General features: G+C 35.7%; 4 protein-coding genes and 2 non-coding genes across 8 annotated transcripts; 4 read left to right on the top strand and 2 right to left on the bottom strand.

Annotated features, from left to right (window-relative positions):
- Positions 1 to 11,460: 11,460 nt before the first annotated feature.
- On the top strand, positions 11,461 to 81,653 carry LOC125838816 (uncharacterized). Of its 3 annotated transcripts, XR_007443613.1 has the most exons (37): positions 11,461 to 12,406; positions 13,681 to 13,825; positions 16,720 to 16,998; positions 17,196 to 17,363; positions 17,520 to 17,735; positions 18,540 to 18,634; positions 19,390 to 19,561; positions 26,189 to 26,613; positions 32,569 to 32,692; positions 34,826 to 34,921; positions 35,047 to 35,118; positions 37,798 to 37,935; positions 47,929 to 48,082; positions 48,384 to 48,751; positions 49,119 to 49,582; positions 49,687 to 50,031; positions 55,336 to 55,554; positions 62,457 to 62,547; positions 62,684 to 62,761; positions 62,905 to 63,195; positions 63,329 to 63,526; positions 63,605 to 64,081; positions 64,443 to 64,604; positions 64,686 to 65,015; positions 65,097 to 65,179; positions 65,282 to 65,386; positions 67,540 to 67,768; positions 69,475 to 69,840; positions 73,123 to 73,224; positions 74,783 to 74,926; positions 75,417 to 75,505; positions 76,963 to 77,045; positions 77,138 to 77,253; positions 77,815 to 77,900; positions 79,342 to 79,441; positions 81,269 to 81,427; positions 81,548 to 81,653. XR_007443613.1 is itself a non-coding variant. In XM_049517844.1 (36 exons), exons 1-36 carry the CDS (start codon positions 11,550 to 11,552, stop codon positions 81,332 to 81,334), a joined length of 7,533 nt encoding a protein of 2,510 aa, XP_049373801.1. In that variant the 5' UTR covers positions 11,461 to 11,549; the 3' UTR covers positions 81,335 to 81,653. The 3 variants fall into 3 exon arrangements, 2 of the variants coding, with proteins under 2 accessions (XP_049373801.1, XP_049373802.1); XM_049517844.1 differs by having other exon boundaries at positions 81,269 to 81,653; XM_049517845.1 differs by lacking the exon at positions 11,461 to 12,406 and having other exon boundaries at positions 13,678 to 13,850; positions 81,269 to 81,653.
- A 695-nt stretch (positions 81,654 to 82,348) lies between these two features.
- Positions 82,349 to 87,438, top strand: LOC125838651 (potassium channel KAT3). The gene is made up of 13 exons (XM_049517696.1): positions 82,349 to 82,530; positions 82,899 to 83,114; positions 84,005 to 84,166; positions 84,245 to 84,302; positions 84,415 to 84,732; positions 84,843 to 85,082; positions 85,203 to 85,301; positions 85,383 to 85,415; positions 86,041 to 86,226; positions 86,328 to 86,405; positions 86,883 to 86,937; positions 87,057 to 87,197; positions 87,335 to 87,438. The coding sequence occupies exons 1-13, from the start codon at positions 82,349 to 82,351 to the stop codon at positions 87,436 to 87,438; spliced, it is 1,872 nt and encodes a 623-aa protein (XP_049373653.1).
- Positions 87,439 to 88,201: 763 nt separating this feature from the next.
- On the top strand, positions 88,202 to 88,397 carry LOC125838898 (U2 spliceosomal RNA). The gene has a single exon (XR_007443631.1). It is a non-coding gene; the product is annotated as a U2 spliceosomal RNA (small nuclear RNA).
- Positions 88,398 to 90,491: 2,094 nt separating this feature from the next.
- Positions 90,492 to 90,687, top strand: LOC125838899 (U2 spliceosomal RNA). Its single transcript, XR_007443632.1, has one exon. It is a non-coding gene; the product is annotated as a U2 spliceosomal RNA (small nuclear RNA).
- A 116-nt stretch (positions 90,688 to 90,803) lies between these two features.
- On the bottom strand, positions 90,804 to 93,901 carry LOC125838650 (subtilisin-like protease SBT1.8). Its single transcript, XM_049517695.1, is given in 4 exon segments — positions 90,804 to 92,435; positions 93,002 to 93,695; positions 93,698 to 93,762; positions 93,889 to 93,901. Coding segments are annotated over 4 exon segments (2,403 nt in total). The 3' UTR covers position 90,804.
- Positions 93,902 to 107,691: 13,790 nt separating this feature from the next.
- On the bottom strand, positions 107,692 to 110,038 carry LOC125838760 (uncharacterized). Its single transcript, XM_049517799.1, has 3 exons — positions 109,932 to 110,038; positions 108,299 to 108,350; positions 107,692 to 107,848 (listed from the first exon to the last, which is right to left on the bottom strand). Exons 1-3 carry the CDS (start codon positions 110,017 to 110,019, stop codon positions 107,692 to 107,694), a joined length of 297 nt encoding a protein of 98 aa, XP_049373756.1. The 5' UTR covers positions 110,020 to 110,038.
- Between the last annotated feature and the right edge of the window lie 1,348 nt (positions 110,039 to 111,386).

Below are 111,386 nucleotides of genomic sequence, written 5' to 3'. Positions count from 1 at the left end.
AGCAATGTAAGTTATTTGAAAGTTACATAAAAATATTATAAATCACAATAATTAATAACTTAGAACATTTTTAAAAAAAATGCAAATTTGCATGACTCTTCAAATTTCATTTGTGTCACATAAATTGAGACAACAAAAATAACATATATTGCGCCCATTTTAATTTATTTGTCTTAATTTTTTTTTATATTTAAAAATTGCATAAAAATACTATAAATCATGATAATTGACAACATAAAATATTTCAAAAATAAATACATATAAAAAAATTCTATTAATTCTTGAAATTAATCTATCGTTAAAAATTATGTATAAAATACAATAAATCGTGATTTTGACCACTTAAAATATTTATTAAAAAAATAGAAAAAATAAATTGACTGATTCTTAAAATTAATCTATCAAGGTCACATAAAATGAAACAAAAGTAGTAATATGTATTGTTTAATGTGAAATTATTGAAAACTACGTAAAATGCATTATAAATGTTAACAATTAACAACATTTGATTGAATCTTGAAATTTTATCAATGCTACATACATTGAGACAAGTGGAGTAATATATATTAAGTATTTAAAAATTACGTACAACCATATTGCTTTCTGTAGGCTTCGAATTATCGTGGTCATTTTTTAGGCTGATACAAGTTTTGTACTTTTTTTTTTTAATATTATAAATCGCAATAATTAATAATTTAAAATATTTTAAAAAATATATTAAAAATTTAGTTGGTTTCAGGAATTTTATTTATACTTTATAAAATGGGACAAAGGAAGCAACATATATCATTTACAAATGACTTAAAAAACATTAAAAATTAGAATAATTACCAATTTAAAATATTTAAAAGCTATATAATAAAATAGGTTCACTCTCAGAATTCTTTCAGGCTTGCATATATTAGGACAGAAAAAATAACACATATCATTTTAAAATTACCAAAAAAGTATTATAAATAATAATAATTAACAACTTAAAATATCTAAAAGACATTTTAAAAGGGTTAATTTTGTATTTTTATCCATATCACATAAATTAGGACAAAGTGACCAGTAATGTTGGTTATTTGAAAGTTACATCAAAATATTATAAATCACAATAATTAATAACTTAAAACATTTTAAAAAAAAAAAATTAAAATTTGGATGACTCTCCAAATTTTATTTGTGTGACATAAATTGAGACAACAAAAATAACATATATTGGGTCCATTTTAATTTATTTGTCTTATTTTTTTTTGAGTTTTTTATATTTAAAAAATGCGTAAAAATATTATAAATCATGATAATTGACAACATAAAATATGTTTTGAAAAAAAATACAAAAAATTCCACTCATTCTTTAAGTGAATCTATCGTAAAAATACTATAAATCATGATAATTGACAACATAAAATATTTCAAAATTTTTGTATGTGGATAGTCTTATTGTGCCTTGAATAGCGTCAAATAAAGTACAAGTTTGTGATAAAAAAACTTATTCCTTTATCCACGCAAACAATCGCTTCAAAATCTCCGTTATTAGCCCCAAAACATACCATTTATATTATTGGGCCCGTGCCCGTGCATAGCACGGGCAACATTACCTAGTAAAAGGGATAAAAGGGACAAAACAAAGAAAAATAGCCAAAAATTTTAAGAAACAAAAAGAATAAGAAAGGAGTCGAAAAATGCAGACTATACGGAAGATGAAAATAAGATAAAACATAAAAATCGTATACAAAAACAATAAGAGGCACGGGGGGTTTCAACTATCAACAAATTTTATGTCTTAATAGAGGGAGACCCCAAAAACAAGACAAAGAAAGCCATGTAATAATTGTGATCAAATGATAATACAAAGAATCATGTAATATTAATTCTTGCTTTGTAAGAATTTATATATGAGTAGTAAGCCACAAAAGAGAGATAGAGGAGAATGAGGACATAATTGACACCATACGATAAGACAAATAAGGTGATTTTATTTTTATTTTTTAAAGGCAGAATGGTTTGGAGGCCCTTGTACTTGTCTCATTTTGTCACCTGAGCCCTTTTACTCCTGACTTTGCCAACTGAATCCTCGAATCCACTGAAACCCAATATTTTAAACCCCTTTTTTTTTACCTGTTGTCCCATGTGGCAAAAGTAGTTCAAGTGCGTAAATATCCTTGTCCTTCCCTTTTTTCGGAAGAAGGGTGGGATCCGGACAAAATCCGATTAGATTGGTTATAAGTCTACCATACTATAGAGAAAAGAATGCATGTTCATCCGGACATTGAGAAGGAAGTTACACCCACTTTAGGAGTGTGAGATGCTTTTAAAAAGCCAATAACGGTCATTTTTGGCCATCTTCCTCAAATTCCCCTAATTTCTTCTTCAAATATCCAAAATTTCTTCTCTTTCTCACTCGTTTATTTCTCTCCAAAATTCTTCACTCCAAATTTCTTCTTCTTCTCCACAATTGATCAGGGGGTTTTTGTCTATATTTTATTTTTCTCGCCTTTTTCTTACTTGTTAATTTTTTTGTTCTTCACAATGACTGTTTGTTTTTGCTATTGTGGGCTTCATACTGAACTTAAGATGTCAAGAACATTAACAAATCCAGGAAGAATGTTTTGGGGCTGTCAAAAATACTCAAATGGTAATGGATGTGGATTTTTTCTATGGACTGATATGGCTGATCCTACATACCAAGAACAATATTACATGAAGAATCAATCAACAAATGTTGATCGTGGAAGGCATGGAAGGCATGAAGGGCATGGAAATCATGGAAGACATGGTAGATAGGGGAAATCGAGCATTAGTATTGATATCAGTGTTGTTGTGATTGTTGTCATTTGATTTCTATCTTTTGTATTTAAGATGTATTGATGATTTGTTCATTTGAGTACTATGAAAATGTAATATAATGTATGAAATATCCAGAATAAGACTTATAATTACCATAGCAAATTATAAGCAAAAATAACTTGTTTGTCATAGCAAGTTAACACAACAGTTGAAAATTAAGTTTATAGTGGAAAGTATCGTAGACAATGTCATTGAGAATTTATCTAGGTAAAACATGAGTCTTTACTGTGAAATATTATGTGTCTTGAGTGCTCGGTGTGGACTAAGTGGCTCGCTTGTAACTTTGTTCTTGTAGCTGCCTTTGAGTAACTGCAACTCCACCCTTCCACCTTAGTCCATTGGGTTTGTAACCAAGATCGATATTGATAGGCACTGAACTCTTCAATGGTGCACAATGTAACACTTTATCAGTAGTTTCAGACTGTTAAAAGGCAATAATAATATTAGTTAGAGAGATTCTATAGAATCAAACTAAAGGACTTAAATGATAATACTTACCCTCTCAATCACACTACCATTTGCTCCAAATAGCACACCAAAACCAACTGTTCCTGGCTTCTCTGTTCTTGGCCTCTTATATCCGGGATTTGCACCACCTCTTTTAACTTTGCTACCCTTTTTTAAGCCACCAGCACTAGTAGTTGATTGTTGAGTACTAAATTGACTTGTTGGTTGAGCAACACTTGCAAAATTTACAGAAATATTTACAGCACTTCCCACCAGTAGTTGTTGCAGCAGTAGTAACACCTCCAGAAGATGCTAAAGTAGTGGCTGCTCTTTTAGTAGTAGCACCACCAGTTACACCTGTAGAAGCTGCTGAAGTAGTTGCACCACCACTTCCACCAGTAGCACCACCAGTTACATCTGTAGAAGATGCTGAGTAGTTGCACCACCACTTCCACCTGTAGCAGTTCTTGCAGTTTCAGTAGTATAGCCATTTTTCTACATACAAAATTTTTCCAAACTGAATTAAGAAGTATTGATAAAAATAAATTTCATTAACAAAGTTGAAGAAGTTAAAGCAAAACTTACAGCAATTGGACATCCTTTCTTGTTATGTCCAAAATTACTGCACAAAGAACATTTCATTTTTCTCCCCTTCCTTGTAGCCTTTCCAAATTTCTTTCTTACTAGACTCATCACTATATTTAGACCCTTTTTTCCTTGGTATTCCTGGCATATGAGTGATTTCAGGTGGCTCAATGGATGGGCTTGTGCTCTTGGGCCACATCTTCATGTTTGTCAAAGGTTTAATGAACTTACTGTAGGCCTTCAAATATGTTTCCTTCTTGTACCAGTGATCAACAAATGACTCAACATCTAGATCCTTGTAATGCATTGCAGTAATTGCATGTGCACAAGGAATCCCCTTCGGGTACCATGACCTACAACTATACACTTTCTTTTTTAGATTAACAACATGTTTATATGGTGAATGTTGAATCTTATAGCCATTATCTCCATTAAATTTAACCTCACATATAGCTGCATGTTCAGCATTCCCAGTAAGAATTTGCATAGCCAAATGTGACACATCAGCTATCCATTTTTCAGAAAACTCCCTCATTTGAGTCATTATTTGCATGACTTTGACTCTAATTTTCTCTAACATTGTGATGATTGATTTGAATCTAGCTGCCAAGATCAAACTATTGAATGTCTCACACATCTTATTCTCAACTATGTCACACTTGCTATGTTCCTTGAATAATGCCCTACACCATGCATTTTTATTGTACTTTAACAAAGCTTTCACAATACTTTCTCCCAACAAACTCATTTCATCAAGTTTTGATTGTAAATGAACTTCAAATGGAGCTCTGGCAACCTGCCAAAACTTTTTCCTCCTTTCTTCACCCTTCCATACCTTCTCCAGTTAGCCCATATATGTCTAGCACACAATCTAATCTCAGCATTTGACGATAAATCAACAAGTGCTAGGTTAAAAGCCAAGGAAAAATAATAGGAACATAAGTGTAATATATAAATTGCTATAGAAAAGTTAAAAACAACTACAAAGTGTTCTCATACCTTCTGCATATCAGACATAACTGTCAATCCTTCACCTTCAGTTTGTGTCAGTTCCAAATCATGTTTGATGCACTAGATAAACCAAGACCATGTGTCCTTGGATTCTTTATTAACTACTGCCCATGCTATCCATCCTTGGAAATGCAAGACAATAGTTCACTTCTACATACACCTTTCAGAAATGCACCATCAAAATCAATTATCTTTCTACACCCCTCCATCCAACCACTTTTTAATGCTCCAAGACAAATATAAATCCCTTGGAATACCTCTTTTCTAGGAATTGTATTCTTGGATGTCCTAACAACCACAGTAGTTCCTAGATTTGTAGACTTCAACTCCTCAACATAGTCATACAATCTAGCAAATTCCTCTATGAAATCACCCATATGCTCATTCATGACTTTCATTTTTGCTCTTCTACAACTTGTTTTACTAACATACAATTCATATTCCTTTTTTACCAAGCCTTGAATCTGATGGAGTCTAATGCTAGGCTCACTCATGATTCTGTCTTTGTAAGTCTTACAAATCCAGTTTGGAGTACACAACTTGTTTCTTTGTTCTTTTGAAACACTTATGGACATGAAAATGTCTTCACAATAAAATTTCCAGTATTACCCTCAATACTTCCAAGAATATGCCAAGGACAACCCTACTTATTACACTTTGCCCTGATCCTCTCCTTTTCATTAGGTTTAAGTTTAATGTTCACACCTTTCTGAATAGAGTAAGTCTGTAGTGCTTCTCTAAACTGAACATTATTCACAAAAACCATATACAACTGAAATAAAAATAATTTGGCAATTGGGTCAAAATAGACCTTTGTACTTGAATTCCTAGCTGGTGGATCTACAACCTCATCAGAATCAACAGGATCCCCTTCATCATCACTAATATCACTGCCAAGATCTTAGCTATCAAAATACAGGTCATCCCCACCCAATTTTCCTTCATTTCTTCCCCTCTTATTCTTATAAATATCTTCAAAACCAGCATCTATACCTACATGACTAGAAGGTATCTCATTTACATTTATTCTAGCAGCCTTCTCTTTATTAGCTTGTTCTTGAATGTTTGACTTCCTAGCTTCAATAAACTCAAAATCCAAGTCACTTAAGTCATCAATGTTCTGATCAACATCATAAAGTGACTCAGAATCAGATTGTTTAGCATTTACATCAACATCAGATTCATCATATGTATAAGGTGGTAGGAAGAAAAGTCATTACCTTGACCTTAACCTTGACATTCATCTTCATCTAAGTCCTCTAAAGAAACCTCAGGAGCAACAACCTCTTTATTCTTACCCTTGTCTACCCTAAGTTGTTGATCTTCTTTTATATTTATATCATTTTATCAGATGGTTGAGGGGAAGACACATCAACTTTAATATTTATAACAGTAGGTGGGGGGGGCTTACCTTTTTTAGGATTAAGCAATTGGGCAATTTGCACCTCAGTAGGATCCTCAACAATTAAATGAGTACTAATTTGATGTACCACATACACATCAACAAAGTCCCCACCCTTTAAGTTGTTAATAAATCTCAACACATCAGCATCACTTTTCAACGTATAAAAACCACCTCTTTTGTTAACTTTGCACCCAATGATTTCAACTTTTTCAACTCCCAATTCTCTATCTAATTTATGAAAAAACATAGTATGAAGCTTATCCATATCGATTCTGTAACACCCCATATTCTACGTGTATGTAACAGCCCGTATTATGCATATGCTTGTTCTATTCTTGTGATACTTGACATAGCTTTATAGTATAGGTGAGGGACCATGTTTCTTATATGATTAGCGTTGGGTTAAACTAGCTCGGAAGGTGATGTGATGCCTTGCACGTTTTAGCATGTGTACTGCAAGTTAACTCCAACGAGAGTATTTAAAATTGAGACAGTAAGGTGGTAATTGAGCTTAAAGTTGAAAGTTAAGTGCTAAGTTAAAGCAAAAGGGATTAATATTTAGAAAATGGAATAAAATAAGTGAGCTTCTTGCTTGACTTAACTAAGTTAGTAGGTGAATCACCTACTTTGACTTATTGACCAGTCCAAAGGACCAAGTAGGTGTATCACCTACTTGAGCTATATGGATCTAGTAAAAAAGGCCAAGGTTTATGGATCAGATTTGGGCCTATTCTAATGGACTCATTTGAGGCCTAAACTAAGTTAAATAAAAGGGAAATGAAATTTAAGCCCAGCAGTCAAATCTGTCAAGGCCCAATATTTAAGCCCAAGTGAAAGCAAGTAAGTGCATCACCTAATTTGACCTTTTGAACTGCTTGATGTACATAAGCAGGTGCATCACCTACTTGACCAATTAGTGGCTGAAAATGAAGCTTTTTAATGGATATTCTTAAAGGTGAAGAAAGCTCAATATAAAGATATATTGGCTACTATTCTCACTCATTTTAACACAAATTATTGAGGATTAACTCCAACTCTTTCTCTCTCTTTTCTCGTAAGGATTAAACAGCAGCCTTAAAGTTCTTCTTAGGTTCTTGAAGAAATCCTCATCTCTGCAAGACAAGAAAAGTGAAAACACTTATGGATTTAGCTTAATTCTCCCATGGATGATTAGGAAAACATGTTATTCATGCACAAGTATAGGTATAAAGGCATAATATTTCCAGAAGCTACTGCTTACTTCCTTGGTTACTAAGATACGTTTCTCTTCTCCTATGGTTTAAGTGTGAAGGGAAGTTGAAGTTCTAGAGAAATTCAAGTTATAAGGAAAAGTTGCAGAAATTGAGGTAATGTGACTGCTCCATTTTCTTCCTCCTTATGTATGAGTTTGGGTGATGAATTATGGGTGTGCTGTCATAATGAACTAAGGGGGTGGTGAGTTCAATAATTGGTTGTATAATAAAGAATATTTGAGTCTGTTTTATGGGTATTGTTATTGGTGCATCTTGAAAAAGGATATATAATGTATGTATTGGGCAGAGAAGGAGGGTGTGATGATACACATTATTTTAAGGGATGTATGGGCTCATTATCCGTCAATGTTAGCTACTGTTTTACGGGGCTCACGGTGTGATAGCTGCTAATCTTAGTTTGTCATGACTTATATTGTAGATTAAAACCTAAAGGGGGAGGCTAAATCGTGATAGTTCTATTGGTCAGAGGATAAGGTATGTAAGACTATTCTATTTCCTATTTCTTTGGCATAAATCCAACACTTGCATTACAAAAAGTAAGCTTTCTAAGTGTCCTTGGTAGTGACTGATCCATAGTTGCAGTTCCTACTCCCTAGAGCAGTAAAGTGAGTAAGTATTCTAATATGAGTTTGTTACTAAATGTACGTGCTTAGTCTACCAAGTATTAACATGCAAGGTTTAAACTTGTTTCATCATCAAAGTACCCTTGGCACATATTTCCCTTATATAAATCAAAATGATCCTAGATTACACATGGTACATATGTTTATATGTTGGATATACAATTTGCCCATATCATGCCAACTTGCTTCAATTATCTATATATATATGTCATTTTTTCACATGTTCATATGTTCCCTTTATTGGTTATTACTCCCATTGTGTTGGACTATAATGTTACCTCACAAGATCCCTACTTTCTCTATTGTACATTTATATGTACTTACTTGGAATATGTATCTGTCCTAAAGTTGAAGTTGCCCACATTCTCCCTTGGTTCCACTTTCACGTATACCTTGTATTTGATATTAGTTAGTGAGTATTTGGCTATCATATAGAGTTCATATCTCTTAGTTGAATGTTAAATGTCTTCACTTGATATATGCTTCAATTTGAGATGTCAAAATGCTTACTAGTCATATAAGCTCCTAAGTATTACACGTTCATGTCACATTTGCTTCCCATGTCATTGTAATTATCGTAAGTCCATATTCATATGTCTTATACTACTGGTCCATAGTTCTAAATCTCAACAATGATTATGACCACCAAAACAACAATCTCAAAAGAGTTATGATCATCAAAAGAACAATCTCAAAAGAGTTAAGAACATCAAAACAACAATCTCAAAGATTAAAGAATCTAAGTGAAGCAATCTGTATAATTATGGGTGGCATCCCAGGGGCAAATGCCTAGTATGGGTCGATCCCAATTGGTATAGAAGGGTGGCAACTCAGGGGTGAAAGCCTAGCATGGGCCGATCCCAATTTGTGGAATTATGAGGACATCATCCCAGGGGTTAAAATGCCTAGCATGGGTCATCATCTTCTACCGCTGATCAGCTGGCCATTTGTATCATATGTCTTATAAATATTATAATGCAAAGAAAGGTAAAGACAAGAATGTAACATACACGATTCCACAAGTATAAAGCAAATGTGGTCTCTAATCCTTATATACTGGTATTTGGTTTCACTTGAGCTTTCATTTTACATATGGTTGTATTATGCCTTACATATTCAGTACATTCTTTCATACTGACGTCCCTTATTGGAGACGCTGCATTTCATGCTGCAGGTACATGTACTCAACTAGTAGTTCTCCTCAATAGAATCACATGATACTCAACGGTTGTTGGTGAGCTCCAGGTTGATTTGGGGCTTTGCCGAGTCTTTACTATGTGTAGTTCATAGTGGTACAACCATGGATTCCAGTAGAGCCTTTGTAGACATTGTAACGCTATCATCTGAATTCATAGTTTCACTTGTCACATGTATCGGTTCAGCTAGTCAACATGTGTTGTATATGAAGCTTCTTATTAGTAAATATATCTGTATAGTAGTAATTTACTTTCTCATCATAGGTGACTTATAAAGCATGTATTCATATGGTACTTGTTCGCCTCAACTAGGGTTGGGGTGTGACATATTCTTATTTTTTCAAGATCAGGAATTCCATTAGCATACTTGAGTTAAGGATCTGATAAAAAATAGCCCCTATAATACATTTGAAGTGTAATAATTGTTGAAGCCATATTTTTACCATGCCTGCAAAGTCATGAGAATACAATAAGATGATTGACAAAAAGCCCTAAATGACAAAAAACCCTAATCGAAAAAAAAAACCTAATTTTAAACTAATTCTTTATGGAATACAACAAAAACCTCTATAATAATCTGATATAATCCAATTGGACCACTAACAAAAAAGAAATCCAACGCAATTGATAAAAAAAAATCATATACGAAAAGACCCTAGATTCAACAGATATTCACGACAAATGTCATTTAATGCATAATACTCAATTGTTATTAGGCTTGTTATTTGGCATGTAAAAAAACAAAATCCTCCCTAAAATCACACCACGACCTCTACAACTACTAAGCCCTAACGCGAACTCAAAACAACAAAATTCAAAATGAAACACCAAAAACACAATTGCAAAACAAAGAGAATGAAAATCAGTTAAGAAACTTACAACTATGGAGTGAAATCAAACACTTTACAAAATAGAAAAAAATCGCGGTGAGCAACAATGTAAATCGGGATTAAAGGGAGTAGAAGGGTCTAGTTGAAAAGAAGAAAGGAAAGAAACGTTTGAAAGAAAAGAATTAGCCTATTTTTAACATGTCATTTCCTATGTGGCATTTTTAAATGACATGGAAAGCTATGTGTGGCGTTTGTAGTTCACACACCATTGAGTGGTCAAAAAAAGGGTTTAAAATGTTGGGTTTCAGTGGGTTCGAGGGTTCAGTTGGCAAAGTCAAGAGTAGAAGGGCTCAGGTGACAAAATGAGACAAGTACAAGAGTCTCTCAGACCATTCTGCCTTTTTTTAATCACAGTAACAAACATATATCATTGACAAATTTTGATATAGATTTATCTAAAGATTTAGCATGTATAGATTATAGTATGTCTAAATTTTATGTAGGAGTCAACTGAGGTCACAACTAAAAAATCTATGTAATTAGATATACTTTACTACCATATTTTATTACATATACTTTCAAAATATTACATCTCATACCACTAATTAAGAGTTTTCTACCATATATTGAAGAAAAAAACACTTAGATACATGTATTTTGCTATTATATACACAAAAATAGAGAGTGAGATTTGTATATACTAGATACATAAGAGAGTGGTGAACGAGGTGAGAGAGAGGCGAACGAGATTTGTTGTGAAACCTAGATACATGCGAATCCACTTGAATACAATGTATCTAGAACAAATTACACATAATTTTGATCCAATGTATCTCAAATGATAGATGTATTTGGACGTATCTAGAGTCACTAAAATCTGGTAAGATACATAATATTGCAAATCACAGTGTAACTAAGTAATTAACTGGAATTTCTGAAAGTTTTTTCTTTGAAAAAGGGCAACTAAAATCTGATATCGATATCCAAAAGTTCTATAAGAATATAGTTATAATTTTATTATTTTTTATTATACTACATAATAAGCTATACTATAATTTAGTTTAAACACAAACAATTTAAATAATTTTACTAGAAAAGAAGTGTATACGCTGGATACTGGACAGCGAAAGGAATTTCATCAGAACACTCTTAAACGACGGCGTTTATTCCCAGCAAAATTTTACGAGCATCCTATATATTCCCCTTCTGTTTTTCTTGTAAACATTTCCCCTGTTGTTTCAACCGTTGTAACCGATCCATGAAATATCCCCAGGCGAAAAATCCTTCTCAAAAACCCTAGTCTTCTCTATCTCAATTCGCATATCTAACTCACATGAATCGCCATAACTAGTTGTAAAGTAACAATGGATGACAAAGACACAGAGCTGCTGTGTAAAGTCAGCGCGAACCATCTTTTTTTAGCTCAATTTGAGCCATTCCGAGCCACTATACGTAGTCTTCGTGTTCGAAATCCTGAACTTTCTCGAGTCATTCTTCAAACAATTGTTGCAAATGGAGGAAGATTCGATTCGATTATCTGGTCTCAATCTTGCCCGTCTCCTGCACTTCTCACTTTCCTATGTACCCTTGAACTTCTCCAATTTAACGAACCCACTTCCCAGCTTTGGTCGTTTGATGCTGCTGCTCTTAAATTAAGGGCTGAGTTCTGTTTGATCTTACAAAATGTGATTTCAAGGGTTTCGGAAAGCATTTCGAGTTCGGAATTGGGTGCAGAAGCTGTCGATGAAGTTGAATTAAATGGAGATGTTTCGGGCATTAATGAGGATTTGAAGGGTTTAGGTGACAGTTTGAGGGTTTTAGTGAAAATTTCTGATATGGGTTTGAGGCGCTTGAGGCCGGATTTGATTGAAATGGATGATGTCATAGATACTGGGGGAGATATTGTAGTGGAGGAAGAGGAAATGATGTGTTTGAGGAGAGTGTTTCTTGAAAATGCAGATATCTTTGATGTTTTGTCACTAAATATAGAGAAGCAAGTTGGTTGGATTGAAAATGAGGATTCGGATATGGCGATTACAGTCAGGACAGTAGTAAAACACAAGGAGGTTGAGGATAAGGTGTTTAAATCGCTGCAAAAATGCATTCAAACTGCACATTTGGAAGCTATGAGGGAATGCCTAATGAATAATGATGTGGATGGAGCTATTTCACATATTCGATTTCTACATTTGAATTATGGTATCAACGAGGAGGAGTATCGGTATGCAGAATCATGGTTTTACATAGTTATTTGACAAGATTCGTGCTTTAATTCTTTAAGTTTACTCAATATCATTATTACCTAGTAAGTAAATTGCTAAGTGACTAGTACTTGAGGTTTGTAAGTTCAGCGTTCTATGATTGCTGAAATATGAAATACCTAGTTGGCTGTTGAAAATTATTTTGCATTAAAATGTGAAGCAAATTAAAACGTATTTCTAGGAAGTTATTACTATCGTGGATCCATTTTGATTGATCTTGGCTGACTTTCACTAAGATCTAGGAGTTAAATTGTTGAATGGATTACTACTTTGAATTTAACGGATTAGAGCTTAAAATAATACTACCTTGTAACTCTTTACATTTTCTAAACCAAAAGGATGTCAAAAAAGGGCATGAAAACTATGGAAGATTAGGGTTCAGAATCCTAACAGAGGTGACAAACTCTAGGTGATTTCTTCTCATCTGCCTAAGGCCCTAAGCCTTAGCTGGTGAAATGGTCAAGATGTGCACAGGCTGGGCTGCACAACATTGTTGTGAAAAAAAAAGATAATCACATTGAGTTTGAAATTATTACGGAGTTGTACTCTTTATATTAATTAAAATTGTTGAGGAGAACACAATTTTCAATTTCGTTGGATAAAAAAAGTTTCTTTGGATTGGTCTGAAGTAGAAAGCAAGTCAATAAAATAAGAAGAAGGGAGTCATACTTATGAACACTGAGAGATGGACTTAGATATGCTTGACGAAGCTATATACCTTATTAAAAGACAGTAGTACATCAACATATTAGTTTGATCAAGATTTACTTCATTGCTAAGAATGCTTTTATAAATACTGTTTTTGGATTAAGCACATTTCTGAGATGAAGAGTTCCATTTTTATTAGAACTACTGTTCTTTTTAGTGTTATCTGCCATGCCACTGAATTTTAAGATTGAGCAGGCAATATAGATTTGGTTAATGAACATGACCATATGTTTTGCCTTGAATATTATTCGTTCTGTCCTCCGCTAATGCAGATCAACATGTTTTTGTTTTGATGGATGGTCAACTTGCTTTTCTTGTACTAGAAGAAAAAAAGAAAAGAAAAGTATATTGTGTTTCTGCCATCACGTGGATGGAGGAATTGGAAAAAGTATTTTTTTAACCACCTTTTCATTATGACTGAATGGATAGTGTTTGACGTGCTTGTTACTTCTTGGTGTTCAATTTATTTTCCTTGGCCATTCTTGCCTCTGTTTCATTATTATATTCTTGTTTCTGTTTTATGTAGTGTGGTCTCAAAAGATCTACTCAGAAGGGTGTTACCTGGGAAGGATGATTATGGAGATGCCCGGCGTGAGATGCGAGACAAATTCTTGTCAGTTTATGGGGAAGCACTTTCATCTCGTTGTACTCCTCTTGTTAAGATGATACAGGTGGTGATGATAATTCTTGCCAAAAGTACGCTCGATGCTGAATGTTGTTTTTTATGGCATTGTCACAAATAAGCTTTTGCAGCCCACAATATCTGAAATTATCTGATTACTTTAATGCTGTTTGCTTTTAATAGTTTCTTAGTAAAGTAATTCCTTTTAAAATGTTTGCTTGGTTGCACCCAAAGGTGTTGCATACTGGTCAATGAAGCAGGAACCGACCATGTGAAACTAGGGTTCAAATTTTAGCAAAGACAAAACACATTAGGTATTTTTTTCTTTTCTATTCAAACTTTGGTGAACATATTTAGCCAATACCTTGTTTGCCTACTGGGTCGAGCTCATCGCACCGGGCTTGCCTAGTGCGGGTTACCTCTCCTATGTGGTTTGCGAGTTATTGCATAGGAGCGGGGGTTTTACCCTGTGCGCACCCAAAGGGTAGCGGCTGCGGGTTTCCCTTGTCATAAAAAAAAATATTTAGCCAATACCTTTTCTCGTGGGAGAAAGTATATAACCGGTGGATTAGTCGATGTGCACGAAAGCAGGCCCAAACACCACTGTCATAAAACAAGAATCTTTGGGTTGGTATTTTTTCCTCCTTCATTGCTCTAATTAGGTCTACTAAATGCTTGGTTATGTTTAAAATCCTTTTTAAGAGGTAATTCTTTACACAAAGTTAGCATCACTCTGATTACTCTTTTTCTAAAAAGGTTGACCTTGTAACCATTTTAGTTTGTCCCAAAAAAATTGACATCTTTCCTTTAATGAATTTGTTTTTTCTCTTTCTACCAGTTTGATCAAATATAAACTAACTACTATTTAGATTGTTTAAAATTTGATTTGGTATCTTATCAACTACCCGTTCGACCATTTTTTCACTTGAAGTCATTATCTTTAACAAGGTCACAAGGTTAACTACAATAATTTTTAAAACTTCTACTTTTAATGCTTGTTCATTGGGCTGACAAGAGTAATTTAGACGCCTTGCGATGTCTTAGAAGGATAATTATTCTCTCTTAGATTTGGGAAGAGGGTATGATATATATTCATGAGAAAATGTGATTGTTTCTACTTACAAACAGAAAGAGTTACAAAAAAGGACAATGTACCATCAATTGCGAAATGTACAACTCATAATCAACTGAGAGAATGTGCTGTCTGTTGGCCAGAAATATTGAAAATGAAGCTTTATAGAAGGCTCTGTTTTTAAAAATTGATTATAGAACTATCACTTACTTTAGTCTCTGTTTTAGATTCTAGCACCATTTCCTGCATTACATCTAAACATCCTGAAAAAATCCTTCCTGCACTTCTGTTATACTACCTAAGAGGGCTATTAAAAATGACAAAGTAATCTGGCTGGCCCTCAACTGTTGTTTGAACTCCATCCTTGTCTACAATAATCTTTTCCCACAAAGCTTCCTTCTTACCAGATCTCCCTAGGACTCCAACTCTCACTTCAGGTGTAATTTTTTCCTAATTACCACAAGCTTTTGGCGAGGGAGGTGGCCATGGGGTTCCTGCATGTATTGGTGTGGATTCCTAGGTGCCTAGAAAGATGTTCTTCTTTGCTTGGTTGACAATAGTGAGGCCGATTTGACTAATGGATACTTGAGGAGGAGGATGATTACATATGTTAGCTAGTGATTTATGTGCAGAAGTTCATGCGAAATGTGGATAACCTCTTATTTACATTAATCAAGCGACTACCTGGTGTGAATGGGCAGTCTTGAATTTAGTATTTCATGAGAAGACCAAGCACGTTGAGATTGACTGACATTATGCACCAAATTCAGTATTTCATGGGAAGACTAAGCACACAGAGAGCGATAGTCAATTTTGTGAAATTGAGTGATCAACTTGTGGATATCTCACCAAACTCCTCATTGGTCCTCGTATTAATTACATTTGTAACAAGCTAGATACATATGACTTGTATGCACTAGCTCGAGGGTAGTGTTAGGATAGTAATAGGTATATACAATCCTAGTTGGAATAGGAATAGTAATAGGAATAGTATATAATATCCTACTTAGAAAAGGATTGTATTGTAGTGTCCTAGTTGAAAAGGTATCTATTGTAGTGTCTATAAATAGGGTTTCTCTGTAATAATGCAAAAATAACAATTCAATAATATTTTTTGCCTATATTTCTCACAGCTATAAATGGTAATAAATAAAAACTATTGCTAAAATTAGGAATTATTTATTAAAAGGTACCCATTCAAGTAATTTTTCCTACTTTAAAATTGAAAATTAATTCTTCAAATCAAGTTAGCTTTTTTGGGTCCTTGTTGGAGTTAAATGTTAATTGTGCTTAGATTAATATCATTATTATTACAGTAGCTTTAATTATGTTCGATGTTGTAATACTAAACTCCTAAATTTATAGTATCTTTTATGTTATCCATAAAATTAACTTTTTTATAAAGAAGCTTGCACTTCCTTTTGCTTTAACCCTGTGACTCTTTTCATTATATTTTGCATTTTTCACTCTTAAAAATACTAAATTGGAAATTGCTGTCTACAAGAACAAATTGCTGACTAGTATATTTTTTTGTATGATTTCGCCTAGCTCTGAGTGAAGGTCTAAATCAAAGCTAGCTTAGGGCGGACAACCCACATGTTCTTTTTGATAACCCAGAAATTCCCTAGTGTGGCACACAGTTCGGAACTCGATGGAAAATGGCTCGACTTTTACCCTTCTCCACTTCAATACTAGGTTTTTATGTGCGACAAGTTCAAACACGTGATATGCGCCTAACTGACACATCATTTCCTACGCCCTTACCACTGGACCAAAGTTCTAGGGCACAACCCATGTACTTATTTTTGAAAATACCTAATAATACGTCCTTAATAAGTGGAAATGAATGTTAACTTCTTGAGTATTTACAGGTTATTCATGATGAAATGCTCTTGGAAGAGATTGAGAGTGTCAAAGCTTCTGAAAGTGATCAGATTCCTCTACCTCTTCAGCATCTCCAAAATTTTATCCAAGAACTGAATTCTGAGACAACTTTAAACAGCACAAATTCATTGCTGGAGACTGTTATTACTTCTTGCATGAGAGAAATGTACCAGTATGCTCGTGTTCATGGCGTGCATTTATTGGAATGTGTCATGGACACTGCCCTGTCTGCCGTGAGAAAGCAGAAACTGCATGAGGCTAGCAATGTACTGTTCACAGTTAACCTTTTGACTTTATATTCAGAAATCCCAGATATAAACCTGCTTTCTTTTGGTTTGAGCATAGCAATGGCACATTCTTATACTACTCAAAAAAAGAAAAAGAAAAAATAATGGCTCATTTTGATATTAACTCACTTCTTACTTTTTGCTAATAAAAACTCTTAATTCTTTTTTCTATTTAGATTCTTTTGCTGTTTCCCCGGCTCCAACCTCTTCTAGCCGTCCTTGGTTGGGATCTTTTGTCTGGTAAAACGGATTTAAGAAGGAAATTGATGCAGCTTCTGTGGACAAGTAAATCACAAGTTCTTCGTTTGGAAGACTCTCCACATTATGGGAACAGATCAGATGAGGTAGTTTCCTGTGCTTCTGTTATGATAGAAAGGAGCAGGCGGCTGTTGTTTCCTTTTCCCACTTCCTTTCTAATGTTTTCTCTGCAAGTTGCATTATGTGCTTTCATGAGCGGATATGTTTGTAGGTTTTCACTAAAACTACCTTTATTTTGGCAGGTGTCCTGCGTTGAACATCTCTGTGATCTCCTTTGTTATCAGCTTGATCTTGCTTCTTTTGTAGCATGCGTGAATTCTGGCAAGTCATGGAGTTTGAAGTCGTCGCTACTGTTGTCTGGTAAAGAGTATATGCAGCAAGGAAATGAAGATGCGCATTGGGATCCCTTTGTTGAAAATTTTGTGCTGGAAAGATTATCTGTACAGAGTCCATTGCGGGTAAACTCTATGCTGTCCTTCCACGATAGAACTTTTACTGTTTGATCTGCTGATGTGTTTCACAGGATTCTGGATTTGTCTTTTTTTGGAAGAGAAGCATCTTTTATAGAAGGAAAGTTTTAACCTTAATTGAAGGGAAACCAGCTTGTTTTAAGTCCCACCTGTTCAGTCATTTTGTGCCCTCCTTTTTCAGTTTAAATCTATATAGTTTTGCCTTTTTTATTTTTAAAAGTATCTTTTACTTACAAATTTGGATTGAGCATTTCATTGAAATGCATTTGCATTTACCCAGTGCCTTAATTACTTGCCTGCCATTGAGGCTGAGGTTCCATCTGCAGGTTGTGTGCATGGATCAAGTTAAGTGTTGTCTCTCTTCTTGATATAACATTATCTATAAATTCTGAAGATTCATTAAAATTTGAGTGGGTATAGTTTGTCCAGAGATGAGGTGGAGAAGTGCTAATTGGTACGTGTTCACATGCCTCCCTAAAAAGATCATCATACTGCCTATATTCACCAGAAAATTAGAAATAAGTAGAACCAATCAGAGCCAGAAAATTTAAGTTTAAGATCATCAAAGTATATTTTTGGTAAATGATTGCACAGATTACTTCTCTCTTGTCTCTGCCTCCACCTCTCCTTCTCCTTTCTCTCTCTCTTTTTTGCTTCTATTATGAATTTGCTTTTCATATATCTTAAAATGGTATTTTTCTTACAGTTACTTGCTACATAGTAATTGCTGATTTAATTGTTCATTTTCTTGTTTCATAATATTTTGGATCATAATATTTTGCCATCTTCTAGGTATTATTTGATGTGGTTCCAAGCATTAAGTTTCAAGATGCTATTGAATTGATCAGCATGCAGCCAATTACTTCCAATCTATCAGCCTGGAGGAGGTGTGGGGACTTACTCTTTTGCAATGTGTTGTTGACTTTGGGGTCAATTTTGATGTTTATGTTGAAAGAAATAATTAAATAAATAAAAGTATATTCTCTCTAACAAGTTAAGATTTTAAATGAGACATTACACAATTTAACATGGTATTAGAGTCAAATTCATCCCAATTCATTGTTTACCCAATGCTGGGCCCCCATTATGTTGTCCACGTTCTAATTGGATGCCTTTGATGTGCGAGGGGTGTTGAGTTTGTCCCACATTAGTTGTTAGATGGAGATTTTGTCTCTTTATATGGTCTTGAACTATTAACACCTCATGAACTAGCTTGGGGTTGAGTTAGGTCCAACATCCATTTTCTTAACAATTTACGTCATGCATATAGATACTTTGGATTCGGCTGAATATTGGGCAGGCAAGCATGATTTGTTAGATAAAGTTATCATATACTGATGCTTGTGTCAAGATAGATTGCTGTAGTACACACCCCCTGGGGTGCGCACTTTCCTGGACCCTGGGTGAACGTGGGATGCTGCATCGGCTGCCTTTTAATGTTCTTAGCTGCTGTGCTTGTCGATGCATTACTTCTGGCAGATGGAGCTTATATTAATGTCCTTAATGTTACAATGTGATTATTCAAAATTCTATGTTTGTTCGTAGCATGGGATTAAACTCTTTAAGGCTTACATGTGTATGGATGAAGTAGGTTAACTTACTGCATACACTTACCCTCTTTTTCCATTTGTATGTTTTGTAGGATGGAAGACATTGAACTCATGCACATGCGTTATGCTTTGGAATCTGCTGTCCTTGCACTTGGAGAGATGGAAAAGAATATAGGGGAGGGAGTAGGAAATGACCAGATCAATTCGTGCTACCTGAAAGATTTGAAGAACCATCTTGATGCCATCAACAACATTTTCCGCAAGGTGTCTGCTATCTGAATTTTTTTTATGTAGTTGTTCTTTCTCTATCCTTGTCTTCTGTCCTTTTATTTCAATCCCATATTTAGTTATTAATGCAAGTGAATTTATAGTATGATGAAAAACATGACCTTGTTTGCAAAGATCATGGCACTAAGCTGGTAGAGAATTTTTAAACTTCATTCTCACTGATAAAGTAAAGAAAAATGTGAAATTATAATGCTTGTCTTTGATTTTTTGCATAGTTCTGCTTTCGAATGTTCAAATGGTTCACCTAGGATGTTGGTTAACTCCTTACTGTATCTATTAGGTTGCCATGCATGTCAAATAGGTGATGTCTGCAGATGTTAATTGGGGAGTGGGCTAACATCCCTCAATTAATGGACAGCCCCTCTAAGTGAGTAATTTAAATTGAATTGATCTGAATCACAAACCAGGTGATGTCGTTTCTTTATGCTTTTGTTTGGCAGAACGTCAATGTTTTAGTTAATTCAAAGAAGGTATGGTGTTTTAATTTATAGAAGTAAAGTGAAGGGTTTAGGAGATTTGGATTATCAAAAGATAGAGAATGATTTGGAAGACCAAAGTGCCTTATAAGGTAATCTATTTTACCTGGCTGTAGGAAAAAGAAGCAGTCTTCACTCACAAGAACCTGAACAAGAGGAAATTCAATCTCTGCTCTAGATGCTACCTGTGTGAAAAACAGGTTGAGACGGTCAATCATCTCTTCTTACACTGCAAATGGATAGACCAGCTGTGGCAGATTTCATCCATAAGAGAGGAAGATCATATGGGTGAAACCTGGGAGAATTAAAGAAGTGCTAAGAAGCTGGAATAGAGATGTTGATGCAGTGAAGGAGGAGAGATGGAAAATGGTCCTAACATGTATATGGTAGACTATATGGAAAGAGAGGAATCAAAAGTGTTTTGAAGGCAAACAGAGAAATATACAGAAAATCAAGACAGACTTCTTACGCCTTTATTATTTTTGGGTGAAACCTAGGAGAATTAAAGAAGTGCTAAGAAGCTAGAATAGAGATGTCGATGCAGTGAAGGAGGAGAGATGGAAAATGGTCCCAACATGTATATGGTGGACTATATGGAAAGAGAGGAATCAGAGGTGTTTTGAAGGCAAACAGAGAAATATACAGAAGATCAAGACAGACTGATTAGGCTTTTATTATTTTTGGTGCAAACAAGTAGTCATAGACAGCACAGAAGATGTTTTAATGCTATTGACTGGATGTAACTAGGAATACTAGGACTCTGTAAAGTGACAACTTTTGTTAAGGGAGACTACACTTTGATGTAGTATACTTGTGGATATATAGAGGTAAGCTTACCATTTAAATAAAAAAAGAAGATAGAGAAATAATGAGCAGAAAGTATGTTGTGAATATCCTGAGCAGTGTCTATATGCTTGGAAATGAGGATAAATTGGCAGTGGAAAGAGAAACCTCTGAAATCCTCGTTCCTCTGCCTTCCTATATTATGAACTGTGAAAAAACTAGACATTTCCAGAGATATTTGACCAATCCAACCTGTTTGTGTAGAGGATTGGGTGTCTTTTGGAGAAAATATATTTTGTAGGTTTCTCCTTTTGTGGTATACCACTTGTATATGCCCATGTTGGCTTTGTTCTTACTAATGAAATACTTTACCTGATCAACTTTTTTTCCTGACCAATCCAACCATTAGGAGGAGGAGAATATGTATGAGGGGAATCCACTATAGGTGTGGGTTATATAGGGAAAAGAGGAGAAAATGGTTTCATGTAGAAACTGTGCCATTCTAGCTCTTGGGGATTTATCATGAATCATTGACTAGTATGATATTTGGATATTTCTCTAGTTGAGAGGGCAGGGAATCAAATGTGACATAATCCCCTTTTCTTCCCCATTACTGGACCACCGAGCAAGACCCAGAAGAATCTGTAGTCAGAAGTGCTGCCCCCTCTCCTATTTCTTCCTTTTTGGCCATGACACGCTTCAATTTGTGATCCTGATCTTTCTCCAGCTAAGATGCACCAGGTTTGTCTGCATTTAGGCTGAATTAACATCAGTTACATGAGGTTGTGGCAAAATAAGAATATAAGCAGAATATCAGGAATGTCAACTCAGTAAGTGTTTGACTTATTTTTCGTTGCTTTTATGTTGAAATTAAGGCGAGGATGAGGTCATACAGAGGTAGAAAAGCAATTTGCTATGTGGAGGGAGCATATCATGTTGCATCGAAGTTATAGAGACAGCCATTAATTTCCTGTTCATGTATGGATTGGGAGAAAGACGAAAAAGAAGATAGAACACTGCTTGGTAATTCTCTCAAGCTATTAGGGTAAGTAACTAAAACATGTTTTAAGAAGGGAAAGAGATCAATGATACATAATTACAGTAAGTGTAGTTTAATCCTATCTTATAATTTCAAGATTCTAGAATATTTACAACATTCTAACACTCCTTAAGTCGGTTCACACAAATCATTTTGAAAAAAATTAGGGGTAGGGGAAGGGGATATGGGGTAGAGGATTACAAGGCAGGGAATCAGATTTTCACCAACAAGGTGAAAGTTTAGGTAGGCAACCATATGAACTACTAAGATTCCCCGTTTCATACAAATCATATGTACCAAATTTGCTACATATATAACATGTTCCGAGACTGGCAAGGAATTTAGTAAATATCTACAATCTGATTAATTGACCTCATGAACTTTGTGACAATGTCTCATGAGATGATCTTTCTTTGGGGAAATGATAATCATTTTCTATTTCTTCGGTAATTTGATGTAATGTGAGGCTCCTGTTACATTACATCATGACTTCCATAAAGGAGAGACAAATCATGGATGTTGCTCTCGTAGCTAGTGAATGTGTGAATTCTAAACTAAGAGGAGATGATCCAGGCATAATGTATAAGCTTGACTTAGAAAAGGCATATGATCATGTCAACAGGAAGTTTCTCCAAAACATCCCCAGTCAGATGGGCTTTAGAGAGTGGCTGAAATAGATTGTTTTTTGTGTCAAAACTGTTAGATTCTCTATTTTGATAAATGGAGAACCTGTGGTTTTTTTTTTGCTCAGGCAGGGTGACCCTCTCTGACCCTTTTTGTTTATAATAGCTATGGAAGGTTTTAACAACATGACGAGGATAGCCATTCAGAATAGGTGGTTGACAGGTTTTAAGTTGAGCAACATAGAAGGTGTGGACATGGAAATCTGCCATCTTTTCTATGCAGATGATACATATGTAGAGAACAGATCAGCCTCATTAGAATGATTCTTTTTATTTTTGAAGCAGTTTCAAGCTTATGTGATTTTGAGGAAAACCATTTTGTTAACTATTAAGGAAGTAGCATAGATGCAGGGAATGTCCAAATTTGGGGTGCAGAACATACCAACTACCAACTGTAACTGTTTATTTGGGCATGGCTTTGAGTAACAAACACAAGGACTTGATGATATGGGATGGGATAATTTTTTTTTTTTTTTGATGACAAGGGAAACCCACAGCCGCTACCCTTTGGGTGCGCACAGGGTAAAACCACCGCTCCTATGCAATAGCTCGCAAACCACATAGGAGAAAAGGAATGGGATAATTAAAAAGACACAAATTAGCAACATGGAAGACACAATATTTGTCATTAGGGGGCTGACTTACACTGATGAATTTTGTGTAAGATACATTGCCAACCTGTATTATGTCCTTATTTCCTATCCCTACTGAAGGACTGAACAAGCTAGATAAATTGAGAAGGGATTTTGACAAAGGGCTACACTTGGTCAAATGGGAAATAGTCCAGCTCAACAAGATCTCAGGGGGAGTTGGACTTAAGGAACTTGGAAGTTCAGAATGACTATTTATTGATGAAGTGGTTTTGGAGGTATGTGGAGGAAGAAGAAGCATTATAGAAGGAAGTGATACAAAACAAATATGGGCAAAGTAGTCATTGGTGTACAAATACAGTCACCAACACCTATGAAGTCTCAGTTTGGAATCAGGAATCTTTGGCCTAAATTTTCTTTTAATATTAGCTATAAGTTGGGAATGGCAGTAGAATCTTTTTTCTGGGAAGATGCTTGATTGGACCGTCAACACTGATGACTTCCTATCCAGATTTATTTTCTTTCTGCAGTCAACCTGAGGCTATAGTGGCAGATAATTGGCCCATTCAAGGATGGTAGATCACCTTCAGAAGGTATCTGAATGATTGGTAAGTGAACAGGTTGGCACTACTCTTGTAAGAAATCGGCAGCTTCAAAGGCACAGGTCCAACTCCTGACACAATCAGATGGAAAATGCAACTGATGGGATCTTCTCAGTGAACAGAATTCATAAAGATAATGTGAGGGAGCAATCAGGATGTGAAACAGGGACTTGGGAGCAGATCTGGAAAAGCGTAGCACCTTCTAAGGTTAAATGTTTCTCTTGGTTGGTGACTAGGAAGGCTTGTCTCACTGAGGAAGCTTTGAAAAAGAAGGGATTCCAAATTGTGTCCAAATGTTTTCTATGTAATGAGGCAGAAGAGACCAATAGTCACCTTTTCCTACATTGTAAAGTAACTTCACAGATTTGGTCTTTGTTCATGAGCTTAACAGGAATCAGATGGACAATGCGGAACATACTGCTGATCTTATGAGTTGCTGGATTAGAATATGGGGAAGAAAAAGTCAGAAGAAGTGGTGGAGAATAGTCTCAGCATGTATTTGATGGACAGTGTGGAAAGAAAGAAATAGTAGATGTTTTGAGGATAGGTTTGATTCCATTCAGAAAGTGAAGTGGAATGGCATTGTATACTTTTATTTTTGGTGTACAGAAAATAATCTAGAGGATGTAGAACAGTTAGTTGATTTGTTAGGTTCTCCGTAAATACTCTCTGTTTTTCTTTTCTTTGGTCCTGAAACTTTTTGGAGGTCTCCAACATGTCCTTAATGCTGAGGAGTACAACATTACCGATTTTCAGAAAAGATCATCTATCGTAGGAGTAGTTTGGCTCACCAAAATTTGGTCACACACTATATCAAGATCAAGCCTAATAAGTGTCAACTGAAAACATCTTCTGACATTGCTCCAATTGTTTGTAATACTTGTAGTAGCGGTGTCAATACCAGTAGTAGTGGGCATCAATTCATTAAACTCTTCAATAGCTGCCTGAACCTGTCCAAGATGGGTAGATACATATAATCAATTGCTGCTTTTCTAAGGTTATTCAACAATAAAAGGTTAGTCGGGAATTCAGATTATAAAAGTGAGAGATGTCATTTGTGTATAAACCACGATCCTTTCTCCAAACTGAAAAACAAGTTTGGAAAGGACAAAGCAGAGGTATGCACTTTGAATCAAATAGACTTCCACACCAGGCATAATTGAGCATCAGTCTTTTCCCTTTTCTCCTAACTTTTTTCATCAATATCCTCATACTGTTTAATTAATTGATCTAGAATGCCTTGTCCCTTACACCATAATTGAACTGATAAAAACCAAGATAAGTAGTTCATATTACCTATCAAGGGTTTTGTGGGGATTGAATGGTTCGGGTTGCTGGAAGCTATGATTTTATAACCAAAAGCATTTGGTTCGTGTGACATTGTGATGTATCCAGGGAACTTCAACAATTATATCAAATCTTTAAGAAGCAACCTCAAATCAGTAGTAGGAGACAGTTTACAGAGTATTATAATCATCCCAAGTGCTGGAAGTATAGCAAGAACTGTAAAAAAAGATAGGATTGTTAGAATAAAGAGAAACTTGCCGGACAGCAATTGCCTGGTCAGGAAAATGGTTGGTATGCATTGATACCTGGATGGGTAGGTTTGGATTGAGGAGGTGAGTCCCAGGGGAGAAAATAGCTTGCTGAAAAGTTGCTGGGAGGCTTGTCTCATGTTGGTGCATGATTAGATCTCATTGGAAGATTTTCCCTTTTGCTCCCATATGTAATGTGACAATGTGGCATCTGGGTTCTACTCGCCCGAGTATCGCGTTTCTATCTATGCTGTTGGTTGTTGTGCAACACTCTCTTAAGGAAAAACAGGCTTAAAATAGTGGCCAGAAAATTAACATGATGATTTCTTCCTGACATCACTTGTAGATACATAGTGACTAATATTTCATAAACGCTCTGATACTATGTGAGAAAGAAGAGAGAATAGAGAACACTGCTTGATTATATTTTCTCCAGCTATTTGGATTTAAATAGTTAAGTTTAGATGTTCTAAGATAGGGACAAGAATCAAAGAACACATAATTACATGAAGTAATTGATCCTATACTATAACTACAAGATTCTAGAATAGATACAAGATTTTAACATAAATTATGTCTTAATTTATTAATTCCGGAGATTGATAAGTTTGGAAGAAGTATTTTGGAGAAGGTAACAAAGCTAGTCTTAGTAATATCTTTCTTCCAATTGAGAGAAAGTGGGAGTGAAAACAACTTCCATTAAATGATTTGTGATATTATTGCAACAACAGAAATTTATTTATTTTTGTGTGGCTGTGGCTGTGGTTTGATTTTTGATTTCTAAATTTGGAGGAAGGATTTTTGAAGTTTGCTATATTTGTCTTGCCCCTTCCATTTCTTGTAATCAGTCCTTGTTTTACTTACAACAAAGGGATGTTTTTCCATGCAATCACAGATATTGATGGTGAACATTATTATCTCTCTTCTGCATATGGATGGTCTCTCTCTCAATTTGACACCTTGTGCTTCATCAAGCACCTCATCTGAGTCATCCAATATCTCTAAGGAGCAACAATTTGAGGATGCAGCTCAAGATGGACAAAATAAGACCGTTGTAATGTTAATAGGGCAACTGTTGAATATTTTACGGCAGTATCTACCATCTTCAAACTCAGAGAAGGAAAATAATTGGGAAGTAAACGTATCTGCTGGTATTAAAGAAGCCATAGAATGGAGAATTATGAATGCGAAAAGATCTATTGAGGATTGGGAATGGCGTTTGTCAATTTTGCAGTGCCTTCTGCCATTCTCGGAAAGACAGTGGAGATGGAGGGAGGCTCTTACTATTCTACGTGCAGCCCCATCGAAGCTGCTAAACCTGTAAGTATTGGTGTTTCTACATCGCCAATTTGATGCATATCATTTTGAAATGTCCTTTTTTCTGGACAACTGAGTCAAAAACCTTAAAAATGGCTGTTCCAGTTGTCCTCACTGTATTCCTTCTCTTACTTCATCAATTTGAATATTCGGGATACCTTATAAAATATCTCTGAAAGAGTGGGATTATCTGAAATTTTACTAATACCTAGAAGTATTTATGGTGGAAAACTGCTCTTTTTGAATTTGCATAGTCAACCTGTATCTCTTGTTTACTGGCTAGTTCTATCTCTTGTTGTATTTATAGTTCTTTGTGAGCCTGAATTGTATTTAATCTTAAATGTTTTTCCTTTCATGTAATGGTTAAATGTTTTAATTTATGCCATACCTTTGGAATCCTGGTTTCAATTTCACATCAATGACTTGCCTTCATTCCTTTGATGCTCTAGGGAATTAAGTCAGGTATAGTTGAACTGAACTGCTTGATTTTAAGATGGGTGATAAGCAGCTGTATCCGTATCAAGCCTACCATCTCTTCTCACAAAAGCATATTCTTCCTAATACCCATATTCTTAGCATGACGGATATTGAATAAACGGACGACCGATGCAGAATTAACATTTCAGTGTAGGGTTGCATCGTCCCGGTGATACATTGACCATATTGCCTTAGCTTTTTGTCGTGATCCAAATCAGGATCGAGCTAACCATCTATCTCATATAACCATGTAAACTCAATAATCTAATGTTAAATAATTATATCATTTAAAGCATACATGAAGTACCCTTAGAGTCTTTTGTTGACAAAATGCTCTCAGACACTCTTTTTGAGGACCTTCTCTCTCCTTCCCTCTAGGAGGGGATAGCTCCTTTCCTGATATCCTTCCACCGGCAATCTCTTTCTTCCTCTCTTGACAAAATGCTCCCAGACACTCTTTTTGAGGACCTTCTCTCTCTTTCCCTCTAGGAGGGGATAACTCCTTTCCTGATATCCTTCCACCAGCAATCTCTTTTTTCCTCTCTTTTCTCAGGCAACCACCTTCTGCGGTAGTCTACCTTCTCCTTTTCATGAGATCTTCCTCATATTATATTCTGCATTTTTAGAATGGGGGGGAACAAGATCTATTTATTTTTTTGATGACCGTGGTGTCTGGGCCAGCTCTCGTGCACCTAGACTTATTCCATGGGATACCTGCCACCTCCCACCTCCCTCCTCCCACCAACAACATGTACCAGCTAACTCTGTCCACCAAAGCTAGGACAGATGGGAAGAATCACCTAGTGTTTTTGCCTTCGTTGAGTTTTGAACCTGAGACCTCAGGATTCTCAACCACTTCATTGACCACTAGGTCACACCCTTGGGTGCAGAAAAAGATCTATTTTATGCTGGGTTTTAAGTCTGTGTGGTTTGAATGGGTGGAAAGAAGTCGTAAGATGATGATGAGATCGACCATGAGTAATAAGATCATGGAATGGATCTGCCTCACTTTTAAAGAAGCCTCAAGAGACAATAAGAAAGTCGTCAGCAGATGGAAAACCACAAAGCAGGATTCAGAGCACTTCTTTTTCCAGAAAGCATAACGAGCATGGGATATATATGAGCAGTGTGTCCTTAAATGGAGGGGGAGGATCAGTCCTAATTATTCCTGAATCAGCATTAAATGCATGACATCGTTTTTAAGATACGGAATTTTATTAAATGCTCCAAAAATTGACAGAGGCTGTCCTTCCGAGACTTACTGAGGCCAAGAACCTTCAAATAGCAGAGCTGAAAAACAACAAAGGTAAAATTGACATTTCTGAAACAACTGATGCTCTGGAGGATGGGCTTTTAAAGAGATGTCTAGTGGGGAGTTTTGGAGAAGAGGCACATGAAAGACCCACACTTGCTTTTAAAGAGATGTCTAGTGGGGAGTTTTGGAGAAGAGGCACATGAAAGACCCACACTGGCAGACTTAAGGTTTAAAGAGATGGTCATCAACAAGTTGGAGAGATATATTTGGGGTGAACATCTATGAGATGCATGGAGATGTTTTAATTCGAATTCCTGAATAGATACATGGTTGAGAAAATTCTTCAAGGGCAATGGTTCTGGAAAAAGCTCAGACTTCAACTAGAATGGTGGAACCCTATGGAGGGGAGCACCTCGAACTCCATTTGAGTCGAGGAAACTTGGATTAAATCAGTTAGAATTCTTCTCTATTTGTGGCACAATTTTTTTTTCTCTAGATTTTGGAGAATTTTGTGGGGGTTGGGTGGGCACATAAGAAAAAAACAGAACTCAAAAACCATTTAAAATGGGCGAGAATTCTGGTTCTAAATGATGGAAGAAACTTTCGGAGGGAGCCAGGGAGTGTCGATAACTCTAAGTGGAATCACTTACAACATTCCAATTTGACCAGAAAGCAAACCAAGATTTGAAATGACACCAGATTTAGTTGAGGGTGTCACTGGAAAAGACGATGCATATGAGTTTCCAGTACAAGCTATCTCCAGTGGACAAAAAGGGATTACTTCTGCGAAGTACATAAATCCCATGTTTATAGGGATTCTACTGACAAGTACCATGTAGGGTGTACTTCTTCAATAGATGGAAGGCTGTGTAGAGAAATGGCACGCGAGGGGCATAGGGTTCTTATAAATGAGGGCAACAAGCTGGCCAGTACCATGAGCCTGATTGGGGTCATCTTTTATTGATTCACTTGGGCCTGATTTAGCGGCCCATATGATTTTTAAGGACTTTGAAGGCTCAAATTCATCAGCTTATTTCTGCGATGCTTCCTTCGAAATTTCCGAATCTTCCCAATACAGACTGCATCACATGCGAAGATACAAAGTGCGGTAGATCCGAACTGTTTTGCAAAAGCAGTGGCAACCATTGTAGATGGTCCAAATTGGGTAACTCGACATAGATAGTTGCGACAGAAACTGCAGTAGAGCATGATGATAAGAGCAGGGTAATTGAAAAAGGTCGATTGATTTTGCCAAACAAAATTCAGTCATCTCTGTAGAAAATTGGGAAGAAGAAGAGGCATTGCCACTTCTTATTGAGCATGAACAAGCCATTCTAGAAGTCTGGGTTCCACAAAATATGATCAAATCAGTGTTATCAAAAGCAAACAAGCATATAAAAGCTCTGAGGTCTATTGGGACTTTAAGCGCTTAGCACAAATAAAACATGGGTTTTAATTGATAAAAAATGCAAAGGGAGAAAACAAAATACAAATATATATGTTTAGTTCAAGACTAATAATTATAAGCATGAATGACAAATATATGAACAAAGAAATTGATTCTTTTTAATGATAAAGTGAAAAATCAATTGTTTAGGGTCACCTCTTCGGAAGAGGCTCATTGGCAAGGAAAGTATGCTTCAGAACCTTGATGACGACACTGAAACACACATTAATCGAGGGGAAGCGCCCAACACATTTTGAGCTTCACTTTAGGGCTTAAGTGCGCCTTTGTCAGCGCTAGATCAAATTAAGCAAAATGTTAGTGGCAAATTTCCTGGGTCATGAGAGGTGGTTTTGGAACTTCATTACAATTAATAAATGCAGACAAGCTAGAAGGTTGAAATCTGATAGTGTGTGTAAGAAGGCCAGATTCAAATGGGAACAAAAATAAAAAGATTAGTTTCTTCTGATGTTAAATTCAAGAGTAATGGAAACAAAATGTTACACCCCAACTTAGGGACGCAAGTGGTACTTGGTGCGACTCTTGACCTCGAGCTGATCCTTCTTGGACAACTAAGCTGTAAGCGTAATACCAACCACAAAATCAAGAAAACAAAAAAGTATATCTCGGCTTAAAAATAAGCCAGCGGCCGACAAGGCCCCCTGTCAACATAACATGTGGTAAACTCAGTGAATCCCAACAATTTATATAGAACAAAAACTAAATCCTGTGCAGGCCATCAAAGTCACCAAGCTGTCTATAATCAATTAATGCTATGCGTGCCAGTGAGGCCACCATGATATCTAGAAATATATAACCTGAACACATATATACATATACGATCAAGGCCGACAAGCCGCTGTGCTAAAATGACAAAACAACAAGGCCAACATTGCCGACAACGCACATCTACACAATCCCAAGTTTGCAACCCTCTAAGAGTAATATACTTAGCCTAGACAGGTCCCCGACCTACCCATTAGCTATACATAACAAAAGACTAACAAACCTCTTGATCTAACAACTCTAGAAAAAGTGGAGCTGACCAATCTGCTGGAACTCAGCCACACTACTTAGGAAACCTGTGTACCTGTTTGTCGAGACCTACAGGCATGAATGCAGCTCCCCTAAGCAACGGGGCGTCAATACGAAATAACGTACGATGCATGAAAGACAACAAAATAATTCAACAAGTATCATAATATACCGAAAGTAACCAGGTAGGCGAGTCAAAAATAATCTGTGTGAACTGACCTGCCCCTGAATCTAATCATACAAAAAATAATCAACAATAACCTACCCGGTCCCCTATAAGCTCGACAAGTACAAAAAACAAACGATACAACCTACCAGGGCCTGTATAAGCTCCACAGATACAATCCAATAAATATACCCTTATTGGTAATGCTCTAGCCCCATATGTAATCACTACATCTCAATATTTTTCCTAAGCTTTAAGGGAACATGTTGAAAGAAGGAAATAGCCTAACATACCTTTTTTTTGATGATTCCACGCTGTAAGCTCATCTCTACCCGCACACCCACGACACTACTACAATGGTAAGCTCAATCGACAAACAAGAGCAAGAATTACTACGACAATCCGACAATCGGTACAAATTTCCACCGTAAATTACTATTCGGGGTCTAAGGTAGCTGTAAACCGCTAAAAGATGGTTCTTACCAGTTAAACACACTCGAAACATTGCCACAAACTCAATACACAGCTAAAACCATGTTGCCACAACACCTACTGAGATACACCACATAATCGATGGGGTAAATTATACCACGATGCTCACTACGTAGAGAAACTTTCGTTAAGCTTCCGAGCTAAGAACATCAACATCCATGGAGAGTCTCTGGGTTTTATTTCTGATTTTCTCTGGTTTTGGGCGAAAAATTTGGGATTAAAATGAAGGAGATGAGGTTGAAGTCCCACCGACCTAGGGGCCCATTTACATTCCTGCTTGCACAGTCTTGCAGAAACGTGAAAATGCCAGATTGATACTTGATAGTTTCATCTATGAAATAGATATACAACTATTGCAAGAAAAAAAACCATATTCTTGCAATATAAAGGTGTATTCCCAAATGATAATAAGTCTATGTATTGTGTTTTTACTAATGGAATTCTTTAAAAAGAATGTTTACAAAATTAACAAAAGGATATGGTAAATTAGTCAGATTGTGATATAGATATCAAAATAAGGGAATCAAGCGTAATATTATAAACCCCAAGGGAGGTTAGTGTTATAGAACCAAACCTTATTTAATGTTTTGAGTTAGATATTTAGATTCTTTGACATGTCATTTTGCCATTATCATTACATTTAGAACCCAAGTTAAGTGGGTATTCCAAATTCAGGTATTGGAATAGTTTGCATCCTAAAATTCATTATAGCATTTAGCAGTCCTAGGAAAGACAGAAGTGGACTTAGGATTTTGAGTTTATAGATCTTGATTTTACTTAAGATAGTCTACGGGGTTATACATATACAGTGGTTCTTAAGAAATTTCGGGGTCTAGATCAAAGCTATTGGTTTCTGCCAATCTTGTAAGTAGAACTTTAGTTCTTCCCCTGAGGAAAGAGTTACATGGTAGATATCTGATGCATCACAACTTTGATTCCATTGCATTCCTGTAGTATGTGTAAATCAAAACTATATGTTTAAGTGTTACATTAGGTTATCAAACTACCCATTAATCTGCACTCTTACTACCAATAGATATTCGGCCAATTTTTAATTCAAGCAATATCTTTTCTATTGTGTTAATGCAGCTGTATGCAAAAGGCAAAGTATGATATTGGAGAAGAGGCTGTCAACCGCTTCTCTTTGCCTCCAGAAGACAAAGCTACACTAGAGCTAGCTGAATGGGTAGATAGTGCCTTTGGAAGAGCATCTGTATGTTCCTTATCTGCTGATTGTGTGTCTGTAAATTGATATTCTGTGCAGAACTTCTATGTCTTTTACACATATTTTCTAATGTCTCCCCAAAATGTTTGTGTTAATTAAGCAAGTTGGAACACCCAAGGGTGTTGGCATAGTCATCAATGAAGTGAGTTGAGAATAATGAGGTCTCATGTTGGCATAGTCATCAATGAAGTGAGTTGAGAATAATGAGGTCTCATGTTAAATTATTCCTGGCCGAGGAAAAAAATAGTAGGTGATTCTTCCAATCTGTCCAAGCCTTGGCCAATAGAGTTATCCGGTATCTGTGCTGGTGGGAGATAGTAGGTATCTCTTGGAATTAGTCGAGGTGCACGTAAGTTGACTCGGACACAAGGATTATAATTTTTTTTTAAGCAAGTTGATGCTGGGCTTCCTTTTAAGACCACCTTACTAAAACTGATGCTAAATTGACCAATGTGTGATTATGAGATCCGAAGGTTTTCGTATCTGTCAAGCAGGTTATTCTCCAACAATGTTATAGCAGTTTACAGTACAAGGACCCATTCAGAATTTGATTCTTGCAATATTGTGCTTTCTTTAAGCTGTTTTCCTTTGCACCAAAAATTAAAAGTTTTCGATTGCGTAGGTTTAAGGGGGCTCCGGTGTCTTTTTTTCTTTGGAATATGCTTTAAAGATAGTGCCCACCTAGTGTATTACATACAGAGAGAAATAACGAGCGTTTGAAGAGAGAAAACAATTTTATTAAGATTAGAAGACTACTTATGTTTTATAAATTTTTTGAGCATGTATGAGTTCCCTAATAACTTAATCATTTAGATGAGCTAATCACGGTTTAGTTTATTATCGCTGCCACCTTTCACAAAAATGAACTGCCATGTACTTGGCCTATGAAAAGAATTAGTCCGGCATGTGAGGAGGCATTGGAAATGTAGTTTAATGGAAGTGTACCCTCTCTAATGGCATTAACGGTTAGATGAGGTGATTACACAATTCAATTATTATTATCACTGTCATCATCATTACTATTTGACAGCCATTACAGCCACAGAAAAAGCACTTCAATTCTAAACTAGTTGGTTGGCTCTATGAATGCTCAATATCTGCTCCGCTCCTTTTAGGCCCATTCTTTCAAGATGTCAGGTATTTTACTGACAAATGCTAAAGAGAATTGATCTATGCTAGTTTCGGTTCAGTTGTTTCAAGACTACATATTCTTTTGTGACCAACAACAGTGTACATGTATCATAAGTTTCCCATGTTGGATTCCAAGGATCTGACGTTTCTTTATTTTTTAAAAGTTTTTCCATGCCGGATCTGATGTGAATCCAGGAAGTGATGCTTTCACTCAATTTCAATAATCTGCATGAATTATTTATCACCAGTCTTCTTTTGTTTAAAAAAATAATGAACAGGGACTTATCAGTTCTGTGAGCTTAAGATTCTTGATATGATATGCTCTTCATGTGGTGGGAATCTTTTAAGATCCTAAAGTTCAGAGTTAAAAGGATTGACTATGCTTTTCAACTTGGATAATGGGTTATGGGTGTTAAAATGTGTAGTCATCTTATCTATTTTTTGTTAGAGAGTGCACAATTTTGTTTATTTAATTATGTCTTCAACACGCCGCCTCACCTGCGACCTAGTTTTATTTAATGGTTCATGCATGTGGAAATTCTTTTATACATTGGGTAGCAGTGAGACTCGAACTCACGACTTTTGCTTTGCCTGGATACCAAAGTTGAGTTGTGTGACCATCTCATCTAAAAACTTAAGTTGGTATAGAAAATACATTTTTATTTATCATGACTAGTGCTTCATATGGTTCCTGAAGCAGCTGCAATATTAACTGCAACAACACTCCGGTAAACTACTGACCAATGTGGATAAATATCAATTCAATAAGGATTCTTTACAATATCAAGACTTCCTATTTTATCTTCAATTGCGGAAACATTTGTTTTGATACAATCCTCCGCTCAGATAATCCTATTTAATTTTGTCATGGTGTTAGTGTGTTTGTTGAATGAGGATGGTTGTCAACTAAGTGGATTTATTTTATGCGTAATTGAGACAACTTTCAACTTGTAGACATTTTAAAAATATATTTGTCACTTTTTTTGTAAGGTTGAAGATGCTGTTTGCCGTGCTGCTGATGGAACCTCTCCGGTCCAAGAATTGGATTTCTCTTCTTTACGTGCTCAGCTAGGTCCTCTACCAGCTGTAAGACATCCTGTCCCTCTTCTCGGTCTCTTTCCCCCCATTTTCATGTTTTTATGCATGTCAGCATGCCTACTCGTTTTTCATGGATGAAGTTGTACGCTGATATGTTTGCCTTTTCTTTTAAGATTCTCCTGTGCATTGATATAGCTGCAACTTCTGCAAAATCTTCAAGCATATCCTGTAAGCTTTTAAGTCAGGTATGTACCACAACTGTGCTTAGTATTGCATAGTACAATTCATTTCAGTTCTACGATTGCTTTTATTCTAGTTTGGTCATCATTTCTATGTCTTTGCTGTTTCTTATTTCTTGGTTGGGGTTGACCTCCTTGCTAATCCATGATGATTATAAAGTATCTTTCCAAGTGGACATAACCCGATTCACCAATGACTCATGTTGTCTGGTGATCCTTTATCTTTTTATTTTTTGAAATAGGTAACTTTGTATTCACACAAAAGAACTCATCAAGAAGCTGATGAGGAGGGATTTACAAACCCCCAGGCAGTGTTATCAAAGGCGAAAAGCGCAAAAAAGCTCTAAGGTCCGTAGGGGCTTTAAGCGCAAAAAAGCTCTAAGGTCCGTAGGGGCTTTAAGCGCAAAGCGCAAATAAAGTGTGGGCTTTAATGAAAAAGGCGCAAAGGGAGAAAAAATTACAAATGTATATGTTTAGTTCAAGACTAATAATTATAAACATGAATGACAAATGTATGACCAAAGAAGATGAAAAAAGATTATGATAAAATGAAATATCAATTGTTTAGTGTCACTTCTTCATAAGAGGCTCACTGACAAGGAAAAGTTTGTCTTAGAACCTTGATGACGACACTGAAGCACACATAAAGCGAGGCAAAGCGCTCAACGCGTTTTGAGCCTCGCTTCAGGGCTTAAGCGCACCTTTGATAACTCAGCCTCCAGGGGGTGCCATCATTCTCAAAATCCAAAACAAACTTTCAAAAATTTACAATTGGCCTATAAACTCCACTAAGCTATCTACTTCCCCCACTAAATCTTGCATACACCAAAAATACAAAAGACTAAGACATCTCATCTTGATCATCTGTGAGCTACTAACCTTTCCTTCATAACATCTCATTCCTTTTGTTAGAATAGTAATAGGTATATACAATCCTACTTAGAATAGAAATAGGAATAGTAATAGGAATAATATATAGTTTCCTACTTAGAAAATGATTGTATTGCAGTGTCCTAGTTGGAAAAGGTGTCTATTGTAGTGTCTATAAATAGGGACTCTCTGTAATAATGTAGACAACAATAATTCAATAATATTTTTTTCCTATATTTCTCACATGGTATCAGGGCCATGGTTCAATAATGGAGCCAGGTTAGAGATGGGTGTTCATCTTGGCGGGTGTAGTTCTAGCCGCAACCTTTTTGACAATAATGAAATTTTTTGTTGGAGATAATTTTTTTAAAAAAAGCGAATAAATGGTGAAATATTCATGTCAAGCGCATTTGTTTCACCACACGACACATGATTGGTTATGACGTTTTAGGACATAATTAATTTCACTTTTAAATGGTTTGGGGGGGTGGTGGTCATAGGACCTCCATGAAGTATAACTGTGTAGTTGAGAATCCGGTAATAGGTTGGGGGGTCATTTGACTATTTTCTCTTATTAATTCTCATATATTCAAATGCAACTCTCCAGTGCTTAATTTTTTATCTTATTTTGTTATAGCTCTTTGTTATTTTTCTCCTCTAATCACTTTATTATCGAGTCGAGGGTCTAGCAGATACAACCTCTCTATCCAAGGTAGGTTTAAGGTCTGCGTACAACCTACCCTCCCCAGACCTCACTTTATGGGATTATGCACTGGAAATATTAGATCTTAGTTAGGCGATCCTTTTTAGTAAGGTAAATTTTATTGATGTGTGGCATTACATGGAATGTACTCAAATCAGAAAGTCGAGTTTTATTGAGTTGAAGTACAATATCATTCTTGTCTTCAAAAATTCTAGTGTTCCATTCTTCCAATTAACCCGGATTATGGCTGCAGGAATGTTGTACCAGATGGGAAGGAGTGGTTTAGTAATTCCATTTCTTTGCCATGCAAGCAGAAACTCCGAAAAAGATCTCGTCATACACCAATTAATACCCAAAATGTTGAATGCCAAATTCCACAGTTGACTAGAGATTTTGCAATGGATGAAGAGATGGTTGATCTCTTCTGCTTCTTCCTCACAAAAAATGCATCTATTACGAAAATGGGTGCTCTCTCCCTCATAAGTTATCAAGGATAATGCATTTTCCATTAGCCACAATCCGAACAAAATATTTGACCTTGTAAGGTGCTTTGCCGTTCCAAATGGTCTTCCAAGCTCAGATAAACGGAAGGGTTGGGGACTAATGAGGTTAGGATATCATCTTTTTATGGAGAAGACTCCTCTGGGATGTAAATCCCAGTTGGAGTGGTCGGGTTTGGGGTAAAACAGGGGGGGTGGGGGGTGTTGAAGCATGTGTAAGTAACCATCAATCTACGTTTCCTTTTAAAAGAGATAAACCAGTCTTGAAAATTCCTGATATCTGAGATGGTAGCCCTCAGTAGTGTGGTGCAGTTTTAGACTAGGAATACAATCTCCCAGTCATTAAGATTCCTTCTGACTAAGATTATGTGGGTGATCCTTTTAAACTAAGAATGCAAAAAACTAGTTCTGTGTGGATTGTTAAGACTCATGTATAAAGGCTTCTGCCCCAACTGGAGGCCTGGATGTCGACTCAATCTCCAGCTAGTCTTTGATATCTACCTCTATTGAAATGAATAAACATTTATATTCCCATGTTCTCCACATTCCTGTTTCTAGTTGAAATTAAGAGCTTATCCTGTTATGGTTACAATTCAACTTGGGTGCATGCAGGCACAAATTATGTTGTCAGAGATTTACCCTGGTAATTCCCCTAAAATTGGGTCAACCTACTGGGATCAGATTCGTGAAGTAGCAGTTATATCTGTAATCAAGCGCGTCCTTAAGCGTCTACAGGAACAACTGGAACAGGTGAGTGGGGTTGCATTAGGTGATGAACTCTTGATTCCTCGATTTACTTGTATTGTTAATTATAATCTTGGTTCAAGTATGGTTTGTGCTATATGGCTAAGTTTCCCTTTGGTAAAATGCCATTTTCCCCTTATTTTCAGTCATGTATTTTCTCAGCACGTTAAAGTACGTAGTAACGCTTAGTATTTTTCTACTTGATATCTTACTTCTCTATAGATCTTATTACATGTTTGTCTCTATGATCCCATACCATAATTCCGTGCGAATAAATTCTCTAATTGATGGAAAAAATGCTTTGGCTACAAGATTCAAGTACTGCAAATTAACAGTAGTTGTTACTTGTTACTGTTGGATGTTAGAAGTAAGTATATCTCTTTTTGTTTATATCTTTTTCTTGCCTCTCTTTCCTTTTCTTTTTGGCGTATAATAACAAGGAAATATTAATGTTTGAGAAAGTTATATATGATATGCACCTTCAATTTTCCTCTGGATAATCCTTCCTGCTTGGGTTTTGACCACCAAAAACAGAGTCCTGTTTAGATAAAAGCAAGAAACTTGGCATTTCTTTCTTATAAAAATAAATAAATAAATAAATAAACGATGCCAGAAATTTGATAGAAGAAGTTGGAGAGCTGCCTTCTAATGTAGAGTAGGAAAGGCAAAAGATCAAAAATCATAAATACTTCCAACTCTCAGTCCAGTTCTTACCAAAGCTTCTTGAAATTCCTGAACAAAGAATTACAGGAAGTGGTTGAGAACCCTGAGGTCTCAGCTTCAAAACTTAGCGGAGACAGAAAAACACTAGGTGATTCTTCCCATTTGTCCTAGCCTTGGTGGACAAAGTTACTTGGTACCTGTTGCTGATGGGAGGTGGCAGGTATCCCATGGAATTAGTCGAGGTGCGCGAAAGCTGGCCCGGACACCAAGGTCATAAAAAAATAAAAATTACAGGAAAGCCACTTTATCTTAGCAACATGCTAGTAAGATATATCGGTTAGAAGGCTGTAGCCCGATGTTACGATTAGTACATGAGAATTGCTAGCAGGCGTTTAAAAAATAACCGCCTTGTTTGCTTAGATGGATTCACATTCATAGTTGAGAATTTATCCATACGATGCTAAAACAGCTCTCGCAAATGATAAAGAAATATTCAGTGGTATTACTTTACCAAAAAATATATTCAGTGATATTACAACAATTACCATTTTCAAAAATATTCAGTGATATTAATTCAAAATTCTTATCGGATATAACATAATGATTCGCTGGTGGATGAAACTTCCATTGTTTCATATTAGAGACTGGAGACGAGGCTTACAGGCAGTTGAGAATGGACAGAAACCCAAAAGCAGTAGATCTAGGACTGTCTCCAAGAGGCATTCCTAAATAAGTGAGGCAATCTTGAAATAGAAAAAATCTGAGAGAAACAAGAGACAATGTGACTCTCTCATGAGTCTCATCAATACTTAGGTCTGCTAATCCTATCTTCAACCTGTTAATTTCAAGACTGGCATTATATCTATATAATGTACATGTGAAAGAGAAATATTACTTGGAAAATTAACTTTTACTGGTCAGCTAATGCCACTTGCACCACCAAAAGATTTTCCTTTTTCATTCTAAAAACAAAATATTTGGTGGTGTGCCTGAGTTGCATTAGCCATTAGCTCATGGTCATAACTGTATTCTTGTGGCCATTCTTTTTTAGACAGACATAGATCCTCCCAGATTATGCTATGTCTCTCCTTTGATTGTGGAGGATTTGACCTTCCTCATTATCTCACTGAATTACCTTCAGTGTACACAGAGGGATTAGACAGGGGGATCATAGCAATGGAGGGTCTACAAAATATGTTAAATATTGCTAAAATGGGAAGATGGATGCAGGGATTTGAAGTTGCCAAAGACAGTGGGAGCAGTTCAGAGATCACCCATCTTCGATATGCTGATGAAACTTGTCAATACTGAGGTTGATATTGGTTTATTTTGAAGCCATTTCTGGTCTACATATAAACTGGTATAAGAGTTACCTTTTTCCAATTAATTTGGTCTCCAATATGGAGCACCTATCACAGATTCTGGGAGGAGTGGTGGGCAGATTGCCATCTATACATCTTGGAGCAAAGTCATGATCCATAGATATCTGGAACCCAGTTTTGGAGAATTGTCTAGATGGAGATCACAATATTTTTCATTGGGAGGTAGACTAACTTTGATAAACTCTGTCCTAGATGCTCTACCAACTCACATGTTGTTCCTACTTCATATACCTCAGGAAGTGGTTCAAAGGTTGGATAAAATCAGGGGACGTTTTCTGTGGCAAGGCAACAAGGAGAAGAAAGGCTACCACCTGGTCAAATGGAAGAATATTAACAGAAGCAAAAGGCAAGGTGGATTAGGCATCAAGAACCAAGTGCCAGAGCAAAGCTCTTAAGGTGCAATGCTATGGATCTACCCACAGAAGGCTCAAGCTTTATGGTGTAATGTCATAAAGAACAAATATGGGGAGCTGGACAATTGGGCAACTAAAGAAGTCACTACCCCTTATGGTGTTAGTCTTTGGAGATCCGTCAGCTCTTCTGGCCATTCCTTAAAAGTCAATCTACTATCAAGGTTCACAATGGCAACAAGACTCGTTTTTTTAGACAAATGGATGGGTCCTGATAGTTTACAAGGCTTATTTCCTGACATTTTTCTTCTACAATTGCTGAAATGTGGACACAACTAGGCTGGTATTTGGTCTTCAGAAAACATTTAAATGATTGGGGACGGAATTGTACAAGTTGTTGGAGAACTTTCAAGGACTACAGAGAGGAGAGGATTGCTTCTGGTGGAATGGGCATAGCAAGGGCATATATAAGGTGAAAGAGGGATACACGCTGACAAACCAAACTAGAGCTCAAATTATTAAGTGGGCTTGGAAGCACATATGGAAAGCCAAAGTGCCACACAAAGTGGCATGTTCCACTTGACTTTTTATTAAAGAGGCTGTTTTGACTCCCGACAATGTGACAAAGTGGGGAATTCCACTGTGTAACATATGTCCTTTATGTGGAAAGGATGCTGAGACAGTTAGACATCTACCTACACTGTAATGTGATAGTAACCAGAAGTACAGAACTGAAGAAATAGAACAAAGCAAGTAGCTTTACTGGCAATAGTTTGTGCAAGTATCTTAAACACAATTAAACCAATAAAGTTGTCCGTATGGAGAGGGACAAGACTCCAGAAAATAGTAGTTTTGATTCTTAATTACATAATACAAATAACTATCCCTAATTACATATATATAGAGAACATAAAAGGATAAGACCGACACTATAAACTACAAACTAGGAATTATAAACTACAAACTAGGAATAATAACGGCTAGACCAACTGCTGTAGCAAGTCAAGGGAACAGTTGCAAGACAACTGCTGTAGCAGTTATTCATCCAGAATTCAACTCTTTATTCTTTTGTCGATATTTTCTTCTAAAGTTCGTTTTGAGAGGTTGGTTGGTATCAGTGCACACCCCCCCAAAAAAGAAGAAGAAAAGATGCCTTGTCCTCAAGGCAGAACAAAGGAAATTGAACAGCAAGCAAGTCATATTCTTCCCAACTAGCCTCTTCAATAGGTCGACGCCGCCATTGAATAAGTAATTCCAACTCCTGACTTTTTCACCCAACGATGCAATAAAACTTTTTCAGGTTCCACCATCAATTCCAATTCACCCGATAGTGGTAAGGGTGGAGGGGAAGCAATATCAGCACAACCATGAGCTGGACGAAGCAGTGAGACATGAAGAATAGGATATACCTTGTATGTTTCAGGAAGCTGCAATTCATAAGAAACAGGACCAACTTGGTGAACAATTTTGTATGGTCCAAAATATCGAGGTGAAAGCTTCTCATTAAGACGTTTGGCTAAACTCTTCTGCCGATAAGGTCGCAAACGAAGGAAAACAGCATCACCCACATTAAAAGACAAGTCACGCCGCTTGGAATCAGCTTGAAACTTCATTCTGGATTGGGCCTTCATGAGATTGGAATGTAGTACCTCTAACATTTGATCTCGTTCCACGAGCTGCTGTTCAAGTTCAGCAATTTTAGTTCCTCCATGAACAAAGGGATGCAAGAGTGGTGGTTCTCTCCCATACACAATATGGAAAGGAGTCATGTTGGCTGAAGAATGGTATCCACTGTTGAAAGAATATTCTGCCCAAGATAGATATTGAAGCCATGATTTGGGCTTGTCATGAGCAAAACAACGTAAGTAAGTTTCAAGGCATCGATTGACCACCTCTGGTTGACCGTCAGATTGGGGATGATAGGAAGTAGTACCCATACGGAGACGAGTGCGACTAAGGCGAAAAAGTTCCTGCCAAAAAACACTTGTGAAGACAACATCACGATCTGAAAGAATGGAGCGAGGTAAACCATGCAACCTGACAATTTCCTTACAAAAAACCCCAATCACTGTTTTAGCAGTAAAGGGATGAGATAAAGCAAGAAAATGGCTGTATTTGCTAAACCTGTCAACCACCACAAGAATAGTATCAAAGCCATTAGAAGGAGGAAGCCCAACAATTAAATGAAGGGAGATATCCTCCCAAATTCTGTTAGGAACGGGTAAAGGTTGTAAGAGACCAGCTGGAGCTAATGTTTCATATTTATGTTGCTGGCATATCAAACAATTCTGGACAAACAACTTAACATCATGCTTCAAACAAGGCCAGCAAAAAATTGCAGTTACCCTTTTGAGAGTTTTCAAGTAACCTCCGTGCCCTCCTGTTGGAGAATCATGTGACTCTACTAAAATCTTGGCTTTGAGTTCAGGATAATCAGGAATAACCAGCCGAGATTTGTAGTAAAGATGGTTAGTAGACAACGAGAAATCAGGATGAATTGACGGATCAGAAGAAAGTTGATCTCGAATCTACTTTAGTATATGGATCAACTTCAATTGCTTCTATCAAATCACTGAAATCTAATGGAATAGGCATCACCAAAGAAAAAAAATCAGCATGTTAAGGGCGATGAGATAAGGCATCAACTCCGTTGTTTTCACTTCCTGACTTATAGACAATAGAAATCAAAAGGCAATAATTTAAATAACAAGCGTTGTTGTTCAACAGTAGTCACCCGCTGATGCAAGAGATACTTTAGGCTACAATAGTCAGTAGTGACAATGAAATGCCGACCCAAAAGATAATGCTTCCATTTTTGCAATGCAAGGACCAAAGCCAACAATTCACGATCATAAGTAGATTTAATGCGACTAGAAAAGGACAATCCCTTACTGAAATAGGCTACTGGATGACACTGTTGCAGTAAAATAGCCCCAACTCCATCAGATGGAGCATCACACTCAACTGTAAACTGTTGAGTGAAATCTGGAAGACGAAGCACTGGTACTGATGTCAAGATCCTCTTTAAGATTTTGGAAAATCTACTCTACTTTTGCATGCCAGGTAAAAGCATCTTTCTTGGTCAATTCTGTTAAAGGACGAGCAATGATCCCATAGTTCTTAACAAAGCGCCTATAATAATTTGTGAGACCTAAGAAACCGCGAAGTTCCTTGACATTCTTTGGAACAGGCCATTCCAGCACCGTAGATATTTTTTCAGAATCCACGGCTACTCCATCTTGAGAAATCACATGACCCAGAAAACCAACTTGGTGTTGACCAAATAAACATTTCTTTGGATTAGCAAAAAAAGAATTGACAGAAAGAAGATGGAGGACTGTTTGAAGGTGTTGTTGGTGTGTTTGAGGGTCAGGACTATAGATTAGAATATCGTCAAAGAACACTAAGACAAATTTTCAAAGGTATGGCCTGAAAAGATCATTCATGGCGCCTTGAAATGAGGATGGCGCATTGGTGAGTCCAAAAGGCATTATGAGAAACTCATAACGGCCTGAATGTGTGCGAAAGGCAGTTTTATAGCCATCATCAGGTTGGACACGAATTTGATGGTATCCTGAACGAAGATCAATTTTTGAAAAAATTGTGGCCCCATGTAATTCATCTAACAACTCATCGATATTTGGAATGGGCTATTTGTCCGGGACAATGATTTTGTTTAGGCTACGGTAATCCACACAAAACCGCCAAGAGTTATCTTTCTTTTTAACTAGCAAAATGGGACTAGCAAAGGGACTTGAACTAGGGCGAATGAAACCATATTCTAATAAAGCTGCAACTTGGTTCTCAATTTCAGTTTTTTGACCATGTGGGTAACAATAAGGTCTGATGTTTAGAGGTTTAGAATTTGGTAGCAGAGGAATAGCATGAGAATGTGCTCTAAATGGTGGAAGAGATGTTGGTTTAGAAAACACAAATTGGAATTCATCTAAAAAGGTTTGGATTGGATAACCTGGAATTTCTGATACCATGTTAAAAGATTGGAGTGAAACCGTGGCTGAATCTGTCGATCTCACGCCTTGCAATTTGTAACGCTTCTCTTGCCAATTGAAAATTATGAACATATCCTTCCAGTTAGCTTGAATCGTATTGAGAGAAGCTAACCATTTGATACCAAAAACCAAATCAGCCCCTCCAATTGCAAAAAAGGGTAGTAATCCTGAGTGATAGTAATGCCCGCCAATTGAATTTGAAGATTCCGACAAATTTTATTGCAGCGTATGATGTCCCCCATTCCCTATTTGCACACCAAATGTTGGAACTATTTCTACTTGTAAATTATGCTCCTCCATAATGGAATCAGACACAAAATTATGTGTGGAACCACTATCCACAAGTATTAAAACCTTTTTATTGTTGATCTCACCTTGAAGCTTCATTGTAGCACCAACTGATTACCCAAAAATGGCATGGAAGGAAATTTCAGCTAGGTCAGTTTCTTGAGGGTTATCACCAACTACTGCATTGACCTCGTCAACCTCTCCAATTGACCTTCTCTGGTAATCTCCATGAGAGATAATTTTGTAGATTTGCATCTATGACTGGGTGCAAATTTCTCATGGCAACGAAAGCAAAGTCCTTGTGCCATAAGATTTCTCCTCTCGGTATCCCATGCTCACATTTGAAGAGATTGTGAAGCGGCTGGGTTGGAAGAAACACTGCTGCGTAAATTGTGATTTGCAGATGAAGAATTGTTCTGGGTGTTTCTAAAAGAATTCAATGGATTTTGTATCATGGGTTTATTGTTGGGGTCCAATTAAGCACTCGATTGCTGCGAGTTGGGCCTAATTTATTTTCAAATTCAAGTGCCATACTCATAACCGTGTAAACTGTTCTAGGTTTGTGAATCCTAACAGCAGATTTAAGTTCCTCTTTCAACCTATTCAGGAACACGCCTAAAAGACAATGATCTGGCCAATTTGTAACCCTAGATGAACATTTTGCAAATTCTTGACGATTCCCTTGCCTGAATGTTACAAAGGTGCTCGTCGGGATTTTGAAACTCTGCAGGACCATAATTTTTCTGCAATGCTTTAATAAGTTCTTTCTAATAAAGCAAAGTTCGGTCACGATTTATCCAAGAGAAGAGATTCAGAGCATCCCCTTCCAAATACATCGCCGCGATGTCAACTTTATGTTTCTCTTGAGTTTGATAGTAGCAGAAATATTTTTCTGCTTTCAAAATTCATCCTCTGGAATCGCCCCTCCAAATCTAGGGAATTCCATCTGTGTATGGCCTTCGGGGAGGATTTTTTGGCCAAGATGGACTATCAATGTCTTCTTCCTCTTCTTGTCAAACAGACTTTCCTTTATTACGGTTTCTATGACTGGATTCTTCTTGTTGAGTGCAACTAGTCTGAGCTTTCAATGTTGCAACATCTGCTGCCAGGGTGTCAATCGTATTTAACTTTGATGCTACGACAGATAATTGTTGGGCAAGAGATTCAACATTGGGAACGCCTTCTTGGGAATTAGACAATCTGGTATTGACCATGTTGGATTGATCTGCTCTGATACCAAAACTGATAGTAACCAGAAGTAGAGAACCGAAGAAATAGAACAAAGCAAGTAGATTTACTGGCAATAGTTTGTGCAAGTATCTTAAATACAATTATACCAATAAAGTTGTCCGTATGGAGAGGTCAAGACTCCATTAAATAGTAGTTTTGATTATTAATTACATAATACAAATAACTAATCCTAATTACATATATATAGAGAACATACAGGATAAGACTGACACTGACACTGTTTAACTACAAACTAGGAATAATAACTGCTAGACCAACTGCTGTAGCAAATCAAGGGAACAGCTGTAGCAGCTGTTTGTCCAGAATTCAACTCTTTATTCTTTTGTCGATATTTTCTTCTGAAGTACGTCTTGAGAGGTGGATTGGTATCATAATGTCACTAACCAACTGTGGCAAATTTTCCTCAATCTTAGAGGCATCTCATTGATAATGCCGAGTAAGATTTGATGATCCTTTTTTAGTTGGGAGGAGGCTGTATTTTGAGCTAGAAACAGAGATAAATGGAGGATTATTCCTGCCTGCATTTGGGGGACTCTTTGGGAGAGGGGAATGACAGATTTTTGAAAACAGGATCAACAATGTGCATGAGATTAAACTTGAATGTATTTGTTGTTCTGCTTTTGGTGTACAAATATTTACCCTTATGAGATTGAGTCAAATCTAGATGTTTTAGGGTCCATCTAGAGTTAGGATCATTATTTTGGAAGGTTTTTTTTTTAACCTTCTTCTATTGTAAATATGGTTCTTCTAGTATTACCAAAGTACTAATATAAATACAAATGTTACCAGATTCATAAAAAACCAACACTAGTTAATCGAAGATACAAGGGAAAACAACGGAAGAGCCTACACAAATCAAGGAAATTATTGATTTCTACCCGAAGTTGTACACAAAAATAGTAAACTGGAGACCTTCCTGCAATCTCGTTGACAACCCAATCATTTATGAAGAGGAAAATGAGGCCTTACAATGAATTTTTTTTTTATGAGAAAGAGGTCTTTGCATGTATGTAAATGTGTGTAATTGATAAAGTCCCCGACTCTGATGGTTTCGTTCTTGGTTTTTTCATCAAATGATGGGAAGTAGTGAAACAAGACATCATGGACACAATGCATAATTTCCGTACACATGGAATTTTGAGAAAAGCTACAATGCCGCATATATATCCTTGATACCAAATAAGAAAGGATCAAAGGAGTTAAAAGATTTCAGACCCATAAGTTTGATAGACAACCCTTACCCCATAGGAAAACTATGAACTTGGAAACAAAGAAAGCCACAAAAGATATATTTTCCAGAGAAACCCCATGTTCTACCTAAATCTAAAGAATTAAGTGTTGGAAACATAATGGAACAATGGGAACAAGAAAAAGACAATTCAGTGGAATTCTCAAATGAAAAAGGGAAAGGGAGAAAAAGGAGAAGTAGTGGATTATCAAATGGTTATGCTGTGAATTATGGTAAATAAATCAGGAATAACCATTCTCAAGAATAGACCAAGGTGTTACACTCTATAATCCTCATAAACTTAGATTTTTCTTACCTTTGGATGAATTCAAACCCTTCCCTAGGGCCATAATTACATTCGCTAAGATCTAGGAATTGAACTACAAAAGTAGGAAATTTGATTGCTCACCTTTACGAAGATTCCTGATGAAAAAGTGATGAAATATGCCCTAGATCGCCCTTTCTCTTCTCCAAAATGTTCTTGGGCGGTTTGAGGATTTTTCTACTTTTACTACGGCCCAATCGTCCCCCCCACCATCCCGCTATAGCAGACTGGACCGACCTTTCTTTTGGCCAATTTTTTTCACAATTAATTCACCTGTAACGACGGGACGAGTCGTTACATTAGTAGAATAGATAACTGGTTTATTTTGTCCTTTTTGGGTTTTTAAAAAGTAGAATTGAAGGAGATATTGCAAAGAAAGGAGAAAATAGATAAATATAAATACTCGTCACTAGATGGTTCTATGTCACCTTTTCTATTCCCATCTTTTTATTGATATGTAGATTACCAAGTTGATTAATGGAACAACTGTCAACAATTTCAGGATAAGCCTTCAGCTCTTCAAGACATTTTAACTGGAGAAATGATCCTTTTATCCTCAAAGGATCTTCAGCGCCAAGGACATAAGGAGCGTGCACTAGCTATGCTGCATCAAATGATTGAAGATGCTCATATGGGGAAGAGACAGTTTCTTAGCGGTTTGTTTTTGCTTTTTGATCCTCTCTTTTTACATCTATTGTTTGTAGTTGTAAGTTTTGCAGGTTGGGGAATTAAAATAAAATGGTGATGCTATCTTAGTGTTTCTCTCCCTTCATTTTCTTCATCTCCTCAGTGTGCCTTTCTGTGTCTGTCTCTCCCTCTTTATCTTTTATATTTTTGACTTAACTATATGTATATCTTATTCTTGAATGTTTAGCTAGATTCTTATGGATTTCTCTGTGTGTGTATTTTTTCTCTCAAGTCAAACATATAAATTTTTGGTGCTCTGGAAAATTTTAGGTAAGCTCCACAATGTGGCAAGAGCTTTAGCTGATGAAGAAACAGAGAGGGAACAGGTTAAGGAGGAGGGCTCACGTTCTGACAGAAAAGGATTGTTACTGTACAGCAAAAAGGGGGTTCTTGGGCTTGGGTTGAAAACCTTCAAGCAGCCGCTGACAACTTCAGCAGCTGGTGACAGTAATATACCTTCTGGTAGCTATGATGTCAAGGAAACTGGAAAAAGATTATTTGGGCCATTCAGCTCCAGAATGACCACGTTTCTCTCTCAATTCGTCCTCTACCTTGCTGCTATTGGTGACATTGTTGATGGGGCAGATACCACTCATGACTTCAACTACTTCTCACTTGTGTATGAATGGCCTAAAGACGTAAGCTTTCTTTTGCGACTTTTCTTACTATTTTGCAGGGTGGTACTATGCGAACTGGCAAAATCTACTTGGAGTCTAATAAGGAACAAGTTTTGTTATAAAAACCTTGGCTTTGGATTTTGTTAGGTTTACACATGCTTTAGAGGTAATGTTTGGGGAATTTAACTTAGCAAGACTCCTCCCCTTGCAATAAAGATAGAAATAGAGAGAGAGGACAAAGTTGAAAACAAAGGAAGCAACATGCTTGCTTTTAAATATTTCATCTGAACTTTCTGTCTCTCCCAAAATGTTTGGAAAAAGGTGAAATTGTTCTTATTTTTATTTGGTCTTAACTTGCTCAATTTTGAGTTCATCACTTTGCTTGCAGCTTTTAACTCGTCTAGTGTTTGAGCAAGGAAGTACTGATGCAGCTGAAAAGGCAGCAGAGATTATGAATGCTGATTTTGTCCATGAAGTGGTTTCTGCTTGTGTTCCTCCAGTTTATCCTCCAAGATATGGTCATGGTTGGGCTTGCATCCCGGTGATTCCTACATACACTGAGAACTACTCTGAAAATAGAGTAATATCCCCTTCATGTAGAGAGGCCAAGCCTGGGTCTTTCACTCCTTCCTCTGGGGATGCTGAATTACCTCTCTATCCTCTCCAATTGGATATAGTGAAGCATCTCATCAAGTTATCCCCAGTTAGAGCTGTATTAGCATGCGTCTTTGGAAGTTCTATACTTTATCGTGGCAGGGAGACTACTGTATCTAGATCTCTGAAAAGTTGCTTTCTACAAACTCCTGATGCTGATAGGTTATTCTTTGAGTTTGCTCTTGACCAATCTGAGAGGTTAGTTCACACTAAATAGAGTTTGTAATTGATCACCTATATATGTGATACATATGGTTCTCTTATTTTTTGTGTCCGGTTCTTTTCATGATTTTTCTGAGCAGGTTCCCTACCTTGAATCGCTGGATACAGATGCAGACCAATCTTCATCGAATCTCAGAATTTGCGATAATGGCTGATCACACGAGGAATGATGGTAAAGATGATGTACCTGAATGTAAAACTGCTATGAAGCGATTTCGTGATCATGACAGTGATGCTGAATCTGAAGTTGATGAACTTGCTGGTAGCAGTAATATATCAACGAATCCCCAGGAGATTAAGAATGAAACGAGAGGATCTTCTGATCTTTGGCATGATTCCTTAAAATCCGAAAATTCTGATCGTACAACAGTTTTTCTTTCTTTTGATTGTGAGAATGAAGGCCCATATGAGAAAGCTGTGGAACGGTACTCCATCTCCTTTCTTTGAGTTTTGACCGTTTCTGTTCACATAAAGTTGGTCTTGCTTGTGTCAGCCACAATATTTTCACTGATCTAACCTGTTTCTCTTGTGATATCGCTTGCACTTGACAAGAATCATGAAGACGTTATTATACTTATCTTGTTGGTGCAGCTGAATTTTGGTCTCAGTCCCAATGAGCCAGCATAAGAGTGGTTGAACTATAGGGTTTGGGTGCAGGTCTGAGAAACAATGATCATTTGCAGCAGATACTGTAAAAACTGATATAGGAAATTAAAATATGAATTCCTAATATCTTCTGGGCTAAGGAGCAGAAAGATGCTCTTCTGTTAGTCGAGGAAAAAATAGATTCAGGTATAAGCCTCCTGTAGGCTTTTTGTTTTTCTTTATTGGATAAAACAAATAATTTCATTAATATGGGAAAAATTTCAGAGGGATTTTTTCCGGGTCACTTCAAGCGGGGAGAGGAAATTTCTCTTGGTAAATTGGGAGAATGTCACAATACCAAGTGCGGGTTGGACTTGTTTAAAGATTTAAAGGTGTTTAACAAGTCACTACTCTGCAAGTTAGATCTTGAATTGGCTTGCGACCACGTAAACGAGAAGTTCCTGGATTTCAGTATGCTGCAGATGGGTTTTGGGGTGGGGGTGGAGGGGATGGAGGAAGTGGGTCAATTTTTGCATCTCTTCAGTGAGATACTCGGTCTTGGTGAATGGAAATCCGTGCAGCTTCTTTGGTAGCTCGAGGGGTTGCGACAAGGGAATCCGTTATCACCACTGCTTTTCATCTTGGTGATGTCACTGATGAATGCTATGAGCAGGATGATGGAGCTATTATGACCAGAATTATTAAGGGCTTTAAGGCTGCGGTTGATGAGTTGGTACCATTTCAGTTTCTTTCTTTGGTTTGCAAATGATACGTTGGTTTTTTGTGATGCAGAGGGGATCTAGTTGGATTACCTATGAGGCTATGACAAGTCTTAACTTGGTTTAGGTGGTCTCAGGCCTTAAAATTAACCTTAAAAAATGTGAGATCATACCTATTGGAGTAGATAACATTGACACGCTCGCTCAAGTCTAACATTGCAGGGTAGGGGCTGTCCCTAGGTAACCTTGGATTACCATTAGGATCTTCAAATAAGGATCTCAATGTTTGAAATCCAGTCCTTCAGAGGGTTAAAGAGGATCCTAGCAGAATAGATATTTTTCCAAAGGAGGGAAGACAATATTCCTACTTATTGCATGTCCATGTTTCTTGCTCTGACCTTTATGGTGGGAAAACTGGAAAGGCAGAAATTTCTTATGTGACTCCGCGGATAGGGAAAGAAGTTTCACTTGGTTAGGCGGGAGATTGTGACATCTCCGAAACAAGTGAGTTTCAAAGATTGATGCGCTTACTTCATAGGTAAGTTAGTCCGGTGGATAATCCTGATGTTTGGTGGTGGGGCTTTGGGGAAACAATGGAGTGTTCTTGGTGAAGTCTTTTTATGAGAAACTTCTGGTGGAGGAGATTGATCTCCCATGTAATGCAATAGGGGTTCCAAGTGTGCTGGGGAAGATGTGCTTTTTCACGTGGCTAGCCACTAGAGGGGTTATTTTGACAGTAGAAAATTTTAGAAAGAGAGGTTGTCTGTGTCAGTTGGTGTAACATGTGCAAGGACGTGGACCATGTTCTTGTACATCACAGGATTACCATGAGACTATGATGGGATTTAAGTGGTTTCGCACTCCTTGCGCAATGCCATTGTGAGAAATATAAGAAATGAATATTATTGAATTGTTGTTGTGTCTACATTATTACATTGATACCCTAGTTATAGACACTAGAATACAATCCTTTACCAAGTAGGATACTATTTACTATTCCTATTTCTATTTCTATTTCTATTCATATTTCTATTCTAAATAGGATTGAATAAACCTATTCTTATTCTAATAGAATTGTATAAACATATTCTTATTCTAATAGGATTGTATAAACCTATTCATGTTCTAACACTCCCCATCAAGCTAGTGCATACAATTCATGTACCTAGCTTGTTACAAATGTAATTAATACGAGGACCAATGATGGGCTTGGTGAAATATCTGCAAGTTGATCAGTTGACTTCACAAAATTGACATTTAATCTCAATATGCTTGTCTTCTCATTAAATACCGGATTTGACACATAATGTTAGTCAATCTCAATGTGCTTAATCTTCTCATGAAATACTGAATTTGATGCATAATATCGATAAAACACAGAGTGATAAAATTACAGTGTTGAACTTCCCAAACCGAACTTGCAAAGATTGTTTCAGACCATATAGTGACTTACATAATCGACATACAAGGCTACTAAACTCCCCTTGAGCAACCAAGTGCTCAAAATCTAGTATAAAGTGTATGGATCGTGTTGGAATCATAGATGAGTATATATTAAACAAGAAAGTCACCGAAAAATTGGCTGGAACATGCTCATACGCCGGAGGATTGACGGCACGACCCTATTGAAAAAGAGAAATAATATGGGTTGGGTCGGAATGATGGTACGACCCTATTGAAAAAGAGAAGTTATATGGATAGGGTCGGAATGATGGCACAACAACCCTACACAAATAGATTTGAGGAGTCACTAGAAAGACGAATGGAACTACGCAAATCAAATCTGAGGAGTCACCGAAAAGACACACAGTGCTATGCAACTCAGATATGAGAAAGTAGTTCGAAAAAATTCACGGTACTACGCAAACTAAAATGAAAAGTAGTCCAGAGAGATGCACGGTGCTACACAAATCAGATATGCAAATAAAGAAAGTAGTCACCGGAAGGATGGCACAGTGCTATACAAATTAAATATGAAAAAGTAGTCACCGGAAAGATGACACGGTGCTACACAAATTAGATATAAGAAAGTAGTCACAGGAATGATGGCACAGTGCTACACAAATTAGATATAAGAAAATAATCACATGAAAGGTACACAGTGAGCCAACTTTTGCTTGCATAATCATTGGCCAGACGGGCAGCATATATGGGTAATAGCCACCTGCCGGTAGCGGAAGCTCTTTGATTTTCTACCAAGATCGTAGAGACTCTGATACCATGTGAGAAATATAGGAAAAAATATTATTGAATTGTTGTTGTGTCTACATTATTACATTGAGACCCTATTTATAGATACGAGAATACAATCCTTTACCAAGTAGGATACTATTTACTATTCCTATTTCTATTTCTATTCATATTTCTATTCTAAATAGGATTGTATAAACCTATTCCTATTCTAATAGGATTGTATAAACATATTCCTATTCTAATAGGATTGTATAAACCTATTTATGTTCTAACAGCCATGAACTGTGAGAAGATCTGGTGTTCAGTTGGAAGAGAGTTAGAAAGAGGAGAAAGCGAAGGGATTGGAACATGGTTCTTGCGTTAATGAGGGTAGTTTGGAGAGAGAAGAAATAAGAGATGTTTTGAAGGAGTAAAATCAAGTTTCTCTCCGTTGAGGACTAGTCTCTGCTCCTTATTTTCTTTTGGTTAAACAGAACGTTTCCTTGTTGTGTAGATGATTGAGCGGTGTTTGTAGAGAATCATATTTTGTTGAATCTTTACCTTTTGGTATACCCCATGTATATGGCCAGCTTGGCCATGTTTACAAGTGAGAATACCTTTACTTGTCCCAAGATTATAAATTCGGGATATCCCAGTGCTGAACCAAACAACCTTTTGTTGGTGTAATCTCTTATCCTTTTTTTCCTGTTGGCAGACCCATGAGGTTCCTATTAGTATAGATATTAGATGTCATTCATAGAAAATTATATCTTTTTCTAAGGTTTTCTACCTTTTGGTATGCTCCAAGTATACATATGTGGTTTGCCCATTGTTAATAAAATCTTATTACTTGATAAAAATTGTGGGGGTAATCCCCTGTACAAGAAGTATGGAACCTATACATTTGATGAGTAGCTAAGTCATCCAACAATGTTTGAACACTCTCCTATTTCTCTCTTTCTATATTACTCACATAATAGTTAAAAGGGCAAAATATCTTATGTGCTTGAACTTGTCTTCCTTCTCTTATAAGCCCATGTATGCAGTGCCTCCTTCACAGTGCTCGGCATCAACCATTGTATTCAAAACAATTCATTACGACTACCCTCACAAATGTGCTGCTAACTGAGTTAAAAGAAAGTGATAAGGTTGATAATTGGGAATCAGTATGCATTAATTTGGGGGAAGCAAATCATGGATACAACACTAACTGTTCATGAATTTTTTCTCTCCATTGCGAGAAAAGTGGAAGAAGGTATCCTGTGTAAAATGGATTTGGGTAAAATATATGACAATGGAAATTATTTTTTTCTTCTCAAGATGCTGAAACTAATGGGTTTTGGTTGTAAGTGGATCGAATATGTTGTCTACGACCAGCATATCAATACTCATTAGTTGGGCATCCAACACGTTTATTTTCCCACAGAAAGGGAATTGAGACAAGAAAGTAGGTCAAGTAGACAGAGAACCCAGTGAAGTAATCCACATCTTCTATGCAAACACTCATGTTGTGTGATTATGAAACAGTTCCTGTGTATGTGAAGATCAACATATACTAAGCTTTTGAAGTTGCTTAAGAGGTCTTCCCATGTAAATTCCAAGAATGAGTATTACCTCTCGATGATCTTAAACTATTAGCTGGTATATTTTGTATGTATGCTGGGAAGTTGGTGAATGAGTTGGCAAGTTTTTTAGGATTCAAAAGTATGGAAGGGTATTATTGAAAGTCTAAAAGGAAATTAGCTCATTGGACCTGTATTTTCGTCTTCCTATAAACTGTATTTTCGTTGCATTAGCTCACCTACAAGAAGGCATACTATCTGGGAACTGCATCCTGTATAAGGTGTTCTGGTTCTCAAAATCTCTTTGTTTTGAATTGAGTTGATCTCTTTGCAATTTTCTTTTTCATGTTTCTTATTATCTTGTTTTGTTTTGGTAACAAATTTTTTTAATTACCCGTAAAAGAAAACTGTACATGCTGAGAACTTGAAACTGCCACAAGTTCCAAGCAACTCACGAAACTAGCTAGCAACTACTTCCCAACAACATCAACTATAGAAATCTGTTCATCCTATTCTGCTGTCTTTTGTTTCACGTTCCTTTCCTAAGGGCTTTTTCACACTGCAGTTGCAATTCACGGTTACTGTTCTCTTTGTTGTCGAAAAAAATATCTAGTTCAAGTTTTTATGCTTCTTAACAGTGGTCACTTGGAATAGCATAGGCTCACCTTTGTCACATTATTTATGTCAACAGGTTGATTGATGAAGGAAAAATGATGGATGCTCTTGCAATTTCTGATCGTTTCTTGCAAAATGGAGCCTCAGATCAGTTGCTTCAGTTGCTAATTGAACGTGGAGAAGAAAATATATCTGGACAGTCTCAAGGTCATTCAGGCAACAATAATTGGAGCCACAGTTGGCAGTACTGTCTCCGTTTGAAAGATAAACAATTGGCAGCTAGACTTGCGCTCAAGTATGCCCATAAGTGTCTCTTTTTCTCTGTTGAGTTCTTTATTATGTGTATAATGGAAGTCATCTGGATGTGGTTACATGCATCACCTCCTCTTCCTTGCGAATCTACCTGCTGCCCCTGGGTACACACCACACTATCACTTGCTGAACTTTGAAATATACCAACAAAGAAAGTTATAGAGGCGAAGCAGAGGTGAGAAATGAGAGATTGAGAGTATGGTGGAGAAAAGGAAAATTAATTCCCTCTTTGACTCTATATATCTAAGTTACAACCTTCCAACCTACAAAGTTTGGTGGATATTCTTACACAAAGGACATGCTCTATTCCATGAATACTGGATGAAGAGCAACTTCCTTGGCATATTGGATGGAATGAGTTTTTAGACGATAATTCTAAGAAATGTTGAGTAAAAAACAAAGAAGAAAAAAGAAATTATTTATGTTCGGTAAGAGTAGAATGCTCACAGGCACAATCCCCAAGGAACTTCTCTTTCCTAGTTCCTAGGAGGGAGAAAAAATCTCCTCCGGCAGTAACCTGCTGGAATCTTTCTTTTTCACCCTTCCTTCTTCTCTTCTCTCTCCGAGTCGTTTCATTTCAGGATAGCTTTTCTTTCTTTTTCTTTCATTCCAACAGTGATCATGGGGGGAGGGGTGGGGCGGGGCATGATTTTCTTCAACTGTTGATGTTTTAATAAAAATATGGGGCAGCAAAAAGAATTGATTGAAATATCTCTCAATGGATTGAAATGACTTTCAATAGCTTTCCATAGATTTCAATGATTTTATTAAGAATTGAGGGGCTTCAAATAGCCAACATAAAATACAAAATCTGCATGACTTGAAACTTAAACAACCTATAATATCTCAACAACATAAACAAACTAACTAAAATTCAAAATTCAAATTCATCTCAAACTAAATAACTTATTTTGCTAAAAGTTACTGCAGTAACTTAAAGCAAATTTAACATCAGTGCTTGATTCGAATTTTTGACATCATGAGATGACAACAAACACAACAGTCTGGTACAAATGGGTCTAGAGAAGTTGCGGACTGATGAAAAGGACAGAGATGAGCATCAAGGCTATGGAATGAATATGCTTCAACTTGAAGGAAGCCTCTAAAGACCAAAAATACTTAATCAGGAGATAGAAAATGTCGGAAAGAGATGTAGAGCACTTAAGCACCAGAACAAGAAATGAACACGGAAGATACATGAGCATTGTTATCTTAAATAAGGGGGAAGATCTATCCAGAGATAGCATTGGATGCTGGTTGGTGTGACATTGCTCGCAAAATTGAAGAGTTCACTAAATGCCCAAAGATACAGGACATGGCAGGCACATCCAGGTTAACTGACATCAACTACCCTTATGCAAAGGCAGTTAGAGACAATAAATGACACTCAAAGAAAGTTGGAGAAGCAGAGGAGGGATAAAGGGGGTAATAGAAATATCTGTAAAATCTGGAGACCAAGAGACAGGGCTGCTAAACAGATGTCTGGTAGGGGGCTTGGAAGATGAGAACGAGGAGAGACACACATTGAGTGAGATAAGGATATAGTCCTCAACTTCTTGGAAAAACACCCATGGGGCCCATATCTATGAGATGGATAATAGCAGGTTTCTGTTTGAATTCTCTGATAGATTGATGGCGGACCAGGTCTTACAACATCAGTGGCACTGGCAGAAGAACAAATTCAATATCAAGTGGTGGAAAACTACAGTTGTGGTCGCACAAAGTTTTCTAGGAAATTGGAGAAGTTTGTGGGGGATGGCTGGCGATGAAGGAAGAAACAAAACTCAAGAAAGTCTAACTCATGTGCACAACACGTGGTGGATTTTAATGAGAAAAGAGCCAAAGGTCAATACGCTTTGGGCTCAACAGGTAAAAAAACCCTTTGGGCCGGACCCAGCAACCCACTTCATTTACATAATTTAAATAGATTAAGGTCCATCTCCTCAACAAAAGAGGACTTCTACGAAGTCCTTCATAACACTCTTCAACAATTAATTTCTTCAGTCGATAAGCAGATAATGGAGAACATAGGATGAAGTAATGGAGACTAGAGTAGAAAGTGGTGGGTACCCTTCACAACTAACAAAGGGGTCGGAATCTCACAACAATCAATGGGGAGAGGTTAATAGGACTATAGAAGGGACTATACAGATATAGTAGTCCAAAATTTTGCAGAACCGATAGAAAACTGGGAGGTGGAGGATACCGAGCCTCTTTGCACTTCAACACAGCTAACCATACAAGGCAAAGAGAAGGATACTTCACTCTGGGTTCAACAAAATAAGGTGAAATTAGGGGAAATCTTGGGGGGGCAGACTTCCAGGGACACGAGGAGGAAGCTCTAGAACTACTGCTTCAGGTGGAGAGTAACAGAGAGAATGGAAACTTATGTAATATGCAGGAAGACCAAAATCAAAGGTGCCTAGGAACTCAAAAGTTTGGTGGCCTTTGATGTTAAATTCAAAGGTTGGGGGAACAGGGCAAAGGGGAGAAACAACCACTGCGATTCTTGATGCAATTCAAATTAATTTCATGGAACGTGAGGCAATTGAATTGTAGAGATAAAAGGAGACTTGTTAAAAGTTTGGTTTTTGATTTGAATTCAGACATTTATTGCTTCCAAGAAACAAAGCTGGAGGAGGATTTGACAAAGTTAGTTGAACAAATTTAGGTAGTAGATGGATCAAATATGAGTACTTGGAGGCTAGTAGAACAACAGGGGATATATAGATGATGTGGGATAACAGAACATGGAAGGGACAAATACTTGAGATTGGATCATATACTCTAACTTGCAAGTTTGAACAACTCCAAAGTTTCTCTTGCCTCGTTACTGGGGTGTATGCATCAAATTGCTACATTGAGAGAAGGCGTATAGGAAGAGATTGGTGCTGTCAGAGCTATGTGCCAAGGATGAAGGCATTTTCTGACTTCAAATGGAGAATGAAACATTCACTTGGTACAAAGGTGATAACCATAAAATAACATCCAGGATAGACAGAATCTCGATTTCAGAAGAATGTGATGAAAGCTTCAACAACTTGAAACTAATCCCACCAGAGAGTATTTCATATCATGTACCAATAGCTCTACAAGGTGGAACTTGGAACAAAAACAACAGGTACTTCAAATTTGAAAATTGGTGGTTAGACACTGAGGGGTTGACTAATAGAGTTAGAGAAACAAACCTCTATCAGATGAAGATCCCCATAAGGGAAGGTGATGTGCTTCTGTAATATGAGAACCTACTCAAAAGAGAAGAAATTGCTTGGAGACAAAGATCAAGAACTCCATAGTTGAAAGAGGGGGCATGACCACTAAGTTTTTTCTTAGAATTGCAAATGCTCAAAAAAGATACAATAACATTGATCAATTGGAGGTACAAGGTGAGATCACACAAGATATAAACAAAATTGAAAATGAGATATTTGACATTTATCCGATGCTTTACACAAAAACTCCTCAATAGAGGCTAGCTAGCAATTTCCCAAACTGTCCAATCATCTCAATAGAGGAGAAGAACGTTTATAAAGAAACTTTGTTAAAAAAGAAGTGATAAGATGTCTCAAGCTATGTATAATGGATAAAACCTCATCACCTGATGGCTTACATTAATTGCTAGCAGATTGTAAAACATGACATAATGATGAAGCCTTTCTAGAATTTCCATGAGCAAGAAATGTTTGAAAGAAGCCTCAATGCTACTTTCATAACCCTCATTCCTGAGAAGAAAGATGCCACTGAGTTGAGGGATTTCAGACCCATAAGCCTGACAAACCGCATTTGTAGAATCTTCTCCAAAGTCCTAACAAAGAGGTTGAAAAGTGTGATGGAAAAGGTGGTTGATTCACAACAAATGACATTTAATAAAGGTACGCAATTATGGATGCAGTCCTAGTGGCAAATGAAATCATAAGGTTCAGATTGAAGCAGGAATACTATGCAAGCTTGACATTGAAAAAGTTTATGATCATGTTAGTTGAGGATATACTTGGAGTTTTGGAGAATATGGGATTTGAACTTAAGTGGATCTTGTGGATAAAATTCTTTATGTCATCAATTAAATTCTCTGTATTGATTGATGGTGCACCAACATGATTCTTTGGAGCATAAAGGGGCCTCAGGAAAGGGGATCCTCTATCCCCTTTCCTGTTTTTGTTAGTTATAATGGGACTTTAGAACATGCTCAAAACAACAAATACAAATAGCTGGTTGGGAGGTTTTGATGTGGCTAGAGATGGAAGGGAAAGTTTAGAGGTGACTCATCTGTAATATGCCGACACATACTCACCTTTTGTAGGGCATAGGAAGATCAACTCAAATATCTGAGTGTAATATTGGTCCTATATGAAGGAATTTCTGGGTTGCACATTAACTAGAGAAAAAGTTTTTACCCCATTCATGAAGTTACTAACATGGAGGCAGCGAATGCAATTCTAGGTGGAAGGGCACTCCCAACTACATATCTTGGGATGCCAATTCAAAATCCAAGGAAATCTGGAATAGTGTAATAGAAAAGTGTGAAAAGAAACTGGTTAGATGGAAGGGGCAATAATTGTCACTAGGAGGCAGAGTAACTCTAACTAACTTAGTCCTGGATGCTATGCCTACTTAAATGATGTCTTTATTCCCCATTCCATGAGTGATCACTATCAGTTTAAACAGGATCAGAAGAAGTTCCTATGGCTGGAAAACAAGGACGGTAAATTTGGTCAAGTGGAAAGATGATAAAAAGTAAAGACATGGGGGTTTGGATATTAAAAATTTGTAAATCACAGAAGGCCCTTCAAATGAAATGATTATGGAAGCATGCTAATGACAAACAAATGTTGTGGGGGAAGTCATTGAAGCCAAGTATGAGGGAGAAATAGGTGGATGACAAGGGAATTATCCCCATATGGTGTGAATCTTTGGAGATCTATAAGGGCTTTGTGGGAGGACTTCAAGAGCAGAACTAAGGTTAATGTAAAGAACGGGGAAAAGACAAGCTTCTGGGGAGATCCGTGCCATGAGATGTGTGTTCTAAGAAGTATCTATCCAAAGATTCACAACTTAATGCTATACAGCAAAGAATCATTGCAGAAATGTGGACACCTGAAGGGTGGAAATCAGGTTTAGAAGGTAAGTAAATGACTGAGAAATCATAAAAGTTTCAGAATTCGTTAACACTATTGGCCAGTTTAAAGGAACACAAGAAGGGGAAGATGAACTTTGGTGGCATGGCAGTGACCAAGGAACCTTCAAGATTGGAAAATCATACAGGTGGATGAATTAACCTCAACCAACAAAATGTCAACTGGCCTTGGAAAATTTGGAAGGTGAATATTACTTACAAGGTATCCTGTTTTATTTGGCTCATATCTAAGGAAGCAGTTCTTACACAAGACAATTTCATGGAAAGGCGGATAACTTTATGTCCCAGATGTGGTTTTTTGTGGAGAGCAGGCAGAAACTGTAAGACATTGGTTCCTTCACTGCAAGGCCACAAGTCAGCTTTGAAGGTTATTCCTAAACCTAAAGGCTTTTCCTGATCTATGCCAAGAAAGGTTACAGAGACTCTTCAAATCTGTAAAGAAGCTGAGATTCATGCAAAGAATAGAAGTAGGTGGAGTGTTGAAGTGTATGACCATCTCATCTAAAAGCTTAAGTTGTTAGAGAACATACTTTTATTAGTTAATGATATTCTCAACACGCTTTTTCATTGGTCAAGCACATGGAAATTCTTTGGGTGGCGGTGAGATTCGATCCCAGGACCTCTGCCTGCTCTGATACCATGATACCATGTTGAAGTGTGTGACCATCTCATCTAAACACTAAAACTGTTACAGAGCACACTTTTATTAGTCAAAGATATTCTCAACATGGAGAATCATACTTGCCAGCGTATGATGGACAATTTGGAAGGAGAGGAATGCTAGGTGTTTTGAGAATGTAGAGAATAGTATAGAACATATCAAGTTAAATCGTATTTTCATTCTGTATATTTGGTGTAATTTTCAGATTTGGTCTAATGATCCTGTATCTATTATTGATGTGGTAGATTCATTATAGACATAGGGTAACATGATTTGGATTTTCTTGTAAATGTTGCTCCGGTACAACCCATGTATTGATCGGTCCCTATCAATATATACTAAGTTATCAGTTTCCAAAAAAAAAAGAAAGAAAAAAAGAACAAGGATACATACTTTTATTTGTTTTGAACTTGTAATTATGGCTTCAAGCACATCCTGTGTGCTTAAGATTTATAATATTGTTACCTTTCTCGGTATTGAAAAAGGCAAACCTTCTTCTCATTTGTCTAAGCCTTGGTGGCCAGAGTTACCTAATGTTTGTGCTGGTAGAAGATATCAGATATCTGGTGAAAAAGTGTTCGGCGTGCAAACTTACCCGGACACCACCGTCATAAAAAAGAAATAAATAGAAAAACAAACCTGAAATCAAGGACTACAAGAACTTATCAGAAAGTTACCCTGCTCTGGAATCTAGAGCGTAGCCACCTTCTTTCTCCAAGTCCCCAAGTTTTCCAACTTAACAAATATTTCTCTATTTCCTTTGCTTCTCTAAAGTGAGATACCCTTGCTTTGATAAATAACTGTAGCATAGTCAATTGTTTTTATGTGTTTGGGGTGGAGAGCAAATTCACCTTGTATTTGTGTGGGGTTCGTCTCAGACCTCTAATAATATTTAAAAAATCAATAGGGGGCCTTAGTGCCAGCCTCCTTATAACCTATGTCAAGAGCAGATGTTTCTGCTGCTTTGCATTTTATTTTGTTCCATTGATTAATTAATTAATTTATTTTAACTTAGACTATTGCACAGATTGGGTGTTACTCTGGAAGTTTGATATTTAGAAAGCTCAGCTCTATCTTTTTGGGTCTCCAGATATTTGCATAGATGGGAACTAGATGCTGCTTTGGATGTTCTCACTATGTGCAGCTGCCACTTGCTCAAAAATGATCCTATTAAAGATGAGGTATGTGAGTTCCATGGTTTTTTAAGCTCACACTTATTGCTATTGCTAGGCATTGGTTTTTGTGTGCTTTTTATATATATGTACTTGGTATGCTAACTTTATATCTTTTCTCTTAATGCATTGATGGTACAACTAGGTTGTTCAGATGAGACAAGCTCTCCTGAGGTACAGCCATATATTAAGTGCAGATAACCGCTTCCACAGCTGGCTAGAGGTTATTAGCTCCTTCCTTCTTTTTTATGGTTGGGTTTAGGGTAATTCTAAGATCACAATCACGTTTGTGTTTTTAGAGTTCTCCTTTTACTTTCCCAGTGTTTGATTTCACCTTTGCATCTCATGTGGGACTTTGAATTTTAGGTGGAGTCTAAGTGTAAAGAAGATCCTGAAGGTCTTGCCCTTAGATTAGCTGAGAAGGGAGCTGTTTCTGCTGCTTTAAAAGTTGCTGAAAGTGAAGGGCTATCTATTGAACTGCGCAGAGAGCTGCAGGGGCGTCAACTTGTGAAGCTTCTCACTGCAGATCCTTTAAACGGTGGAGGCCCTGCAGAAGCTTCACGTTTTCTTTCTTCTTTACGTGATACTGCAGATGCTTTACCTGTTGCAATGAGTGCAATGCAGCTTTTGCCCAACCTTCGATCAAAGCAGCTTCTCGTAATGACATTTCTTCCTAAAACATTCTTTATTCGAGTTGCTCTGGAATTGATTGCTATCAGAATTTTAAAATTCTCCTTCCAATTTACCAATTCCTTTAGTGTATTTTTTATTTTATTTTTATTCTCTGAAGGTTCACTTTTTCCTCAAAAGAAGAGATAATAATTTATCCGAGTTGGAAGTTTCCAGGCTCAACTCTTGGGCATTAGGATTACGTGTTCTGGCTGCTTTGCCGTTACCGTTGCAGCAAAAATGCTCTCCGCTACACGAGCACCCTCATTTGATTCTAGAGGTTTTGCTGATGAGAAAACAACTTCAATCTGCTTCTCTGGTAATAAGTTTTAAGCTTAGAGAATGTTAGTTTTTTCTTGTCATTTTCTTTGATGTGGTCTTGTTTTTTTCCTTGCAGATACTTAAGGAATTCCCCTCCTTGAGAGACAACAATATGATTCTGATATATGCTGCCAAAGCTATTGCTGTCAGCATTAGTTCTCCTTCCAGGGACCCAAGGATTTTAATTTCAACTCCAAGAGCAAGACAGAAGACAAAATTGGGAACACCCACAAGGTCATCATTCACTAGTAGCCTTAGTAATTTTCAAAAAGAAGCCCGCAGAGCATTTTCTTGGGTCCAAACTGGAGATAAAGGTACAGCCAAGGATAGGAAGAGAAAGAGCTCTGGAGTAATGCAATCAGAGAGGGTGGCTTGGGAGCCAACTACTTCCATTCAGGAAGACCGTGTTACATTATTTTCTGCAGATGGGCAAGAACGGCTGCCTGCTGTTGCAATTGCTGAGATGTGGATGCTCACAGGTGACCCAAAGAAGGATGAAGCTGTCCGTTCTTCTCATCGGTATGAAAGTACCCCGGATATAACTCTTTTCAAGGTATACATTTTTTTCTTTCTGATCAATATGTTTTTGCTGGACCATACCTGGCGCTAGCTTTGAGGTGGTTCGTTTGTCTCTGTTAACTGAAGATGAATATGTTTTTGCTGGACCATAACGGATGGATGTGAAGTTGGGATTGAGGATAGTTTGACATACAAGACTTGGATACTTTTATGACATCACTCCTCTTTATTTTAGAAAATGTGGCACTAATTTTCCATGTCATGAAAGCCGAATTCACTCCTTGAATTGCACTTGTTCCTGTTTATTCTTAATTGTGTTATGCACTCTAAAACACACCAATTCAACTGCTTCGTTTTGTTTTAAAGTTCTTAATTATTTATACTTTGGAATTTAGGCCCTGCTTTCAATGTGTTCGGATGAGAGTGCATCTGCCAAAGGTGCTTTGGACTTGTGTATAGGCCAGATGAAAAGTGTATTAAGCTCCCAAAAGATACCTGAGAATGCAACTATGGAAACTATTGGCCGAGCTTATCATGCCACAGAAACTTTTGTTCAGGTATCTACTTTGCTCTCAGTGTAGACTAAATCAAATTACTGATGAAATTGTGCAGTAATATGTTGAGCTTTGATCTTGTAGGGCCTGTTTTTTGCTAAATCCCTTCTTAGAAAGATTTCTGGAAGCACTGACTTGTCTAGTAATTTGGAAAGAAGTCGGGATGCAGATGATGCATCTTCTGATGCTGGCAGCTCTAGTGTGGGTAGTCAATTGACAGATGAGCTGTCTGAAGTACTGGGACAAGCTGAGATGTGGCTAGTACGTGCTGAATTGCTGCAAAGTCTTTTGGGTTTCGGAGTAGCTGCCTCACTTGATGATATCGCTGATAAAGAGTCATCTGAGCATCTTCGGAATAGATTAATTCTAGACGAGAAATACAGCATGGCTGTTTACACTTGCAAGAAGTGTAAGGTAGTATAAGAAAGACGTTCTATGTGCATGATTGTCCTCTTTGCACCATAAAGTAGTTCTAATTGGCAAACTTACTCTCAGATTGATGTTTTCCCTGTGTGGAAAGCATGGGGGCATGCTCTGATTAGGATGGAGCGCTACACGCAAGCTCGTGTTAAATTTAAGTATGTAAAAATAATATTATTTCCTATTCTTTGTCAACCTCCAATAAAAACCTATTTTTGATTTCTTATCTCGTACTTTTTTAACCTTTTGACAATGTTTAGGCAAGCACTTCAATTATACAAGGGTGACGCTGCAACTGTTGTAATGGAGATTATTGGCACCATTGAAGGAGGTCCACCAGTGGATGTTTCATCTGTTCGGTCCATGTAAGATAGTAACAAGTTTTGTACTGTATATGTTGATGATTTAGTACAAGGAACACATGAGACATCATATCTGCAAATGCTGGTTCTGATCTTTCCTATATGCATGCAGTTAGATCTATTCTTTTTCTTAGGTTGTTTTAAAGCCAATCAGCAACAGTTAGGAGGCTACTGCTATATTTTCAAGATGGCACTGTTAAATAGCATCCTAGAGTTATTTTGCAAGGGTTTCTAAAGGGATTTTGTATTTTATAATGCACTGAGCTACTCCATACATTGCATTAACGTTTGGGGTTGGAGTCTCTGATTCTTTTACGTTGTATTTGATCTCTAACTATGGTAGGACAATTTCACAATCTTTTCCCTCTAGGCTCCACTCTCAAAACAATCAGTTGAGCTGCTTTGTGCCTTTCTCTAAGTTCAGCCCATCGAGCGATTAAATCTGTTCTAGAACCACCGAGTTTGTCGGGTCTTTCATTCTGCTCAAAGCTCATTCACTGGCTTTTCAAGCATGCTCTCTATGCTCCAGTCACACATTTCAGCCCATTATGAACCACTGTAGTCTTCTCACTCGAAAAAAATAGAGAAAGAAGTCTTCAGACTTCAGTCCACATGTATGCCATTGAATCAGGTTTCACGTGCGGGGGGGTGTTAGAACTTGTGCAATGCGGATTGTCAATGGCTCTAGGGATTTATCTTGTCTTGAGCTATTTTATTCCTACCAATCGTCTAAAGGATTCTGGTTGGATGATCATACTCTTTGAGAACTACACTCTACATAGATAATATTTAAACCCAACATCAAATTTAGTTTTGGTGTGATTTTTTATTCAATGATATGAATAGTAAGAAATAGGAGAAGACGAAGAACATAGATCGTGGCTCCACTAGCACTTATGTGGATCGTGTGGAGAGGAAGAAATAGGAGTGCTTTTGAAAGCCTAGAGATGAATTTGTACCATTAAGGAGTAGCCTCTTATCTCTTATTTTCTATTGGTGCACCCATGAAGTTCCTCTTAGCTTATAAGATAGTGTGACGTTCGTAGAAAACCATATCTTTTGTAGGTTTTACTTTTTGGTCTACTACTTGTATATCGGTGTTTTATGCCCAAACATCAATACTGTTTATTACTTTTATCAATGACATTTTAGGTATGTCTTCTGTTTTTGGGCTATATTTTTACAAGGAAAATCAGTTGCTGACACAATGGAGCCAACCATTTTACATTTTGTTTTCCCTTTTCTTTTGTATTTTTTCTTTTTTCTGCTGGGGAAGAGGTATGGTGATAGGTCTTGTTTCTATTTAACTTGGCGATCATAGAATTCAACCTAGAATGTCTAACTTCTGAATGGTTTGGCTGTTCCCCTCTGCAATTTTAAAGCACTTCCTTCTTGTCTGTTACAATTTACCCAATTTTAATCTCTGCTATGTTCCAACTGGTGGTTTCATACTAGTTCTGATTGTTAACCATTTCATGTTTGAATAATATCTGGTTTTCATCCTGTTAGGGCAGTGTACTGACTGGTTTCTGGCATAGTACAGTAGATTTTGTAGACCATAGATTGGAGAACAGATTTTAAGTGATTTGGAGATGACCATCTTGTCCCTTGTTTAAATATTTTGTTTTGAATTGCAAACTTCCCTCACCTCTCTTTTGAAAAACACTATCCTTTGTAGCGTAACTTAGTCAATAAGAAGATCCCTTTACAGACAGAAAGGAATATAAGATGCTTTGATGGTGTATCAACTCCAAATCATTTTGTCAAGGCGTGATGTCTCTTGTATTTATTTAGTTGGTTCAATGTAACCCCTGTGGATTCCCCTGATATATTTTTGCATTTTATTAGCTCCCTGGTTTTTAAAATAGCCGCCTCTGTTTAAGGAGCTAAGTGCTAACTTCTTTGTTTGTGAGCTCAATTGCAATATCCTTATACTATCTTTTTGCATCGTCTTGATGCAAACAATGAAACTTTACTTCATCAAAAAAAAAAAAAAAAGAAATTTAGTCAATTACTTTAAGTTCTTGTCTTTTGTCACTCTTTGCTCTGAGTGAGATACACACAAAATGCATTATTCAGCTCATTTCTCTATTGGGATGTTTACCTTCACTATTAAGGTTATATTCTTGTCTTGATTTTCCTGGCAACAATGCAAGGTATGAGCATCTGGCTCGAAGTGCACCGGCCATTTTAGATGATTCTCTTTCTGCTGATTCCTATCTCAATGTGTTATTCCTACCATCCAAATTTGCACGGGGAGAGAGACTCAAGTTTTTTTTAGAAGCTTTCAATGACAATTTTTCCAACAGTACATACTTTGAAGAAGAACCTAAGAGCAACTTGGACAGTGTTAGATATGCTGAATGCATCAGTTATTTTCAAGATGTAAGTTTTAAATTTTACCTACGACAAGCACACTTTGGGATAACCCTATTTGTTTTTATTCAAGATCCTTTACTCAATTTATATCTCGATAAGCATAAAGAAGCATCTGTGTCTATTTGTTATATTGGAGTATTACTTGTAGCAATTTGATCATTTGTTATTCCCTTCAATATCTTACATGCATTTGCACTATATATACTTAATTACCCAATGACTGCATGGTTTCTTAGTTTGTCAATTATGAATGCTAGGTTCTTATTTTTATATTTTATGTTATTTTCATACAAGCCTTCTTTATCATTTAATTCAAGAAGTTTGGAGCCTTTTCAGTTATCGTGGGTTGACTTTCCTGGTGTTTGAGAGAGAATAGCGTCAAAGAATATTATACTCCCTCCGTTTCACAAAGAATGGTCTAGTTTGACTTGGCACGGAGTTTAAGAAAATAAAGAAGACTTTTGAATCTTGTGGTCCTAAATTAAAATTATGTTAAATGTACAAAATTGCTCTTTAATTTTGTGGCCTTAAACATGCGTGGAAAGCTAAAATTAAAATGTTACCAAAAAAAGAAAGAGGTCATTCTTTTTTAAACAGACTAAAAAGGAAAGGAGATCATTCTTTTTGAAACGGAGGGAGTATTTAGTTTGGAAATGGAGCATGGAAATAGCAGTTAGTAGTGAAGAAAAGTAAAGAAATTTGTTCAGAATAGATGTCACGTTAATTTTGAAATCATATAAAGCTAGTACAGTTTCTTTCCCTTCTAAAAATAAATAAATATTTTTTTTGGTATACATGCACTAGACTCACTCTAGGTATCCTTTAATATTTCTTTATCATGTTCTCCTTTTCTGATTTGCTACACCTTCTACTACTAATGTCTCTTAGCTTCTCTTGATTTGCTTCTTTTTCCTTGTTTTTGGTCTAAGATGACTCTTTCTTGTTAGGATGTTTGAGTCCTCTTCTCGTTCTCTCTTCTACTTCTCTGCTACCCCTATTCTTTTCCAATTAATGATTTTTCCTTCTCCTTCTTTTTCGATTTTTGACTTATAAATTTGGATGGAAAATGAAAATCAAATCATTGCAATTGAGGATATTCTCATCATAGTTAATAAAGCAATTGAATATGAATTTGAATGCTGCAAATTAATTCGTTATCATGGCTGATAAATTGAAAATTAAAGTTCAATTATGCAATTGATGTTGTCTTTCTGTGAACTTGTTGAAACTCTTTTTTGGTGATGTTTAATATTGGGATTGGTATTTTTTATAGTAGTTTTGTTAAATCCATTTTGATGTTATAAGTACTAAATTTATAGTTATTTGGTACCAATTGGGAAAACCATAGTTAGTTATAGAATTGTTTCACGTTCTTCAAACTTGTTAAAAGTTGTATTGCATAATAAAAATGTGGGCTCTTGCTAATATAGGAAGCATCTCTTATATATTGAAGGGGGGGGGGGGATATTGTCTGTGAAAATTGAATGAGTTATTTCCTTCATCTAGGATGTGAGCACGCCCTAAACGTTAAATGCTTTATGTTTAGTTCTTCCTCACCCCACCACCTCTTTTATTTTTTTCTCTTCATCTCTTAATATTGGTCTTCAGCTTATTGATATTGCAATTCTTCACTTGTTCCATGTAAGAGCAGTGAAGCATGCTCACTACTTGATGTCTGTGTTACCACTGATGTATTACACTTTAAAATGCAGTATGCTCGCCAACATCTGTTTGATTTCATGTTTCGACATGGCCATTACAAGGATGCTTGCTTGTTATTTTTCCCTCCCAATTCTGTTCCTCCACCTCCTCAACCATCTTCATTGGGCGTTGTCACTTCGTCTTCTTCCCCTCAACGACAAGATCCTTTGGCTACAGATTATGGGACCCTTGATCTATTGTGTGAATTGTGCATTGCTTATGGGGCCATGTCTGTTTTGGAGGAAGTATTGTCAGGAAGAACTTCAAATATAACATCACTAGATCCATCAGTGAACAAACATACAACTGCAGCACTTTCTCGCATCTGTACTTATTGTGAAACTCACAAGCATTTCAATTATTTATACAAGTTTCAGGTATTCCACAATCTTTTCCTTTGAACTCTTTCTTTAAAATGTGAAGCAACGGTGACCCGGCGTCTAATCTGATGTTAAATTTCTTTACATGTACCTTTGGCATTATAGACCTTTAATCGATGGAGATGGCAAAAATTATAAGGCTAGTGAAATCTATCCATTTCATCAGATACACTATGAAATTTTGACTAAGAGTGGACTGCCTCTCTGCTCTGACTTATTACTCACAGTTTTAAAGGAATGCTTCAGCTCTTAATCCAAAAAAAAAAAAGAGAAGTCCAAATTCTTCGATTTCATGTTTAGGTTCCAGTATAGCTAGTTTCTTAGTTTGGGTTCCTCGGTAAACCTCAAGAAGCTCAACGCTTCCTTTTTTCACAAGCTTCACTCCAGAATTCTCTGAATGATTTTTTCAGTTCTAATCAGTGTTATCAAAAGAGAAAAGCGCAAAAAACTCCAAGGTCTCTTGGGCCTTCAAGCGTAAATAAAGTGTGGGATTTAATGAAAAATGGTGCAAATGGAGAAAAAATACAGATATATATATGTTTAGTCCAAGGCTAATAATTATAAGTACGAGCAACAAATATATGGACAATGAAATTGAAAAAATAAAAATAATGGTAAAGTGAAACATCAATTGTTTAGTGAAGCCTCTTCAGGCAATACTCGTTTGTTGGGAAAAGTATGTCTTAGAGCCTTCATGACGACACTAAAGTGCACATTAAGCGAGGCGAAACGCTCAGTGTGTTTTGAGCATCACTTTAGGGCTTAAGCACACCTTTGACAACACTGGTTTTAATGTATAACTTCTGTTAAATTGTGTGACCGTGACCCATGTATCTAGATTAAACTGATAGAGAGAGTGCACTTATTTTTTATTATATCTTTAGCGACTTCTTTACTGTATAGCTGGTTTCTTGATCCAAGTTTTCTCATAAAATTTAAGAAGCCCTATCTTTTTGTTTTCCCACAAACTTCACTCCAGGAGTCTTATGGCTTTGATGCTCTCTAACCTTTAGACCTTAATTACAACTAAGTGAGACAGAAAAAGGTGAAGGACATTACTTTCAACATGCATTTGAGATAAAGGTAACTTTGTATTCACAAAACACTCAAAAGGAAACTCACATCCCACAGGGTGGTGGGCACACCGTCAAAAAGATATACTGAGTTACAAGTTTCGTATAAAATCAACTATCTCTATGCTTTTACATACCAAATCTTGCCTACACCAAAAAAACAAAATACTTGAGCATTTCATTTTTATCTTCTGAAAACTATCTTTTTGTCCTTCAGAACACCTAGCAATCCTTTCTTTCCATAGAGTACCATATACAGTCTGGGATAGTCTTCCACCAGTCTTCACTTTTCCCTTTGTTGCCAATTCCTGTCCAGCTATTTAAGAGCTCCATGGTTGTCTTTGGCATCACCGAGCTAACCCCTATTATACACAAACATATTACACAATTTTGAAGCAGCTTTACTAAAGGAGCAAATGACTATTTACTTGTGCTTTCTGCTCACACATGAAGCATCTTGAGCAAAATTGCATCTTTTTTTGTAATGCCTCGTGAGTAAGGCAAGCTTTTCTTATGACAAACCAGGCAAAACATGTCACTTTTAATGGGCTTCTTGTCTTCTACACTAGCTTCCAAGGCTATTTGTCAGTCACTGACTGATAACATTCATCCTCAATTAAAGTTACCAGTTTCAAAAAAAGAAAAAAAACAGAACATTCATCCTCAATTAGCAAGATTTAACTGTGAACATTCCTTTGCTTTGTAGTTGCCAAATTGGTTTGTCCTTTCTTTGAGATATGTCTGGTGGGGTGTTTAGCACCTCTAGTAGCCTGGCCACATCCTCAATTTCCCAGTCATTCAGAGCCCTCCTGAACACTAAGTTCCACCCTTGTTGGCTCCATACTTGAGCAACAGTAGCAGATCTTTGTAAGCTCATGGCGTAGAGGTTTGGGAATAAGTTCTTCAGGCTATCATCTCCTTTCCAGATTTCATCCCACAAATCTGTTTTCAGGCCATTGCCCGCACTAATATAGCTATTGTTATTGAACTGTGGCCAGAACCTTCTAATTCTTCCACACACTGCATCCAAATGACCCCATCACCTCCTCAGTAGTCCATTGGCTAAACAAGCCACATTTCCCTGTTATGAATCTTCTCCATAAGGCTCTATCTTCTGAACAAAATCTCTATAGCCATTTTTGTAGCAAACAATTATTCTGGAAGCTAAGATTTCTCATGCCAAGGCCACCTTGTTTTCTGGTCAAAGTGAGTATCTCCCATTTCACCAGGTTGTTGCCTCTCTTTTCTTTGTTCCCTTGCCAAATGAAGGATCTTCTCATTATGCTGATTCTCTTCTTAATGCTCTTGGGTATTGTAAATAGACTCATCATGTACGTACGTAGCCCATCTAAAGTTGACTTGATGAGAGTCAACCTACCCCCAATAATAGGTACTGACTTTTCCATATTGAGAGCCTTTTCTTACATCTGTCCATCACCTCACTCCATACTTCCAACTCCTTGTTTTTGTCCCCTAGAGGCAATCCCAGGTACTTTGTAGGAAGAGAAGCTATTTGACATCCCAGATTCTTAGCTAGACTTTGTAAATTGTCTACCTTATTAATTGGGAAGAGAAAACTTTTCGACCAATTAACCTGAAGCTCCAAGATGCCCTCAAATATTGTTAGGATTACTCATAAGTGTCTGATTTGTTCCACTTCTGCTTCACAGAAAACCAAGGCATCATCTGCATAGAAAAGATGTGTGATATCCAGATCATCACCCCTCCCTATCTGAGCACTGAATCCCTTTACCTAACCATTTACTTTTGTTGTTCTGAACATGTGGTCAGATCCTCCATAGTCAGTAGGAACAAAAAAAGTGACATAGCGTCTCCTTGTCTAAGACCTCTACATAACATTGAAGCATCTACTTGCTGGACTAGCTAGCTACCAATTCAAAGATTCTGGATGTCTTTGATTTCTCGTCACATTTATATAACTAGTTCATCCTTCCCTCCGCGCTCCACTCTATCCATTAAATTGAAGTGCGATGTTTCAATGGCCATGGAAAGAGGAGCTTGATCAAATTTTAGACATTCTTATGCCTGCCTTTTCTTATATGTTAATCTCTGCTGGATTGCAACTGAGTTTGGTCAAGTCTTTAACATATTCTATGATAGGTTGGCTTAGTCAATTTTCTTCCATTTTGTGTCTCTACTAATGCCATGTCTCTTCTTGTGTATTTGAAAATTGCTTGATGATCAGGTGATAAAGAAGGATCATGTGGCAGCTGGGCTTTGTTGTATACAATTGTTTATGAACTCTTCTTCTCAAGAAGAAGCTATAAGACACTTGGAGAATGCCAAGGTCAGTCCATTTTAAGAACTTGTTCTATTGCACATCTGAATTATAGATGGTGTTCATGGTCACCAATGAATTATTAGTTTTACGTATCCTAAGCTTGAGAGCTTTGCTCTCGTTACTCTCTGTCCTAAGTTTCATTCTTAGGAAAGCCAACAAAAACTGGCTAAGGCACAGTTAAGTTAACAGTGGGAGGGTCTCTAATGCAAGAAATGCAGTCATATTCCAATAGGAAAAGATGTGAATTTGACACTAGCCACTTGATGTTCCTCAGCTGCCTTGTGAATGATGGCTGGTTGCTCCTTGAATTGGATTACTCACGAAGTGATGGAACCTCTATTTTTTTATTGTAATTGTAACTTCAAGGGTAATAAAGTATATGTGATATTTCTATAAATTGCACTTCATTTAATAATAGATCATTAATCAACAAAGAAAAACGAAAATTCTTAAAGGATGGGAGCAACTTAAGCACTTATTTATTATTTCTAAATGTAACAGACATAATTTCTTTGGTCTTGGGACCATAGAATAGATTTTCTCCATATGACAAACATATCAACGAAATAATAAGAAAGCGTCCTTGATAGATTTATTTGTGCCCTCTGAATAGTTGTATGAGGTAAACATTTCAAAATACAGTTATGTGATACCCAGTGATGGGTGTCATCAACTATGATTGAGTAACAACTAAAGTATAATTGATATAGCAGTAGTGCAGTCAATATGATTAGGTGGTGGAATTTGTTTGAAACTCTAGGATGACAAGCAATCTGCATAACTTGTTTCCTTATGCTTTGACGCTTTTTTTTTTCCCCACAGAAAGACCTTATTAGGCTCATAATATCTAATTGTGTAAATAAAGGTTTTTGCTTGGTTATATATATATATAAATCGTGTGTGTACTGTGCTTATATATAGTTGTTTATTATATTATATTTCTGAGAATATAGTTATCTATTCTGTTATTATGTATAGCACATTAATTAGAATGTATTTAATTATTATGTTAGATAAAGTAATATCAGCAATGTGGGCTTACTAAGAATTCTTTCAAAAAAATCGTATTTACCTATATCTTCTTATTTTTTTGAGAATTAATCCACCTATATCTTTTTCTGTCTATAGTATACAAATACAGAAAGTACATGGATATTAAAAGAGTATAAATTATGGTATTTATACATCAGTTAGACCAATAATTGAATATATGCATGGGTAAGTAGTTTGAGATAATTGCTTGACATAAATGACACAGGATATACACAACGTGATAGTCACTGGCATCTCAATCGCGTCGGAAACATATTTCTTCTTGTGAATTATCACAAGTTGCTTTCTCTTTTGCTATTTGTCTATTGCATTGCTAGTACATATGCTGCGTCCATACTCTTTATCTGCATCTTTAGATCCTCTCCTCTTTCCCTATGCAGGGATTACATTCATCTCTTATGTCACGTTTCTACTTTGTGAATCTTTAATTATATCACCTTCTGTGTGGTTTTAGTTGCTAACTTGTACACCTACTCCTGTGTCGTCTGCTTAGTCTTCATTTGTGATGTAGATGCATTTCGAGGAAGGCTTGTCAGCACGACATAAAGCAGGAGAGTCTACTAAGCTTATTACCAAGGGCATCCGAGGGAAAAGTGCCTCTGAGAAACTAACTGAAGAAGGACTAGTCAAATTTTCTGCTAGAGTTGCTATCCAGGTAAGACTGAAAGTATAGGATGCTTGTAAACTGACACTGAAAATATCTTCACCTGTCAGCAAAATGCAGTAGGCGCATATCCTGTTACTTTTTGCTGCTTCTTTCAATTTGATGCTGCTTTCTGGACCTTATTCTCTTTTGTTGAAGAGTCGATGCTCTGAACGATAGCCATTTTATTTTCCCTTGAAACTTCTGTAAGGATCCAGAATCATGGGAGACTCTTCTCAAAAAGCAAGTTGCATTAACGAACTATTTTAGGAAAATTCTATGTGTCAAAATAAGCATCTCTGATCTCTTAGAGCCATTTACTGATTAGAAATGATTGAGGAAAGAGGATTTGTAAATGATTTCCAACAGATCTAATGATAATGCTTCTAACATCATTCAGTAGTAAATTGGACTTGATTGTTAGCATTCTCAAGGGTTTCGATGCTTAAGCTGTTTCATGCCTATCTTGAGTTCATGATTGTTCATGCTTGCTGATTTGCAGATAGATGTTGTCAAATGCTTTAATGATGCAGAAGGAACACAGTGGAAGCATTCACTTTTTGGAAATCCAAATGATCCTGAAACTTTCAGGTTTGTTCTAGTTTTGGTTTTTGATCTCCTTTTGTCTCGTGATTTTTCAGCCTGTCTGAACTATTCAAACTAGGCATTTTGGATACAAAATCAAGAACTATTTTACCATCTCTGGCAGTTGCGTACAAAGAAACAGGGAGAATCCAGAAGGTCTTCCCCTCCTTGATGGGGTGACCTGAAATGCATTTGGTCTAGTTTTTGTTCTCCATTTTTTTATTTTTTTTTCTCAAAATAAAAATAAAAATGTGTCTAGCTAAATATTAAACCGTTTTGATTTTTTATGTTTTATGCTTTGGTTTTCTATATACCCTGAAGTTACCATATCTGTGTTTTTTGGTGAAGTAATAATTTGTTGATGCTGTTTGATCCAAGTCCTGCTGTACAAGTGGTATGCACAAAGTAGATAACCTACACCAAAATATAATTAATAACATCCCAGTCATCTGTGATCAATGCGTGAGGTTGCAATAAAACATTGACTAGCAACAAAAACTAGACGCATATCTTTATCAACCCACTCAAAGGCTCTCCTATTCCTTTCCAAAGTACCCAGCCAAAGGATTTACATTACATCCTATATTCTACATCTTTGACTCCTTCTCTGAAAGCCCAACCAAGTATCACGCCCTTCACTGTAGACAACATTGTCCATTGGTCTCAGAACAGATTCAGTATGATTCTTGCCACCTTGCAATGCAATATCTTGTGTATATATGCGAAAATGGTATTTGGTTTTAGCTGTTCAGAACTAGCGGAGGCTCCTTTAAACTATTTCATGACTATTTGTGTGCTCCTGTGCTTTTTCTATTTTTTTCATTTATATACTAAAATAGCGGGAAAGGAATCTAAAATACAATATTTTATGCACTCAAATAGGCAGGGTGTTAAGAGCTCGTGGTCTTGTTTTCAAAGTCACACCAGCAATTTTTATTTCGGATCAGGTGGTGCACAATAGTTCAAAGAGAACTCTTTGTTGAGTTTAGGCTAAATGAAATTTTAAATTGTAGGCAAAATGAAATAAAGGAAATATTTAAATAAAGAAAATTGCCTAAATATTGATATTCTTTATTATGACGGGATTGGGAAGAATATTTTATACTATTTTCCTAGATAGATTCTGAGGTATAACAATATTGATTCTCTCGACTCTTCACTCACCACATCAAACTCAAGGTGGTGAAGCAACTTGAGTTTATAAATCAAAACTGAAAATCAAGTTGATCATGGCATAAGAAGCTATTATTAGAGAAAGAGTAATCTCAATAGTGTCAGTAATGTCACTTGGATAGTAAATAGTGGCCTTATAGTGTCCAAGGACTAATGAACATATAACAATATTAAATCCCTTGACTTTCAGCATTTCCAACATTATCCCTTGTGACTTGATAGTCAGGACAATTTTGTAGAGCATTTTATCCGATGCTAGGGCTTGAAAATTTGTATTTATCGAAATGCAGGAGGAGGTGTGAAATTGCAGAGACTCTTGCAGAGAGGAATTTTGACTTGGCTTTCCAGGTGATCCATGAGTTCAACCTTCCAGGTACTTCTCATAGACTCATACTTCCAATTTTCTTCAAAACTTTCCAGGACAAGTATTTGAACTTATCATTGGTTTATGCTCAACTGTTTTAGCTGTTGATATATATGCTGGTGTTGCTGCATCACTTGCTGAGAGAAAGAGGGGAAGCCAACTCACGGAGTTCTTTAGGAACATTAAAGGCACCATCGATGATGATGATTGGGATCAGGTATTCTTATGAATGCAATGGTCTTCAATGTGTGTTTTTGTCTGTTCAGCGACAGATGATTGACCTGCCTTTTCCCTTCTTCTTTTTTTTAAACACTAATTTCCTAAGGAATTCATATGCAGGTGTGTCAAATGCTACGCTTATCTATTTATTTTTGTTGTTAAGAGACATGTACTTTGTATTTAAGTATACTTTACTTCTCCTGGTTCAACCATCATATGTTAAAACTGCTTTAACTAGCACCAACCATAGCAACCTATTCCAATGATCTTATGCTTCATGAGTTTTTAACGGTTATCAAAGGATAAAGAAGTGCCAAAGGTTGGAGTTGATTAACCCCTCTGACTGTCCTGTCATTCTTTCACCTGGTCAATGATAGAAATGCATAACATTTCAAGAATCCAAATGTTAATGTAATCTATTATTTTTTTCAAACAGTCGGATCTGATTTATGACGCGAGTAGTATCTCCATCTATGATAAATTTTGAACTGCTATAGGTTTCTATTTACAAGTATGTAATGAACTAATGCCATATTTAATGGACTATATTGATATTTAGGTTTTGGGGGCAGCCATTAATGTGTATGCAAACAAACACAAAGAGCGACCTGACCGCCTGATTGACATGTTGACTAGTAGCCACAGGTCAGTTTATTTTTTTCTGTTGAACCTACATACATTGAAGTGCCTCCTAATTACCCAGTGTTCACTCCATGTGCCTCGGAGTGCAGTTAGTTGATGCCAAAATCTTCTGTTTCAGATTGGCGTGTAGCCTGTAAACCCCTGTAGAGCACCATCTGGATTCTTTCTAGAAACTGTCCAGTTTACAAGATATGAAATATGTTCCATGTTGAATATCACTACAGCTCCACTGTTTTTTATCCCTGATTATAACAATACCTCTCCTATTATCATGCTTTAGACTCTGTCCACTGAGTCCATCTGTTCCGCGGAACTTGTCGGATCATGCTTATTGACCATGCCCTCCACTTATGGTTGAGAGACCTATTGACCATGCCCTCCACTTATGGTTGAGAGACCTAAGTGTGTGTGTCTTATTCGAATCATTTTAACCCCCTTATATTCCAACTTAAATTTTTTACTATCATCCAGAAAGAGCCTTGTATTTCCTACCCTTGTCTCTTATTTCCCTACCATCGTAGTTCACACTGCAGATCAGATTTTTGACTTCGTTTTCCCCTTCCTTTCTGACTTTCTTTGCTGCTTCTTGTTGTTGTAGATGTTGTAGCCTTTTTTATTCCATTCTCAAGATGATGTCAATAATTGCATGCTCAAAACCCATGATACTCACTCCAAAGGCTTTGATTGCTTTAAATTTGTCTATTTTGAGTAAATCTTTAACATGTTGTAGATATAAAATAAATAGTGTGTCCCATTTCCAACATTTTAAGATTTTTGATGATGTGGTCTCACATTTCAACGCCATACTCACACTTTTGTGATATATGTTCACTGCCACTGCCATTGTTACGTGAGGGTTATCCAAAATAGATTATCCCCCCTTCAGAACATTTTTTTTTTTCAAATTTTACCCCTTAATGAGTTAGGACTAAAGCTCATGTACAACACTTGAATGATTAAATGATCCAAGTTTGTCAAGGAATATTTCTCACCTTGGACTTGGAATGATTGCTTGGAATGGTTTGATTTGTTCATTTTTGTGTCTTAAGTCAGATAAAAGGACTACAATGGTGGAAGTTACATGTCTATGATATCATAATATTTGTTGAAGGCATAACGCAGAAGATGATTAAATAACTAAATAACTTGTTGTAAGTGTGCTCTAACAATTTAAATTTCTAAATGGGACGATTCCATAGTTCAACGAGATATTAGCAAACAGAGCTGTTGGATTCTTACCGTCATTCATCTACAAAATATTTTTATATTGATACCATAAATAAATAAACAAAAGTATATACTCTCTAACAGATCAAGCTGCTACTAGGTTAAGCTTTTAGATGAGACGGTTTGCCCAAATCAACAATACACTTCTTTTAATTTCTGTTAGAAATTAGCTGGTAAACTTTGAGTGCCACTTCATTTTTTAGCTTGCCTTTCACAGGAAAGTACTTGCATGTGTTGTTTGTGGGCGTCTCAAAAGTGCATTCCAAATTGCATCTAGAAGTGGAAGTGTGGCGGATGTTCAATATGTTGCACATCAGGTTTGTTGCGTTCATGAACTTCAAAGTTAAATACTACCTTGTTCCACCAAAACCTAATTATATTTCAAGGAATACCCATATGAGATTATGTTGTAACTGCTTTCCCGTTCATATTCTGAGGGGCCCATTTGCTGGAGAACTCAATATATTGGTTTAAGGTATTCCAAACGATGCTATGGTTTTTTAACCAATGCCAAAGATAAATTTGTAAATGTTTGGGTGATAAATATTCAGAACCTTAATGACCAAGTTTGATTGTCAACTTGAGAGATGCAAAAAACATGTTTCTCAGCTGGTTATTTTGGCTTATTTGGTTGATCCTTAGCCTGTCTTTACCTTCAGCTTCGGTAAATAATTGGACAGTTGTTAATATTTACCGGTAGAACTGCTCTCTTCACATTCTGTCCCTATAAGTTGTTTCCCACGTACTTATCATTTTGTATCTACCTTTACAAAGATCTTTCTGCAGCCAGTATCCTGAGTGGGATTCCACGGGACAACAGATTTTTAAACTTGTGAATCTGTTTTGTCATGGATGCAGATAGAGAATTATCTGATTTTGATGTGTTTGCGTTTTTCTAGCTAGTTATGCCTATGAGAAACTGGAAAAATAGAGTAAATACCTCTTGATTCTACCTTTATGAAGTGTGTACCTAAATATATCTTTAACGAGATTTACTGGAATTTGAATATGATACTTTCAGGAAGGTGCTCCAACTATATTGTTGACAAGGGTTAAAAGTAAAGTACTAGTGTTCTAGTATGTTAGAATGAGCTAAGTATGTATTGATTTAGTCCCTGCTAAATAGAAGATACGGATTGTATCTCACACCTGTAGATAAGTGTATTACTACTTAGTTTTACCTTAAAATCAAGTTATTATTTAGTCTATTAAAAATACCTCTGAGATTATCTTGTAGATGCTCTTAATAGACTAGTATGTCTATAGTGCTTACTGTTTGTTAGTTTCTCCTTCTTTGGTATGATTGCAATGAAGGATGCATTTAGACTCACTTCAAATTCCTTGACCCTGTGGTAGCAAACATTGTCTATGATCGCACTTTTAACTGCCTGAACGCTATTTTAAAATGTGCTTCGACAATTGACCAAATATTTTGCATGCAAGTTAGTTTACCTTTGACAGAAAACAAAAGCAAATCCTAGATGCTGCCATAATAGACCTTATGTAGGGGTAGATCTAGGGGATTGAGGGTGATGCAGCATTTGAACACTTGGGTAAAATTTTATGTATCAGTATTTTACACAAAAAATCGTGTATATTTAAACAGTGTCACCCGAAGTAACAAAAAATTGTGGGTTCCATGGCTAAGGTGCCAAATTCACAGCTATTGGACCCAAGGTCTAGACTCATTTGACACCCGCAGAGAACATAATTCAGTAGAATTTGAATCAGGAGAACTAGTTGAATACGTATCAAAAGTTTTATAAACCAAATGGATCAAATTAATTCAAATTGGATCGAACCGATTGAATGTAGTTCTTAATTCAATTCTCTATTGGAGTTCACATTAAACACAGTAGCACCCGCAGTTATCAAATCCTGGATTTGCCTCTGACCTTATGGCATAGAGAATATGGGATACTAGGAAAGAATATTAGTACCCTTTTTGTTTCCTGGTTATGTGATCTTTTTCCATTGCCTATACATCTATTGATTTCCAACATCTTAGGTTACTTCTCATTTCACCAGAATTAGGCATTTAAGATTAGTCTTATTTGTTTAATTATTATATCTTGTAGGATGGGGGTTACTAACTTAACCACTTGTTTACTGATTTCTCTTTCTGCCTTTGACTATTAATGCAGGCATTACATGCTAATGCACATCCAGTTCTTGATATGTGCAAGCAATGGCTCGCTCAGTACATGTAGTCTCGTTTCTAGGGTGTGAAGTTCGTTTGAGGTGGTGGTTGCTTAGTAGCAGAATTTTTGTTCCTGCAGCACAATGCATAGCCATCATCAAAGGTTTGCTGGTTGCTTTATTTCATATTGGCAACATAGCGTACTCAGTGGCACAAGCACTTCAGAAGTGTGTACCCGGGTTTCACATTTGGGATCTAGCATTGCTCATCGTTCTGGTTTCAGATTTCTCATCAAGCTTACCCAATGTGCATGCAGTCAGTTAACGTTCCATCTGACATCACACATTACTGTGTCAGCATTTAAGTCTCTTGATCAAAGCATGAACAACATATTTATGTGTCAACATATTTGAAGTTGCTTGAAGCTATGAAGTTGAAGAGCTACTGGATTTGTGGTTGATTTTCGTATGTTCGGGTTTTTTTTTCCATCTTTGTATATAAAGAGATACAGAATGGACTTCCATTTTTATTAGTTTGGGGTCCAACTCCCTCTCCTCAAACTCCTTCTGACTTATGTGTTTGTGAGGAGGGCTTTTATTAATTTTTGGAACCATAATATGTAGATTCTTCAAGATATGAAGAGAGCTGAAAAGGGGTTTCTTTATGGGTCAAATGAATATGCTGCTATTAATACTGTTTTATTTTTATACAGTTTTTTATTTTCAGTATTTTAAAAAATTAAACTTTTTTAGTGTTGACTACTCGTTTTGACTTTAAACTTATCATTTTACCTTAATCGCGTGTACTTATTGCTTAATATGTGTACAGTGTTAAATCCTAGATTGTTAAGACTTGTTCAACTCTTCCAAGAACATCAACTCTACGTTCCTAAGATATGTACAAGGTTTATATATATATTTTTTTTTTAAAACAGCTATTAGCTAAAAATGATTTGTTAGAGTAGGACGTATAATATAAAATATGATAATATCCTCTACGTAAACCATATATTAAATGAGTAATAAATTGACCCCTTAAACAACAAACTAAGTACCAAGAAAACTCCAACTTTTTTTTAACCAAGATGTCATCGACAAGATCGCCGGTGACAAGGTCTCCGGCGTTGCTGCGAGGGCAGTCAAGTGGAGAAATAAGAAACATAGCTTCAGTTTCAAGTAGCCTATTGCCAGCTTTTGGTACAGTAATAGGTGAAGGCACTCTAAAGCTTAAAAAATTAGTTATTGCTCCTTATGATCGTAGATACAGGTAATAAGTAATTATTACTTCCATTTTTTCTCAAACATGTGACTTGATTTCTCAGATGATTCTGTAAATAGTAGTGTTATTATTTCATAAGTCATTTTTGATGACTTATTGAGATAATAACGAATAATTGATTAATTTGTGTTCATTAGAAATAAGTGTCATTTTGGAAGAAATTATGTTCTCATCTCTGATTAAAAGTTGAAAACAGTTTGTCCGACTACTTAAAAACACGTATTTCTTCATTAAAAGCTTGGTCAAACACCTTCCTTTTCTATAATAAGTGCTTTTTAAAATTGAAAAAATAGGCACTTTTGACCATCTCCTTTAATTTTTTCCTAAATATATTACTTAATGGTGAAAAATTACAGAATATGGCAAACATTTCTGGTGATATTGGTGGTGTACTCAGCATGGTCATCTCCTTTTGAGTTGGCATTCAAGAAGGCAGCAAGTGGAGGCCTTTTGCCTGTGGATTTATTGGTGGATGCTTTCTTTGCCATAGACATTCTTCTCACTTTCTTTGTTGCTTACTTGGACAAAACCACCTATTTACTCATTGATCATCACAACAAAATTGCTTTCAGGTACTCTTATATAATATGTGTAATTCTTAAGATGGGATATGGCGAGAGTAGAGTGTATGCAAACCTTATTTTTAACTCACGGAGGTAAGAGAAGTTGTTTAAGAAAGACCTCTGGCTTACCGCTTAAGTCACACAAATCTAAGAACATAAAAAGAAAAGAGATATAACAAATACTAGAGGAAGCATCACGTAGCATACAATAAAAATAAATAGTAGCAACAACGTAACAAAGTTACGATAACCAAAGTATAACTGGTATGGGGCACCAAACTACCACCAAGTCTAAGCCTGCAGGAAAGCGAGACAATGCTCAACTATCTACTAACATTTTATCTCACATCCAAATTAAATCTAAAGATGTATCGTATCTTGTCTAATCACCTCTCCCCAAGACTTCTTTGGCCTAACTCTACCCCTCCTCAAACCAGCATCGCCAACCTCTCACACCTTCTCATTGGGGCCTCTTCACATCTCCATTTCACATTCTCGAACCATCTCAACCTCACTTCATTTGTCTTATCCACACAGAGGCTACTCCTACCTTGTCCCAAATGTCCTCATTCCTAATCTTATTCCTCTTAGTATGTCCACACTTCCACCTCAGCATCCTCATTTCGCAACGTCATCTTGAATATGAAAGTTCTAAACTAGCCAACACTTTGCCCCATAGAATAATCTGCCTAACCACCACTATAGAGTACATTCTTAGTGTATATAAGTTAAAATTGGAAAGGATATTGCTCAGATCAGGCAAGTTAAATGGAGGATTGAAAATGTAGGACACTACTTACTTGAGATGCCACCTGAAAGAAAACAAAGATGAAATTACAATTGGGATTTTTGTTTTTTGAATGGCAATGAAAGGTTACACTTAATATTTCTTTTGAAAGGTATGTGACTCATCTAGGATTTCCAATGGATGTTGCATCAACCATACCATTTCAACCAATATACCAATTCTTTAATGGGAAAAAGCAGGAAGGAGACATTTTTGGCTTCCTCAACTTGCTCAGACTATGGCGACTGCGTCGTGTTAGTAAATTCTTCTCAAGGTAATAATGATAGCAATACTCAAAGTTGCATAAATTTCTCAATCTCAATATTGTTGTTAATCTCTTCCTTTGATCCAGGCTAGAGAAGGACACTCGATTCAGCTACTTTTGGACAAGATTTTGTAAACTAGTTTGTGTAAGTACTTTTTGAACCATCCATATTGTGCTAGATTTACCTGATCATGTGGATATAGAAGTTTTTTACTTCAACCAGAGCATTCATCTTATGGCTATAATTCTGTCAATAGGTGACCCTATTCGCGGTGCATTCCGCTGGTTGTTTCTATTACTGGTTAGCAACACATTATCATACTGCAGAGAATACCTGGATTGGATCAAATGTTACTAGTTTCCAAGAAAGAAGTATCTCTCTTGGATACACATATTCCATGTATTGGTCTGTTGTTACCCTCACCACAGTAGGCTATGGAGATCTTCATGCACATAATACAGGGGAGAAGGTTTTCGCCATCTTCTACATGCTCTTCAACATTGGCCTAACTGCTTACTTAATTGGCAACATGACCAATCTTGTTGTCCATAGTGTTGCTCGAACCTTCGCGATGGTAATGACTCTCCCTATAGAAAACTGAGTACAGTTTATGCATTATGTAGTTCAAGTCTTAGTGAAGAAAGCACGTTTAGAACGATACAATATGATAGTTTATAATTGTAGAGGGACGCAATCAATGAGATACTGCAATATGCAAGGAAGAATAGACTTCCAGAAGGCATAAAAGAGCAAATGCTGGCACATTCAACACTCAGATTCAAGACTGCAGAACTACAGCAAGAGGAAGTAGTAGAAGACTTGCCTAAGGCAATAAGATCTAGTATTGCACAGCATCTTTTCCATACAACCCTTCAAAATACGTATCTTTTCAAAGGTGTTTCCGAAGACTTCTTAGTCCAGTTGGTAATGTTCTCTTACCTTCCTACTACTCTATATGCATGTTGTTTCCATCCATTAACTTAAACTATCATGTCCTTTTGCTCCACAGAACTAAATTATGTTTTGGCTCATTTTACCTTACAGGTTTCGGAGATAAAAGCAGAATACTTTCCACCAAAAGTTGACATTGTTATTCAAAATGAGATACCAACAGACTTCTACATTATTGTCTCCGGGGCTGTGGTATGTGCAATTCCCGCACGTCAATAACTTTTGCTCTTACTATTCCTGCACTGTTAACTCTTCAGTGGTTGAAAACTGCAGGAAGTAGTAACATACAAGAATGGAACAGAACAGGTTAGTTATCCCACTTCTCATATTATTTGACGCTAATTCTAATTTTGCTATGCTGTCATATCTGCTAGGACCAAGTAAAAAAAATGACCAAACTTAAATAATGAAATAGAGGAGGGGAAAAAAACAAATGCTCAGAGATAACATGACCAAAAGTCCACAGTGCATACTGATCTCGAGTATTCTATGAAGTGTCGGATGTAACTTTCTCATCGTACCCTTTAAGCTGCATCCAACAATCTGAAATATCATTCAAATACACTACTGAAGAAATCAAGAAACGTCATAAGAAACTACTGTTAAGTAAGTTAAAATTATGTCTGGGTGTTGTTACTGATGGAAGAGCTTTATATATGAGCAGATATGCTGTCAATTCTTGTATTAACTTGAACATATGAAAATTATCTACGTGACGTAACCATTTGTTGGTAAAAGATAGCATCTTCAAGCAATAAATTTAACTGAAAAGTGATGTTAGATGGAACCAAACAACTATGTCTACTTATATTATACTAGTCATAGGTCAATTAAGCCAAGATTTATCATATAACGTATGAAAATCTAATGTGAAAAAACACAATTTATCTGAGAGTTCTTTCCTTTAAAGTTTCTACTTTCTGCTGAACAGTTCCTGTCAAAATTGGAATCCCCGGAATTGTTTGGAGAAATAGGTGTGATCTTTAATACACCTCAACCTTTCACAGTGAGAAGTAAGAGACTTTCTCAGGTTGTTCGAATCAGTCATCATCATTTCAAGCAACTGTTGCAGCTCTTTAACACAGATGGAAAAATAATCCTCTCCAATTTTCTACAGGTATTGTAGTAGATTTTAGATTGCCGCGCATAGATTAGCTCTCATATTAGTTATTTCTATAATCATACTAACACCATGGTCTTGTTACATAATATAATCAGCATCTTAAAGGAATCGAAAAGGAAGAGCTACAAGAGATACCACTCATATCAGAGTTGCTCAGTGACCTGAATAGTGAGGTAATCCTTTGCCATAAGCTAGAAAAACCTATGGCATTAAACTGAGTAAGTACTTAAACCTGGATTGATTTTTTATTCTCCCTCGATTTCAATATTTGAGGCATAGTTTGACTAGGCACGAAGTTTAAGAATTGTGGTCTTAAACATGTCATGAGATTTTTGTATCTTCGAAAATTTTAGCAAATCTGCTCTCCTGCAAGGACTAAAGATCTCAAGTAATCATAAAGAATGAAATGTAAATTGCCTTCAGTTATCAAACTTAAAAGCTAAAGGTTGATGAGAAAATCTAATCCCCTCTCATATTCTAGCAAACGAATTCCGTTATAATAGCGATCAGAAGCAAAGCAAGAAGCACAGTCAAGGCTTACAAACTCTTCTCCACTTGTACCATCATTATGTGTTGAATGAATAATGGTGTTCCACATATCACCACCGAGCAAACACAATTTCTATGACGATTGCTTCAATATCTTGCAGGAGGTCTTTGTGAATACGGAGCAAAATCATGAAGGACTAAGACAAGAAGGAACCAGTAAGATTATGCTTCATCTAAAACTGTTCCAATCAAGATTTAGTCTTTGACTCATAGAATGCTTCTATTTCCCTTTTAGTTTTCCATAAATTTTACGGATTTTGTGACTTATTCTGCAGGAATTCATAGAGTGTCAGGCACATTTCCCACTAGGATTATAATACATGGACATCATCCACATGACAAACCAAATGAAGGCGGAATTGCTGGAAAACTAATACATCTACCTGAGTCAGTTGAAGGTCTCCTAACAACAGCAGGTAAGCAAATATTATGATATCATAAGTATTGATATTTTGTGAATACTTTCTACGGATCAATTAAATTCATTGTCAAGCAATAAGAACATATATAGATTTTACTGTTAAGAGTATCTAATTAGATTTGGTGAATGCAGAAAAAAAGTTTGGCAAAAGAGGAAGCATGTTTCTCATGGCAGATGGCTCCCAATGGAAGGATTTGGGTGCTTTGCAAGAAAATGATCACTTGTATATAGTTTGAGGGGGAAATCCTCAACGACATGTATTGATAAGTTGAAAAAAAATCATCAAATGCTTAAGAAGTCAAGATGATAGGAAATATCATACAATCTCCTGATTTCCTTGAAGGTTGAACAACCATGTTGTACACTTACGATTCATTCTTTTTGAAAGTGTAAACAAAAGTTTTTTAAGAGATTAACTAGCGAGACTATCCTTATTATTTTTATGATTTTTTAAGGGACGTGTAAACAGAAAAGTTGACAACTAACATGAAATGGAGGGAGTATATTAGTTGGAGGTTGCAACAGTGACCAAATGTGAAGTGTGGTGGCAAACTGTTGTGGAGATGGTTGAAGATAGTTTCGTTTTAATCTTAGGGCTCGTTTATACATGTGATATGAAATAATGATTTAAAATTAAAATATGAAGTTGAAGTCTTGTTTGAACATTCAATTTGGATTTCTTTAAGTTGTATTTTTTTCATAAACATGAAAACCCCATAAGTTTTGTTTGTTCATTTGGTAAGATTTATGAAAAATTGATGGTTTTTAAAGTTCACTTAAGAAAAAAAAGAGCTAGACTAGAATTTGCATATAATGTGAGCAAATATTAGTACTATTTGAAGTTTTATTTATTTTTAACTTTCATTTTTCATGCAAGTGCATCTCATATTTTTTAGTCCAAGTTGGATGTCCATATGTTAGTATCCCACATCGGAAGCCAAACAGAACTTGAACGCAAGTGTTTTGTCATAAAATCCATTCATTTACGCTGAAATAAGCATACCTTTCTCGGCCTTTTGGCTAAGATCAAGTGTAGTATCTGTTCTTATCAGTTTAATATCTGATATGTGGATCATCGATCCACACGATATTAACTCAATTTTTTAAGGGGAAGAGTCCATTAAGGTAGCTTGCTACCTGGGCTCTTGCGTGTCGCCCATGCTTTGCACTATTGCACGGGCCTGGCGCACCCCACCAATTCCAGTACAAATTTAGGGCCTTTCTACTTAGGCTCTCTTCTTACTCTGTAATCTGTATTAACTGTTTACATTTAGTTAACTTATGAATTCTGGATTAAAGATCTAGAAAACTGGTGGAAACAATACATATTAGTGAGGATGGAATGATTTTCATGTAGAGCCTGTATTCTTAACCAAAATTGTTTGAAACCCAAACTGTACATTGAGAATTGTTTGGGCCCTGATTTATCATATATAGTAGGAAAATCTTATGTGAAAAACACAATTTTCAGAAAATTTTTATTCTTATAAGTCTCTACTTTCTGCTGAACAGTTCCGGTCAAAATTGGAATCCCCGGAATTGTTTGGTGAAATAGGTGTGATCTTCCTTTCACAATGAGAAGTAAGAGACTTTCTCAGGTTGTTTGAATCAGCCATCATCATTTCAAGCAACTATTGCAGCTCCTTAACACAGATGGAAAAATAATTCTCTCCAACTTTCTACAGATACTGTAGGAGATTTTAAATGACAGCTCACATCATGGTCTTGTGACATAATATAATCAGCATCTTAAAGGAATCGAAAAGGAAGAGTTACAAAAGATACCACTCATATCAGAATTTTTTAATGACCTGAATGGTGAGGTAATCCTTCACCATAAAACTAGAAAAACTAATGGCGTTAAACTAAGTACTAGAACCTGGCATGATTTTTTATTCTCCTTTGATTTCAATTTTTGAGGCATAGTTTGACAGAGCGCGAAGTTTAAGAATTGTGGTCTTGAACATGTCATGAAATTTCTGTATCTTCGAAAATTTTAGCAGATCTGCTCTGTTGCAAGGACTAAACATCTCAAGTAATGGCATCATAAAGAATGAAATGTAAATTGCCTTCGGTAATCAAACTTATCAAAGCTAAAGGTTGATGAGAAAAGCTAATTTCCACTCATATTCTAGCAAATGAACTCCGTTATAATAGCGATCAGAAGCAAAGCAAGGAGCACAGACAAGGCTTACAAACTCTTCTGCACTTGTACCATCATTATGTACTGAATGAATAATGTTGTTCCACATTTCACCACCCGAGCAAACACAATTTCTATGACGATTGCTTCAATATCTTGCAGGAGGTCTCTGTGAATACAGGGCAAACCAAGAAGGAACCAGTAAGCTTATGCTTCATCTAGAAATGTTCCAATCAAGATTTAGTTTTTGACTCATGAATTGCTTCTATTTTCCTTTTAGTTTTGCATGACTTGAGAGGATAATGTGTAATGATACTTGTGGTTATGAAACCATACATGATTTTTCAGTAAACTTTACGCTTTTTATGCCTTATTCTGCAGGAATTCGTAGAGTATCAGGCACACTCCCCACTAGGATTGAATACATGAACATCATCCACATGACAAACCAAATGAAGGTGGAATTGCAGGAATGTGTAAACAACCATGTCGTATACTTATGATTAATTCTTTTTGAAAGTGTAAACAAGTTCCAAGAAAGTTTTTTAAAGGGGTAAACTAGTAAAACTATCCTTATTATTTTTATGAGTTCTTAAGGGCCGTGTAAACAGAAAAGTTGACAACTAACATAAAAAGGAAGGAGTATATTAGTTGGAGGTTGCAGCAGTGATCAAATGTGAAGTGTGGTGGTAAACTGTCGTGGAGATGGTTGAAGGTAGTTTTGTTTCAATCTTAGGGTTCATTTGGACATGCCATATGAAATAACGATACGAAATTGAAGTTTTATTTGGATATGTAATCCGGTTGTGTTTGTTCATTTGGTAACATTGGTACAAAATTGATAGTATTCACAACTTGTTTGTCCAAATGCCTATTATAAGTATTTTTAAGGACTAAAAAATAGAAAAAAGTTCACTTAAGAAAAAGAAGAGCTAGACTAGAATTTGCATGAAATGTGAGCAAATATTAACAAAGAGTACTGTTTGAAGTTTTATTTATTTTTAACATTCATTTATCATGTAAGTGCATCTCATATTTTTTAGTCCAAGTTAGATGTCCATATGTTAGTTTCCCACATCGGAATCCAAACAGAACTTGAACGCAAGTGTTTTGTCACAAAAGCCAGTCATTTACGCTGGATTAAGCATACCTTTCTCGGCCTTTTGGCTAAGATCAAGTGTAGTATCTGTTCTTATCAGTTTAATATTTGATATGTGGATCATCGATCCACACGATATTAACTCAATTTTTTAAGGGGAAGAGTCCATTAAGGTAGCTTGCTACCTGGGCTCTTGTGCGTCGCTCATGCGTTGCACTACAGCATGGGCCTGGCGCACCCCACCAATTCTAATACAATTTTTTTTACAATAAGTTGGATTGAAGATTTAAATTTCATGTGTTTTATCGAACCCCTTTGTTTCACTAGCTATAAGATAAAGTCATTTATGGATACATTCCTTCATGTTTCCAAATCTAGTTGAGGTGTCATCCAGGAATATGCAACTGGACTCCTCACTTCATGTTTAGCATTGTTCCATGAAATCCAACCAAATGCATTTCCTGGTTTGACATCTTTCTTGGACACAAATGTCACTGTGTAGTGAAGCTTCTCTCCTACTTTCTTGAATACAAGCTTTGTTGGCTTCACTGTTACCGTAACGGATGGAGGAGCATCAATGGCTACTTCATACACTGAACTTGCAGCTCCAACATTGGTCACTTCTCGAGTGTAACGAACAACTCGCTTTGAGTTAATCTCAAACAAGACAGAGAACGAAGGATAGTTGATTTGCCCAGCATCAGCAAACTTGTTTGCACAAGTGAAATTGAGTCTTTTTACAATGGATTGTATTTGATCTATGGTGTAGTTCAAGGAGCACAAGAACTTGATATGATCCTGAATCCTGATATTGTATACAAGTCCAGGGGAGAATGCTTTCTGGGGATTTACATGGCCTGATCCATGAACAAATGGATTAGAAAATGTACCGTATAGTGCAGAATCATGAAACGAGGAGTTGGTGTTATCTTGAGTGTACGCGGTTGTCATGATTGCTGATTTGATCGCGCTTGGACTCCAATCTGGATGTACAGCTTTTACCAATGCAGCAACTCCTGAAACATGAGGGCAAGACATGGAAGTGCCAGAAACAATGTTGAATGAGGTCCTTCGTGTGTCGATATTAAGTGAAGTTGGTCCAATATTTCGAGGCCAAGCTGCTAAGATGTTCACTCCAGGGCCAATAACATCAGGCTTTAATATCTGGGGAACAATTGCATTTGGCCCTCTTGAGCTAAATGTAACCACAACAGGAGATGGTTTCACTTTTACCACTGTTCCGCCAAAGCTGAAAACAACCGTTGGATTGTTTTCTGTTTTCACATATTCTCTTATTACATCCCCTACCTTCCTTCCAACAGTCACTGCAGGTAATATGTGGCTATCCGCGAGTAACTCCTCCCCCGTCTCAGGTGTATTGGCTAATATCATTCCTACCCCATTAGCTTCTTTCACTACTAGTCCCTTCGCAACTCTATCATTTCCCCCTCTATCACATAGCACTACTTTTCCACCAACAATGTTTGGATCAAGCGAACCACAAAAGCACAAAGAGGAGTTTCCCCCTTGTTGGTAAACTAAGCTCAACAACTTATTTCCCATTTCTACCTTTCCACTATACAACGACACGCCTTGAAGTTTTTGGCCATTACCCAGTGTGACAGTAGCTGGAAAATCTCTATCAAGAGTTGCAGCACCAACAGTAATGACCCATGGAGCCGTGTTCACAACTGTTGATTCCACAGGACCATCATTCCCAGCTGAACACGACACAACAATCCCTTTCTCCATAGCAGCAAAAGCACCAAGAGCAATCGGGTCAGTATAATAAGTCTTCTCATTATTAGACAATGACACAGACAACACATCTACACCATCCATAATAGCACGGTCGAATGCAGCAAGAATATCTGACCCTGCACACAGTTCATTCCAGCACACTTTATAACTTGCTATGCGGGCTTGTGGCGCCATCCCTCTAGCAGTCCCTTTGGCGTAGCCAAAAAGACTAGCATTTGCCACAATTGATCCTACATATAATACGAGTTCAACTGAATCCAATATTTTTTACGCAAAACTAAGATATATATGTGAAAAAATTACTCCCTCCTTCCCAATTTATGTAGCTCCCTTGAAATTTCAAGTCACATTAAATTTTGAAACATTAGTTAAAACCAGAAAGAAAAAAAAAAACTAAATTTTTTGTGTCTTATGAATTGTTAATTATTGTAATTTATAGTATTTTTTTTATATGGTTTTCAAATATAAAATTTTTATTTCGAAAAAACTTGAGGCTTGTTTGGTTGGGAAACAAGTTATTCCTAAATTGTTATCTACAAGTTATCCCGTGATTTATTCCCAACCAAACATGGGATAAGTTCATCCTAAAATTAATCCATGATTAGTTATCTCTTCTCCCTCGTACCAAATCGGTCCTAAAAGTTTCTATTTCCAATTTCACTATCAAAATTTAGAAGTTTAAATCTCGAAACTTCAATTGTGCCACATAAATTGGAATAGAATAACTACTAAATTTTCAATAATTATCACGTATCTAATTAAATACGTCAAGTTTAAATCCTGAATCCGCATCTACCTGCCGCTGTGCTCGCAGTATGTGTGCCATGGCCGTCATGGTCCCGGGGCGATTGAATCTCCTGGGAGCAGCCCTTACAACCTTCAGAAAAATACAGAGCACCTATAAGTTTCCTATTACAATGCACTTTCGGATCAAAATCCGGCGCCGATTGACACTTCCCTCTCCATCTCGACGGCACATTCGACATACCCAAATCACTAAAACTTTCCGATTCCGGCCACACTCCAGTATCAAGTACCCCAATTATAACATCCTGAGCAGCCGTGTTGAAATCTGGTAAAGTACGTCCAGCCCCAAAATCGAGCTTATCGAGGCCGAGAAATTCAGGTGTGCGCGTTGTTTGTGGGGTGTAAAAAGTGTCTTCGTAGATATTAACAACGTAATCAGATTGACGGAGTAATTCAACTTCATGAGAATCCAAACTTGCTGCGAATCCATGATAAGCGGTGGTGTAAGTATAGAGAAGAGAGTTTTGGGTGGAAGAAGTGAGAGATTGGAGATGGGTTTTGTACCATTGATGATGAGCTGAGAATGATGGAGGTTTGAGGTGATGTTTCATGTGAACAATGTAGGTTTTTTTGGTGGAAATGGGAATTGCTGATGTTGATGTTGATGAGTGGAGAAAGAGAAGTATGTTAATGGTGGATAACAAGATTATTACTACAGCTTCCATTTTTTTTTTAGTAAACAAAGAAAATAGTAGAAAGAATGAAGAAGAAGAAGTAGTAGCGGTGCTGTGTGTGAAAGAGAGAAAAGAGCTAAATATATTTGTTCATTAGTTTGTTTGGTCAAAACCAAAATAGATTTGGCAGTTATTGGTTCCTTTGGGAAGTGGTGTAAGCACTAGTTGGACCACTAAGTTAAAGTTTTATGAGTTTATATACTCCGTTCGTCCATCTTTATTTGTTCACTAAGGGATCGTTTGATGTGATGGATAAAAAAAAAATAGTCATGGGATAATTTGTTAGTTCCTTTTTATTTCTTGTTTGGTTACAAAGTATGGGATAACTTATCCCAAGATTAGCAAATAGTATTGGGATAAATTATCCTTCCTTCTTGGTGGAATAATAATACCAAGACAACTTATCCCGAAGTAAAACAATTGAAATGACAAAAATATCCTTCAAGTCCTTTTAAGTATCAATTTTGTATAAGTATAGCTGCTTGCTCTAGTTTTGGCAGGTGTTTTAGCGCAATTTTGACCAAATTTTTGGAGTTTTTGCTGTTATTTTTTTTTTTCAAGTCTTAATAGACGTTTTAATGCGGTTTTTGCTACTGATTTGGTGGATTTTTTTCTGCTGTCTGAATTCAGATTTGGTTCAATTTTTGTGGTTATTTTTATGCAAAATTTGTTCTGTTTTAGTGCAGTTTTTGCAGCTGGTTTGGTGTATTTTGGTCACTTTATTGCTGTTTTCTTGAAGCATTTTTGGAGTTTTGATCCAATATTTTTGGTTATTTTGATGCAGTTTTTACTTCAAATTATGATTGATTTGTTTTTAATTAATATTTTACTTATGATAGTGAAGAGGTGAGGCATCCCATAGGCCTATTTCAATTCATATGAAATACAAATTTAAACGACATTCACGTAATTTATTTTTAAAAGTGAATAAATAAAGCTCCATAAAAAATACATATAAAAAGCCTAAATAAGATGAAGGGTATTTTTGTAAACAAACAACTTATTCTTAAAAAGTATGTCATGCATATTAGTTTTAATACAACAAACCAAACAATCAATAAAAAACAATCTCAGCATAACTAATCCCAGCATAACTTATCCCAGCATTATTAATCCCAGCATAACTAATCTCATCATAACTTGTATTCAAACCAAACAACCCCTAAGTATTATTTTGGAATGTGTAATAATATTTGTCTAGTTAATTTATAATTTTATGTCAATTTTATCTTTACTACTCCCTCCGTCCCATTTTATATGTCATTTCTTTCTATAAATAGTTGAACCATAATACTTGTCATTTTATAAAATCTATGCATAAATTACCATATTTTGCCTATTATACCCTTGATAGCATAGTTAATTAATCTTATCATTTATTAATAAAGTTGACTTAAGAAAACATTAAATAAGGGTAGAAGGGTAAAATTACATCATTTCTTAATGCAAGTGCAAATTAAAAAGGTGACATATAAAATAAGACGGAGGGAGTATTAAATATTATTCATTTTTTCAATATTTAGATGAATTTTATATAGTAATTTGGTAAATTTCATTTACTCCTTAATTTTTGTGTCAAATCAATAATTAATAACTATTGTTGAATAGAGAGAATATGTTATTGAGAGCTGCTAAATTGTCAGAAAATTACGTACCTTTTTTTTTTTCAAAACAAAGTTAAAGTCTTTTCGAAATAATATTACTAAATTTTAGAATGCATTTATTTTAACCACGTGAATTCTTTGGGTGGCACCTGTTAAAGCATTTAGGGGTCGTTTGGTAGGCCACATTAAAATAAATAATCCATGTATTATGTGTGGTATTATTTAGTACTATATTTGGTAGGAATTTGGGTCTAGGTATAACTAATCTCTATGTATAACTAATCCATGGATTAGTTATACCTCCTACATGGTATTATAGGGTGTATTACTAATACGTTCCATTTGGAGGTATTAGTAATACATTGGATATAATGCCATGCATAAGTCTATGTAAGGACAAAAATATCCCTCAAATCATTTTAATTATTTTATTTGTTTTCTTAATTTTATGTTTTATATTTGTACTATTAAATTTATTTAAATAAATTAGCTTACAAATTATTTAGAGAAAATTGTTTGTTACTACATAAATCCAACACAAATTAATATAATATTTGAAATGTGAGTTGCTTAGCATTAACTCTCTCTCTCTCTCTCTCTCTCTCTCTTTATATATATATATATATATATATATATATATATATTGTGTGGTTTCTAATTATTTGTATTTGAACAATTTATAAAATTGCATACATATTAAAATTATAACTTACAATTTTTATGTGTAAATGTAGATGATTTATTTATTTTTACTATTGTTTACGTCTTTTCAATTTTAAAAATTGATAGTTTATCTTTTTTTTAATTGAAAATTGACATTTTGTAAGTAGTAAATTTACTAAGATGACAATTATTTATCCTCAAATAATTTAAGTGAAAAAAAAAGGCAAACATGACAAAAAAAATTGTTCTTCTCATAACTAGTTAGAAGACCATAAAAAAATATTATTGTTCGGCAATTATTTATCTTAACCTAATTACTAATAATTCAAGGGTATAATTGGAAAGAAGTTTTTTATAAAGTTTTAACCCAATTCCAAAATGGGGTAGGAACCAATGAACCAAACACTTGGTAAAATTAAACCATGTATTACTAATCACTGCACTATTAATCCCTGCATTACTAATCCAGCATTAGTAATCCCTGCATTATTATTTTTGTACCAAACGACCCCTATAATTTCCTTTTTAAATTCTTACTTCATCTTTTTTTCTCTTTGTCAATTTACTTCTTCTTCTTCTTCTTATAATAAAATTATCTTTTATTAAAATAAAATTTTAAAAAAAGTGGTGAAAATAAATGATACAAAAATAAAATGAAATTATTTATTAAAAAAAAAATTAGTTTATGGTTCCGCAAAAGCTTCACTAATGTAAAACATTTTTTTAAATCACAAAAAAAATTATTTATGAGATTTAATTTCATATTCTTCGTATATAAATAATTAACACATTAAACACTTTTATAATAAAACTCAATTTTAAAGACATTATTTATATTTTAAAATAAAACAATTACACTTCATGAACTAAGAAAATTGTATATTTGCACATCTTATGAAATTTATCTATAATTAAATATATTAAAATATAATTATTAAACGACAAAGTAAAATTACAAATAAAATATTTTTTTGAAGTTATTGTTACTATATTTTAAACAAAAATAAAAAATTATTAATGCATTTGATTAAAAGAGAATTAATATTTTTTGAAAATATTAAATGATACAAATCTTTTAATAAGATATACCAACTATTATTCTATTAAAAAAAAAACTTTCTTTTACTTTAAATACGTATGTTATCTGTAATTTTATTTAATAATAATATTTTATTATATATTATCTCTTTTTATTTATTTATTTTATTATTCTTTCACTTTAAAATTATTTTATGTACAATTTTTATTATTATTATTCTTTCACTTTAAAATTATTTTATGTACAATTTATTTTTATTATTATTATTATTCTTTCACTTTAAAATTATTTTACTACATTCATTACTTAATTAAAGGTTATATTAATAATAAATATAAGCAATGATTCACAAGTTATCAAATAAATATAACAGAAGGATGCCGAACTACAATATTAATACATGATTCTTTTGGGTTGATATTGACCAAGGTCAATACATATGAACTATATGATTCTTATAATTTTTATTGTCATTGTTGAGTGGGTAGTGTATATCACATTAAAAATTCATTTTTACTTATTAACGCATAAGCACTCTCTTAGATTTATTTAAACATAATAATTACTACAATTACCTAATTAAAGCTCACATTAATAACAAATATAAGTAATAATTCACAAATCATCAAATTTGCACAACATAGAGGCAGCTGTAAGTATAGAGAAGAGAGTTTTGGGTGGAAGAAGTGAGAGACTGGAGATGGGTTTTGTACCATTGATGATGAGTGGAGAATGATGGAGGTTTGAGGTGATGTTTCATGTAAACAATGTAATGCTAACTGACAACAAAAATTTGGTCACACAATGGCCATAATTGTGAAAAGCAAAAAAGGTCTTATATATATTTTTCAATTTTGTTATTTAGATTTGATATATTACTCATTATAAAAATAACGCGCAATATATATTTTTATTGTTATGCAAATGATCAACATATACTCCTATTGTTACAAAAGGAGCTCACATATACCAATTATCTAGCGGAACTGAAAAAATTAATTTTAAATTTATATTTTTGACTTTTAATAAATAAATAAAAAGTCATGTAGGGGTATATATGATCCGTCTAGCAAAGGTCAAGGTATATTTTAATCTTTTTCATACATAAATTGTTTTTTGACATCTTTGACTATCATTATTTGAGTTTCTTATTTTATTTTATTTTTTTCTTTCATTCTTTAATGTAAAGAAAAAAAAATTAAGTTATTTTTTGTGACTATATCATAATTTAAAACTATTTTGGGGCTATACAATAATTAAGTTTTTGTATTTATTAAAAAAAATATGGCATCTATGATAAATTTTACAAGAAAATTAGTGAAACGTAAATAAATTTTACCATCAAAATAATAAATTTAAGTTAGTTGTTGAAACAAAAAAAAAAAGTCAAAAAAAAATATGTGTGGGGAGGATAAATACCACATATGGATTATATTTTGTTTAAAAAAATAAAAACTAAATTGAAATTATTTTATTCACTTCCATTAGAGGAGGATATATGTGAGTCATTTGTATAACATTAAGGGTATATATAAGTGATTTTTATAACGAGATGTATATCAACTCTAAATAGCAAAATTGAAGGGTATATCAGGCCCTTTTCCTTTGTGGGAAAAAAACTCTAATAACCTTTTTGAAAACAAAAAAAATATTAAATCCTTATTTATCTCAAAAACTCGAAAGGTCGACTACAACATAAATTTTATGATGGATAAGAATATCAAAAATTTATTATTCTTAGGTTGTTTGGTTGAAAACTAGTTATCTTGGGATGATTAATTTCGAGATAAGTTATTTCAAGATATGTTATTCCATCATATATATGGGATAAATAATTTAAGTATTATCTAATACCTCCAATCAAACATGATAAAATTGTTGAAGAAGAAGGAAGTTGACGATTGGAACATGTCAAAGGAACAAGTCCAACGAAGCAAGCCGATGAGTTAGAGTTAGAGTCATACTAGGACTAGACTACTAAATCCTAAGTTATGTACGATTAAGCTACTGAATATTGTAGGAGTCGACTAGGATAAAGTATTTGACTTGTAATCCAATACTACTCATGTAAATAATTGTGTTGTAGTAGGATTCCTAGTATACCAGAATATGACTCTTCTCCTATATAAGGAGCTTGTAACTCAATATTATAATCATCAATACAATCCTTGATTTCTCTAATCCTAGACATGTGATTTCTACATGGTATCAGAACATAAAAGCTCTTCCGCTCTCTGAGTATTGATAAAAAAAATCACACGTTAACTGCAATGGCCCCTTCTACCAGTACTATGTCGACCTCCTCACTTCACTAACTCATTGTCGCTTGCTCTATTAAACTTAAGCCAACAAACTACCTCATAAAGAGGACACAAATATCTCAATTGATTCAGATCACATAGAATGAACCAAGTAAAAGTAGTTGTTCCACTGGATAGATTGCTGGGAAAGTTGTAGCGGTTAAGAATGATGCAAAAGATAGTGGCACCATTGATGATTGTAAAGAGAAAGATGTGTTGCTAAGGAGTTAGATCTCAGGCACCTTGATCGAAGAAAACATATACCTAATTGTGGGTTGCTCAACTGCCAAGGAGATGTGGGAATGCTTGGAAAAAGCTTATATTCAAGCAACAAAAGTAATAAATTTTGCTAGAGGTTTAAGTAAGGCACCATATCCCACCCTTAATCTATTTGTTAATGCTCTCACGGATTTTCATATAAGGGAAGATAAACAAGAGGTACTACAACAAAATCATAACATGATATTGTCTGCTCAAAAAGGCAGGGGAAGAGGAAACAACAACATTAACTCCAGAGAAACAGGTTTCAAGTCTGCTGGATAGGGAACAAGTTCTTAGAACAGTCAATATGGACCAAGTTCTCTGAACAATAAAAGTTCTCAAAGTGAAAATAAGGAGAGGAATAATATTGAGTCATGTAAAATATGTAGTAGGAATAATCATACTGCTCTTAAATATTTTTACTGGTGGAACTACTCGTATCAATCTGTAGATGAACTATCACAAGCAACGACTAGACATCACATCCATACCGAAGCATTGACAAAATAAGTTTTTGCTGGGTATTCAAAGTTTATTTTTGATGGGTATTCGAAGCAAGCTAGGAGTAATCGTTCCTCCACTCACTAGCTTGAAGGGAAGTGTTGAAGAAGAAGGAAGCTGACGATTGGAACATATTAAAGGAACAGGTCCAACGAAGATGACTGACGTGTCTACAGCGAAGTGTCGAAGATGAAAGAAGTTGATGATTAGAACATGTCAACGGAATAGGTCCAACGAAGCTGACTACGAGTTTACAACACTGTTGTAAAATTAGAGTCGCACTAGGATTAGACTACTTATATTAATTAGGATTATATTACTCTTACCAAGCCGCAGATGAGCTACCACAAACATTGGCTGCTACTAATCTACAAAACACTACTAATGACACCTTGTATGTCGACTTAGGAGCAAGTAGCCATATGACACGTAACTCAAGTATCCTAACTTATCTTAAACACTACAATGGACCAGATAAAATCATTATTGAGAATGGATCAAAGTTAGACATAACACATGTTGGGAACATATCCGGATCAGGTCTAAAATTAAAAGAAGTTCTTGTAGTCCCTAAGATTAATAAAAATTTACTCTCGGTTAGTAAGATTGTTGTTACACTCTTGAATTTGATGAAACTAACGTTGTTGTAAAGGACAAGAAGACAAGGACATTGATGGCCAAGGGAACTAAAAAGAATGGACTTTACGCTTTGGAAGATAACAATCTATATGTCTTAACTGCTGCACATGATTGGAACACGTCAGACAACATGTGGCATACTAGATTAGGACACCCTAGTTTGAAGTCTTTAAAAGTTTTGAATAGTAATAGTTGTATCAATATTAGTAGTTGGAATAAAATGTCTATTGTTTGTTCTAGTTGTCAGTTGGGAAAGAGTTGTAAACTTTCATTTGGTTTGAGCAATAAAATTAAGAAAGAACCTTTATTGAAAATTCATTGTGATTTATGGGGATCTTCTCCTGTCGAATCTTCCCAACATATGAAATATTATGTCGTTTTTGTTTATGATCACATGAGATACACATGGATTTATCCACTGAAAAAGAAATCTAAATATTTTGAGGTCTTTGTAAAATTTCAGAAAATGGTGGAAAAACAATTTTCTAAAAAGATTAAAAATTTTCAGTGTGATGGAGATGGTGAATTTATCCAAGCAGGCTTCATTAAGCATTTGGAAGATTATGGCATTGTGAGACATATTTCATGTCCTAACACACCTTAACAAAATGGAGTTGCAGAGAGAAAACATAGGCATATTGTGGAGACTAGCTTAACTCTACAACTTCATGCTAACCTACATTTGTTTCTATAGGTTGAGACTTTCCTCACTGCAGTATTCCTCATCAATAGACTACCTTCATCAGTCCTAAAGATGGTGACTCTATTTGTTAAAATATATAGGGAACAACCTGATTACAAAAGCTTAAAAGTGTTTGGGTGTAGATGTTTTTCATATATTAAGGGTAGCAATAAGTTTAGTCCAAAGAGCTACCCTTGTGTGTTCATAGGGTACAGTAGCTTACACAAAGGATATAGATGTTATCATCCCTCTATAAGGAGGGTTTACATATCCAGACATGTTATGTTTGACGAAAACACATTACCATATGTGTCTCCAAAGCAATCTCATACTAACATTGATGTCTCATCTCATCTTACTACTTTTGTTGAATCTTTCTCTAAACTGCAGGCACATGATAATTCTAATTCAGGAGAAGTACATGTTGCTAGTCCACACATTAATAGTGATAATGTTGCTACAACTCATACACTCTTTGATGATGAGAGTATTATTGACCTCTCAGGCGCGCAGGATCAGATGATGAGGAACAGGTTGAAGGTGATGATTCATACAGTAGTATTGGAACTTCAGCTGCAGATTTTGAATCTGCTAGTAGCAATAAGGAACGGGTTGCACTTACAGGTCCAGCCAATGAACATCATCAAACAACCACTTTAGTTGATGTACCAGTTGACTATCAATCTGACAATGCTACACTCCAGTCAACTACGTTGGTTGATGTACCAGTTGAGGTACTTCCTGCACCATAAGGGCATCATATATATGATCACCAGACACAAGGCGAATGAACATCACTTGTTGCTCGCAACAACACAGAAATGTTGAGAGAACCAAATACAACTAATGAAGCACTAAGATCACCTCACTGGCTTGCAGCAATGCAGGAAGAAATTGATGTTTTACATACTAACAAAACATGGATTTTGCTACCCAGTATAAACTTGGTTGGCTCAAAATGGGTGTTCAAGACAAAATTAAAAGTTGATGGGACAGTAGATATATACAAAGCCAGACTTGTGGCAAGGGGATTCTCGCAGCTTTAAGGGATAGGTTTTGAAGAAACATTTAGTTCTGTGGATAAAGCCACAACTATTAGGGTGGTTCTATCCATTGCTGTCAGTTCAAAATGGGAAGTTAGACAACTAGATGTCAAAAATGCATTTCTCCATGGCTTCCTACAAGAGGAGATATACATGAGTCAACCTCCTGGTTTTATTGATCTCAGTATCCTCAGTATGTGTGTCTACTTAAAAAGGCATTGTATGGTCTTAAACAAGCACCAAGAGCCTGGTTTGATAGGTTTAGCATGCATCTCTTACACCTTGGTTTCATTTGTAATAAGGCTGACCCTTCCTTATTTACTTTGCAAACTCACAAAGGCAAAATATTTCTCTTGTTATATGTGGATGATATTATTGTCACAAGAAGTAATCCATCTCATGTCTCAAAGTGGGTTCTACAACTTGGGAAGGTGTTTGTTATGAAAGATCTTGGCCCATTACACTTTTTTCTAGGAGTTGAGGTGAAGTATTTTGAAGGAGGAATTCACTTAAACCAAAGCAAGTATGTTGCTGAGCTGCTGGCCAAGACAGAAATGACTTTGGCAAAGGTTGTAGCCACTCATTTGGCTCAAAAGCATGGTATGCATGAAGCTATGGGAAGTCTTGTAGATGCATCCTTGTACAGAATGATAGTAGGGAGCCTTCAATATTTGACCCTCACAAGACCTGATATCACTCATGCTGTGAATTTAGCAAGCCAGTTTATGCAAAGCCCAAATATTGAACATCGTCAAGGGGTAAAAAAGATTCTCAAGTACATCAAATGTACTCTACACTTTGGACTCAGAATTATTTCACAATCACCATGTAGGTTGTATGGCTACTCAGATGTTGATTGGGGAGGTTGTACCACAACTAGCAGATCAACTACAGGCTATAGCATCTACCTAGGTGCAAATTGTATTTCTTGGACCTCCAAGAAATAGACCACAGTAGCCCGATCGAGTGCTGAAGCTGAGTATATAGCACTAGCCTCCACTGTCGCAGAAATGACTTGGATTTTGTATATTCTTCATGACCTTGGAGTGTTCATTTGATTTGTTCCCACGTTGTATTGTGATAATATGAGTGCCTTGTACATGACAGTTAATCCAGTTATGCATGCTAGAACCAAACATGTTGAAATGGACTATCATTTTGTTTGTGAGAAAGTGGCCAGGGAACAACTTCTTACTCAGTTTGTGAAGTCTAAAGATCAGCTAGTTGATATTCATACCAAAGCCTTAACAAAACGGGTTTTCTCTGGTTTTCGTAACAAGCTAGGAGTTACAGTTCCTCCACTCACTAGCTTGAGGGGAAGTGTTGAAGGAAGCTTGAAGACTGATGGAACATGTCGAAGGAACATGTCCATCGAAGCAAGCTGACGAGTTAGAGTTAGAGTCATACTAGGACTAGACTACTAAATCCTAAGTTATGTACGACTAAGCTACTGAATATTGTAGGAGTCGACTTGGATAAAGTATTTGACTTGTAATACAATACTACTCATGTAAATAATTGTGTAGTAGTAGGATTCCTAGTATAACTAGAATAGGACTCTTCTCCTATATAAGGAGCTTGTAACTCAACATTATAATCATCAATACAATCCTTGATTTCTCTAATCCTAGTACAAAAATAATTTTATATTTTTTCCTAAAATCATTATATCTTATTTCTTACGCCAAACAACTTCTTAGTGCATTATATGGTTGGAAGACATCAATAAGGTGATAAAATATTTGATTTCTTTCTTTGTTAAAAAAATTAAGTTTTTTAATTTAATTGTTATATCAATTAAATTATTGTTTTTCTGATATAATTTTGTTATTACTAATATTTATGAATTCAAATATATGTTGAGTTGGCATAACTTTTAAGAAAGTTTTTTTTGGTATATTTTACTAAATTACCTTTATTAATGATATTTTGAAAATTTAAATATTTCTACTACTTACGTATTTATTTAAGAGAAATAATACTCACTCATCCCAAAACTAATTATGATTTTAAGTTTCTAAAATGACACTTATTTTAAAATATTTTCTTATTGTTATTACTAAAGTGACACTTATTTTGTGATGAAAAAATATTAAAGGTAGAAGGGGGAAATTTCACTTAGGTCAAATAGATTTCTCACGAAAAAAGGGGTGGTCACTAGGTTTCTTTCTCCCACTTCCCCTATAGCTTTTTTGATATCATAATTTTATTTTTTTTGGGGAAAAAATACTTAAGTTATCGTTACCCGAAAACATTATGAGCGACCTCTTCTCTTCTAATTAAAAGTTAAACTAATAATAATTAATATTATTGGTAAATTTTATTGACCTCATAATTATATTTTTAAGAGATAAAGTTGTCCTTACCAACTTCTTGTAAATAAAATAAATAGAAAAGAATCAAAAATATCTGAAACGTATGAAGAATGATTCATTAATATCCTTCATCCATCTATTGCTCTAAAAATATCCTCAACTTATTTTTGTTTACTCAAAAATAGTTCTCAAACTAACACCCTAAATTTGATGATTTTTTTCCTAAAATAATTACCCTAAATTAGAAAGGAATGGATATGTTAAGCATGTAAACTGCAAAGAATATAAAGTAATTAAAAAGGTGATTTTTCCTTCACATACTAGGATTAGGACTAATAAATTTTCTCTCATATTTTCTTATAAATACTAGTAGTACAATAATCTCTTTCTTTTCTATCCATTTTTCACAAATATATATGGCTTCCTCAAGAAAGGCTTCGAGAGCAAACTTCAATTCTTCAACAATATTTCTTATGTTTTTGTTGATTTCAGCAATACTAATGAAGTATTGCTCTTTCTTAGAAGCTCGAAATCTTAGAGAGGATAATCAACAATTAAGATTGTGCGATGAAATACACGTAGTTAGAGAAAGAGAAACACTTCAAACAATATCTGATAAGTGCGGCGATCCTTTTATATTGATAGAGAATACTCATATCAATGATGCTGATGATATTTATCCTGGTCTTGTTCTCAAGATTACCTATAGGAAGCTACCAATAATGTTTAATTAGTACCCTAATTAATTCTTACTTTTATTGTTAATGTCTCCTTAATATATACTTTGTTGTACAATGTAATTTGCTTTATACATAATTGTAACCTGCTGTTTTCAATGTAACTTTCTGATTGAAATGTTTGGAGAAGGGGGACTTCTGTTAAGGCCGGCCTCGTTAGATACTATACCAAAAGATGTAGTTGCAAATCTATCTTAATATTGTTTTGGGACATTGTTTTGATGAATATATTGTGATAAAATATGATTACTAAATATTTCATCCGTTCAGTTTTACTTGTCCAATATTTTAAAAATAGATTTTCACTTTTAGCTGTCACTTTTAATATAAAAAAACAATTATCATTGTTTCCTATTTAACCATCAACAGTAATTACTTATACCCACATCATTTCCTAAAATTAGACAATACATCAATCAATATGAGTATTATGATAAAATACTCATTAACCGGTGTGCAAAGTTCAAAGTGAACGAGTAAAAATAAATGACATAATACATAAATATGACCCTTAACTTGGTTTCAGCGGGCAACTATGCCCTCTAACTTTGTGTGTGCACAAGTAGACCCTTAAACGTGTATAAAATTGAACTAGTAGACATGCGTTTTCTACGTGGCATAATACACGTAGGACACAAAATTACCATGTAGGATGAATGTGTATTTGTTCAATTTTATATAAGTTTAAGTGTTTACTTGTGCACACCCAAAGTTAAATGTCATAATTGTCAGCTGAAGTCAAAGTTAAGGGTCATGTTTATACATAAAAGACAAAATAAAAAGAAAAAATAAAATAATGACTCAATCACACCAAATCGGTCATTACTTATTACACAAAATGATAGAGTAATTTTTTATTTTTACCCAACTATAAATTTAATTTAAGTATCGATCAGAAATAATATTATGTTATTTTAACAACGCAACACAATATAACAACCTCCATCCAAACAAGTCAAAGAAACACAAAGGGAAACGCATATCTCAAACAATAGCATGTAATAGCAAACTCTGAACCCCAGCTTTCAAACACGAAAAATAACTGACTTGTATATTCAAGCATCTCAATATGAATGAAGAAGAACTAAAGCTTGAAGATGACCAGAATTCTGACTTTAATGTGACAATACTATATAGGTTTGCGAGTTCAGTATTACAACAGTACTAATGTTCAATATTAAGCATACCTGAAAATTAACCTTACAAACAATACTCACATAGCCAAATTAATTTTGTTGCAGAAAATCATCAGTCTAGTTCATGATGACCTGAAGAATACAACTCTCCTTCTTCTTCACCAAGAATGGTACGAAACGGTTGTAAAGTGAGCATGGGGTAAACATTATTTTTGGAACTCAGAAGTGTACATAAAAGCAACAACTCTTCCAAAGATACTTAGCTTTAATATATCTATCTTCAGTTCATCGACTAAAAATTCGTCTAATCAAATCAGGTATATTTTGTGGTTCATCAGTCGATGCAAGATGTTCTTTAATTTCCGGCCAAGACGGGTAACATGTTCATAGTTATGAACATATCAGGTTTGCTAAAACGTTGAACCAAAAATACTGAGAATGATTCAACTAAAATTTGCTAGGATGAAGCTAGTGATCTTCACCTAAGCAACAATCAACAAATTCACGTTTTAGTATGAAGCTAATGATGACCAGGAGAAAGAATCTTGAGTTTAAGGCTTTGCTTCAAGAGGACACAAAACCCAACTTTTAGGATAGTCAACAAGCAGAAAGGCACATGATTCGTAGAGATCATACATCGATTATTACCGTTCAGATTCAAGCAATGCTTATTTAACGGGTAGGACTCAAATGTATTTCCCAAAATGCTACAAAGCTAAGTGACTTGTGGATTCTCTACAACTTTTACATCGTTGCGAGGAATGATGGGGTCAAATTGTCTGGCATGCCCTCTATACCTGCACAAAGAATAAGAACTATGAAAATATTTTGAAGATGCTTCCAAATGTGATCTAACACTAGTAGGCATATACATGAGCAGACTGTTCCATCTAAAACATATGGAAGTGAATTAATTTACAATTTACGGCATGTCTGTCACAGATGACATGATAAATCCAATGCATGAGAAATCAAACTGATAGAATATTTTAATGAGATAAACATCACAAGTTATGCCTGAGCTGAAATTACGATCACTGCTGTGAAAAACAGAGATTAAGGGATCATTTATAAACTTACAAATTTTATCCTCTCTCCTGGTTATTTAGCATGTCCAAAATAGCATAAGCAGCTCTTTGAAAATGTTCCTTCTGTTCCTCTAAAGTTTTACTTCTCTCAAGAGCAGACTCCTTGCACTTCTCCATGTCTTCTGTTACTTCAGTAGAGCTCTGATCAATTTCGCTGTAGAAAGTGATATAAATGTGAAAGGGTAGGACACAAACAAGCAGACAGGGAGAGAGAGAGAGAGAGAGAGAGAGAGAGAGATAATTGTCCATAGATGCAATGAAATGAATGGTTACGGTCTTTAACTCTAACTAATAAGTTGCAAGAAAGAATGCGCAGTTAAAATAAAAATGCAAGAAAGACTGTTATGAAAGAGTGAAATATGAAAACCAATAGCTTCAGAAGAATGCAAACTCCTGGTTGCCCTCGAAATATTGACGCATTTGATATATATAAAATAGTAATCTTGAGATTTAGTCAAGAACATTAAAAAATGGAGGATAGAATAGATGAATATTAACAATACAAGTCCAAGTTTTCAAAGCCAATGCAAGTATTTGCTCATTTCTCTATGTTGCTATGTAGATAAAACTATACTTCCTTCAGTCACAATGCTAATCAGCTCACTTTATCATCTTCAGCATGTTCTCCATTGCCCCTTGCACTTGTTGTGAGAGCTCTGCATAACCATTTTGTAGAACATGTAAGTTCCTCATGATATTGCAATTCCACAAGGTATATTAACATTTAATTGATGACAACGCTAATCAACACATTAGCAAAACTTCTAGTAACTGAACACAAAGGCCCTATTTCAACATGACCAGGCAAATGGCAGATGAATTCTAGTAACACATTTAGAACGTGCGGGTAACTGAAAATATCAAGTTCCCTCTCAATAAGTCGAAGCATGAACCACCAATAATAACTGCCGGGGCTCAGTGAAGCTTATTTGTTTTAACTTGATGTTCCATTATTTTCATTAACATGTCATATCAGAACATCCACTAAATCCAGCAATAAATTATGGATTTGAATTAGGGATTTCCTCAGTTAGTTATTAGGTAAAGAGAACGTCCAGTGCACTTAGTCACAAGTAGGATTCGAGACCACATTCCTTCACATCATAGGTCAGTAAACCGGATTAAGACCATAAAACTACATATTGATCAATAAACTTCAGTAGTATCTAGCTATGCAACTCATACACTACATTCTTCCTGGATTTTCCACAATCAGTTTCCATTTTATATTTAAGAGGAAACTGAAATATGACTGACGTAGTATTTGCAATTTATTTCTTTTTTAGTTCCGTGAAGTATGTATAGTGTAGACACATAAGTCTACTGAATTTTTGAGTGATAATTCATCTCCATTGTTTGATGCAGGATCTCCAAAACAAAAATTTAACCACTATCTTTTTATCACCAGACGCATGCAATTTGTGGAATGAAGAGAAAGGCATTTAGATTCCAACTTAGGATGGTGTGCACTTCCAAAATTAGATGTAACAGATGAGATGATCTAAAACTTTGCTAAAAGCAGCATACCAAGACCATGTGAAACAGTAGTTTAGATCAGTTAATTGTTCATTTTATCTCAATTCAAACCAAATTCCTCAGCATTTTATCCTCATAGCATGCAATTAACAATTCATAAATGTTTTGAAGATCAATTGAGACAGTTGGCTAATATTCTCAGTTCTCTTGCTGTATAGAAGCCTTATTCTTTAGACAGATAATACAAAACTATTTTCTAATATATCAAATTTACCTAGTTAGGTCTAAATTGTCTCTCACATTAATCAAGCAACTTGTAAATTCTCTCTAATTCAGAAAAAAAAAATAGGAAAAATATCAAAATTTCAAGAGAAATTCAATCACTAGCAACTAAAGTCGGAAAAGTAACACAGGCAAGAATATAACTGAAGAAATTATAATTAATTTAACTGGAAAAAAAAAACTGATAGTTTATAATTCGAACTATTTCGTCTCCCATTCACGAAGACGAAATTCAAAAAAAATATGCGAAAAAACAACACATATGACGCTGAGACAGAAGAAAACAGCACATGAAAGCTAATGCAAAAGCGGAAAAGGATTACCAGAGGAAATATCAAACAATAACATATCAATTTGACTAAAACTCCGAAGAAGAAAAAAAAAATACAAATCGTCCAGCTAAAATTTCAATTGGTTACAGATCTTCAAGATAAATGCATACAATTGAACGTAGTACTCAATATACATATGGAGAATACCGTAAACGACGGAGGAAAGCTGAGATTCGATTTCGGAAGTCCGAGCAAGTTGATCGTCGGCGGCACCGGCGGTTCTGGAAAGTTCCATTTTCTGTTTGAGCAGAGAGTGTTTGTTAAGTGTGAATGAATTTGAGCGCGCTTTTTCTCCTGCTTTTATAGGCAATTCATTTGGGCATTTTCGAATATTGAATCGTTCAAATAAGAAAAGAAAATTTCCAAATTTGCCCTTGAATTGTGCCAAATTAACGTAATTAATATTATGGTGCAAGAGGTGAACATGGTATGGTACGGTAGGATATTTCAAAGTTTCAATATCTTAATTTTGATATTTGGTTTTTAAAATATTATATCATTATCATACTAATTTAATTCGGTATGATTTGATATTTCGAAGTTCGGTTTGATATTCTATGGTATGGTAAATCGGTAGAATAGTTTGTTCAACTTCTACTAATATATATTCATATAATAGAGTATTAAGACTTCAACAATTAAAAACATGTCTCAATTGTATTATATTAACACGTTACACGTGTAGAAATATATATTCAAAATAAAGTACAAACAACTTCTTTTGTTAATCAATTAAATTTCAATCAAAATAGAGTGGTCAAAGTTTTAACTTCTAAACATTTACTTTATACTAATATTAGGTTGCATATTTGTTAGTATTTTAATTATATATATATATATATTATAGAAGCGAATGTTAAGGAGCTTAGGGTCAGCCGGTCAATTGACTGGTTTGCCCTTCTCCTCAACTTCTTCTATTTATATATTTTCTTTTTTATATACTATGTATTTATAAATATAGTATTAAAAATTCACTTAAAATATTATAAATTTGATTACCTCTCGAAATTTCACATGTACTGCATAATTAGGACTGAGAGAGTACCACATATTAATTGAAAATCACATTAAGAGTTCTATAAATCACAATAATTAACAACTTAAAATATTTAAAAATAATATTAAAATGTGATTAACTCTCGAAATTTCACATGTACCACATAAATTGACACAAAGGGAGTAACATATATTATTTGAAAATTACGTTAAGAGTACTATTAATCACAACTTAAAATATTTAAAAACATATTAAAAAAATGATTAAATCTCAAAATTTAACATGTGCCATATTAATTCGGACAGGGGAAATAACATATATTATTTAAAAATTACATACTTGAAATATTTTTTTAAAAATATATTAAAAATTTAATTAATTCTCAAAACTTCACATGTGCCACATAAATCACAATAATTAACAACTTAAAATATTTTTAAAAATATATTAAAATTTAATGCACTCTCGAAATATCACATGTGCCAAAGATATTATTTGAAAAGTACGTTAAAAATATAATAAAAATAATAAACCATAATAATATTTAAAAATTTAATTGACTCTTCTAATTTTATCTGTATCACATAAATTAAAATAACTAAATT

The sequence above is a fragment of the Solanum verrucosum genome, unplaced genomic scaffold (assembly GCF_900185275.1).
Source record: "Solanum verrucosum unplaced genomic scaffold, falcon-dt-bn FXZP01000182.1, whole genome shotgun sequence".
Lineage (NCBI taxonomy): Eukaryota > Viridiplantae > Streptophyta > Magnoliopsida > Solanales > Solanaceae > Solanum > Solanum verrucosum.
This window is presented reverse-complemented; position numbering and strand designations above follow the sequence as displayed.

What these genes read in the sequence shown, in the direction of transcription:
- LOC125838651 (XM_049517696.1), top strand. Translation starts at nt 82,349, where the DNA reads ATGTCATCGACAAGATCGCCGGTGACAAGGTCTCCGGCGTTGCTGCGA. An exon ending in TCCTCTCCAATTTTCTACAG is followed by an intron (nt 86,227 to 86,327) that starts GTATTGTAGTAG and finishes TAATATAATCAG; the next exon opens with CATCTTAAAGGAATCGAAAA. An exon ending in AGGTCTCCTAACAACAGCAG is followed by an intron (nt 87,198 to 87,334) that starts GTAAGCAAATAT and finishes TGGTGAATGCAG; the next exon opens with AAAAAAAGTTTGGCAAAAGA.
- LOC125838760 (XM_049517799.1), bottom strand. Translation starts at nt 110,019, where the DNA reads ATGGAACTTTCCAGAACCGCCGGTGCCGCCGACGATCAACTTGCTCGG. An exon ending in GCTTTCCTCCGTCGTTTACG is followed by an intron (nt 108,351 to 109,931) that starts GTATTCTCCATA and finishes ATGGTTATGCAG; the next exon opens with AGCTCTCACAACAAGTGCAA. An exon ending in AACATGCTGAAGATGATAAA is followed by an intron (nt 107,849 to 108,298) that starts GTGAGCTGATTA and finishes CACTTTCTACAG; the next exon opens with CGAAATTGATCAGAGCTCTA.
- LOC125838816 (XM_049517844.1), top strand. Translation starts at nt 11,550, where the DNA reads ATGGATGACAAAGACACAGAGCTGCTGTGTAAAGTCAGCGCGAACCAT. An exon ending in CTCTTGTTAAGATGATACAG is followed by an intron (nt 13,826 to 16,719) that starts GTGGTGATGATA and finishes GAGTATTTACAG; the next exon opens with GTTATTCATGATGAAATGCT. An exon ending in CTGTACAGAGTCCATTGCGG is followed by an intron (nt 17,736 to 18,539) that starts GTAAACTCTATG and finishes GCCATCTTCTAG; the next exon opens with GTATTATTTGATGTGGTTCC.